At 43.2% G+C, this 144,179-nt stretch overlaps 1 protein-coding gene across 1 annotated transcript; it reads right to left on the reverse strand.

Moving 5' to 3' along the window:
- Positions 1 to 19,012: 19,012 nt before the first annotated feature.
- LOC124620132 lies at positions 19,013 to 100,207 on the reverse strand. Its single transcript, XM_047146802.1, has 5 exons — positions 99,881 to 100,207; positions 94,524 to 94,742; positions 60,878 to 60,982; positions 45,386 to 45,547; positions 19,013 to 19,069 (listed from the first exon to the last, which is right to left on the reverse strand). The coding sequence occupies exons 1-5, from the start codon at positions 100,205 to 100,207 to the stop codon at positions 19,013 to 19,015; spliced, it is 870 nt and encodes a 289-aa protein (XP_047002758.1).
- Positions 100,208 to 144,179: the final 43,972 nt, after the last annotated feature.

Here is a 144,179-nt window from a genome sequence, read left to right on the forward strand (position 1 = left end):
CCGCTCGTTTTCTTACTTTCACCGAATGTTGTTTTGACTTTAATCGTCTTTTCGACGATCATTTCTTTTCTGTTTCTTCACATTTTTCCTGCAGTCATTTCGCCTTGACCTCACCCTACTCCCTATTTCTTTCATTCCTAACTGACTACAGTGCACTATTCGCCTTTCTCTGAACATTATTGTACTTCCTTCTTCCGTCGATTATTTATTCTGTTACCCAAGGTTTCTATGCAGTTACTTTAGTAATTCTAGAGGTGCCTTTGCAAAATTTGTGACTGCCATTTTTTGATATGCCCACTAGTCTTCAACTCAGCTGCCTACTGCGTTATTCCTTGTTGCACTATCCATATCTTCAATGAATTTCAAACTGGTCTTGTCCTTCCTCATGCTTCAGTATCCCACGTCCTTCCAACTGGTTCTTCTGCTTTGTTCTCCTAAAACTCAGTCTGCTCTTCATCACTGTTATACTTCGTCTGACAAGAGCATTGTCTAATTCGACATGTCGATACCTACACTGAAATTTTTCACGCAGGTAGAATGCACTGAAAGAAATTCATTGTCAAAACTGTAAGCACATGTAACCTAGCAAATTATTCCCGATCTTTATATGCCTTACAAAGCAATAAGCGGTCTTCGATTGAGTGTTGCTGCATTGCAGGATAGGGGGACCTGTCAATTCTTTTCTTTTTTTTTCTTTCCCACATCACCACAGCTGTCGCTGGTCGCTGGGGCAGCATGATCTAACTACCATACGTACAATCCATTATGCACACTTCCAATGAATCTAAAGAAACAGTATTACATTTTATTCCATCTTCTTTTACATTTCATACGCATACTTCCATTGATTACACAATTACAATGAGAAAAATCAGTTTATATCTCCATTACAATCGGAAGTATAAAATTTTACATGGTTGGTTGGTTGATTTGTGTAGGTGGAAGGGACCAGAATAAAAAGGCCATCAGTCCCTTTTTCCGCGATCATGAAACACCCAAATGGAACAAAAACAAGCAACAGAGATGACAAGGGTCGACACAGAATAAGAAAGACATAGACAAAGACCAGAAAAGAGGAATTTAAAAGAAACACACAGGGTGTTACAGTGGTTGGCCGACCATGGTATCAAAAAAAAAGGAAAACCAAACCACCAAGAGACACACTAAAATCCCCAACCTAAAACTGTAGGCCAGAGGCCACACTCAACACAAAAAAGACACAAACCCTCAGACCGACCGATAAAAGCCCCCTGCGTTAATAAATCTCAAAACGAAGACTGGCACTTGTAACACCTCCATTTTTATTATCCCGACCTGATCTGATCGAATAGCAACCCAACATTTATTATTAACATGACCATGAACCTAATGGGGCTGGTAATCGGAATTGACTGCTACGGAAGTTGTTACTTTCCAGTTCGTCCTGTTCAATACTATAATACTGAATGTCTGGTAATAAGGAACACCAACACAGTTTTACTAATTACGAACTTATATTCTTCTCAAAACACAAAAAGGAGATAGCCACTGCCTTCGTCATACATATCTAACTATGGCTGATCTCAGCACAGGCTTTCTTCATTTTCCATTATCGTCACACGCCAATCCATCACTGCATCCAACACTGCAATCCAAGGTTAGGCCGGCGCGGTAGACGCAAAAATCCATATCGGCACTGGTAACGTCACTGATCACTGTCATAATGATACTTCTTCACTTTCCCAGCATTAATCTATTACGTAGGGGTCTAACTACGGCGATGGTGACACGCTTCTCGATTAAAGACCCTTTATTTCAAAAATGGCCTTCACACACACATATTCCCGCCAACCACGCTGGCGCATCTCGACACACGCTCTCGCAACACGTCACAATCGATTGTTCGCCCTATCGATCTGTGCCGAGAGAAAAGTAATAGTAAGGGCCTACGGACCCCTTGCATCCCCGCACTAGAAAACTTCTTTGTAGCCTCTGGCGTAAAAGAATCAGCTAAGAAATTAGATATTACATCTGAACAAAACACACAGTGTAAATAATTAATGAAATTACTATTTACCAAATAATCCCGCGACTCCGGCAGTGAGCTGCCTCCATAATAATATTCTACAAACGGTCATTACATCTCACAAACATGGCATTGTCCAAATCACAATTTTCCATCAAGCAGCAATAATCCTCTACAGTCCATATTGAATGTAACACACAACATACAATCAAAAATTATTACGTGAACACATGACATATGAGTTATTATATTACAATTTAGTTGTTACAGGTTTTACAGCCATTCTCAAGTAGTTGTCGATATGAAATATGAAGATCTATTTATGATACATCACAAAATACAATGCAAATAAACATTCCCCTTTTTCAAATGTCCAATTAACAACTAAATGTTCCAAACATGTCTTACTCAACTCCATCATGGAGCTTGAACACCCCATTTCATGATACCTGGCCGTTGAGAAAATACCTTACAACATCTGTATAAAACTGTGGCTAATTTCCTCTTAATCTCCACATCTAGGTGTGTCATTTCCTCCAACTTTTTACTGATCTTATCCTCTTCATATTGACCCTCTCGTGCTAATCCCTCAAAGTACACCAGCACTTCTTCTTCTAGTTCCTCTTCCCCGTATACTACTGGGGGGTCCTCTTCATAACACAAAATTATTCTTTTAACTTCTTCCTCTTCTTTTATTGCACTACCCTCAGCAAACTTTAACCTCTTCTCTTCTCCCTTTCTTCCTTTTACCTTGATAGTACCTTCATCAAAACTCACTATCGCTTCAACTTCATACAACCAATCTATTCCTAAAATAACTGATGTGTTCAGTCCAGCCACCACCAAAAATGTTGCTTCGTATTTTTCTCCCTCTATCTCGAAGATAACCAACACTTGCTCTTTAATAGGTTTACTCCTTGTACGCGATGCATTCACAATTCTCACTCCACTCACTGGAAAACTAGGCAAGCTAATGTTTGCTTTCAGTACCTGTTCATATAACCTCTTGGATATTGCACATGCTTCACTTCCTGTGTCAACTAATGCCTCAATATTCTGTTCACATAGGGTGATCCCTATCATGGGTAGTATGGGTTCTTTGGGAATCCTACTTCTTTCCTCCAGTAGATCTCCTCTTAGATCTCCACCATTGTCATGTCTTAGTAGGTTTATTCTGGTCCTTGTAGCTCTCACTCCTAACCGGACCTCATCTTGAGTGTCATTCAGTTTTCCGGTCTCTCCGCCTCTTCTATATGCACTGTGTCATTCATTCGCCTATCCCTTCCTCTCTCATGATCTCTCGGTTCTTCACTCCTTCTCCAATCATTCCTCCATTGCCGTTCACCACCATGGTTCCTATACCTATGGCCACCACCTCTTCCTCTATAATTAGACGAATTATTAAAATAATTTCTTTGGTCACTACTTCCCTCTCGGTTTTGATCATTAGCTTGGTTGTGTTCCTGTGATCGAACAGATTCCAACTCTTCCAGTATCTCCATCAAGGCCTCCCTATCTTTAATTAGGCTCCCGGATATAGTTTCTTACATTCCCGGGCTCAATCTTCTTTTTATCGCTGATATCATTATGTCATCACTCAGGGGTTGTTCCAAGGTCTCGTTTAATTCCCACAAATGTTCGGCAAACTCTCTCAACGTTCCTCTCCATGTATTAAGTGACTTGTGGTGTAGTAGGTCCTCAAGTGCTGCACACTGATGACTTTCGGACCGGTATTTCTTCAAGAATTCCCCTTAAAACCGATCATAACACTGGCCAACACTCATTTTCTTGCCAAGGATATTTGAGTGACTTTAGGATGGGTTAGTGGTGCTGAGGACGAATATAGCAACCATTTATGCAGTTTGGCTCTAGTTTTTGAGATAATGCATGATTTATTCAAAAAATTAGAAAAAATTGCTAATACTGAACTCGAGCGCTACAAACTACAATGAAAAAAGAGAATAATCTTTATAAATAGCTTCTATGAAAACCTGATAGGCATTTGTCTACGTATAAAACATAATTGAAAAGTTTCTCTATAAGTATATCATTTTCCGTCCATGACGAACCGCTTCCTGCACGCTTTCCTTTTATAGGTCTCTTCAGAACAGTCACGTTGCAGATTCCAGCAATAATCTGCCATCATATGCCTGTCCCATCTTCCTTTATATCTTTCCTCTATTCCTATCATATCTTGATGGAACCGCTCTCCTTGTTCCTCACTGAAATCACCTAGATTACGAGGAAATCGATCCAAGTGGCTGTGAAGGAAGTGCAATTTTATGCTCATGTTAGCTCCTAAGTTTTAAAAGTTAGTGAGCATGTTTTTGACCAGTTCCTCGTAATTGGGAGCTTTATGATTGCCCAAAAAACATTTTACAACAGCGACAAAACTGTTCCAGGCCGATGCTTCAGTGACAGTCATGACACTTGTAAAATTGGTATCGTTGATGAGCCTGCGAATTTGAGGACCATCAAATATTCCTGCCTTAAATTTTTCACTACTGAGTCCAGGGAACGTATTGCAGATGTATGTGAAGCAATTACCATTTCTGTCTAAAGCTTTGGTGAATTGCTTCATTAGTCCTAACTTAATATGTAATGGTGGAAGAACAATCTTGTCCCTACTAACCAGAGGTTCATTAATGATGTTTGCTTCACCAACAGCCATATGTTCCCTTGGAGGCCACGTTTTCTGCTTCCAATGTTCGTGCTTTGCCCTACTATCCCACATGCAGATAAAACATGGGTGCTTTGTGTATCCACTTTGTTGTCCAAGCAAGAAGTTCACCATTTTCAAATCAACACAAATCAACCACTGGTGCTGCATATACTGAATTTTCTGCAGAACCATCTTGATGTTAGCATATGTTCACAAAGTTTTGTTAAGTGGGCAATTGGAATAGATGCGTAACGATTGTCATTGTGTAGGAGAACACATTTTAAACTTCTAGTGGAACTGTCTATGAAGAGACGCCAGTCCTCTGGTCTATATTCCGGCAGCCCCAATTCAAGTAAAAGTCCAGGTATATTGCTGCAATACACTATAACCTCTTCTTGGTTGAAGTATGGAAGAAGGTTTTCTTCTCTCGCCCGGTAAGCTGTTATTTTAACACTTGGATGAAGACAGTTCTTTTCCTTAAGCCTGGATGCTAAGAGTTCTGATGCTTGCTTTGAAAGATTGAGTTCTCGTATCAATTCACTGAGCTCCTTCTGGTCGAACTGCTGGGGTTGTGTCTCACGTCCTTCGTATTCCGAACCACTACTTGTACATTCCTCGCCGTGCACATCGTCATCTGATGATGTTAGCGTGGGTAATGTTGTGAAGGTTGGTACAGGAACATCGTTGCTGTGCACCACCGGTCTTCTTGCTGACTCCAAATCGGGATATTCCCACTTTCGTTTTTTGATCCTATTAAAACCTTTCACATTAACAATGCAAAAATAGCAATCATCTGTATGGTTCTTCTGCTCTCGCCATACCATAGGCACTCCGAAGTTTAAGCTTTTCCTTTTTCGTTTTGTCCACTGCCGTAAGCACTCCACACAGCATTTACAAACTTTATGGGGTGCCCACGCCTTGTCTTGATCTCCAAGTTTAATTCCGAAATATGCCAGATACGCTTCCTTCACAAAAGGAGTGATATTCTTCCTGTTCTTTTAAAGAACGTATTCACCACAAATGTAGCAGAACTCATCTGGATGGTTCACGCAAAAGACGGCGTGAAGAACTCATGTTTTCCTAAAACAAAATTGCACAAATACTGCATATTATGCAGAACTTTCTTGTATTTGCATGTCAATCACATCCAACAAACATCATTAATTGTTTTGTGTGAAATGAATACTCACCTCTTATTTGCTACGTCACGATGAAAGGGTTCTATCTCCTAGAAGCTGCACTGCACATGTGTGTGACTTTCGACCATCGCCATTTTTCTTGTTTACACTTAACGCTACCTATCGGCTGTTGCGGGGATTACCTCGGCCAACAAATGAATGTCGAGTACCGCCGAATTCAAATCTGCACAACCCTCAATATCTTCAACACACGCACCGCACAACAGGACTGAACACATGCTGACAGTGTGATGTTTGCATGATGTAATCCTCAACCACACAGATGCACTCCCTGAGCACAATTGTTTAATAAAGATAGTACAATATCACTAATTAAAAAACAGGTAGCAAATACATTACACCATATATGGACCCTGCAGTTGATATTATCCGCATGAAACTCTCATTTCCACAAATAACCTATATCCCAAAAACCAGAGCCAATTTGGAAAAAGTACAAATATACTCGGAATGAGTATCATAACAATATCCGATTTTCGTTCAAACTTCCCTGGCAACGAAAAAAAAATTTTATTTTGTGGAGCTGTGAATTAGTAATCCCTTCCTTCTTCCTGACTCCCCAAGTGAAGGCCTCACCTTCCATCCTATCTATTGCAAATTGAATCTTGTCTGTGTCTTTGAAATGTGCTGGGAAAACTCCTTTTAACCATTTCATAAATATCATTGTGTGCAACCCTCCTTTTGGTTTATACTTCTGCCCTGTATTGTTTTGGATCTACCGACTATCGCTGCTCATCAAGGTAATGACTCTACCTTCCCCAACGGTTAAAGTTGCATTGCTAATTCGTTTATCAATTTCTTCTGTCTTGCTCTCCCATTGTTGCACTCCACGTTGTAATTGCCTGACCTCCATTGCGACCCTCTTGTTATCCTCTTCTCGTTGCACGGCTATAGCATTTTTCAGATTGACAGCCAGTTGGTTTTGCCTATCTCCTATCCCCTTAACCACATCATTGCATTGTTTCTGTATCTGCATCACCTTGGCGATTTGATGATTGCAATTTGTTTCCACTTTGGTGATCCTTTCTTCCAATTCGGCTTTAGTTTCTTTAATATTGTCTTCTATCTTTTTTGTTAACTTTCCTTCCATCTTCTCCACGTCTCCCTGGACTTGGTCTATGCTCTTCTGTAGCTTACTCTCTCTCTCGTTGATGTCCATCTTTAGTCGTTCTTGCAACTCCTGCATTTCCTTCTTCAGATTATGTTCTATCTTCATTTGTGATGTTTTGATCTCTTGTGCTAGAGTTTCCTTAAATGATTTTTCTATGCTTTCTTTGGTTTCTTGTAAATCTCCCCTTAATGATTTGAGGAACATTTCTTCCCTTTATTTTGTTGCCTCGGTTTCCTTTAACAAGTCTGCTAACATCGACCGTATATCCTCACCCTCTGAAACTGGCTTATTTCTCATCGTTTGTCCCGGTGTCTCGGGGTAACTAGTTGAATGTGCTAATGGGCTTTCTAATGACAATCCATAATCACTGATTCCTGAATCATCTCTGTCTTCCTGTCCTATCCCTTTCCTTTCAGCTACTGCCTCACAAACCTGTTCATCTTTGGTAGACATGTTTGGTTTATTTTTAATGCACAGGCAAGTAATATAAAATAACCTCTTGTAACCCAAAACACTCCTAATTACCGCTAAACTAATCAAATAGTAACTGCAGTATCTTCAGTTAATCCCAAAATTGATACAACAGGTATGAGTACTGAGCATAACGACTCTCAAAAGCTAATAAATTCAAATATCAATTTTCACATACACAGTTTATGTGACATGTTTTAAATAAGACAAATCACACCATTCATTAAATATATAAATGTAAAATCTCCAAAAAAATGAGCATATCTGTATAATCACCATTTAGACAGCACATGCATAAATAAGCATGCTATATTTCAGAGTATGTATCGTAAAATTCTCTGAAATTACTGTAATTGGGCACTTGTCCTAAGGCAAAACACAGTTTGACACTATTTATTGTGAAGATAGTATATTGTAATTTAATGTTGTGCTAACCAGTTGTCTTCACTCACCAACTGACGTTACCCCGAGTCGCGATGTTTTGACGTTTGAACTGGGTGTGGCGCTTTTGTGACGCGCTGCTGTACTGCCGCCAGAGCCGCGTGAAGTCGCGCTGAAGATCTGTGGTGAGTCGTTGAAGTTTTCAGTCGGCCGCTCCGTGGCGCTGCAGGCGGGCGTAGTTTGTAGTTCGGCCGCTAGATGCCGGGTTGGCGCTCGGTGTCTCGAAGTCGCGCTGATCGCTGTCCACTGTAGTGCGTCTGCGTCTAACCTACTCCTTGCACAGGTAGTTGGGATGATGTGTGAAATCACCTCACGGATCGAAGCTCTTTGGCGCAGCTGCTGCACGGGTCTGCGTGACGTCATTCAACAATTGCGTCGCCAAATAAGTTGTCGCCTGCATAACAGTTTATGGGTCCACATGAAGTTGCTCGATTTTCATCATTCAAAAAGCACTTTTGGTCATATCATTACTATTAAACACTTCTTTAAAAGCTTTTGTGAAGAATTCTTGGCTCGATTTATTGTGGTAATGTTCACACGTGTCATTCTTTGGTGTTCACTTTTCACAGTTTTTCGCGCGGATTTACGCGTTTGCACATTATAAAACAGTTTATCGACACTACTACTCTTATCTAATATGGCGAAAAAACAGTTTATTCACAATCATAAGATGCTATTACTTCGTATTGTTCAAGATGCACTGTTTGTTGACCCGATTTTTAATTTTGCAGAACGTGGTGTAGACATTGCCCACTGTCCAACATTCGTTATGGTTACGCAGTTTTAACTACGGTAATTATTTATAAGGTCCTACACATCGAAATACTGTTTTAAAGTTTCAATTTTGCATTTACCTATGCATATGTAACCGAATGAATTTATTGCCACAAGTTTAAAGTTTATATACTGTCTTCATCCGAAATTGGAAAACATTTTCTCACGTTAAGCAAGATACCTATTGTTCTTTACTATTCGTCCGAAGATTGCACTTGTCCTTTCATGGTAAGCCAAGGTCTAACACCTCTGATTTTATTATCCCGACCTGATCTGATCGAATAGCAGCCCAATATTTATTATTAACATGACCATGAACCTAATGGGGCTCCTAATCGGAATTGACTGCTACGGAAGTTGTTACTTTCCAGTTCGTCCTGTTCAAAACTATAATACTGAATGTCTGGTAATAAAGAACACCAACACAGTTTTACTAATTACGAACTTATATTCTTCTCAAAACACAAAAAGGAGATAGCCACTGCCTTCGTCATACATATCTAATTACAGCTAATCTCAGCACAGGCTTTCTTCATTTTCCATTATCGTCACACGCTAATCCATCACTGCATCCAACACTGTAATCCAAGGTTAGGCCGGCGCGGTAGACGCGAACATATCAGCACTGGTAACGTCACTGATCACTTTCATAATGATACTTCCTCACTTTCCCAGTATTAATCTATTACGTAGGGGTCTAACCACGGCGATGGTGACACCCTTCTCGGTTAAAGACCCTGTATTTCAACAACAGCCTTCACACACACATATTCCCGCCAACCACACTGGCGCATCTCGACACTCGCTCTCGCAACACGTCACAATCGATTGTTCGCCCTATCGATCTGTGCCGAGAGCAAAGTTATAGTAAGGGCCTATGGACCCCTTACACACTGCAGCGTCATCTGTTAAAAGTGCAGCGAGCGTATCAGGCAGCGCAAACGTCTGCCTGAGCGCAGTTAAAAGCAGACAGTCCAACAAAATGGGGACCACCGTCAATGCTGAACCATAGCTACTGACAGGTGGGTCCTCGTGGCGCAATAAATAACCATGCATCAGCCAGGTGTGTCCAATGCGTACCTGGCAGAGTATAGTGGAGTCCTTTCAAGAGGCCCACAAGGAGGAGCACCACACACCGGTAGTCTCCTTGGCGACCTGAAGTTGTTTGGGTTAAGGCAGGGTGTGCCATTCATCATTCAGGGTACAAGTACCTTTTGCTGCAAAACTGACTGGAGATGACACTCCGAAAGTCCAGTCTCCAGGGCCAGTGCACTGACAGCCTGTTTGGTCAGCGTGTCAACCCATTGATTACCCAGGATGCTGACATGACCCGGGGTCCACACAAAGACCACGAATCGGCCGCAATGGGCAAGAGTATGGAGAGACTCCTAGATAGCCATCACCAGACGAGAGAGAGGAAAACACTGGCCGATTGTTCGTCAGCCGCTCAGGGAGTCACCACAGATAATGAAGGACTCAGATTAGCAGTAACAGATATACCCAGGGCGCGAGAGATGGTTACCAGCGCTGCAATGAAAACACTGCAGCCAGATGGCAATGAGCGTTGTTCAGAATGATTCCCAAGAGTAGTATCATAACCAACTCGACCAGCAAACATCCAACCGCCGGTATAGATCACGTCAGCGACGTGAAACGCGGCAAGGATGGAAAGAAAGCAGCAGTGGAGGGCCTCAGGAGGGACTGAGTCCCTCAGGCTCTGTGCCAAATCCAGCCAAAGGCATGGGTGGAGCACAAACCACAGGGGTATATGTGAATAGACCCAGAAAAGGAGTGGGAGAGGGAAAAACTCAAGAGAAGTGCCCCAACGTGAACGGCGATCGTACACCCTGATTGGGACCACTGTTCTGGAAGACTGACGACCAACTTGCGGAACAGGAGACAGTAATTTGGATGCCCGGGCAAGCTACAAACAAGTGGAGAAAAAGTGGTCAGTAGTTTTTGGCGCCGGATCTGCAATGGAGGGACACCAGCCTCCTCAAGTATGCTGTTGACAGGGCTTGTGTGGAAAGCTCCAGTTGCGAGTCAGATCCCGCAGTGAAGTATGGGGTCAAGCAACCGCAATGTGGTAGGTGATGCTGAACCGTAAACTGGGCTCCCATAATTGAGGCAGGACTGAATAAAGGCCTGATATAGCCGTAGAGGGGTAGGCCGATCGGCACCCAAGCTGGTATGACTCGAGCAATGAAGAGTGTTAAGGTGGCACCAGCATGGTTGTTTATGTTCCCATATGAGGGAGCCAAGTCAACCGGGCTTCAGAAAGCAATCGCAAAAACTGATTCGTGTCCACCACAGAAAGAGGTTCGCCATCAAGATTAAGCTGTGGCTCAGGGTGAACAGTGCGATGCTGTCACAAATGCATGACGCAAGTCTTGGCGCCAAAAACTGGAAGCCACGCGATATGGCGCAATACACGGCTTGTGGATAGCATCCTGCAGCTGCTATTTAGCAGCTGCAGTGCCATTGGAGCTATAGTACAGGCAAAAGTCATCAGTATACAAAGAAGCCGAAACAGACGTTCCCACAGCTGCAACTAGCCCATTGATAGCAACTAAAACGAGGCAGACACTCAAGACAGAGCCTTATAGGACCCCATTCTCCTGGACTGAGGAGGAATGGTCCAACTTGCACGTGGGAGGAACGAAGCAACAGAAAATTTGGAATGAAAATCTGGAGTGGACCCATAAGACACCACCCATGCAGCATGATGAAGATTTGGGGTCACCATGTGGTATCATATGCCTTCCGCATGTCAAAAAAGATGGCAACCAGATGCTGATGGTGGGCAAAGGTTGTACGAGATGGCAGACTCCATGCAGACCAGATTATGAGTGGCAGAGCAGCCCTTACGGAACCCACCCTAGACGGGACCAGAACGCCCCAAGACTCAAGTAGCCAGCTCAACCTCAGGCTTCAAGCAACTTGCACAGAACGTTGGTGAGGCTAATGGGGCAGTAGCTGTCCACCTCCAGTGGGTTCTTGCCAGGCTTCAATATTGGTACGATAATGCTTTCCCGCCATTGAGATGGGAACTGAAACTCAACCCAGATACAGTTGAAAAGGTCTAGGAGGCGTCGCTGTCAGGCTACTGAGAGGTGTTTGAGCAACTGATAGTGGATGTGATCCAGCCCAGGAGCCATATCAGGGCAAGTGGCGAGGGCACTTTGGAATTCTCACTCACTGAATCGACTCAGCGATCTCTGGTGACCACCAAGGCACAGTCCTCCACCAAAGGGACCTGGAAGAACAGCGAATTGCAGATTCCATAGCAGAAACGATGCTGGTGGTTATTGTGTGAACTACCACATCAATGGAGTCATGAGAAAGAGGCTCAATAGTGGCAATGGAGGCGAACAAGTCCCAGTCACCCTTATTCAAAGCCAGCCTGCAGCTCATAGTCATGCGGTAGCGTTCACGCTTACCGCGCCCTGGTTCCCGGATTCGATTCGCGGCGGGGTCATGGATTTTCTCTGCCTCGTGATGGCTGGGTGTTGTGTGATGTCCTTAGGGTAGTTAGGTTTAAGTAGTTCTAAGTTCTAGGGGACTTATGACCACAGATGTTAAGTCCCATAGTGCTCAGAGCCATTTGAACCATTATTCAGAGCCCATCTGGGGAGGCGCCCAGGAGAGTGACGCTGCGGTAGTGAAAAAAAAATCAAAAAGTGGTCACTACCAAACAAATCATCATGCACACTTCATTGAACAAACAGTAGAAGGCCAGGCCTGCAGACGGTAAGGTCAATGTCTGAGTACGTGTCATGCACCACACAGAAATATAGGGAGCCATTTAAAAAGGGAAGGTCGAGCTTTGACAACACTTGTTCAACAACAATGCCTTGGCCTGTTGTCACCAGTCCACCCCACAATGGGTTATGTGCATAAAGTCGCCCAGTAACAGACAAGGGGGCGGCAGTTGTGCTATCAGGGCAGCCAATACATGCTGTGGGACAACACCATCCAGTGGAAGATAGAGACTGCAGACAGTAACAGCCTGAGGGGTCCACACCCAAACAGCGACAGCCTCTAAAGGTGTTTGAAGAGGGGTACACTCATGTAAAGAGAGTTAAGGATGTAGATACAGACTCCACCAGGTACCCTCTCATAAGCTGCCAGATTCTTATAATAATCCCTATAGCCATGGAGGGCGGGGGTTCACAACGCCGTAAACCAAGTTTCCTAAAGAGCAATGCAGGAGAAAGGTTGAAGGATCATAAGTTGTCAGAGCTCAGCAAGGTAGTGGAAAAAACCGCTGCAATTCCACTGGAGAATGACATTGTCCACAGCTGAAAAACGTGTGAAGGGCCTGACGAGGTACATTACTTTTCTGGGTCATCTACCACAACTGAAGGAGAGCCTGAATCAAGAACCATAGTTTCTGAGGCAGAGGCAAGATTTAGATCGTCAGGGGACGGCAAAATCTGCAAATCGTCCCCAAACCTCTTCCTTCGTACCCAGTGTTTTCTTCTTCTTCTCCTCCCACTGCAACTTAGGTGCAACGGGGTGATAGTCTCAGAAGGAGGATCAGGGACAGACGAATAGCAGGAAGCTCTGCGATCTGTCGCTCGTGGCTCCTTGAGGCATTGACTGATGTCAACTGTCGCACTGGAGGATGCCTTGTGCCTTGAAGGTAGGCTTTCAAGAGAACCCGGAGGAGGCTGATGTACCTCCGGCGGGGGGGGGGGGGGGGGGGGGGGAGGGAGAGCGGTCCAACATCCCCGTCAATTTGGTGGGGGATTTGTCGCCCAAAGGAGGTACCTTGGGAGCAGCAGAAGGAGCAGTGTCGCCCATCACAGACACGGGGGAAGAGTTGGGGTGGCCCTGGGGGCTCACTGGAGGATTAACAAACGCAGGGACAGCTGTCGCCAATGGGGGTAACAAAGTTGCAGTCGCAGCATATGAGGTAGTCATTGGAACAGGACGAAGTCGTTCATATTTCCTCTTTGCATCTTGATAGGTTAGCCTGTCCAGGGTTTTTATTTTCATGATTAGTCACTCCTTATGGTGAACAGGGCAGTCAGGTGAACAGGAGGAGTGGTGCATCCCACAGTTGACACAAGTGGGAGAAGACATACACGGAGTGCCCAGGTGCAGAGGACGACTGCAATCGTTGTGTGTGGTGCTGGAAGTACAACGAGACAACATGTGACCAAACTTCCAACACTTGAATCGCTGCACAAGGGGAGGGACACATGGATTCATGCCACAATGGTAAATCATCGCCTTGACCTTTTCAGGCAATGAGTCAGCCTCAAAGGCCAAGATGAAGGCACCCGTAGCAACCCTGTTGCCTTTGGGTCCCATATGCATGCACTGGACAAAGTGAACACCTCGTCGCTCTAAATTGGCACGTAGTTCCTAATCCGACTGCAAAAGGTCACAATGTAAAATAGGACCCTGGACCAAGTAAAGGCTTTTTTGCGGAGTAACAGACATGGCGATATCATCCAGCTTGTCACAGGCGAGCAAAGGCGAGCAACGCCTGTGACTGAGCTGGGGAGGCCGCTTGGATCAAAATCGCGCTGCGCATTTTAGACAACGCTGCCACTTCCCCAAACCTATCTTCGAGGTGGTCTACGAAAAACTGGGTCATCGTTACCTGAAAGGTCTCTCCATCAGTCCTGCAGCAAACCAGGTACCGAGGCGAATACAGCTCATGAAACCGTGTCGCCCTACAGGCCTCCCAAGGCGTGGCCAGGCAGGGGAACGATCGGGAATCATAGATCACAGCATCAAATTCATTTGGTACATACTTAGACTGCTGGGGCCGAGCGAGCACCAGCTTGATTTGATTTAACCCGTTTCATTGCGGGTCATCCACCCTGATGTCACCCGCTCCAACCAGGGGCTCTTCCAATGGGCGCCACCCAGCCTCAGCAAGGGCCACCTGGCGGGATAGCCATTGCCAGAAGTCCTGGTGTCCCAGAAGGATGGGGACCAACTCCTTGGCATATGCAGAGAGGTCTCAGCTCTGGCATAAGCAGTGAGATCCCTTTGTTGTCAGGGGGCTTCCACCAAGAGGGTACATGACAACCCCACAACGACGGACTGGCTACCGCACTGGAATTCGGGTGTCAAAGTGGATCTGAATTGTCGTGAGAGTGAAGGATGGTACGGCACAGGAGACGAGAAGCAGGCAACCCAGTAGACGTTGGGTGCAAAGCTCGCCACACGACGGTAAGTAGCATGCTAGATCTTGGTGCATGATGGACAAAGGACAAATAAAAAACACCATGTAAGGCGTCCTTCTCCAAATGGCAGGCACTATCAACAGAAACTTGGAAAAGATAGACGTCAAACCCGAGAAGGGACCAACACACAATGGCCGAAACGTTGGAGATTCCTTTTAGTCGTCTTTTACGACAGGCAGGAATACCGCGGGCCAATTCTAACCCCCGAACCTGCAGGGGAGTAAAATTTTACATAAAACGAGTAATAACTTCCCTGATATTACGAACTGAGCTGGAGATTGTAATGTATTTATTTATAACATAAGCTGAAGCGAGAAGTAAAAAGCTGCAATACATACAAATTCTCTTTCTAGAATTTTCTTTGCTTTCATTACAATAGATTGCTGATGTAGTATCAATCATTTTCAAAACAACAAAATTACTATTTACTTGTTTTTCTTGTGTGAAGATTTTGAAATACCTGTTGGAATGCATGGTGAACATGTGTAAAGTGTGTATATTTAAATTTTGTAAAAAACTGTGTAACAGATATGCGTTGGAAAGTTCTAGGGCAATCGTGTGTCATGTGATGTGCCTCTAAGTTTGCATGCTTTTGTACAAAAGCAGTCAAAAGGAAAGTTAGGTTTTAAATCAAAGAGTATCTTTTCTGAGGATAAGTCGTTCTTTGTTTTATTTAAATTAAGTTTGGTTTCGTAAGTACAGAAATTCCGCTATAAATTGCTGTATGTAATCTTATTGGATAATTTAGAAATTACCGCGACAATATGTTCCAAATTACCTGATTGGCTGCCTAACTCATCAGCCAATAGGGATTACATGTTTTCCATGCTTTGTGGAGAACTTTGTGATGCAGTTCTGTGTCTCTAGGAGTCGCTCGGGATCCACGTTACTGTGGAACCACACCACACAAATTTTTGTTTAGATGTAGATAATTTTCCATTGTGTCGGTTCCTTTGCAGTAACTGTGAAGCGACTACAGTCTTGAATATTTCATGGAAAATTTGAGAATTTTAAGTAGCGTAGTCTGAAAGTTATTTGCGTGTAAACTTTATTATCATATTTACAACTTAGCGAAGCGCGTTTCGTTAATATTTGTGAACACTTGGACAAGAAATTTTCTGACCGCTGAACGACTTTATGTAGTAACTCGAGAATAGCTGTGTGTCAGATACTGAATAGGCCGTGAAAATCATTAGGATGAGACTGATAACCTTCTGGTCGCTTTCGTGTGCAGAAGGTATGATAAAAACAATAACTAACGTGCACCAGGGATTGTTTAAATAATAAATACGGACTTGATAGACGAATGCAACTTGTTTTGGGGAAAGTAAAATCTAGTTTGTTGCCTTTAAACATTTTCAAGCAAGTTATTTAGTGTCTCAAGTGCCAAAAATTTTACGAACTTAACGGACACTGCTTCCAAGCTCGAGTTATGCAGCCTTCGTTTCGCAGGTATTTATTAGTTGTTATTTCTTCGCTGCTTTTCATCGGCTGAGTGAGTATCTACCGACATAGAGTGTAAGGGACACATAAGATTAATATCCGTGTTATTTATAGTATTATGTAGCCTCTCCGTCCGTTTTTATTCCACGTGACTTCTGTATCACCAGGCTCTTTGATGTAACATCTGTGTAAATGTTTTACTCATTATTTATGAGAATTTGTGTAATTTTGATTAATATATGTATATAATTTCAAAAGCAACGTGCTGTAAAAGAACAGAAAAGTTAAATCCTTACTTGTGATGCTAGTTCGTGCATAGGGCATGTAGGTTTATAATAATGTAAAACGTGGGGGCAGGAGATCCTCGTCAATGGAACTGGCTAGGCGCGAATAGAAATGATGGGTCTGGCGGTCAAAATGTGTGACATGAATCAGTCAGTGGCTAGCAGGCAAAATGTGCGCGTCTTGTGAACTGAACGAGGTGAGAACAACTGCAATATTATGTTGTATAGCCTCGAATGTGGACGTAATTTGGCTTATTATTCATGGCATACTTTGGCTGGCTCTGTGCTACGAAAATTCGATGCCAAGAAGAGAATTTTCTGAGCAAGTGATACTGCAATAGCCATGGATACTTTTTTGCCTTTTTTGAACAGCACAGGAGACTGACATTGCCATCACCATCATCTCAAATTACCAGTTGAGTTTTGTATAATTGCATGGACCAGTTATGGAGTTGCATTTTCAATAAAATGTTTCTGTTCTGTAAACATTGTGTTGAGCACCTATTTTATCCTTAGTCGTCAGCCTAGAGAGGATTCTATCCCAAGTCTACCACATTTCCAAGTATCCTATTTTATTGAACTGAAAAGTCATTTCTGTAAATTTTCACTACAGTTAAAAATTTTTGTACAATAGTCAATTTCACAATTATTCAGTGAACATAAGATTTGAAATACTTTACGTAATTTTCATAAAATGCTAATTAAAGTTTTATCAAAGCACAATTAATAAGAGAACATTTAAAGAATTTAGTTTAAAGTTTCATTTTATTCAAATAACAGTGCTTATTATTTCATGAGTTATTTAGTTAATTGTGTTTCCAACTTGTTCAGCGTAGATCCGAGTCTAACGATGGATTAGTTTCTGGTCCCCACTTTAATCATTCAGCCAGATTTAAATTTCATATGGGTATTACAATAAAAGTAAGTTAAAAGTACCACTTTTATTCTTATATGATGTGCGTTCAACACTATTAAAATACCTGCAACTATTCCAACTGTAATAGATTCAGGTATCACAATTCGCATTTGTGTTAAATAGAATAAAGAAATCAGTGCCCCTTGAGAACAGAAACAAAAATTACTAAAAAATACAGTTATTTCAAAACTATTTGAATGGCAGTAATTTTCAGTAACTAAACTGAGAATAGTGCCCCTTTTCCAAGTTAGTAATGCTCCACCATTAATAATATAATGATCATTAGCTTCCTGCCGTATCGTAGAGATAGTAAGTACTACTGAGACCAATTTGTTGCCTAAACGTATTAATACTCCTCATACGTAGTTCATGTGAAACCACTGGTACATTACTTCCTAAATAGCGCTTCTGCCTTGTATCTTATCACAGAGTCCATTCCTATAGTTATTTGCTTTATATGATTGGACTAGCGACCGTTTCCTTTTACGTAATTACAGTTTATCTGCATACTAATAGGACCTTGGTTCGATCCCCATTTGTTCTGCTATGGCTTCCTTTCAATAGAAATCGTTAGAGAAACGAAAATAATCCGTTACCTTAATCACTGTACGCACGATCACGGTCAACGAATCTGTCGACTAGTTATATATTATCTCCTTGTATTTAAGCGCCAATGTTGTATCTCAGCTACATAAACTAGCTAATAACATGCTAGGAAATTTTAAGACGTGAGTAACGAAGTCTGGAATCTGTATGTAGATGTCTATATGGGGAGAGAAGCAAAGACCGATAGTAAAAATAAAAAAGCGCAGTTAATGGTTTCGCCTGAAACGTGATATTGTAGCTCACTTGGCACTCATGTTTATTCTTTTTACAAACGTAATATGATCATATATAGAGGGAGCGACCCAGTTAAAAACTTTTTTTTAGTACAAAAAAAAGGAATACACGTTGGAAGCTGACAGAATGATCTATCGAATTACATGTGCACTTAGTTACTCAACATTTAATACAGTTCCAAAGTACTGTTACATTCTCAATGTCAACGTATAACACAGTATTTACAGAGTCAAAATTTATGAAATACAAGTGCTGGTAACCGTTGTTTATTACAAATCATAGCTAGCTATTTGAAACATTCAACACATCTGTAGAATGTGATGATAGTCGGTTATCACACAGAAGCTTACCATGGAATCAAGCTATGTGTATATTGAAATCAAAAGATGGATTGATTCTACCGAAAAAGTTAAGATTTTTTCTTATCCCTATGTGAATCCAACTGTTGGACCTTGCAACTGAATTCTCTTATGGTGGAGCCTAATCACTCAATGACAGAGATCAGTATTAACTACACTTCCAACAGAATTGATACTTTTTATAAAATGGAGCAGTTATGTCATGAAGCGTCTATCTTTGCGCTACAGCGGGAAAAAGCTTCCTTCATTAAACGTGTGTTGTACAAGAGACTTGAACATAAAAACAAGATCCAAACCATGTCTATTCTTCTTTGAAATTCCGAAGAATGGCGAAGAATGAGTAAGACACATTTATGATCTGAAACAGAAAACGCACATTAGCAGTATCTTTAAAATATGAACTAGGAAAAACAGAGAAATCTTTGAGTACTCTGATCCACAACTCAAGTTTACACTGATGCTAGTGATGCAGTCGCCGAAAAATCTGACATGATGTTGGTAGAAAATTTGAAAAATTCAAGATGGAGTGGCAAGAAAACGAAAAATTCAAGTTAGCGATGGCGGGAATTGTAAAATTGCAAGACATCTCGGACGAAAATTTTGTTTTAAAAATGCAGGATAGCGTTGTCAGTAAATTTAAAAATGGAAGAGGGCAGAACTAGCCCATACGTGGTCAGTACCGTGTCACTTCCCCTCGAGCTTTCCCCCTCCCCATTCCTCCTTTACAGATATTCTATGTGTGGTGTGAAAATGAGGCTATCAATTACTTGAATTGCATACAAACGGAGTGAAGTTCGAAATTATATAGTATTTTCGAAAAAAACTTTCTGAACTTTGCTGGGATTGGCGATATGTTTGAAGATGTTTGCCCAGTTGTATACACACATACATGCTTACCTCTGTTCTTCATCAGTGCTGTATAAAAATTTAAGCAGTCAATCATTTGAACCGCTTAAAGATATTCCAAGGTATTCAGGTAAATACTGAAATATGATTGCCAGTGGATTATGTACATAAACGCAAAACGCTCACACATCTACACACACACACACACACACACAAATGTTTATAGCATGGCCTTAGGGTTAAGCTGCACTATCGAATGTTCAAAAAAATGGTTCAAATGGCTCTGAGCACTATGGGACTTAACATCTGTGGTCATCAGTCCCCTAGAACTTAGAACTACTGAAACCTAACTAACCTAAGGACATCACACACATCCATGCCCGAGGCAGGATTCGAACCTGAGCGCTTAGAACCGCTAGACCACCGCGGCCGGCTCGAATGTTCAAAAATTACATCTGTGTACCTCACGTGGCGTAAGGCACAAGAGTCTCAGATTACTTATTTTGCATATCTAAGTTGTTCTACAATGGTTGTCACATGTCACAAAGCAAATTCAACCCTTAAAAAGTCTGTAAAAATGCATCACAAATATGTGAGCATATGATGTTTGCATGTGGTATCACCGTGATATTTTTCACTTTTCTACATACACAAACACACACACACACACACACACACACACACACACACTACACACTGTACTCTAAGGTATGAATGGAGTCGAGCTCAGGTTCCGGGATCTGCAATTTATGACTTAATTTAACAAATAATTTGTTAAATATAAAACATTCTTCATAACAGAAGAACAACATCTATATAGAATGGAATTTGCAGCTCTACATAGTTCTAACAAGCGGGGCTCAAACAAGAGTATCACTGTTAAAATGGCTTCAGCTCAATGAAATAGGTGTCGACGAAACATTAAATCCCAAAATTGTTCAAATAAAAATACTATGCTATTTTCATATATGAAAGAGTCTCATTTATGTATTGTACATAAGATTGTATTGAGATATATGTTGTCCTATGGTTACTTAGTAGTATCTTGTCATACTGACACGCACGTGTGTGTGTGTGTGTGTGTGTGTGTGTGTGTGTGTGTGCATACTAGCATATACTGAAGCATGGGTCGTTACCTCTCTGTGTAATCCAGTTCCTGATTGTTTGGGGTATGTTAATTTAATGTGTGTGGAAGGAATCTGTTCCTTACATATTTTGATGATTCAGCTTAAAGACAATATGACGATTATTTTTTCCAGATATCATGTCTGTTATGATAAATCCCTGTACTGGAAAGGACGAAGCGTAGTGGTTAATAATTTTATTTATATATTATATTTGTTCTAAGGTGTATGGTCTGATATTTTTACATCGTATATTTTTTGGGGTAATTATTGATAAAACGGCCGATGGAGATCTCTAATCAATTATTTGCGAAAACTGAATGAAATGTTACTAAGATTATTAAGGGAATCTCTCCTTCTGATTTCATATATGTGAAGAGTCATATGTCGTCGCTGGTTGCTTCCATCCGTGGTAGCTTAATTCTACAATCAAATTAATTTTCAAATATATCACTGAACTCAATCGAATGCTTAATTCGCATTCCTGTGCTATGTTTTCATTAACGTTTTTCATCACGATCAATTCAAAATGCGAAGGCAACTTTTTCAGTAAATTAAAACACTTAGCATAAAAAACGCATTTGTTTTTTATTATTATTTTTTGAGTCATCAGTCTTCTGACTGGTTTGATGCGACCTGCCTTCAATTCCTTGCTGTGTCGACCTCTCCATCTCAGAGTAGCCCTTGCAACCTCTGACCTCTATTGTTTACTAGATTTATTCCAATCCTCTTTTTTCTTCTACAATTTTTGTCCTCTACAGTTCCCTCTATTCCGTGATATCTTAAAAGATGTCCTGCCACCCTGCCCCTTCTCCTAGTCAATGTTTTCCAGATGTTCCATTCCTCCTCAGTTCTCCGGAAGACATCCTCACTGCATAACTTATCTGTCCATCTAATTTTCAATATTCTTCTGTAGCACCACTTCACAAATGCTTCGATTCTATTCTTTTCCTATTTACCCACAGTCCATGTTTCCCTACCACACGACCCTGTGCTCCAAACGTACATTCTCATAAACTTATTACCCAAATTAGGGCCTATGTTTCATACTAGTAGATTTTCTTGGCCACTAATGCACTTATAGCCAGTGTTAGTTTGCTTTTTATGTCCTCCTTGCTCCGTCCGTCATGGGTTATTTTGCTACCTAGATAGCAGAATTCCCTAATCTCATCTACTTAGAGATCACCAATCCTGATGTTAAGTCTCCCGCTGTTCTCATTTCTCCTACATCTCATAACATTCTTCCGTTTACTCTCAATGCATATTCTGTACTGATTAGTGTGGTGTCACCGCCAGACACCACATTTGTAAGGTGGTAGCCTTTAAATCGGCTGCGGTCCGTTAGTATACGTCGGACCCACGTGTCGCCACTATCAGTGATTGCAGACCGAGCGCCGCCACACGGGCGGTCTAGTCTAGAGAGACTCCCTAGCACTCGCCCCAGTTGTACAGCCGACTTTGTTAGCGATGGTTCACTGTTTACATACGTTCTCATTTGCAGAGACGACAGTTTAGCATAGCCTTCAGCTACGTCAATTGCTACGACCTAGCAAGGCGCCATATTCAGTTACTATAATTACTTCAAGAATGTCTTCTGAACAGATAATATTGTGAATCACGTACCGTCAAGAGCGGTGTTCATCATTAATGGCTAAGCCATGTCTCCGCAGTATCCTTTCTTTCAGGAGTACTAGTTCTGCAAGGTTCGCAGGAGAGCTTCTGTAAAGTTTGGAAGGTAGGAGACTAGATACTAGCAGAAATAAAGCTGTGAGGACTCGGCGCGAATCGTGCTTCGGTAGCTCAGATGGTAGAGCACTTGCCCGCGAAAGGCAAAGGTCCCGAATTCGAGTCTCGGTCGGGTACACATTTTTAATCCGCCAGGAAGTTTCATATCAGCGCACACTCCGCTGCAGAGTGAAAATCTCATTCTAATTACGTCCGGTTTCTGAATTTTGATTCCTTGTCGTGTTCCAGACCTCACGTCAGTATAGTTCTTCCCTCCTCACGCTAGCCTGCTTAAGCTAAAACGCGTGCATTTCGGCCTCCACTCGTAACACGGTGTTGGCTCTTCTGCTAACACAAAAATTAGTCTGTTCCTTTCATTCAATATTTCCTGTGACACTTCTTCACTTTCACTGAGGACAGCAATGACATCAGCGAATTTTATCATTAATATCCTTTCAGCCAGAATTTGGATCCCACTCTTGACTTTCATTTATTCATATCATTGCTTCTTCGATGTACTGACGAAGAATATGGCCGAAAGACTACATCTCCGTCTTCCACCTTTTTTTAATCAGAGCGCTTTGTCCTCGGTCTTCTACTCTTATTGCTCCCTCTTGGCCCTTGTGCTGGTCTTTCCGTGGCTTACCCCTGTTTTCCTCAGAATTTCAACCATTTTACACCATTTGAAATCCTACCAATGTGTCTTGATTCTTCTTTACCCTTGTTTCCGTTATCAACTTCAGGGTCAGAATTGTCTCACTGTTGAATTTATCTTTTCTAGAGTCAAACCTGTCGTCATCTAATACACCTACAACTTTCTTTTCCATTCTTCTGGGTATTATTCTTCTCAGCAACTTCAATGCATGAGGTATTAGGCTGATTGTGAAATAATTCTCGCACTTGTCGCCGGTTGCAGCCTTCCACATGGTACACTATGAGGTCAAAAGTATCCGGACACCTGGATGAGAATGACTTACAAGTTCGTGGAGCCCTCCATCGGTAATGCTGCAATTCAAGATGGTCTTTTCCCACCCTTAGCCTTGATGACAGCTTCCACTCTCGAAGGCATACGTTCAACCAGGTGCTGGAAGATTCCTTGGGGAATGGCAGCCCACTGTTCACGGAGTGCTGCACTGAGGAGAGGTATCGACGTCGGTCGGCGAGGCCTGGCCAGACGTCGGTGTTCCAAATCATCCCAAAGGTGTTATATAGGATTCAGGTTAGGACTCAGTGCAGGTCAGTCCATTATAGACATGTTACTGTCGTGTATCCATTCCGCCTCAATCTGTGCATTATGAACAGGTGTTCGATCGTGTTGAAAGATGCAATCGCCATACCCGAATTGCTCCTCAATATGGGAAACAATAAAGCGCTTAAAATATCAATGTAGGCCTGTGCTGTGATAGTGGCACGCAAAACAACAAGGGGTGTAAGCCTATTCCATGAAAAACACGACCACACCCTAACACCACCGCCTCCGAATTTTACAGTTGGCACTACACACGCAGGCAGATGAAGTTCACCGGACATTCGCCATACCCACATCCTGCCATCGGGTCGCCACATTGTGTACCGTCATTCATCACTCCACACGACGGTTTTCCACTGCTCAGTTGTCCAATGTTTACGCTCCTTACATCAAGCGTCGTTTGGCATTTCCGGTCGTAATGTCGGGCGTATGAGCAGCAGCCGTCCGACCATGAAATACAAGTTTTCTCACCTCCCGCCTAACTGTATAGCACTTGTAGTGAATCCTGACGCAGTTTGGAACTCCTGTACGATGGTCTCGATAGGTGTCTGGATATTACACGTTACGACCATCTTCAACAGTCGGTGGGCTCTGTCAGTCAACAGACGAGAACGGCCTGTACGCTTTTGTGCTGTACATGTCCCTTCACGTTTCCACTTCACTATCACATCGGAAACAGTGGGACTAGGTATGACAGAAGTGACCACGTTCGAAGTCTGTGAGTTCTGCGGAGCACCCCATTCTGCTCTCTCACGATGTGTAATGACTACTGTGGTCGCTGGTATGGAGTACATGGCAGTAGGTGGCAGCACAATGCACCTAATATGAAAAACGTATGTTTTTGCCCCCCCCCCCCCCCCATGAACCATGGACCTTGCTGTTGGCGGGGAGGCTTGCGTGCCTCAACGATACAGATAGCCTTACCGTAGGTGCAACCACAACGGAGGGGTATCTGTTGAGAGGCCAGACAAACGTGTGGTTCCTGAAGAGGGGCAGCAGCCTTTTCAGTAGTTGCAGGGGCAACAGTCTGGATGATTGACTAATCTGGACCTGTAACACTAACCAAAACGGCCTTGCTGTTGTGGTATTGCGAACGGCTGACAGCAAGGGGAAACTACAGTCGTAATTTTTCCCGAGGGCATGCAGCTTTACTGCGTGATTAAATGATGATGGCGTCCTCTAGGGGTAAAATATTCCGGAGGTAAAATAGTCCCCCATTCGGATCTCCGGGCGGGGACTACTCAAGAGGACGTCGTTATCAAGAGAAAGAAAACTGGCGTTCTACGGATCGGAGCGTGGAATGTCAAATCCCTTAATCGGGCAGGTAGGTTAGAAAATTTGAAAAGGGAAATGGATAGGTTAAAGTTGGATATAGTGGGAATTAGTGTTCTGTGGCAGGAGGAACAAGACTTCTGGTCAGGTGAATACAGGGTTATGAATACAAAATCAAATAGGGGTAATGCAGGAGTAGGTTTAATAATGAATTCGAAAAATAGGAGTGCGTGTAAGCTACTACAAACAGCATAGTGAACGCATTATTGTGACCAAGATATACAAGAAGCCTACGCCTAATACAGTAGTACAAGTTTATATGCCAACCAGCTCTGCAGATGATGAAGAAATTGATGAAATGTATGATGAGATAAGAGAAATTATTCAGGTAGTGAAGGGAGACGAAAATTTAATAGTCATGGTTGACTGGAATTCGAAGGTATGAAAAGGAAGAGAAGGAAACGTAGTAGGTGAATATGGATTGGGGCTAGGAAATGAAAGAGGAGGCCGCCTGGTAGAATTTTGTACAGAGCACAACTTAATCATAGCTAACACTTGGATCAAGAATCGTGAAAGAAGGTTGCATACATGGAAAAACCCTGGAGATACTAAAAGGTTTCAGATGGATTATATAATGGTAAGACAGAGATTTAGGAACCATATTTTAAATTGTAAGACATTTCCAGGGGCAGATGTGGACTCTGACCACAATCTATTGGTTATGAACTGTAGATTAAATTTGAAGAAACTGCAAAAAGGTGGGAACTTAAGGAGATGGGACCTGGATAAACTGACTAAACCAGAGGTTGTACAGAGTTTCAGGGAGAGCATAAGGGAATAATTGACAGGAATGGGGGAAAGAAATACAGTAGAAGAAGAATGGTTAGCTTTGAGGAATGAAATAGTCAAGGCTGCAGAGGATCAAGTAGGTAAAAAGATGAGGGCTAGTAGAAATCCTTGGATAACAGAAGAGATACTGAATTTAATTGATGAAAGGAGAAAATACAAAAATGCAGTATGTGAAGCAGACAAAAAGGAATACAAACGTCTCAAAAATGAGATCGACAGGAAGTGCAAAATAGCTAAGCAGGGATGCATGGAGCACAAATGTAAGGATATAGAGGCTCATCTCACGAGGGGTAAGATAAATACTGCCTACAGGAAAGTTAAAGAGACCTTTGGAGAAAAGAGAACCACTTGTATGAATATCAAGAGCTCTGATGGAAACCCAGTTCTAAGCAAAGAAGGGCAAGCAGACAGGTGGAAGGAGTATATAGAGGGTCTATACAGGGGCGATGTTCTTGAGGACAATATGGAAATGGAAGAGGAGGTAGATGAAGATGAAATGGGAGATATGCTACTGCGTGAAGAGTTTGACAGAGCACTGGAAGACCTAAGTCGAAACAAGGCCCCGGGAGTAGATAACATTCCATTAGAACTACTGACAGCCTTGGGAGAGCCAGGCCTAACAAAACTCTACCATCTAGTGAGCAAGATGTATGAGAAAGGCGAAATTCCCTCAGACTTCAAGAAGAATATAATAATTCCAATCCCAAAGAAAGCAGGTGTTGACAGATGTGAAAATTACCGAACTCGGGGAAGCTCAGTTTGGATTCCGTAGAAATGTTGGAACACGTGAGGTAATACTGACCCTACGACTTATCTTAGAAGAAAGATTAAGGAAAGGCATACCTACGTGTCTAGCATTTGTAGACTTAGAGAAAGCTTTTGACAATGTTGACAGAAATATTATCTTTCAAATTCTAAAGGTGGCAGGGGTAAAATACAGGGAGCGAAAGGCTATTTACAATTTGTACAGAAACTAGATGGCAGTCATAAGAGTCGAGGGACGTGAAAGGGAAGTAGTGGTTGGGAAGGGAGTGAGTCAGGGTTGTAGCCTCTCCGCGATACTATTCAGTCTGTATATTGAGCAAGCAGGAAAGGAAACAAAAGAAAAGTTCGGAGTAGGTATTAAAATTCATGGAGAAGAAATAAAAACTTTGAGGTTTGCCGATGACATTGTAATTTTGTCAGAGACAGAAAAGGACTTGGAAGAGCAGTTGAACCGAATGGACAGTGTCTTGAAAGGAGGGTATAAGATGAACATCAACAAAAGCAAAACGAGGGTAATGGAATGTAGTCGAATTAAATAGGTTGATGCTGAGGGAATTAGATTAGGAAATGAGACACTTAAAGTCGTAAAGGAGTTTTCCTGTTTGAGGAGCAAAATAATTGATGATGGTCGAAGTAGACAGGATATGTAGACTGGCAATGGCAAGGAAAGCGTTTCTGAAGAAGAGAAATTTGTTAACATCGAGTATTGATTTAAGTGTCAGGAAGTCGTTTCTGAAAGTATTTCTATGGAGTGTAGCCATGTATGGAAGTAAAACATGGACGATAAATAGTTTAGACAAGAAATGAATAGAAGCTTTCGAAATGTGGTGCTACGGAAGAATGCTGAAGATTATATCGGTAGATCACATAACAAATGAGGAGGTATTGAATAGAATTGGAGAGAAGAGGAGTTCGTAGCACAACTTGACTAGAAGAAGGGATCGGTTGATAGGATATGTTCTGAGGCATCAAGGGATCACCACTTTGGTACTGGAGGGCAGCGTGGAGGGGAAAAAATCGTAGAGGGAGACCAAGAGATGAATACACTAAGCAGATTCAGAAGGATGTAGGTTGCAGTAGGTGCTGGGAGATGAAGATGCTTGCACAGGATAGAGTAGCATGGAGAGCTGCATCAAACCAGTCTCAGGACTGAAGACCACAACAACAACAACAACATGTTTTTTGGGGTGTCCGGATAACTTTCATCAACTTTTATCACATATTGTATATCGCCAGACTCACATATTCTACACACTAACGTGAACCCAGTGATTCTAGAAATATTGGTAGAATGTTATCTGTCACTTCTACTTTACTTGGTCTTAGGTCTTCCACAGCTCTTTTACATTCTGAGTCCAATACTGGATCCCCCATCTCTTCCATGTCGACTCCTATTTCTTCTTCTGTCAAGTCATCACACACGTCTTCCACTCACAGAGGCCTTCAATTTACCACCCTTGCTTTTAATGTTACCGAAGCTTGTTATTTTTCGATTTCTTCACATTATTCATGTAGACATTTCGCCTTAGCTTCTCAACACGTCCTACTTGTTCCATTCCTAAGTGACTTGTATTACTGTTTTTCTAAATTTCCAAAAACTTTTTTGTGCTTCCTTCTTTGACAGAGAAACTGAAGCATTTTTTCTGTTACCGACGGTTTCTCTGCAGATACCGTCTTTGAACGCCAGTTTTTCTTGCCTACTTGTGCGATTGCCCTTTTTTGAGATGTTTTTTACTCTTCAACTGAACTGTCTACTGAGGTATTTCTTATCGCGGTATCTGTAGCTTCAGAGAACTTCAAGCGTATCTCCTCATTCCTTAGTATCTCCTGACTAGTCTCTTAAACCTGAGCCTACTCTGCATCAGTATTAATTTGTGATCTGAATCTATACCTGCTCCTGAGTACACATTACAAATCAGTATCTAATTTTGGAATCGATGCCAAACCACAATATAAACTAAATGGAATCTTCCCGTATCTCCAGCCCTTTTCGAAGAATATCTTCTCCTCTTGTGATTCTTAAACACAGTATTCGCCATTACCATCTGACACGTATTGTAGAAATCAATTGGTGTTCCCTGCCTCTCATTCCAAGTAACAAACCCATATTCTCTCGTAACCCTCTCTTTTACTCCTTCCCCTACAACCACATTCCAAACACTCCCCCCACTCCCTATGACTATTAGATTTTCACATCCATTTACGTACTAAATTACCCATTCGATATCCCCATATACGTTCTCTAACTCTTCATCTTTGACTCGCATCGGCCTCACCTATAACTGAAGTATAGTTGTCTGTGTTGGTTCGTTGTCGATTCTGATGAGAATAACGGTAACACGCTCACAGTAGCTCACTCTCTGCCCTACTTCCTATTCATAACAATTATCTCATGTGACAAGATATCCTTGTCTTCATTCCATTTTACTTCTCTGAACCCCACTATATCTAGACTGAGCCTTAGAACTTCCCTCTTCAGATTTTCTAGCTTCCCTACGACCCCCCCCCCCCCCCCCCGCCCATTAATAAAATTTTATTCTTTCATTGGTTATTAAATCTTTTTCTCATGCTCAACTCCCCCTTGACAGTCCCTTCCCAGGGAACCGAACTGGAGATTAGTACGGAATCTTCTGCCAGTGGAGAGATCATCATGACCCTTTTTTAATTACAGAACATATGTCCAGTAGATACACATGAGGCGACTTTAATGCAGTGGTGTTCATTACCTTCAGCATCCTCTTCTTGCTGATCACTGCAAATTCTGTTGGCTTTAGGGTCAGTTTCTCACATCAAGAGCAAGAGACTTCCTTGCACATCTGTCCCACGTTGACAAGGCCGTTGGCTGAATGAGTGTGATTTATTATGCCGCAAGCTTTCGGCTGCCATTGCAAGTGATTTTTATTTCCAATTATGCAGTGTCACGGTTCGAAACCAAGACCAAGGCTGTTTTCAATACTTACCAAGCAACCTAATCTTCAGACCACAGGTATGGACCGAACACCAAAATAAAGCCACAACAGGACTGACTCCCGTGATGATTAGTCATCTATTTATTTAAAAATAAGATATTTTAAATTGGTGATATTTGTACGAACATCGAATGTTTCAGAATATACAAATATTACAAACGTAAGATATTTCAAGAACCTTCCAGACATTATAAATACTAAACAACAATTGATTCCTGGTGATCAGCATTCCACTGGCGAGCCACAGTACACCAGCCATCTAAGCTAACCACTACAGAACACTGCAAGTGCTGCAGCTCACGACGGTATAATCGATGATACTGATTGACAATCGTCAATTTTCATTACAAATGATTGGGAATAGTTACGGTTTTGAACAATAACAAATTTCGAAGAAAGCTACAATAATCAACAGTCGGAATTATGGTCCAAAGGTTCTCCAGATTTGTAAAGAAAATTATCTTAAATATTCTTATGTACCACAAGCCACATTTAAAATTACAGTTTCTGTACTAATAAAGATAATTTTAAAAATCCATCAGAACTCATTTAATTAGAAAGTCTCCTCCGATGAAATTCAAAAGCCTTTGTTTTACTTGATAATCAGTGTTACAAATACCAAAATATGCACACACATTAATCATAAAAGAATCTTTCAAGATAACACAATATGCAGTATAACAGATATTAAAATTAAAAAGTGAGCATTAGTAATTAAAAAAGAAATCAAGTATAGTTATTCACAAGACCAAGTAACGACAAATCGAAAATAATGAGGCTGAAATACATGTACTAAACAACGTGCTGAAATACGTGTACTAAACAACGTACGGTAACCGGCCTGAGTTTACCCAACGACACAAACGGTTGTTCGTTACAGAAGCTAAAGCTTGCACACATAAAAACGCATTAAATTTATCCAACATACAACTGGATAACAGCACATGGGCTTAAATATGACAAAGCAAATGAGGCTAGACAAATGAGTCCTTACAACCCACAAGTACTGACAGAACTGAATAAGTTCAGCTTGGATCTGGGCCTTTTCAACTTAACAATAAAAAGAGACACTTCATGTTACAAGATAATGGGTATGGTAACATAGGGAGAGCTAATTTTTCAAGACAGAGGTAAACTGACAACGAAACATACTAAAAATATCTAAAACAGAAAGTGCACGCGCCAATAATGCAGGTCAAATCAATTCGTGACAACGACCAGGAGAGTAAACAGGGTGTCTACATGGACAAGAAAAAGTAATTCTCGGATTTCCCGGTTGAAAATATACTTTCTCCCGGGTGAAAATATACTTTTTCCGTGTTAAGTGACAGTATACTTTTTCTCGGCACTTATCAATCCTTTTATGGTTTATGGTTTTATACACCGGCGTAGAATTTTGCAGCACTTTAGAAAATGAAACTCAGGGGAAAAAACACGTTTTGGAAAGATCTTTGATGTGCAGCAACATATACACTGCATATTTCCGTGTTACGAAGGTATAAATTCGAATTCCACCAAACATCGCATGTTACTTTCCGAAGCAATAAAATCGAGATTGCGACGCGCTTTTGTAAGCCAGTCACAGCTCATGCCAGCTGATCTCGCCAGCTGATGACAGCATTTGACACGTGATGTAGTCAGCTAATAGCAAGATCACTCTTAAGTAGCGCGAACACATAAATAAGAAAAATTAATGGCTTAAATTAATGTACAATTGTTGCTACAAGAAAAGCAAAGCTATCACATATAATATTGGTCTCTAATATTAATCAGCTGCAAGAGAAGCTAAGCTTCCACATATATTGTTGATCTTTCTTGCGCGTCTTATATAACATAAATGTGCCAGTAAATTTTTTTATTAACGACGTAAATGTCTGATCTTCTGGGCTCGAAATTCTTCATATGGTCGTCCCCAAAGAGTTGATTTTTAAATGAGAGTCAAACGCTCTCTCACATAGTTTATCTTACATAAAAGGAAATTTACTTTGAAAGTAACGCTTTTCAAAGCAATATTCGCAATATTTTTCCGTGACCTATTACAAAGGTACGTTTCAGCAGTTGCCACAGAGCGCCAGATAACAGGCGTCACTGCACTTGAGTAGCTACGATGACGCAGGAAGCCCGCATGTTCGTACGTGTGAAACATTAAAAGATCTTGCATTAAAACGAATCTAATGTAAAAAACTGTCACGTCACGCTCATTGGAGGCAATCTGTTGTTAAGAAGCACTGCACAGTCGTCCTAAAGCCTTTGACACATTTTGCTGTTGGCAGACGCTTGTATGAGCACTGTGTTTTGTTGTTGTACATGGCGCATTTTCTTTGCGACTTAAGTTTTATTTTCGTTTTTTTCTCTCGTTCATGTTTTGTTGCTGCACAATTATTCTGCAGACGCCGGATACAGTAATTTTTTTTGTTAGAGTATTGGTTCTTACCAGTTAAAATCACAAACATTTAACTGAAAACTAGAACAACGAAAAATTCCCGGAACTCAGAAGGATTCCCGGGTTTTTTCCGGTTTTCTCCCGGATGAAAAAATTCCCGGGTTTTTCCCGTATCTCCCGGTTGTCCCGGGTCGTAGACACCATGGTAAACCAGGATAACATAAGGCAAGGAGACCAAACGAAACCCAGTAGCAAATCAGAGCGGTTTTGACGAAAGGCAGCGAAAGATTAACTACGTGATGATCTCCGTTGTTCCTGCATCACACTTAGGAGAGCATACGATTGTGTATGTCTGATTGTCTACAAAACAGGGGAACGGAAAACACGGCTTGTCGAACTCCACAGTATGTCTCGGCACTGCAAGGCAGCGGGAAGCGGCGACTTCACAGCGGGTATAGGCACGATTGCCACAGAAAACGTGACACTGAAATGCAGAGAGCAGACGCCCACGGCTAGCTCGTCCAAGTCGCGATCCAGAGAGACTACTTCCGAGACCGTAAGCTCCCAACGAACAGGCCTCTAGTGTGAGCTGAGCACGCGCTTGAGTCCTGCTCGTTGGGCTGCAAATGTATCACCTCGTCAGATCCCTGAGGATCTGTATAACGAAACCACTTAAATGGTATCCGAGCAGCCTCATACTGGCTCAGTCCAGGACAAGGAAACTACCTGGGGAAATCATATTTATGACGTCGTAAGGACTAACAAAGCAAGAACTGTTCCCCTCAGCCTTTCCCTGAGACTAGAAATTTTTAAAAATACTGTGTCACCCAACCTTAGTGAGGCTGGGCACCTGCCACTGTTACACTGGGCAGCCCCCCTCCGGTGGACAAAGTGAATATTGTTCCAGCAGAATTCCGGTTTTCCATGAGGACTTTGAGATCAATATCCTCAGGAACGCTGTTACTTATCTGCCCCAGATATAATACCAGCGAATTATCCAGAAACGAAAATTTCACTTGGGTGGGGTAGCTTTATGAGTTGTGCTAAATGCGAATGTAAGTCAGGTGATGGACTGATGCCACTCTTCTTGTAACGAGGCGGGAAAAATAATCAATGCTGATTTCAAGTTATGATGAACTTGCTCCACAAAAAATAGCTGTGGGTAATGGGGGGTGGTCAAGATACGAGATATCATAGTATTGAAACATAAGCTTCTGAAATCCCTGGACATAAAGGCTGACACTTCATAACTCATTAACACCTTGCTGCTCTGAACACCAAAAATACTTTGGTCTGCTGCTATTTGTCGTGGATTAACTCGAAAGCAGACAAACACGTCAGTCCAGTAAATATTTACCTGTTACAGTATTTAGTATGGGATATATGCCCCAGGTCATAGATAAACAGCTTATCCATAGGTTCCTATGCCCAGTTGGATTGCCCCTGTGCATACCAGAATTAGGTTTAGCCATTTTACTTTCTTGGCACTAGGTGACTAGTTTCCTTACGTCTCCATTCGAAGCTAACCAAGCGAAATGCTCTTTAGTCCTCATGATGTTTTTGTAAATACCACAATGTCGCCCACATAGAGATCGGTGAAAGTATTTTAAAACTGTTAGAATTAATTTCTTCAGAAGACAATTCTTGACCATCTTTCATAGCGGGCACAATAATATAAGACGTCTTTATTGATGGACTAGCCCAAAACACCTGACTATCACTAAGCTGTTGCTTCACGTTACTCAGATCAGCAACCACACGTTTTATCTCTTTTAAGTTGGTGAACGGTCAGGAATATCTCCCAGAACAACAAAGGAAATACAAACTCCTGGCTAATTTACTGACTCCCAACAACTTGTAAGTAACGTTGGAACATGCGACTGATAGCATGGGCCACTTGTTTGCCTCTATCTCTGATGTAGTTTCCTAGAAAGTAGAAGGCTGATATTCTAACCGTCTAGTGGGCAACCTTGCTATTTTATGGGGCCTAGCCAATACCCAGGTCAGATCCTGTTTATGGGTTTCTTATCGATATCATTTGTGTTTAAGGCACAAGTTAAATTTCTCCTGTCCATACAAGACAGCCAAAGCCCTCAGTTCATAAATAATGTATCTGACTTTGGAGGGCGATGGGGACCACAAAGCAGAGGCAATCGGCCTACAGTAGGCCTCAACATAGCCACTATCCATTAATTGGTGGCATCAGCTTACAGCATCAGCTTGCAGTCGAAATCAGATGCATCTACAATACGCATGATGGCCAAGGCTGCTTTCAAAGCGTCAAACACGGGTTTCTGCGAGTCCATCCTCCAAACTTTTTCACCCTTTCGGCGCTGCTGATTCAGGGGCCAATTGGGCAAAGTTATTGATAAATTTTCCAATAATATTTACCATTCCCACTAACCTAGCCGTGCGTTTTTTGTCTATAGGCAGAGTCCACTGACAGGCAGTCTTAGTATAATCCTGACATATTGATTTCTTCAGCTGACATAATGCGTTCCAAAAAAGACTCTCCCAGGGAGCCAGATTTATCTTGGAACATTTCACAGTCACCTCAGCTCTAGGTAAATCGCACAAGACTTGGACTAAATCGTCAAGATATTCAACGAAGTTCTCACTGTATACTGTATATTACAACAGTTTCTAAATATTTGTAAAGAATTTGAAATCCTGAAGCACAGAATCCAATAAAAGCTACAGCACACAATCAGAGTGACTAACCCAGAAGCGAAATGATTTTATTCGCTGCGTAACATTGTCATTCAGAAAGGCAGAATAGACTACCAGGATCAATTCACCATACTCACGTGACCACTAAATTCACTGGATTTAAACCTAATGGAGAATATGTGAAACCACCTCGAGAGGGCAGTTCGAACCATGGATCCTCAACCAAGAAACTGGGCGCATCTGACCGTGACATTGGAGTCGGCTCGGCTTCCTTCGAGAATCTTTCGGAATCTCACTGACTCTCGTCTTCCATGTCTCGCAGAGATTCGCGAGACTAAAGATGATTACTGAGGCTTTTCACAGTAACTCACCAGAAACCACGGAAGCTTCGAGATGGCGGAAGGGGAGGAACGTTTCACTATTTACACTTAACAACTGAGTTACACGTAACTTTGAACGCTGTAGTGGTATAAGTCTCTGAGTATTAATAATAGTAAATAGCGTCGTGGACACTAAAAGTTTCTTCTCTCTTTGAGTGTTGTATATTGCCATTTTGTGAATTTTCATGGGAGGGTGTACTAAAGTAAACATGCAAAATTCGTCAAAAATTCGTGTCTGTAAGTGAGAAATCAATATCCTTACTAAATTTTGTTTGCACACTAGACCGTCAGATACAATATTACACAGCTTCTAAAAACATATACAGCCCGCTTTTTAACATCACTGACATGAATTTTACGTAAGTCGGCGACCACAGCTCTATTATAGCGACGTGCATTAACTTCCAGCACCGTTTATGATCGTGTTCTTATGAATGGAGGTAAAAATAGCGGAAGTTGTCGTTGTGTATCACGGAAATATTCAGTTTTTGCGCTACATCACAATAAAATAAAATCTCAGCAAAAGGCCTGCTCCATTCCTTCCCAAAATCGTATTTCGATAGTTCGTCTATAGGAATATTGTGTACAATTGTAAAGTTCTTACATCACACAGATTTTTTAAATGGTGGTCCTGTTTAGTGGTCGATTATGCGAAGTACAGGTTCGAAAGCCGTGGAATCTTAGAATCGATTGGTAAATACTACTGCTTTCACCTAAAGTGCTTATTGTATATGATTTCGAATAGACCCAATCATTTGTAACAAAAATCAAAGATTTTCGGTCAGTATCATCTACCGGGTGATCAAAAAGTCAGTATAAATTTGAAGACTTAATAAACCACGAAATAATGTAGATAGAGAGGTAAAAATTGACACAAATTCTTGGAATGACATGGGGTTTATTAGAACAAAAAAAAACAAAGTTCACAAAATGTGCGACAGATGGCGCTGGGCAGCAAAACGTCAGTGACTGCGCATGACAATCGTGTATAAAAGGAGTTGTAATGAGAGAGAGAATCAGATGTGCCAGCATCGCAGCATGTTGACGTTACCTGAAAAGGCGCTTTTAGTGAAGCTGTATTATCAAAATGGGCACTGTGCTAGTTCAGCGTTACGATCCTATCGCCATAGGAAGGGGATTCGAACCGGTAAAGGTCCGTTGACAAATGCAGCTCTGCCGAGAATGATTTCGAAGTTCGAAGCCACGGGTTGTTTAGACGATAGACCCCGTAGTGGCCGACCGAGCACAAGGCGTAATGCTGCTGAGACAGTTAAGGAAGAAATGGAGACTGTAGCGGGTTCGTCTATGCACGGGGAAGTCAGCGCTCGTGCAGTCGCACGTCGCACCGGCATTCCATACACTACTGTTTAGTTCGCACTTAGGCGTACGCTCCGATGCTATCCGTACAAAATCCATCGGCACCATGAGCTGTTACCTGCCGATTTAGTGAAGCGGAGGGCATTTGCGGTGTGGGCGTTTCAAAAGATGGCGGAAGATGACGATTGGTTGAGATACGTGTTGTGGACCGACGAAGCTCATTTCACACTCCGAGGGTCTGTCAACGCCCACAACTATGGAATTTGGGCTACCTAAAATCCTAGAACTGTCGTGGAAACTCCATTGCACGACGAGAAAGTCACGGTATGGTTTGGATTTACTACATCTACCGTTATTGGGCCTTTTTTCTTCGAGGATATGCGTGATTCTGGTTTTGTAACTGCTACCGTGACGGGTGAGAGGTACGCCGATGTGTTACAGAATTGCATCATCTCACCCTGGCTGATAAAGACCTGCTGGAACGTACGATGTTTATGGAGGATGGCGCTCCACCCCGTATTGCTAGACGCGTGAAAGATCTCTTGCGTGCGTGGTTTGGTGATGATCGTGTGCTCAACCGCCACTTTCGTCATGCTTGGCCTCCCAGGTCCTCAGACCTCAGTCCGTGCGACTATTGGCTTTGGGGTTACCTGAAGTCGCAAGTGTATCGTGATGGACCGACATCTCTAGGGATGCTGAAAGACAACATCAGCTGCCAATGCCTTACCATAACTCTGGACATGCTTTACAGTGCTGTTCACAACATTATTCCTCGACTACAGCTTTTGTTGAGGAATGATGGTGGAAATATGGAGCATTTCCTGTAAAGAACATCATCTTTGCTTTGTCTTACTTTGTTATGCTAATTATTGCTATTCTGATCAGATGAAGCTCCATCTGTCGGACATTTTTTGAACTTTTGTACTTTTTTGGTTCTAATAAAACCCCGTGTCATTCCAAGCATATGTGTCAATTTGTACCTCTCTATCTACATTATTCCGTGATTTATTCAGTTTTCAAATTTAAACTAATATTTTGATCACCCAGTACTATAGTATCTAGCGTAGAAAATGATAAATATCTTCTTCTCCCTTCCATCTCACAGCTCCCCCACAACTGTTGATTGGTAAGCTGAAAAATTACTGAAAACTTATAAAAACATCAAGCAATGAAAGTTAACGTTATGAACCATGAACAACATACCACATACTGAAATGCCTCCAACCAACTAGGGATTTTGACTATATGACTACCCAACTGCAGATAATTTAAGATGATATCCCTCATAAGAATTCACTTGCTGAATTTGCAAAGCCCTTTCTCTTCAACCTATCATATACTTTTCTGAAATTGTTATCATGTGTTTGCCTGTACGTGCACATCGCTTTTCCCGATATCTCACCCGCTCATACATTTCCTACACGGTGTGCCGAATTTTTTGTCTTAAATTGTATTATAGACGTGGAGATACCATAGTAAATCTTGACAAGGATCATAGAATAATTGGAAGATGAAATTATTTAAAGATCCGTTCTGGCATACGCCAAAGATACCGGTACTCATAAGAATTACTCGCTTTAGTTGTTATTTACTGCCTACATATGTTTTATATTAAGTAAGAATGAAAGTTGCCCAGTGTCGCTTTAGGTACCCATCTGATAGATATGTTTGTAGTGTGTGTGTGATTGTACGTGTGTGTGTGTGTGTGTGTGTGTGTGTATGTGTGTGTGTGTGTGTGTTTGTATACAGTTCAGAGACAAATACCTCTTAACATAACACTCATTTATATGGCTATCCTTAGACTTAATCCCATTTTTATGTGATACAATTGATTGACTCCCTCACTTAAATACTATGCAGATGAATATTTTTATGTTTATTTGCATGCGATTTAGAGGCAAATATCTTTGAACAAGACGTCAGTGTCATTGGACACTTGCATTTTTTTCTGAAATACTACAAATCTTCTAATTAGGCATTATCATTATAGTAAGTGCCTCTTTTCAAACTATCTGTGACTGACTTGAGAGGGGGAAGGGTGTGGGAAAGGGACAGGAGGAGTGAATGAGGGAGAGATACAAAGGACAACTGACGCAGTTCCACCGCAATGTACCTCTGTCCTTTTTTTGTTTTAATTTCTTCCTGCGAACATGTTGAATATTTAAATTTTCCAACACTACCAACTTGTATTTTTAAAAAATTCCCAGCCACCGCATTCTTGCGTCTTTTAATTTCTCGCCGTTGCCATCTAGGATTTTTCGACGACTGCAACACTATCTAGCTACGGAGTCTTGATCTGTAGATCAAATTCCCTATGGGTCTACTACTAAGAAGCTTTTTGGCATACAGAGTCGAGCAACGCCGCTATAAGTTTCTTCTTACAATCAGGGCTATTCATTTATTGCTCTGTTTATTAATTCTTTTACCTTAAATTGCAACATCAATTGTAGTACACACAAAAACCAAAACGGTGTTATATCACTAAAACAATTAACTTACAGCAAACAGGAATTTATGAGCGTAAAATGCTGTTATAACAGCCTTAGACCATAAGACTGACTTTGCAATTATGCTAATAAATGCCTATAGATTTTTTGAGCCATTAGATCTGCAATGCTTCTCAAAATGCTTTCAAGGTAGGTATCAGATTATTCACATAGGTATTTCATACATCGAGCTGCCTCCCCCCGCCTCATTTTTTCAAGAAACATGGAATTTTACGGGACAGGAACTTGACTTTATTTTGATGCCTTTAATGTGTACCAAAGAGCGTTATCTTGTACAAAAAGCCCATGCTAACCAGCAAAGACAAGCAATAAGAAATCAATTTGGCACCTGCATTGTGGCGTAGCTTTCAAAGTGTTTTCTTATTTTACATTGACGGAAAAAGATCGGAACACCAAAAATAATTAATGCTGAATGGCGAAATATTCGGTAATGTGTTTGCCTACAAAACATTTTTAAGTGATTAACATTGCTATATCACAGAAAAATGTAAGAAAGAGATATACCACTGCAAATGTGAAACGCAGGCACAGCAGTAACTGTTGACGTGCATGCGTTTTGTTGCACAAGTGCTAGATATCAGTTTGTAAAATTGTTGCCCTTGGTCGGTCAGTACAGGGACAGTTAATACTGTTCGTGGTGACGCAGGAGTTATTGTTCTATAACGTCTCATACCTGCTCGATTGGAAACAGATCTCGTGATTAATCAGGCTAAGGTAACGTGTTGACAATCTGTGCGGCATATTAGGTAATCGCAGCAGTATGTGAGCGCGAGTCAACATGTTGGGAAACAACCTACCTTTGAAATTCTGTTCATGAATGACAGCTCAACACCTCGAATCACCATATTTATATACAAATTTGCAGCCAGGGTGGACTGGGTAATCACGAGAGTGCTCCTAGTGTCTTACAAAATCGTACCCCAGACCGTAACACCATGTGTTAGTTCAGTGTATCTACTGAGCTGACAGGCTGGATGCAGGTCCTCAACTGGACTCCTTCTAACCAACACGTGGCCATCATTGGCAACGAAGCGGAACCAGCTTTCATCCGAAAACACAAAAAAAACTCCTCCCTGTCTTCAATGAGCTCTCGCTTTACGCCACTGAAGTGGTAAATGGCGGTGTTTACGGTCAATGGAAAGCACGCTACAGGGTGTCTCTCTCGGAACTGTCCTTGAAGTAACAGTTTTCTAACAGTTGAAAAGTCATCATACAACTGTATTTCAGTCTACACTCCTGGAAATTGAAATAAGAACACCGTGAATTCATTGTCCCAGGAAGGGGAAACTTTATTGACACATTCCTGGGGTCAGATACATCACATGATCGCACTGACAGAACCACAGGCACATAGACACAGGCAACAGAGCATGCACAATGTCGGCACTAGTACAGTGTATATCCACCTTTCGCAGCAATGCAGGCTGCTATTCTCCCATGGAGACGATCGTAGAGATGCTGGATGTAGTCCTGTGGAACGGCTTGCCATGCCATTTCCACCTGGCGCCTCAGTTGGACCAGCGTTCGTGCTGGACGTGCAGACCGCGTGAGACGACGCTTCATCCAGTCCCAAACATGCTCAATGGGGGACAGATCCGGAGATCTTGCTGGCCAGGGTAGTTGACTTACACCTTCTAGAGCACGTTGGGTGGCACGGGATACATGCGGACGTGCATTGTCCTGTTGGAACAGCAAGTTCCCTTGCCGGTCTAGGAATGGTAGAACGATGGGTTCGATGACGGTTTGGATGTACCGTGCACTATTCAGTGTCCCCTCGACGATCACCAGTGGTGTACGGCCAGTGTAGGAGATCGCTCCCCACACCATGATGCCGGGTGTTGGCCCTGTGTGCCTCGGTCGTATGCAGTCCTGATTGTGGCGCTCACCTGCACGGCGCCAAACACGCATACGACCATCATTGGCACCAAGGCAGAAGCGACTCTCATCGCTGAAGACGACACGTCTCCATTCGTCCCTCCATTCACGCCTGTCGCGACACCACTGGAGGCGGGCTGCACGATGTTGGGGCGTGAGCGGAAGACGGCCTAACGGTGTGCGGGACCGTAGCCCAGCTTCATGGAGACGGTTGCGAATGGTCCTCGCCGATACCCCAAGAGCAACAGTGTCCCTAATTTGCTGGGAAGTGGCAGTGCGGTCCCCTACGGCACTCCGTAGGATCCTACGGTCTTGGCGTGCATCCGTGCGTCGCTGCGGTCCGGTCCCAGGTCGACGGGCACGTGCACCTTCCGCCGACCACTGGCGACAACATCGATGTACTGTGGAGACCTCACGCCCCACGTGTTGAGCAATTCGGCGGTACGTCCACCCGGCCTCCCGCATGCCCACTATACGCCCTCGCTCAAAGTCCGTCAACTGCACATACGGTTCACGTCCACGCTGTCGCGGCATGCTACCAGTGTTAAAGACTGCGATGGAGCTCCGTATGCCACGGCAAACTGGCTGACACTGACGGCGGCGGTGCACAAATGCTGCGCAGCTAGCGCCATTCGACGACCAACACCGCGGTTCCTGGTGTGTCCGCTGTGCCGTGCGTGTGATCATTGCTTGTACAGCCCTCTCGCAGTGTCCGGAGCAAGTATGGTGGGTCTGACACACCGGTGTCAATGTGTTCTTTTTTCCATTTCCAGGAGTGTATATTGAGGGCATTCAGCCCAGTTGTCAGTCGCGTGATTATTGCCACAACATGTTTCGGGACCACATTATCCCATTTTCAAGCGCTAAAAAGAAGGAAACTAGATAAAACAATCCCCTTTACACCGACAGACTTATAAGGACAACAGACTTCCTGAGTTATAATCTACCTTAAAACTTGTTAGGCTTTGCCACAACTTAAAAACAAGCTGCACAGGTGCATTGTCAACTCAAACTGTAAAACATAAAACATCACAGGCCGGTGCATCCACCGTTCCTGAGAGACCACTGCCCAAAGTGAAAGGCGCTGCCATCACCAACCAATGATGATATTTACTTAAAGCCCAATGCCCTCCGCCAGCGATACCACTGTCTATCATAAAGTCATTTAGAAATGCCGGTCTGGTCCTAGCCCAGTCTAATTTAAAGCTACTTCTACGGTGCCATCTGAACGGAAATAGCATGCGAAAATCCTATGCCACTAGTTAAAATCTGTTGGTGACTGCTTCTTAAGTAGCGTATCACTACGGTGTGCCCAGAAACGCCTTTGAGACTCTTCCGTCCTCCCATTTAAAACACCGACGCACTCCTCTCTCAAGGCACAATAAATCTCTGCCTCTCCGAATTTAATAGCAACCACCCCTTTCCTTCATCGTGCAACCTTCTCATACTTTCCATTACATCCCCCAACGAATGATGGTCACTCCTGAGATGCTTTGCTACAGCTGACGAGGCGTTGTCTTTATTATTGTGCTCTTTAAATCTAATCTAAAATTCCATCCCGCCTGCCCACGTATCTCACTCCACAATCTTGACATTTTACTTCATACACTCCCGATTTCCTCATTCGGTTCTCATCTGTGCCGATCTGATGCCTCCACTTCTGTCCTAATTTGTTGTCCATCCTGGAAGCCATTCTAACCCATTTATTGTTAAGTGACCTCGACAATTTGTGTGAGATAATCACGAGACATGTTGTGGCAATAATCACACGATTGGCAACTGGGTGAATATCCTCAATATTGCTAGAAAGAGTTCTTTGTGGCACTGTGGTGCTAACCAGTGCTGAAATTGCTGCAGTGGATGCTGTACGATGAAACAGAGCCATATGCCGGAAACGATGATCTTCCGTCTCGGTAATGCCACGTGACTGTCCGGAGGTGAGTCATCTTGCGACCGTACATTCTCGTGACTATCGCTACCAGAAAACATGTGGAGTGGCTACAGTTCTGCCACGGCTTTCTGCAATATCGCAGAAGGAACGTCCAGCTTCTAATAGCCTTATTACATAACCTCATTTGAACTCAGTGACATGATGATAGTGAAATCTTTGTCACATTAAAAGTACCTTAACCAAACGGTGTGTGTGTACAGTAAACCTTATTTGCGTCCTCAAAGTGGTACTACTGGCGCCACTCTTAAGCGACTGGTTCGAAATATCAACAGACATCATCTTTAAGGAGTAGAAATACCCATACTAACTTTCATCGTATTTCGGACAACTCTTTCTTGGTTTTGCGATACTTTCTTGCGTCAGTGTATTTATCATCAACGATCTGAACTGATGGTACCCAAGTCTCTTTTGCCGTGTCTTGTACTTATATTTTTACTTACGCAGAAATGTTATTATGGCCCCATGATGGCAATTAGAAACAGATAACAATTTATGACATGAAACCAATACCTACCAGTTACCATTACTGCCCAGTATTTTTTGTAATTTTTCATAATGTGTGGCTAAGTTTATATATATATATATATATATATATATATATATATATATATATATATATATATTAACTTAGGCACTAGTATTTATACACCTCTTCGGTGATGTACGTGGGAGTTTTCAGTCGCTGCCAGTTTTATTTATTTGTAATTTTCTCTTGCCATGAAACTTCTCAAAAGATCCGTTTTCATGGTTTCAGGTCTTCTATTTGTTTTGTTATTTTCCCGCATCCCATAGAGACGACTGCTTTTTATTGTTGATTCATGTAAGCTTTTGTTCACTGGTTCCTTAATTTTATCTGCTCAATGGATAGAATACGCATATTATTGTTTTTGTTGTCCTCTGTCTTATTTGTTGTTCATTGACACACTGAACTGAGACTGCAACTGCCAGATATTTCTACTTAATACGTGCCTCAACAGCTGTGATCCTTCAGCTTCTCCCTGCTGGATGTCAGTGCATCTGATGACGGCAAAGTGGTCGTTTCCGTGTGCCGAAGTATTGCGCCCGTTGGACACTGACTTCCAGTAGGTCACACGTGAAGTATTTTGACACGACTTAAACGTATTTCCATCTATGACACTGTCATGATGTTTACTTCATACAGAGAGATATTTTGTTTTGTTTTAGAAGGAACTGTTGTCAGTCCGTCCTCCTTGTATGTATCTACGATTTTCTCCATTATGTGCTCTCTTTAATAGTCTTCTGCAAGAAATATAATTTGATCATCCTGGAATAACAAACCAGGCACTTAACCCCTATCTATGTTTAGGAGCAACCGTTCACACGTTTTCATCAGTTCTTTATGAACACAATAGGTGCTATGCCACACCCTTGTCTGGAGCCATTGATTGATTGTACTACTGGGAGATTTCCTTTTCTAATTTAACTCTTGTGTTCATTACCCCGTAACCGTTCCCGAACAGCACCACACAAAGCTTATTCATTGTGCCCTCATCAAGATATCGATATAGACTTTTTTACTGGTACACTGTCGCTTTTTGTTTTGTAAATCTATGAAAATCTTGTGTGTGTCGCCTCTCCTGGCTCTTTTTTTTTTTTTTTTTTAATTGTCTACACAGGTTCGGCCTCCGGTAAAGCTACTTTCTTCTCCTCCTATTATGACATCATTCTACTGACGTTCTCTTATAATCCGATCTTGCAGACTTCCCACTGACGCAATAGGGCTTATGACCCTCTAATGATCCTTTCTTACGAATGGTACCAAGCATGCTGTTTTACATTTTTGCTGGTTCTTCTTGATCAATCTGATACTTGTTATACACTAGGTGAATTGTATTTATCGTGCCTTCTGGTGCATTTCTTATCAGTTCAATGGAAATTCCTCCAGCAGTTGAAGAGGTTCCACTTTTCATTTTTATTGATTTTTATAGTTCTTTCAGTAACGCAAGAGGTACTAGTCCTCCTTAATCGTCCAGATTCTATGTGTAGGAACTCTACTCGATTATCTGTTAACATATTTTCACAATATTTCAACCATTCCTCCATCTTTACCAATGTTGTCTATTTGTTTTTATTCTTCTCACTTCTTAGGTTCTTTACAATTTCCCCGGCCACTTTTGATCTTATTACTCCTATATGTATTATTATGCGAAGCAATCTGTCTGAACCACTCAGGGCATTTTCATTCCACGCCATTAGTAAGACAGGCAGAATAGCGAGCAATTCATATTGTTTATCAGACTGAGAGACTGGGCATGAGAGATAACGGGGCACTGTGGAATGCTCATCCTTTCATCATCTGTGCTCTGCTTGACAAATCGGGAGTTTCTGTCAGTAGCTAAGCTCCCGCAAACTTTTCTGCCTCACAAACAGTGCCACAATAAGTCGAAACCGCGTTTATTGCATATTAATGCATCAGTAGTAATGAGACAAGAAGACATGTTTCGGCTATTCCAGTGACATATTACTCATGATATCAGGGCTCCCACAATTACTACATCGGAACCATTAGCACTGCTAAACATTAAACACGAGATTTTATGGACACAAAAACATGGCTCTGAGCACTATGCGACTTAACTTCTTAGGTCATCAGTCGCCTTGAACTGAGAAGTAATTAAACCTAACTAACCTACGGACATCACACACATCCATGCTCGAGGCAGGATTCGAATCTGCGACCGTAGCGGTCGCTCGGCTCCAGACTGTAGCGCCTAGAACCGCACGGCCACTCCGGCCGGCTTTATGGACACAGATAGTGCATAGTTACTCACCGACACGAAGGACTCCCTGGAGAAAGGGAAGAACCCGGCAGCAGTGATGCACAGCGGCCTCTGAGCTCTGAGCATGATCAAAAGGAGCGTCCGTTTGATGGACACGGGACATTCTTCCATTGACGTCACCACATCGTACGCAGCGAATGCCACCTTCTCGCTCTGCAACACCCATTCAGCTCTCTACATCAAGCTTCTTGCACTAACCTGTGTAAGCGTAGTTTTTTATTATTATTATCGTTTAGCAAAACAAAGAAATATATATAAGAATGCACATGTGAAATTGTATACAGTACACAAGTTTTAAAATGGCTCAGACTACACTCGGATGTTGATGGACTCGATCCAGCGCAGTGCCTCGTGGGATGCTTGATGGAGCTTCTCAATGCCACCAGGGAAGCATCTGATTGGACATTCATTCACAGAGTGGCTCATTGTTTGGGTGTCACCACAGTCACACACACTGTCACTTGAAAAGCCCCACTTGTGCATGTTGTATTTGCACCTACCCTCTTCGGTCCGATATCTGTTTAACTGCACTCACACCTCCCTTGGTTGGTGGAAGCCTTGAACTGGAACTGTTGGATTGTCTACAAGTTCGTAGTTTCGGGTTCTTGTAGCTTGCCATTCACATTTCCACTCTGCGTCCTGGTCGAATCCTGTGGATAGCAATTGGACTCCCGTTTCATATGCTGGTCTTCTAGATCTGAAGTGTTTCCTGGGCAGTGATAGCAAATCGTCATAAAGAGGGATCGAGTTGTTTTCAGAAATTTGCTGACAGAGATTGTAAAGAGTAGCCTTTCGACGGAGGTCTGGTGGACAGATGTTTGAAAGCACTGGTAGCCAGCAAGTAGGTGTAGACGGAGTGTACCACTAATTACACTCATAACTGAGTTCAGTTCGACGTCTACTTTCACTACGTGGGCGCTTCGGAGACAAACTGCACAATATTCTGCTGCAGAGTAATCAGTGCAAGGGATGCTCCTCGGAGGAATGACGTGGTTGCTCCCCATGTACTGCCAGCCAGCTTTCTCACAAGGTTCACTCGTGTTTGTTTCTTCTTGGTCAAGTTGGAAAGGTGTTTTTTGTATGTTAAAGTTCTGTCCAGATTTACTCCCAGGTATTTTGGGCTTTCGTTGTATCTGACTGCGCAAAGAGGGCCGAGCTGTGGACTGATCTTTGCTGATGAAAGGCGATTAGAGAGATGGAACAGGCTTACCTCGGTTTTAGAAACATTTGGTCTCAGTCGCCATGTCTCAAAATACTCATAGTAAGGCTGTTCGTATGGTGTTCTTCACATTGAGAAAGGTCTTCGCTCTGATATGAGACTGCGAGGTCATCTGCATATTGAAATTTTCGGCAGGTCAAAATCGGCAGGTCGGCTGTGTAGAGGTTGAATAACACTGGAGCAAGAACAGAGCCCTGAAGTAATCCGTCATTGAGTGCATGCCATCTGCTTTTTTCTTCTCCTTGATGTACTTTAAACCGCCTATTGCTTAAGATGTGACTTAAGAGGTTGCCTAGAGTTTTGCAAGGTATTGCTCTCAAAAATTTCAATAATAGGTCCTCGCGCCACACTGTGTCATAAGCTGCTGACAGGTCAATGAACACTACTCCAGTTTTAAGTTTCTTTTGTTATCCAGATTCTATGTGAGTAGTCAAGGAGAGCATTTGTTCACAGCAGCTTCTATAAGGTCTGAACCCAGCTTGTTCAGGTGGTATCATAGCATTAATTTGATCTTATATTCGGTTTAGAATCATTCTTTACAATAGCTTGTAAGCACAGCTAACTAGAAATATTGGGCGGAAGTGTTCTGCAGCTGTTCCCTCTTTCCATGTCGCTGTACGAAGAATTTCGTTAAAAAGGCAAACTAGCCAATTTCGCGTTACCGGTCCACTGTGCACCGAAAAGTCAGGGTAAAGCCCATCTGCACCTGCAACTTTTCTACATTTCGTATGCATAAGGGCTGTCTCCAGTTCAATGACTCTAAATGGAGAAGAGAATTCGGGATTATGTTGCAGAGATTTCTTGACTTCCATAAGCTCTCTTTACTTGCCGAAGATTTGCTTTATCTGTTGGGACCTTGGAAACTCTCACTAAGTGACTGACGATTGAGTCGCATGAGACTGTTGAGTTTTCTTTGTTGTGAGAAGGGTCCTCTCCAAGTTTGTGAATCAGCATCCATGCTTTTCTACTGGAGTGTGTGAAATCGACGTCCCTTGTTTCATCATGCCATTTTTCTCTCCTTTGTTCATTCAATGAATTCATAAGGTTCGTAGCTGTTTCTTGGTCGCCACTTTCATTGGTTAAACAGCTGGTTGATCTCTTCATTCCAGCCATGAATGTATCCCTTCCGGCGTCCTCTGGATATGCTCTTTTTGGCAGTAAATATTACGATCTTTAAAAACTTTGAGTGAGCTCGTTTCCACGTTGGCTCTGAACAGTGCCGTTTGTATAGGGTTTCATACTGATGTTGATTTCGTAATCGCTGTTAGTGATAATGTAATTAACCTTCATTAGATATAATAGACATGCATTGTATAATCGGTACTACGAAACATATTAGCTGTACTTAACGTAGTAATAGTTGAATCAAGACACGGCACACCAAAATCGATATAGTATCTTGCATATAAAGAAAGTCAAAAGTATGAACAGACGCACAAGTGGAAACTGCTCGTTTTTGAATTGTCTACTTGTAGTTTTTATACAACACAGTTAGCCATTCTGAGTTGCTGATTCAGCCTATTTCTTATTTTCTTTTTCTTGTTTAATATGCACAAGCTGGTTCTTTACTGTTACAGGGAACAAACGGCATTCTGCTCCAGCTGTGCGCATTTCGCGGACACGTGGCAGCTACTTACTGATTAAACATATCCCACACGATACATCATCTCCTCAAATTGTGACGAGCAGCAAGTTCTTTGTTTACACCTTTTGCTCAGCTCTCTGTAGCTAGAACGTACCGGTTCCTCCTCCGGTTCTACACACAGTGAACAATCTCTTCCAATCAAGGTTGTATCTGTCGTAGAACTTTCATCTTTCAGCTTTGTGAGCACATCATCAGGTATAAACAGCAGTAATGCTACGCAGTAAAACGCTTAAGTTGTTTATTGAGTTTGTAAAGCGGCACAAGCAGCATGGGTTTGTTAGACAGTAGTCTGCTATGACACGGATTCGCACTTCAAGGCACTGTTCATTCATGACCTGGTATTCTCAAGGTAATCAATTGGTATATCCCTCCTGCAATGCGTACGCAACTGAGAAAGGAACGAGAGCTTACACTACTACCGTTTACTGATCGATTGTGTGTATCAAGGTTTAAGATCAAAGATGGCAGCACCTACGATCACGTGATCATGAAGTCACTTCTGGTTATGCCGTTCAAGTCTAGAGATGTATCTCACAAGGGAACCTCCCCATCGCACCCGCCTCAGATTTAGTTATAAGTTGGCACAGTGGATAGGCCTCGAAAAACTGAACACAGATCAATCGATAAAACAGGAAGAAGTTGTATGGAACTATGAAAAAAATAAGCAAAATATAGAAACTGAATAGTCCATGCGCAAGATATGCAACATCAAGGATACTCTGCGCTCCGGAGCGTCGTGGTCCCGTGGTTAGCGTGAGCAGTTGCAGAACAGGAGGTCCTCGGTTCAAGGCTTCCCTCGAGTGAAAACTTTACTTTCTTTATTTTCGCAAAGTTATGATCTGTCTGTTCGTTCATTTACGTCTCTGTCCACTGTAATAAGTTTAGTACCTGTGTTTTGCGACCACACCACAAAACCGTGCGATTAGTAGACGAAAGGACGTGCCTCTCCAATGGGAACCGAAAACATTTGACCGCAAGGTCATAGGTCAACCGATTCCTCCACAGGAAAACACGTCCGATATATTCTATACGACACTGGTGACGGCACGTGCGTCACATGACAGGAATATGTTGTCGACCCACCTAACTTGTACACTTGGCGAATGGGTGAAAAGATTCTTCTACCTTGCCCGATTAAGGTTTTCTTGTGGATGTGATAATCACTCCCAAAAAAATGATGAAAACATAAGAGTTTGTCACATAAACTGCAACAAATGAATGCAACAGTTTCACAGTCGCACAGTTTTCCCTGTGCTCTGTCAAAACATATGTTTTCAACGTTTTCAAATTTTTCCGTGTGTAGACCGTCAAAACTTGCATATGTCCAAGCAAATCTGAACATGTCCTGGAATTTTGGAGAGCGAAGTTGCTTATGTGTGAGTGCCTGAACTTTGACAATTGTCTGAAAATAAAAAATTAAACTTTTCACTCAAGGGAAAATTTGAACCAACGACCTCTCGTTCCGCAGCTGCTCACGCTAACCACGGGACCATGGCGCTTCTGAGTTCAGAGTATCCTTGATGTTGCCTATCTTGCTCATGGACTACTGAATTTGTATATTTTGCTTATTTTTTTCATAGTTCCACACAACGTCTTCCTGTTTTCTCGATTTAGCTGTGTTCAATTTTTCAAGGCCTATTCACCGTGCCAGCTTATAACTAAATCTGAGAGGGGTGCGATGGGGAGGTTCCCTTGTGAGATCGAGAATGCGAGAAAATTGTGACATTCCCTGTATCCCTTCACAGAGCTTGAAAAGGAGAGCTGTACCTTGTATATTTCCTACAGATTCTCTAACAGAGTGGGAAAAGGATGTAAAGAGAGAAAAATCTGTATGTAGACTGACCAATAAATGAGGCTGAATATATATACATATTTTAAATTATTCTTTTATTTCACCCGCTACCGTATGTACAATGTTTCGTTCAGAGTTAAATATCTGTTATACCAGAACTCCTTGTTCGTCATCCGTACGGTCTCAGGCGCCTTGCCACGGATACCGTCGTCGGAGGATCGAGTCTTCCCTCGGGCATGGGTGTTGGTGTGTTGTCTTTACGTAAGTTAGTTTAAGTTAGATTCAATGGTGTGTAAGTCTAAGGCCCGATGACTTCAGCAGTTTGATCCCACAGGAACGTACCACAAATTTCCAATTTTTTCCCACTTACCCAATAGGTTAAAGGCCTCATTCCTATCACAGAATCATCAATAAACAGACCATAATTATGCTACCATTTATATTCGAAATGGTATCTTTGTTTGCATTTCGATTCTCATATCAGTGACAGACGATTTCAGAGTTCCTCCGTCTTTCCGCGAACAATCGATGAAATGTATGAGACACTTATGGAACTTTGTACGATTTGTGAGTACATTTCCGCTTACCCTGTCTCTCTCCATACATCAGTGACTGAGAATTGCAGTACATTTCATATGCTAGCGCAGTTTTTTTTATGCTAAAGTCGACTGAGCTGTCCTCGTGAGAATATTTAGATGAATTCAGGAATTATCTGATTTCGAAGTGACTGAAAAGCTAAAATTAGTGTTTTGCTGTTTCGAGGGCTATCATTATTTTCGCTTCCCACGTCCATGTACTAATTTCTAGTGCAATTAATTCATTTAAGTCCCAATGACGGTATGCTGGATCAGATCACTTTTTTTTTTTTTCCTTTGTATTCCCTGTCTTTCCCGGTAATCTTTTTCGAGCAGTTTCTAGTTTATCTGAGATTAGCGCCTTGTGTGCTGTGAATCAGTACTTGTCCATGGCGAGAGTTTAAAACCGTCTTCCTGTTATCCTCTGCAAACCAGGTACCATAGCGAGCGGGATGCAGAGGGCGAAACGTCCATCACCAGCAACGAATTCTTTCATTTCATCTCTCGTTCCCCAAAAACCACTCTGCAATACGAGTGTGTCACTTGGCGTAAGTGATATATATCCTTCCGTGATCAGCAATTATGTTATTCAATCATTACGACATTTCTAAAGACATGCAAAGAGCACAGTTCTTATTTTAGGCAATGCGAGTAACTTTCTGCACTGGTGTTTCACTCAGAATTCTTCTTCCAATATACGGACGACTCCCGCAAGGCGGTAAGTAAGTGTTTTCACTTAATATCAAAATATATGTGGAATCGTTCTGAGCGAGAATTGGTTGACAAAATGGTTTCTGCTTATGACTCACGAAGCGTCTAATAGAGTCATCAACGACAATTTTTTTCTCTCATATTTCGTATGTAACTCATCAACATCATTTTCTTCTTCTTCTTCTTCTTCTTCTTCTTCTTCACTCATCGTAATTATGAATTAGAACTCACACAGCGTGTTGTTAGTACTTATACCGCTGAGAATCTTAGTGATGAAAGTATTGGTCGAGTACACAAAGTAAACACATCTCTCTTTTTCTAATTTTCCTTCACCTTCGTATTCACCCTTTCTTTTCAAACGTAACATGAGGCATGTTTACAATGGCTATTATGTTTCCTGAAATATAATCGAACAGTTATTTCTTTACTATCGAGATCCACAAAATTTGCTTCTTGATTTCTAAAGAATATAGTTCATTCTAAAAAATATCTTACCCCAAGGTGATAGGGCAGTTCAGAACAGATGTAACGTGTGTGTAGGAGCAATATTGTAGAACGAAACTCCATAAATTAATGGAAAGAACGGAAACGTTCCGAATATTGCTGAATCTTCTTGTAGCTTTACCGTTTATTTTTCAGTTACATTTCTCTCAGAACTCATCGCGTGTTATTATTCAGGTTAAAATTAACATCTGCATTATTCCTCATCTCACATGGTTGGAGAGTTTTATTGTAACTGATATTCAGTTGTACCTTAATATTTTCTTTTTCTCAACGTAACTTCCATAGTCCTTCTTGTTGTTGTATGACTATCTCCTTCAGCATGAGGAAAATAATGTCACGGAGTTCATAACTTCCAGGTTTTAAACTATGTCCTGAATTTCATGATCTCCTATCACACAAAAAAGTAGAAGCTACGGTTTTTCGGTGTAATTTTTGATGTGGAATTATTAGTAAGTAAGTAGCGCAAGGCTGTTCCGCATTAGTGACACGAAAAATTTAACATTGGGTTCCTAATACGCTAAACGTTGTAGCGTGTTCGATTGTGTCAACTGTGATACTCTCTGTATGAGCTAAATTCCTGAGTTCATAAAATTTAAACAAAGGGGCCACACCTTTGACTTTTAATGTATTAGAAACGTATTGTAGCAATACTTTATTGCTTAGTTTTTTAAGTACCTCATTACCTCCGGAGGAAATGGTAAATTTCCATGGCCATCGAAGTGGCTTTTTACAAGATACAAAATGTAAACCAGATTGACTTTCTGTCTGAAAGCTAAGATTAGACTTCTCATATCTCTTAGGCTCTTTTGGTAAAGTGTCACTAATGAACAAATTCAGAATGCCGGATATTTCCGGCTTTTAGCGTAATATTCTATGTTGATAAGCGCTCTCGTTTGAAGACTGCTTAAGGAGAACTAATTTTTCGTCAAATACAGACCAAATCTGTTGTTCCTATATGATCCTAATGCTGATGATTCCATCCACTAAGTGTTATCACCTTCACTGAATTATCATCTCTCTGAGTGTCAGTTATCTGTTTGCAACAACGTTTTTCACCTTTAAAAGCATCAGCAATCACTGTTGAATCTCCGGCTAAATCTCCCAGCACTGATAATGCAGCAAATATTTAAATTAGTTTCTACCTTGTTTGGGGATGGGCATTGTATGCTCTTTGTGTAACTGTTTTACTTTTGGAGCAACTTGTGAAACAGTTTCACACGCAGTTCTGACAACTACTATGAGACTGGTTAGACACACATCAAACGACTTCCAACTGTTTTTAATCATTCTGTTCATTACATTTGCTCCATTCTTCTTCTTCTTCTTCTGCTTCCTTTATCATTTTTCTATGCCCATGCCATTTTAACTTAAGCTCCCAAGCTGCTACTACCAACAAAAGTATCCAAATTTTTCACTGAGCTTAGCATCTCCCGCTGCCTCTCTTTACCATGTTTTTCAGCCAGAATCTCGTCTAATAAATGTTTGTCTGAAAAACTGACAGCACTGCATGAGAGTTGTTGTATTTCTCGCACGTTGCATCTAATGGATTGCTCCCAACATCACCTTTACTTGGTTATTTCATTAACTTCATTTCAGCTCCTTATAGTGAGTAGCCAAGTATATGACGCTCTATGGAAAATTTGGTGACAGCATGAGCAAGGAGAGATTCATCTTGCTTCACCTTATTCATTGTTCGAATTCTACATTACGAGTGACATACTGATGATACAAAATCGCCATTTTGGCGGGCTATCTCCAGATGCAATGAGACGCGTTATATCAGGCCCATTCAACTCTGGAAAAATTAAGTATTAGCCTTCATCTTCGTGAAAATTTTCTCAAACTTAATATATCCGTCTCTCTGCCTTTCTCTCTCTCTCTCTCTCTCTCTCTCTCTCTCTTTCTCTCTCTTTCTCTTTTACACATAATTACACTGCGCTCGTCTTTTACGCCCAATAGACTAGTAGTCATGTACTTATCTTAAGGTCCGTGAGTGATTTTCTGTTTAAGAGGCGTAATCTCGCGTTTTTGTAGATTCATTCAGTTCCCATTTCCTTTGAATGGCCCGCTGCACAGCTCTGTAGGAGTCGGACTCATTGGTAACACGTCAAGAGGATAGCAAGTTTTACATTTAGGCTTCTCTTTGTGCTTCTATAGTTTATTTCTTAAGTTAGTCGTGCTAAGATCGATTTGATATGTGCATGCCATGTACACCCTCCTTTCGCAAACTGTGGTTGTGCTTTTGGATTCGGCCAGCTATTTCAGGCTGCCACCTCAGAGTGTATTAGTGTGGCAGAAACTGGTTCATTGCATGGGTCACCTTAAGTGTCGCTTGTTTCGCCTACAGGCTCCACTGCCGAGGCGTCTTCCAGAGTACCAGACACGATGGATGCGCCCTCACCACAGGATGAGTGGCGCGTGGAACGCTTCGCTCGAGGCACAGCGTCGACATGAAGTCTGACCGTCAGGTTTCCTTGTGAGTGGACAGGTGGCAAGGGTGTCAGCAGGGTCCGAGCAGGCACAAGGGATCAGAGGTTCGCTAATTTATCGGAAGCTCCAACGTTATGCACATTATGGAGCCTCTTTAGAAAAAACATTTCAGGGCTGAAAGAACGGCAATGTGTATTCGGTATGTGGCCTTGCCTGCAGCTGTCGATGGTGCACGATACAGTAGTCTGCCAGTTGTTGCTTATGTCGTTACGCAGGGCACCTGTGACGCCTGTCGCTTGGGTTTTAAGGCGATCCTCAGTTCATATGAGCTGCTGTCGAATGAAGGCTGCTGGCCTCATGAGTGGAGAGCAAGCAGAGTTCGCAATTGCAGCATTATCTCTGGCGGTGATAGGGTTCTTTTGGTTTGGAGTCAAATGAGGGTCTCAACTGAGGCTTCGACAGGAGATCTCTGGACTTGCGTTGTGAGTCGGATAATTGTAGGACTGCTTTTGATAGATCGGGTTTCGCTACACAAAGAAGCAAGCAACTCGGGTAGCGGAGTACTTCTGGACCGAACATAGGTTTCGTTAACGCTAGCCCGGAGTTTGAGGTACTCTCGCGAATACCCACCAGTCGGCACTACGATCGTGAAATCAGATCCTGCTCAGAGTGAAGACACTGCGGATGTTAAAATTTAATCAGGGCTTGTCGTAGTATTAGTAACAAAGTTCCCGAATTGACTGCCATCTGCATAATTAACAGTACTCAAATCATTCTTGGGACTGAGACCTGGCAGAAACGCTAAGTACATATTAAGTGACTCGTGGTACGTATATCGAAAAGACAGATTAGACGTCATAGGATCAATAGTGTTCACTTCAGTCGACGTAAATATTGTCTCTATTGTGAACGAATTTATGTGGGGCTGTGATGCTGTCTAGATGTGTATTACAGGACCAGTGAAATCAAGCTAAATGTTGGACATTTTTACCGACAACCCGATTCCGCCGTGCAGCTTTTGAGTCACTCAAAGGATGTCTACGATCAGTAGTGCGGAAATAACCTGATCATACAATATTCGTTGGAGGCGACTTTAACCTACCGAGTATAGAATGAGTCGCCTATGGATTCGTTGCACGGGTACATACAGGCAGTTTTGGAAAGTAATGTTGAATTTTTTTCCGAAAACTGTCTTGAACAGATGGTCAGACAACCCGCACGGGATGGAAATATTTTAAACCTTGTAACTACAAACTAGCCTGACAATATCGAGTGACAGTATAAAGACAGGTACCATTAATCATGATTTCATCATAGCGATGATGGTTACTAACATTAATATATCATCAAGAGGGAAAGGAGCGTAATTTCGCTGGAAAGGCCAGGTAAGCCGTTATTGGCATCCCACTTTAGTTCCAGTATGATGCGTAAAGTTTTGCACAGACTGTAAATCACCCTCTGCAGAAGTATGAGCCGACTAAGTGCATTAGGGACAGAAAAATACGAACACAACAAAATTCGTATAATGTTGAGGAAGCAAAGACTGTAGCACTCTAGGTTCACAAAAAGAACGTGCAAATGAGGACACATCGATGAGCGAAGCATACTACTACCATCGTCATGCCTGAGCAGAAAATCTCACTACTCGTTTATCTGTTCAGTGTGGCAATAGAAGAGAGAAAAAGGAAAACGGAAGGTTTTAATTTCGAGCATAAGAAATCGTTCACGGGCAAGGGTCGTACAAACATACCGTAGTTTCCACGTCGCGATACTTACGCATGAAGGACGTTGTTATAGGCATCTTGAAGCAAGATTTGGAAACAAATAGGCCGCCACGTCCGGATGTAATCCCAGTTCGGTTTTAAACAGAATACTCTACGGCATTGGCCCCTTCCTTAGCTTATATTTATCATGATACTTTCGCCCAGGGCAGGTGAATTCAGTACATAAGAAGGGTAAAAGAATGGTACCACCAAATTACAGACCACACTCTCTTTTTTATTTTATTTTATTTATTTTTTTTTTATTTTTATTTTTATTTTTATTTTTTTTTTTTTTTGACTGGTTTGATGTGGCCTGCCACACATTCTTATCCTGTTCCACACTCTTCATCTCCGACTAGCACTTGCAACCCACGTCCTCAATTATCTGATGGATGTATTCCAATTTCTGTCATGCGCTACAGTTTTTGTCCTCTACAGTCGCCTCTAGCATCATGGAAGTCATTCCCTGGTGTCTTAACAGATGTCCTATTGTCCTGTCCCTTCTGGCTTTTCAGTGTTTCCCACATATTTCTTCCTCTCCGATTCTGCGCAGAGCCTCCTCATTTCATTCCCTATCAGTCCACTTAATTTTCAGAAGTCGTCGGTAGCACCACATCTCAAATGCTTCGATTCTCTTCTGTTCCGATTAACCTACAGTCTATGTTTCACTACCATTAAATGCTGTGCTCCAAATGTACGTTCACAGAAATTTCTTCCTCAATTTAAGGCCTATGTTCGATATTAATAGGCTACTCTTGGCCAGGGAAGTCCCTTTTGCCAGGGCTAGTCTGCTTTTGATGTCCTCCTTGCTTCGTCCTTCATTTGTTATTTCACTGCTTAGGTAGCAGAATTCTTTAAATTCATCTACTTTGTAGCCATCAATCCTTTCGTCTTTCTTCGATTTACTCTCAATACATATTCTTTACTCATTAGATTGATCATTCCATTCAGCAGATCATATAATTCTTTCCAGGATGCGTTTTCAATTGCAGGCCACGTGTCCTGTGCATATACGTTGTCTGTAATTCAGTGGTGTCCATTGCCTTCTGCATCCTCATGTCTTCGATCATTGCTTATTCCTCCGCCTTTAGGCGCAGTTTCCCATCCAAGGACAAGAGAGTGCCCTGAACCTCTGTCCGCTGCTCCGCCCTCTTTGACAAGGTCGTTGGCAGAATGAGGGAGACTTCTTATGCCGGAAGTCTTCAGCCGCCACTATCCTTAACATCGTTTTGCTGAAGAATTCTTGAACATATTCTCAGTTCGAATATAACAAATTTCCCCTGGGTGTCACATCTCACACCGCCTAACTCCAGGTGTTTGCACTTAACAGGGCCTTTGTAGACATGCATAATAGCTAATGTTGGGGCAGCCAGGGTCTGCATTTGTGCATAGTATTTTTCTTAGTTGAGAGTGAGTTGTGGGGAGCGCGCGCTCGCTTCGTGTGTGTGTGTGTGTGTGTGTGTGTGTGTATGTGAGAGAGAGAGAGAGAGAGAGAGAGAAAGTTTACTTGTTTTCTGTAAAATGGTGTAGGTCGTTTGGATACTCATGAAAATGGAGCACAGATCATTCAGATACTTTTGAACATGGAACTAATTTATACCGTTCCGGTGAAGGTTACATATTTTTGACATGGAAGTAGTGTAGTAATGCGTAGAATTGTAGATATTTTGATAAAAAGTTCAGGTCGTTCGAGTACTTTTGAACAGGGCCCAAAACAAGTTGAGGTCATTCGAATGCTTTTGATCATGGTAGTACTTATTCATTGGTGTTATCATTTTCGTAATTTGTTAAGTACTGGGCTCTGACTGCCTATATTCTTTTCATTATTATTTTTCTGCTGACACCGCCTAGTATTCCTCCATCATAAATTGTGAACTCATTGCCCCTAATGTAGGTAACGCCCAGATATAGGTGAAAATGCCCTTCCTGGGACTTGAAGCAGGGGCTCTAGATTCGAGTGCAGTGCTGAGATGGGTGCATATCTGTCTGCATGCTCCCTGCTTTTGTTCATTTCGCGGTAAACTGAATGAATGGATCGCAGTTGCGGTACGAAAAAGAACCTAGAACCACCTCCAGAGCGATTTACATCCTTCACAGGTGACCATACTATTGTACGATTGTGCACTCGACGTCTAGCACTATTTTAGGAAAGGGAAAATCGTGCTTCGTCGTACCAGAGCACTCGCCTCCAGCCGGTGCCTTCAATTTTTGGTACAGTTTCGCCCACTGAAGATGTGCAGCTGTGAGCAATGTTGTCTGGCGAAATACCTGAGTCCAAATGACTTTCAGTGCCAATATTTATTCGGAAATTCTGAGATGAACTGCATTCACTAACAACAGCATTTCGTGCCGTATTTGAAACTGATTGCCGTTGACCATGCGTGGCACTTGTTTCTGTCGATGTCAACTGTGATGTGTATAGACTAGTGGTCTTTCGCTGTGTCACACAACCGTAAATGGTACATAATACTTTGTTGGCCCGTTGGACAGTCCGTGCTGAGACGCCAACATATCGGGCAATTACAATCAAGGTGTGCTCATGACTACATCTAAACACGAAAGCTCCTTCCTGTTACACTGTCACGTCCACACGTCGACCTGTCCGCCGGCTCCTTACAACCATCTGGCACCTTCATTTCCATGATACACGTCTGCGGTGGAATGTCATATGGCGGCCTGATACTGCTAACACACCACATACAGCAGGCTCGGCCACAGCGTCAAGGGCATCACGATTGCTTGATGTGCTGCGTGCGTGTGGTCTGGGACTTGTTACTACTTGGCACACCTCGGCTTCGTTGGGTCTGTCTCGTCTGTGATCGGTTTGTCTCGAAATTACCTGGTACAGAGCGACTGTTGAATTAGCTATGCGATGTGACACTGTTTTTTCCAGCATTTGATGTGGCATTTTTCGCTTTGCATGACATTCTTCAGTTCGGCAGAATCGTAGTGTCAGTGCTGTTTATTCCTAGCTATTTGCTCGTGACATAACGGAAGTTCAAAGGCCCAGTGGATGTTTCTCAAAGTGAGCCAGTCTAGCGATCTATCGTCACTAGCTCTTAAAAGCGAACGAAAAGCACAATACGTATCGGAGAGAGAGACGAGAATTATCAGTATATATTTTGCGATAGCATAATGGACGGGGACCACACGCAGTTGGAATGGCGTTACAACAACATGCACAAAGAATTTAAGAGACTTAGTTGACGACGAAAGAGGTATATGCACGGGATTCATCGTTTTCGACGTCTAGAAGCACATTATGTTAAATGGAGCTCTTGATGAAACTGGCAGTACGAATAGTTATTTCTACGAAGTAAAATGCGTTATTAAACCCTAAGTTTCAACAATTCTTGATGAAACTGAACAAGGAATAGGGTGAATTTATATTTCACTGCGAAGTTCATTGGTTAAGTCGAGAGGCATGCCTGGAACGATTTTTAGATTTAACACCCACTCCTGTTGAATTTCTGCGCATAGTAACTACAGTTGGAGTCACAAACGATGGCGGTTGAGCTTAGGCTCGTTCTGCGGACCTACGTCACGCATCCTCCGGCAGCCAATGTGTGTTCAGTAGTGTTCTGAAGGCTCTGCCTAATTCGAACACTAAACATGATCGTAGCGTGTTAGTCAGTGAATTTTAATTTCATCTGTTGCGAGTTGTCATGGCTGATGGTGGTGGTAAGCGAGAAATTCTACACAAGCACGTGATAGGCATAATTCGCAGGATACAACCACACATCAAGTACAAGGCAAGTTTATGCGCGTACAGTAACTGTCGCTTGCAACCTTTCGTTTGTCACCTTCGTGAACCGTCTTCGTTCGTGAGTGTAAGATAAGGAATAGGCTGCCAATCTTGCACTTCGCTGCGCACTTGAAGTTCATCAGTAAAATGTTACGAAGTGGGAGGCTACTTATTTGTGATTTGAGTGGAAATTTGATGCATCTAAAAGGAAAATTGCGTTGGGGAAGCGACAGTTGCTGCCAAAGAACGGTATCCAGTTCCCTAACTCTCTGATTCTGAATCAAATGCGAATTTTCAAGAATTCACTGCATCATTGAAAGAATTTCGGAAATAATTTCCTAATCCTTTTTAAAAACATGGCAAATCTCCTATCTGTCTGTGGGTTACTTTATCGACAGTTTACCGTTTCAGTTGAACTTGCACCTGTACTTGTGCAGATGGAACTCATCGATTTGCAGTGTAATATATGTTTTAAAGAACTTTTTCTATAACTACCCAAGAGTAGAAAGACTTTTCACGTCTCTACAATGAGGCTCCAAACGTGATATCAAAGCTTCAATCTAGATATGTGTGAAAGACATTTTTCCCATTATGGAACTACACAATCCATGAATACGTGAAGACCTAAGTGACTAAAATCTGAGAGATGTTTGTGTCTGTCTGTGCGCCGTTAATTTTCTCGTACTTATATTTTATTGCGTCTTCAGGTGGCCAAAAATAATTGAATAATAGCTTTTTTTTTGTTTTCGCGTTCAGAGTTGTTGAGAAATATGAAACCAAGCAAGTTGGTCATTGTTCCTAGAGCAATTGTATTTTCATCTAATGCGACGCATACGCACTTTCACCTTGATCCCACTGAGACAGAGTGGCGTGGCAGTGGCGCAAGCGTGCACTAAGGTGAGGGAAACCAGCACACGAGCGAGAGCTCACGCGTGACGAGTTCTCGGGAGTCTCTGACCCATAGCGTTTCTTAGCGCGAGCTTAGGAAGTGGCTGGCTACCTTTTTTTCTAGTGAACTGAAACCTCAATACACAGGATTATTTACAGAGATCGTATAACATTTTGTTGTTAAACTGCTGGTAGTCATAATGCTACTCACCTCTGACATGAGTTTGTCTCCGAACCAGCAGTATACAGACAGCTCGGTGAACATGGCGCACAAATAGGCGCCAAATTTTCCCGTCTCGCGCACGCTCTGCGCACTCTACAACAGTCAAAAACGCTGAGCACCAAGAGTGAACATTTTGAAGTAGTCATACAACAAACATTTTAATAATGTGAGAGCCACTACATAACTGATTCTGTGTAGTGAAACGTTTAACGGCTGTAGAAACAGATTCTTATGTCTTCGTGACTTTGACCCCCTAGCTGGAAGTGCAGAGATTTTGTGTTGAGGACCCACTTGCAGGGAGACGATAAGTAGAGAAATCCAAACCGAAGCCATCTTTCAGGTATTCATTGCTTTATTGTTTTGTTTCTGATAGCTCTGTTTTGGCTACAGTGCCATTTTGTAGCTGCCAGTGAATAATGTATGCTTACGTTAACAAAAGAAAACAGACTTCAGTATGTTAACGAAATCACAAACTCATCACAAACGATGCTATAGCCTTAAAGGGAGATAAAGCCAATAGTTTGGTTATTACACAAGCAAAAAAAATTCAGAATGAAAAGTTCTCAAACGCTGCCAAACAAAGTAAAAGATATAAAAAATCGAGCAAAGTTGAAGTTGTATCATTTGACAGCACCAGCCTCAACACCAACATACCAGACCAGGAAACTACAAGAACTATAGAGGAAAAGCAACTGATTCACAGAAAATCATCTATAACCTGTGTATGTGACATTAGAGAACAGCTAAAAGTAATATTGACACAAATTTTCATGACTTCAATAACGAAATCTGTAAACGATACGATGGGGAGGCCATGAGCTGCAGTATTGTTTACAATGTAGCAGATATCTTTTTAAACACCTTACAAGAAATTTTTTCTGACCGACGAACCGGCTAGTCAAAAAAAATCGTATGATACTTCATATTTGTTGACGACATTTTGCTCTTGATACAAGCAATCAACCCAGACAGTCAACAAATACGGTACATAAAGCATTAAACGAACTACGTCCAAATATGAAGTTCACAATGGAATCAGAGACTAATAAAATAATAAATTCTCTAGATTTGACAATCAAAAACACGAGGGTTGAACTTAAATAGTGGTAACTATTAATTCACAATCGATACAAAAAAGTTACATGTTTGCACCTGTTACTGTCCTTCAAAGTAACCGCCAGCGTTGTGTAAAACCCGTTGTCAGCGATGTGGAAGGCGTATTATACCGTTAGGAGAGTCTGTTCTGTTGATGGTGCGAATGGAGAGCCTGTCGAATCTCTGAAACAGTTCTGAAGCGAATCTCACGAAGTGGTTCCTTCATCTTCGGAATCAAATCAGTGTCACAAGGACATAAGTCTGGGGAGCATGGTGGACGGTACAGTACTTCCCTGTCCCATCTACCGAACAGAGCAGCCACAGCTTGCGCTGTATGCGCCCGCGCATTGTCGTGCAAAATGATGGGTGGGTTGCGCAGGAAGTGTCGCCCTTTCTTCCGCAAAGCTGGTCGCAGGTGATGCTCCAAAAACAAACAGCAATACTGTGCATTGACGGTCTGCCGTGGAGGAGCGTAATGCCTAAGAATAACACCAACACAGTCGTACACGAGAATCACCAAAAATTTAGACCGCTACATTCGCACCATCAACGGAATAGGCCCTCCTAACGGTATCTACTACGCCTTCCACTTCGCTGGCAACGGGTTCTACACAACGCTGGTGACTACTACGAAAGTCAATAACAGACGCAAACATGTAACTCTTTTGTACCGGTTGTGAATAAATAGTTGCCGCTATTTAAGCTCAAACCCTCGTATTAATAATATTTACAGAAAGCTACGCTGACAGACATCATCATAAAAGCAAAATCGTTTCATCCTGTAGCACATAAACATGCATATTTCCATACAATGATCAACATACTAACCAACCTACAACAATAACAAGCTGCAGTACAAAAGAATTAGAAATTGTACATTATATAGAGCAGCAAATTAATTATAAGAAAAATATAATCACGCAAATCTGTAAAAGACACTCCAAACCAGCACACAGTGACATCCATAAGCACATAAAACAACTAAAAGAATCACCAGTGCCATAGAAAATTTGTTACCTACCTACTACATTCATAGCAAATACACCCAACAAATTAAACGTACTAGTGAAAAAATACAGGAGTAAGATTAGGCCACGGAACCAAACATAAGTTAAATTTTAATTACGGCAGTCAGGGCGTAGTGTACTGATGTTGGGATCGAACACTGAAGACTGGGAATTATGTGATGTTATGAAATGATCGCTTACGAATACAATTAATTTACTGAGCCCACAAGGGTACACACGAGAACCTGTCACCTACAGAGCAGGAACAGCATTAATTATATACGTCATAGCCGGCCATTGTCAACATCACCACACTACGCTGCCGATGACGTAAGTAAACATAACCTAAAACACAGATTCATTCTGGGAAAAACAAATTACCATTCCTCACACATGATGCACGTGCAGAACCAATGGTCAAGATTGCGATGAATTATTCATAGGGCAAACAGGAAGAAGTTCAAGAATTAGGAATTGAGAACACATAAAAAATAGCGACACAAATCCATCCACTTTCTTCAGTCACATGAAAAGAGAAAATTGCAAAGTAGATCAGATAGAACGGGTGAAACAAATGTTGTGCATAACACTGAAATTCTTTGAAATAAACAGAAATGCATATGCACGCTATAACTACATAAAGAGCATATTAGACGAACAAACTAATCTAAAACACAAACTCTATACTTAAAATTATATTGACATCTTAAATATAAATAACGCATAACGTACCCAGCCAAAACACAGATAAAATTAATACCAAAGATCAAATCACTAATGCACAGATAATGATAGATTAATAAATTAAAACCAAATTGTAGTCATAGTCTAACACAACAGTCATGACACTTCGTCTCGTTTTTGCTACCCTTGCCGTAGCACCGCGCCAAGCGGCCAGCAAGCGACACTTCTGAATATCATATCGGATCAGTGCGATTAGTATCGCTTTTATTGAGTTGTGTCAAATGTGGACCGTATGTAGGGCCATACAAATTGATAATAACTAAAACCTGACACCTCATTTGTCGTTCTTTAGTTTCCTAAGGATCCTGGGAGATAAGATACGGTACATTAGGCGACAGTTTATTTACCACTGTATAATAACGTGCAGATATTTACTGAAGGATATCATTTTCGTTTAACAACAAAAAATAGCTAGTAAACATCATAAGACCTGACCTTTTCCAGAAAGATGTCGTATGTCTACCCAACAAAGCAAAGTTTTCTGCCGCTTCGGATTATCCGAGCGGTCTGAGGCGCTGCAGTCATGGACTGTGCGGCTGGTCCCGGCGGAGGTTCGAGTCCTCCCTCGGGCATGGGTGTGTGTGTTTGCCCATAGGATAATTTAGGTTATGTAGTGTGTAAGCTTAGGGACTGATGACCTTAGCAGTTAAGTCCCATAAGATTTCACACACATTTGAACAACAAAGTTTCCTTCAGTACACTTCCAGTCGAATCAGTGAATGTGAACCGCCGGAAACTTGAATGAAATGTAATACCTACATTATTTAACGTTCCACATAAGCCACCATACCTGTAACTGAAGGGAAAACTGCAAAGACGTGTCAATAAAGCATTAAAAGCAATAAAATTTGTTTCCCGACGGAGAAGAAACCGATTTCACAATTTTTACTACATCTGAGCCACAAACAGAAAGAATCAACCAGGTATACAGATGGCTTTCCACGTATTTACGAATTTCTAAATAAATGCTGAGTGTTTTTTTGTGAATTTGGCTGCGTTCTAGAGCTGCTGAGATAATTGGTGCCGCTACTATAGTGTTGGTTTAGGTGAAGAAACCACTAAATTTCAGAGCAATTCCTTGTGTCGCCTAGTTAATTGGATAAAAACAATTACATTCATTTATTTATATTACAGTTAACAAGTATATAAGGAACTTTATAAACTTTTATTTCCTTAAAAGGGACCGTTTTGCAGCGGGATGCTATCAGCACCGGACTGATCCTTTAGACCACAACTGATGGGTCAAAACTAATTCAGGTAAATCCTATCGTCCATTTATAGTCCCATCCTAAGACACGTTTAGTAAAACAAAGTGATGACTGGCAGTATTTTAAAAGGAAAATTAAGAATAATGTTGATGTATAGACCTTTCTCTCCTGAGGATAAGATTCTTCTATAAATAAGAGTATCTTAAGACTGAGTGAAGACACAAGATGATATCTCAAGATTTTAAACATGGCTGCAGCAGCAACTGTTAAAATTCTTCACAATAAAGGATGGCAGCCAAAAACAGTTGCAGGATAGAATTTTTTTTTTTTTTTTATTAAAATTCTTGACCAAGGTTTCGGTACATATAAATATACCTTCATCAGAAGTACATTTCCTGAATAGAAGACACATTCATTAGAAAAGCCATATCAACGAAAGTTTTTTTTTTTTTTTTTTTTTTTTTTTTTTCTTTATTGTATTTCAATTCCCCTATCGGGGCGGGCTGGCAGCAGCATATGCGCTGCTCTTCAGCCGAAAGACATAGAACAAAACAATAGAAGACATTTAAAAACAGCAAAGGAGAGAAGAAGGCGAACATAGATATAAAAAGGGAGAACATCATGGAAGGCAATATACAAAAAACGGGGTGACTGTAAAATGGAGATAAAAAACTGTTTAAAAGTAGCACACACAAAAAGCCACACACTGCGACGATTAAAAGAAACACAAGGCACAGTATGACTGAAGCATAAAGGTGTTGACGGCTGGCATAGCACACAGCGTAGCACTGACGGCGAACCTCAAGGCAGCACACAATTAAAATCACACCTCTTGACGCACACGAGAAAAGCACGAAACACAACACTGACGTGGCACACTGATGTTGATCAATACAGAGGATCTGCCAGGTTCAAGGAGATGAGGGAGACCTGAAGAAGGGAGGGAGGGGAAGAGATGGGGGAGGGGAAATGGGGGGCGCTCGGAAGAGGGCCAGGGAGGGAGGGATGTGGGAAGGAGAGAAGCAAGTATGGGGTGCAGGGTCTCAGGGGAGGGGGTCAACGAAAGTGAGAAACAGAAGCTTAAATAACGGTGAAATTGCTAAAGTAATACAGACACACAATCTTTAGTACTTACTAAAATTACATCATGCACTGGAGAATAATGAAACAATTATGCCAAAAGGCGTCGTCAGTAATTAAAATATCATCTCCATTTGTACAACATGTGTAATGGGTACAGGATCAAAGCGAACAGTTTAACAATGTTACTTCGCCTATGAACTGTTGAGACACGAGTGTGAAGGCACTAAGGTAGATTGTTTCGCCGAGAGAGGGCACTTGCATGTGCCAGACTCGCGCATATTACAATCCATAAATACATACATAAGCGCATCAAAATTATTAAAGGTTGTGTTAATTCAAACTTTGTCTTAATAAATAAAGCGTATCACGCCAATTAAAGACATTTATGTAAACTAGAAATATAGAACCAAATTTATCTGTGTCCTAGTGTCAGACGGATAAAGCTTGCGCTTGGAACATCTAACGAGAGAGGGCACTACTGTAATGCGCGAGAGTCTCGCGTAACGTAGGCAGTGAAATACATACTAGCGAAACAACCAAAATGTTATAATAAAACGAAACCATCTGTCTGTATGAATAAAACTTAGTAGTCATTTAACCACACATACACATTGAAATTCATAATTAACAAACATCACAATATGTAGATCCCAACAAGATAGGAAAAGCGCATTTCACCGGCATCAACAAGCAAGAAAATAACTCCTAGTCAGCCAGACTATATTACATTAAGGCAATGAGAGGTTTGAAACTGTCTAAAAAATTTTTGTTTCGAAGCTGCACCTGTTCATTAAGAACAAAACCATCTTTTAGAGACAGATGCTTGAAAATCTCTAATTCTTCGAGCAAGTCTAGTTTGTCACCTTTATCAGCTTCATGAAGCAGCTCTACGTCGTCCAGTTCTCTTGGCGTGTGCTGTAAGAGCCATAGATGTTCAGCAAAGGTGGAATTATATACGTTTTCTCCATTTTTACCTAACTTGTGTTCTTTATACCTAACTTTAATAGGTCTACCTGTCTGCCCTATGTAATAGTTTGGGCAGTCGTTACAAGTAATTTTGTATACACCGGACTTAGTGCTGAGTTCTTCTCGTGCTCCAATATTATGAATTACTCTACGTTTGAGGCTATTATTTACGGAGAAAGCAACTCTATAACCGTATTGTTTCTGTAAAAGTCTTTTAATCTTATATGAAACGTTCCCTAAAAATGGAATAGAAATAAAGTTATTACTCTCATAGTTTTTTGTCCTGTTATCTCCTAAAGTAGAAAATTTTACAGCTGTTTTTTTTCTTAGCAATTTGGTCAATTAATTTAGGGTCGTATCCATTGTTAGTGGCTATTGATTTTAATAAAAATATTTCCTTTTCAAAACACTTCTGTGCTAAAGGTGTGCTCACAGCGCGATGAACTGCAGAATGAAAAAAGGCGATCTTGTGAGTTTGAGGATGACAGGAATCTGCTGGAATAATATTATCAGAAAAAGTTTCTTTACGGAAAATGTCGAAGCTAATGGTGTTACCCGATAACTTAAGTTTCAAATCAAGAAAATTGAGTTCTCTCTCGTTATTTTGTATCTCTTTTGTAAATTTCATTTTCTTGTGAAAACTGTTGAAAACATGAAACAGTTGTTGTAGATCTTGGTCACAACCTTGAAATAGTATGAGTATATCATCAACATAACGAGCATAAAAAGAAATCTTATTGCCTAACGTAGGGTTGTTTTTGAAGAAATTTTCTTCTAGTGCATTCATAAAGATGTCAGCAAAGATGCCAGCTAACGGGCAACCCATGGCTAAGCCGAATGGTTGCTCATACATTTTACCATTAAACTGAAAGTAATTGTAATCTAGTACAACCTGCAGTAGTGACATAAGTTCCGACAACTGTAGCTCACTTAAAGTTTTATGTTGTCGAATGTTACCTTCAATAATCTTAAGAGTGATATCCACTGGAACATTAGTGTATAAACTTACGACGTCAAAAGAAACCAAACGAGAGGAAGAAGTGATCTCAATTGATTTTAGCTTGTTTATTACCTCAGCACTATTTTTAACAGAGTAATTGTTTTCAAAAACAAAGGCTTCTTTAATTTTAGTGTGTAAAAATCTCGCTAATTTGTGATGTGGGCTCTTTATTCCATTAACAATGGGACGAACTGGGTGTTGACTTTTGTGTACCTTAAACTGACTTCTAAGCGTAGGTGCTCTAGGGTTCATGTTAATTAAGGTTTTCTTTTGAAACTCTTTCATAAGATGTTTTCTTCTCCTTAACGTATCTCTAATTTGCTTTTGTAACGTAGGGGTATAATCCTGCTCAGTTTCAAATATACCATTTTCTTCGAAAAAAGCCAAAGTTTTAGCAATGTATTCACTTTTGTAGGCTACAACAAGCGAATTTCCTTTGTCTGATTTAGTGATGAGAGCCTCATTATTTTTTAATTTACGGTTAATACTAGTAATAATGTTACCACCTCTCTGTTTTAAATCACTGTTTTTTACCGACTTGACCTCTCTTTCTATAATTGCGCTACATTCATGAGCTATCCTATTTTGTTGGGATTTTTCAGTTTTTACGGAGTCAAGACCAACTTTAAGGTCAACAATAAAATTATCTATCACTTTAGGATCGTTAATATCAGGCATGAAATTGTATTTAAAACCTCTCGCTAGCATGGCGCTTTCTTGAGGGGTAAAGCTTATAGAAGTTTTGTTTAGCACTCTGTCGAAAAATTGGTGTTCGCAATTTCTATTCCATTTTTAGGGAACGTTTCATATAAGATTAAAAGACTTTTACAGAAACAATACGGTTATAGAGTTGCTTTCTCCGTAAATAATAGCCTCAAACGTAGAGTAATTCATAATATTGGAGCACGAGAAGAACTCAGCACTAAGTCCGGTGTATACAAAATTACTTGTAACGACCGCCCAAACTATTACATAGGGCAGACAGGTAGACCCATTAAAGTTAGGTATAAAGAACACAAGTTAGGTAAAAATGGAGAAAACGTATATAATTCCACCTTTGCTGAACATCTATGGCTCTTACAGCACACGCCAAGAGAACTGGACGACGTAGAGCTGCTTCATGAAGCTGATAAAGGTGACAAACTAGACTTGCTCGAAGAATTAGAGATTTTCAAGCATCTGTCTCTAAAAGATGGTTTTGTTCTTAATGAACAGGTGCAGCTTCGAAACAAAAATTTTTTAGACAGTTTCAAACCTCTCATTGCCTTAATGTAATATAGTCTGGCTGACTAGGAGTTATTTTCTTGCTTGTTGATGCCGGTGAAATGCGCTTTTCCTATCTTGTTGGGATCTACATATTGTGATGTTTGTTAATTATGAATTTCAATGTGTATGTGTGGTTAAATGACTACTAAGTTTTATTCATACAGACAGATGGTTTCGTTTTATTATAACATTTTGGTTGTTTCGCTAGTATGTATTTCACTGCCTACGTTACGCGAGACTCTCGCGCATTACAGTAGTGCCCTCTCTCGTTAGATGTTCCAAGCGCAAGCTTTATCCGTCTGACACTAGGACACAGATAAATTTGGTTCTATATTTCTAGTTTACATAAATGTCTTTAATTGGCGTGATACGCTTTATTTATTAAGACAAAGTTTGAATTAACACAACCTTTAATAATTTTGATGCGCTTATGTATGTATTTATGGATTGTAATATGCGCGAGTCTGGCACATGCAAGTGCCCTCTCTCGGCGAAACAATCTACCTTAGTGCCTTCACACTCGTGTCTCAACAGTTCATAGGCGAAGTAACATTGTTAAACTGTTCGCTTTGATCCTGTACCCATTACACATGTTGTACAAATGGAGATGATATTTTAATTACTGACGACGCCTTTTGGCATAATTGTTTCATTATTCTCCAGTGCATGATGTAATTTTAGTAAGTACTAAAGATTGTGTGTCTGTATTACTTTAGCAATTTCACCGTTATTTAAGCTTCTGTTTCTCACTTTCGTTGCGATCTAGAGGGTTGGATCCCCTCCTTCGAAAGCGTCAGATTGCAAAGCCTGGGCTACTCTCAGGGTGGAATCTCCGTCTTCGAAGACTGTGTGTGTCTGTCTGTCTGCCCGCTGCTGTCGCTGTTCGTTGGTTCGTTCGTTCGTTCGTCCGTCCGTCCGCCTGCTGGCTGTCCATCGCCGTCGTCGTAACCGCTGCCGCCGAAGCCGCCGCCGCCGCCGCCTGCTGTTCGTCCGTCTGTTCGCCGCCGACGCCGACGCCGACGCCGCCTGCTGTTCGCCGCTGCCCATCGCCGACGCCGACGCCGCCTGCTGCACGTCCGTCTGTCCGTCGCCGTTCGTCTGCAATGAGTACTCCCACCTCCACCGTCATCTACACCTCCCCCTCCCCCTCTCCCACAGTCACTTCCTGGAGTGCCGCCTCTGGCCTCCCTCCTTCCACCTCCCCTTCCCTTCCTCCACTTACCCACCCCCCTATCTCCTCCCCTGCTGTATACCCACACCTCTACACCCTTCCTCCAGCCTCCACACCCTCAACAGCTCCCACTCCTACCCCCGCCCTCACGTACGCCTCTGTTGCCGCCTCTGCTGCCGCCCCTCAGGTGGTTGGCTTCCCCTCTCTCACCGACCCCGTCGCTTCGTCTTCTGCATCTCCCGCACGCATCACGTTGCGCCGAGCCACCATCGCCACCACTGAACCAGCTGCTTCTCCCGGTGCCTCCACTACGCCACAGGGATCTGCCACCCGCCACCTCCCTCTCCTCCCCGTCCCTCTCCCCTCCTCCCAGCCTCCAGTCTCCAAAAAACCCCAAAAGCGCGTCCTTACCGACTCTGCTCCCGCCACTTCCCACAAAAAATCAACGCCTCCTCCCCCTCCCCCTCCCCCTGCCGTCACCATGGACACCACCCCTCCTCCTGCCACCCCTACCTTGGCCCCCACCCTCCACACCTTTGTCCTGTCCACTCCCGATCCTAAGTTCCTCGACGCTCGTACCCTCACCAAGGAAATACGAAAGTACTTACCTGGTGCTCCCATCTCCCAACTCATTCCCCGCAGGGACTCAGTCCTTATCAAGTCCCCATCCCCATCATTTCACACAGACCTCCTGCGAAAACTCCCACGAGTTATGTTTGGCCCCCACGCCTCTCTGACACCCTTCCTTTCCGCTTCCACTCCTCGTCAGCCCCAGCCTCCCCGTCGCCCCCCCACCTACACCGCTGTGATCACCAAGCTCAGCCCGGTGATCACAGAGGATGAAGTGTTGGTAGAATTGAACTCCCACCCGGACTTGGAAATCCGCTCTGCTCGCCGTATCCACAATGCCTCTGGTCCCACCTACCTCATGCGGGTATTCTCAGAGTCCGCCCCGTCCATAGACCATCTCCTCACCCAGGGTGCCCTGATATACCACCGTCGCCACCCTGTTGAATCCTCCAAATCCCCTCCCCAATCCTACCGTTGCCAACGGTGCCTGATGTACAATGACCACCTGACTCCCAACTGCAAAAACCCCCCCACCTGTCCCCATTGCAAGGCCTCCCACTTTCTCAAGAACTGCCCCAACCTCGCTGCTCCTCCTTCCTGTAATACCTGCAATGGCCCCCATCCCACATACTCCCACAAGTGTAAAGCTAAACCCCCTCCAGCCACCCCTGAACTTACAGTCCCAGTTCGTCCCGTCGATCCTCCTGTCCATCCTAACAATTCCCTCCGTCCACCCCCCACGGCCGAGGACATCATCCGGTTCATTACCGTTGTACTCCAAAACATTCACCCTTTTCAGCGCCCGCACACCTTCCAACAAATATCCCTTGCTGCTCGCTCTGTGTTCCACCTGAACACCTTCGCCACTTACTCCCACAACCAAGCCCACTTCACCTTCACCCGCCTCGACACCCTAGTTTAAGTCTCTTCCCTTCCCTCTCTTCCCCCCCTCCTTCCCGTCATGGCGCGGCACGAGTCTCGCATCCTCTTCCAGAACATTCGCTCCTTCCGCTCCAACAAATACCTCCTCATGCACACCCTCTCCCACCACCAGGTCGACACCTTCCTCCTGAATGAAACCTTTCTCCAGCCCCACCATTCTGTCCGCTCCTCCCCCTATATCCTCCACCGCACTGATGCTCCTGGTCCTCGTGCGCAGGGTGGAGTCGCGATTGGCCACCTTAAGCATATCCCCGTCCGGCCACAACCTCTCCTCAATGACCCCACTGAACACCTTATCCTTAGCGTCTTCTTCCCCTCCCTCACCATTACCTGTGCCACCATCTATGTCCGCTCCACTGCTCCTCTTCCTTATGACTTCATCTCACACATTGATCACACCTTCTCCACCTATGTGATTGCCGCCGACCTCAACGTCCATAGCCGCACTCCTGCTGCCCTTCGGCGGTGGCATCAGTTCCTCTCCACAATCCAGGGTGACCTTGTTCCCATTCCCCAGCACACCCGACCCGAAAGTAACACCACCCCCGATGTTGTCATTGCCTCCGCCAACCTCCTTGGGCGTATCACTGTCGCCGTCCTTGACCCCACAGGTAGCGATCACCTCCCTGTCCTTCTCACCATAACGTCTGCAAACCGCCCCCCTCCAGCTCCGCAACCTGCACCCCCTCCCAAGGTCGTCCATGACTATCGCCGTGCCAACTGGGCTGCCTACCGGGACTCCATCTCCACCCAGGTCGAAAGCCACCCTCTTACCTATCGCCATCCTGACGACATCATCCGCGCCTCGTCCTTCCTTCAGACGGTAATTACTGACGCCGTGGAGGCCCATGTTCCTACTAAAACCATCCACCCACACCGTCCCACTCTCCCTCCGCGGGCTGTCCTCCTCCTCCGTGAATCCCGCCGCCTCTATCGCTCCTTCCTCCGCACTCGTGACAGGGATACACTCCAACGCCACCGGCAAATACAGCGACACGTACGGAACCTTATTACAGCAACGAAACGCCGGGACTGGCGCCAGACCTGCACACGACTCAATGCCACCCTCCCTATCAACTCCTCCAAGTACTGGTCTGCCTTCCATCGTCTTACTGGTTCCCTTTCCGCTCCCCACTACCCCCTTCTCCATAACGATCGCCCCCTTCCAGACAACCTCAGTAAGGCCAACCACTTCGCTTCCCACCTTTCCGAGGTCTTCTCCATCCCCGATGATCCCCACTTTGATTATTCTCTTTTCCCCACCGTCATGGAACGTGCTGATACCTCAGTCGCTCCACTTGCTCCTAGTCTCCAGTACTTGGGGCAGTTGCCCCCCTCGGACGTCAACACTCCCATCACAGCACAAGACATTAAACTTCTCCTCCAGTCCAAACGCAACACGGCCCCTGGTCACGACTGTGTCACCTACCGTCACCTTCGAGAAAGCCCCTATTCCTTCCTAACTGTCCTCGCCCATCTCTATAATGTCATCCTCTCTACTGGCTTCTACCCTGACCTGTGGAAGACCTCCCGCGTCCTCCTCTTCCTCAAACCCAACAAACCCCCTTCTGCCGCCTCTTCCTATCGTCCCATCTGCCTCACCTCCGTCTTCAGTAAGGTCCTTGAATCCATCCTCTCCCACCGTATCCATCGGCACCTTGCTCAACACCACCTCCTCCCCCTTACCCAGTGTGGCTTCCGACCCTCCTTCTCTGCTGATGACCAACTCCTCAACCTTGTTCACCTTCTGTCCCTCCAGCTCAACTCCCGTCGCTCCGCCATTTTTGTTTCCCTTGACCTCCAAAATGCCTATGACCGTGTATGGCATCCCGGTCTCCTCTTTAAACTCCAAACCTACGCCCTGCCTATCAATTTTGTCCGTCTGGTCGCTTCCTTCCTCTCGCACCGTCCTTCCTATGTCGCCCTCCACAACACCAACTCCCGTATCTTTTATCCCACGGCTGGCGTCCCCCAGGGTTCTGTCCTCTCCCCTCTCCTTTATCTCTTGTATACAGCTGATATGCCCAAGCCACCCCCACCAGTTCACCTTCTCCAATATGCTGATGACACCGCCTTCCTGGCTCTCTATCCTACCCTTCAAAGGTCTCAACGTACCCTCCAAACCCACCTTAACCAGTTCACCACTTGGTGTAACCAGTGGCTCCTCCGTCTCAACCCCTCCAAAACCCAGGCAATCATCATAGGCCGTACCACTCGCTCCTTTCGCCTCCAAGATTTCTACCTCACCCTTTATGGTCGTCCTATCCAACTCACCCCCACCCTGAAATACCTTGGCCTCACCCTTGACCGACACCTCACCTGGACCCCTCATCTCCTGACCATCCAGCAGAAAGCCCATTCCCGCCTCCGCCTGCTGAAACTCCTGTCCGGCCGGACATGGGGATTGCATCCTTCTACCATCCTCCACACCTACAAATCCCTCATCCGTCCTATCCTCTGTTATGCCAGCGTCGCCTGGATCTCCGCCCCCACCCGCTTTTACAAGGCTCTCCAAATCCTTGAACGCCATGCGCTCCGCCTTGCCTTCCGTATCCGCCTTCCTTCCCCCACACGGCTCCTGTATGAACTGATCCCCTTCCCCCACCTCCTCTTGTTCCTCCAACATCTCCGCATCCTTTACGTTGTTCGCAGGGTTGATCCCCCCCACCCTCTGGTTTCCTCCTTCCTCTCCACCCCCCGCCCGTTGCCGCGCCTCTATCGCTGTATCCCTCCCTCTCTCCACCTCCACACCCTCCATCTCCTTCATCAGGGCAATTTCCAACGCCTCCCCCTCCCGGATGACGAACTTCGCCGTGACATATACCCTTCCTTCCAACTATAACCCGGCCTTGTTCCCCCCCCCCCCCTCCCCAGGGCCCCCTTCTCCTCTTTCCTCCTTCTCCCAGAGCGGATTTTCCTCCATCCCCCCCTCCCCTGAGACCCTGCACCCCATACTTGCCTCTCTCCTTCCCACATCCCTCCCTACCTGGCCCTCTTCCGAGCGCCCCCCATTTCCCCTCCCCCATCTCTTCCCCTCCCTCCCTTCTTCAGGTCTCCCTCATCTCCTTGAACCTGGCAGATCCTCTGTATTGATCAACATCAGTGTGCCACGTCAGTGTTGTGTTTCGTGCTTTTCTCGTGTGCGTCAAGAGGTGTGATTTTAATTGTGTGCTGCCTTGAGGTTCGCCGTCAGTGCTACGCTGTGTGCTATGCCAGCCGTCAACACCTTTATGCTCCAGTCATACTGTGCCTTGTGTTTCTTTTAATCGTCGCAGTGTGTGGCTTTTTGTGTGTGCTACTTTTAAACAGTTTTTTATCTCCATTTTACAGTCACCCCGTTTTTTGTATATTGCCTTCCATGATGTTCTCCCTTTTTATATCTATGTTCGCCTTCTTCTCTCCTTTGCTGTTTTTAAATGTCTTCTATTGTTTTGTTCTATGTCTTTCGGCTGAAGAGCAGCGCATATGCTGCTGCCAGCCCGCCCCGATAGGGGAATTGAAATACAATAAAGAAAGAAAAAAAAAAAAAAAAAAAAAACTTTCGTTGCACATTCGAGGGTTGGATTCCCTCTCTTCTTCATCGAAGAGTTTCACTGCCTGGGCTACTCTCAGGGTGCGCCTTCGACGTGGAAGATCCCTGCCGTGTCGTCTGTTTGCCGCCGCCTTCCGCTTGGTCGCCGCCTTCCGCTTGGTCGCCGCCTTCCGGTCCTTGCAGCCGCCGCCGCCGCCGCCGTCGCCGCCTGCCGGGGCTCGCCGCCCCCGCCTGGTCGCCGCCTGCCGGTGCTCGCTGCCGCCGCCGCCGCCGCCGCCTGCCGGTGCTCGCCGCCTGCCGGTGCTCGCCGCCGCCGCCGCCGCCGCCGCCGCCGCCGCATACCGGTGCTCGCCGCCGCCGCCTGCCGGTGCTCGCCGCCGCCGCCGCCGCCGCCGCCGCCGCCGGTGCCCGCCGCCGCCATCCGGTGCCGCCTGGTCGCCGCCGTCCTGACCCTGGTCTACGGCCGTCTTCGTCTTCATCCGTCTTCGTCTTTGTCTGTCCCCGGTTTCTGTCCTCTCCTCTTCGTTCTGTTCATTCTTGTTTCTCTCTCCCGTCATGTCCGCCCCCACCACCACTGTCACTACCACCACCACCGCCATTGTCTATACCTCCCCTTCCGCCGCCTCCACCACTATAACTTGGTGTGCCCAGTCCCACCTCCCTCCTTCCATTCCACCTCTCCTCACTCTCCCTTCACCCTCTATCTTTGTCGCCCCCTCTCCCGCTTCTTCCTCCCGCTCCTCTCGTTCTGATCCCTTCCCCCCACTCCCCCAGCCTGTCACTGCAGCTCCAGCTCGGGTGGTGGCCCGTCGGGCCACTGCCCACGCCCAGCTCTCCCCGTCCCCTTCGCCATCACCGCCGCCACTGCCACCGTCATCGTCATCGTCGCCTTCACCGTCACCGTCACCATCTCCGGCGCCGACTCCGGCCCCGGGACCTGCCCCTCCCCGCCACATTCCCGTTGTCCCCATCCCCCACACCTCCTCCACCGCCGTCAAGCGCCCCGGTGGCACCCCTGCTTCCTCTGCTTCCAAAAAGGCTGCGCCTCGTCCTCCTTCCCCCACCCATGATGCCATGGAAGTCTCCCCGCCTGTCCCTGCCCCCTCATCCTCCTCCTCTCCCCCTTCCTCCTACCGCTACCTCCTCTCCCGTCCTGATCCCTCTCTCCTTGAAGCCCGGAACCTCACCCTCTTCCTTCGCCAGCATTGTCCTGGTGCCCCCATCTCCCTCCTCACTCCTCGCCGAGATTCGGTCCTCATCTCCTCCCCCAGCCCAACCCTCCATACTGACATCCTCTCCCGTCTCCCCATCACCCGTTTTGGTCCCAACGCCTCCCTTACCCCTGCTCCTTCTCCATCTCCTACCCGCCAACCCCAACCCCCGCGTCGCCCGCCGACCCTCACCGCCGTGATCACGCAGCTCAGTCCGTCGATCACGGAGGAGGAGGTGTTGGCGGAGCTCCAGGCCCATCCCACGCTGGAGGTGCGGGCGGTCCGCCGCATTTTCAACTCGGCCGGCCCCACCCGCCTTATGCGGGTTTTCTCTGAGGACGCCCCCTCCATTGACCGTCTCCTGAAGGAGGGTGCCCTCCTCTTCCACCAGCGGTACAAGGTCGACCCTTCCCGTTCCCCTCCTCAATCCCTGCGCTGCCAGAGGTGTCTGCGCTATAATGCGCACCCCACAGCTGAGTGCCGCGAGGCCCCCACCTGCCCGCATTGTCGGCAGGCGCACTTCCTCCGGCAGTGCCCTAACCTCCAATCCCCTCCCTCCTGTAATACCTGCAATCTCCCTCATCCCACCTACTCCCAAAAGTGTAAAGCCCGACCCCCTCCAACCACTCCTGAACTTACCGTACCTGTCCATCCTCTGGACGCCCCCACCCCTCCTGGCAATTCCCTTCGTCCCCCACCCACCGCTGAGGACATCATCAGGTTCCTCACCATCGTCCTCCAGAATGTTCATCCCTTTCAGCGCCCTCACACCCTCCAGCAGATCTCCCTTGCTGCCCGTTCCATCTTCCAACTCAAGATGTACGCCACCTACTCCAACAACCAGGCCCATTTCACCTTCTCCCGTCTTGACACCCTCGTTTAAATCCCAGTCATGGCGCGACAGCAACGAATCCTTTTCAACAACATCCGCTCCCTTCCCGCCAACAAAAACCTGTTCCTGCACACCCTTGCCACCCACCGCGTTGATGCCTTCCTCCTCAATGAAACCTTCCTGCAACCCCACCACACAGTCCACACTTCGCCCTACCTCCTCCACCGCTCCGATAATCCCCTCCCGATTGCGCGTGGCGGAGTTGCCATTGGTCACCACCGCCAGATCCCCGTTCGGCTCCAACCTCTCCTTCCCGACCCCACCGAACACCTGATCCTTAGTCTCTTCTTCCCCGGCCTTACCGTTACCTGCGCCACCATCTATGTCCGCCCCAACGCTCCTATTCCCTTCGACTTCCTCTCCCACGTCGATCGTACCTTTTCCTCCTACGTGATCGCCGCCGACCTCAACATCCATAGTCGTTCCGCTGCCCAGTTACGGCGATGGCATCGGTTCCTCTCCACCCTTCAAGGTGACCTCGTCCCCATCCCCCGGCATACCCGTCCTGAATCCAACTCCACTCCTGATGTTATCCTCTCCTCCCCCAACCTCCTTGGCCGCATAACGGTGGATGTCCTGGAGCCTATTGGTAGCGACCATCTCCCTGTCCTCCTCACCGTTTCAGACAGTCGTCGCCCTCGCCCCGACCCTCGTACTGACCCTCCCCCTAAGTATGTCCACGACTATTCCCGAGCCAACTGGAATGCCTACCGGGATACCCTTTCCACCCAGGTCGATAGCCACCCTCTCACCTACCACCACCCTGACGATGTCACCCTTGCCGCCTCCTTTCTCCAGCGGACCTTGTCTGAGGCCGTGGAGGCCCACGTTCCTACTGTCGCCATCCACCCCCACCGTCCTACCTTACCCCCACAGGCCGTTCTCCTCCTCCGTGAATCCCGTCGTCTCTACCGTGCCTTCCTCCGCACGCGTGACCCGGACACACTACGACGCCACCGGCAACTCCAGCGACACGTTCGTAATTTGCTCGCGGCTGAGAAACGCCGGGACTGGCGACAGACATGCACCCGTTTAAATGCAACCCTACCAATCAACTCGTCCAAGTTCTGGTCGGCCTTCCGTCGCCTTACCGGAACTAAACCCTCCCCCTATTATCCTCTTCTCCATGATGATCACCCTTTCCCTGACTCCCTTAGTAAGGCCAATCACTTTGCCTCCTACCTCTCCGATGTATTTTCCGTCCCCGATGATCCCCAGTTCGATTACTCCCTCTTCCCGGATATCCGCGATCGAACTGACACCTCTTCCCCTCCCCTCGCTCCTGGCTTCCAGTACTTGGACAACATTACACACACGGAACTCAATGCCCCTATCACTACACAGGATCTCATTGCTACCCTCCGCACAAAACGCAACACCGCTCCTGGTCACGATCGTGCCACCTACCGTCACCTTCGTGAAGCTCCTGTCTCTTTCCTCTCCACCCTGGCCAGGCTCTACAATGTAGTCCTGTCCACCGGTTACTACCCCGACCTGTGGAAAACCTCCCGTATCCTCATGTTCCTTAAACCTGGCAAACCGCCGTCCGCCGTCTCCTCCTACCGTCCCATCAGCCTTACCTCGGTCTTCAGCAAGGTCCTAGAATCTATCCTCACCCGCCGCATCCACCAGCATCTCCGCCAGCACCGCCTCCTTCCCGTCACCCAGTGTGGCTTTCGGCCATCCTTCTCTTCCGACGATCTTCTCCTTCACCTCACTCATCTCCTTTCCGAACAGCTTAATTCCCGTCGCTCCGCCATCTTCCTCTCACTTGACCTCGAACGCGCTTATGACCGCGTCTGGCATTCCGGTCTCCTCTTCAAGCTCCAAACCTTTGCCCTTCCCATTAACTACGCCCGTCTGATCGGTTCCTTTCTCTCCCGCCGTCCTTCCTATGTCACCATCCATAACACCAATTCCTACACCTTTTTCCCCTCCGCCGGTGTGCCCCAAGGCTCCGTCCTCTCCCCCCTTCTGTACCTTTTGTACACGGCGGACATGCCGCCGCCGTCGCCCCCCGTCCACCTCCTCCAGTTTGCCGATGACACCGCCTTCCTCGCCCTTGCCCCCACCCTGCAACGCTCCCAACGCCTTCTCCAATCCCATCTTGACCGGTTCACCGCTTGGTGCTACCAGTGGTTGCTCAAGGTCAATCCCTCCAAAACCCAGGCGATCATTGTAGGCAAAACCACCCCTTCCTTCCGCCTCCTTGATTTCTATCTCACGGTCTATGGCCGTCCTATCGCCCTCACTCCCACCCTTAAGTACCTTGGCGTCACCCTCGACCGTCGCCTCTCCTGGACTCCCCATCTCCAGACAATCCAAGCCAAGGCACGTTCCCGACTCCGTCTCCTCAAGCTCCTTTCCGGCCGCACGTGGGGTCTGGACCCCTCCACAATCCTCCACACCTACAAATCCCTCATCCGCCCTATCCTTTGTTACGCCCATCCAGCCTGGATCTCCGCCCCCCCCTACCTTCTATAAATCCCTCCAAATCCTTGAACGCCATGCTCTCCGCCTTGCCTATCACATCCGTCTCCCCTCCCCCACGCGGATCCTGTATGATCTCATCCCCTTCCCCCACCTCCTCCTTTTCCTTGAAAGGATACGTATCCTGTACACCTCACGTAAACTTGATCCTCCTCACCCGCTCGTTTCCCCGCTCCTCTCCCACCCCCGCCCGTTGCCGCGCCTGTATTTGCACGTCCCACCCGGTCTCCATCTCTCCACCCTCCATACCCTCTCCCAAGGTGGCTTCCGCCAGCTCCCTCTCCCTGATGATGTCCTCGTCCCCTCCATCTACCCCTCCTATCAACTTTGACCCTGCCCCACCCCCCACTTCCCGTGTCCTTTCCTTTCGGCACCCTCCCTCCCTTCTCTTCTCTTCCCTTCTTTTTCCATCTCCCTGTCCCCTCCCTTCCCCCTCTTCCCCAGGGCTTCCTCTCCCCCTTCCTCCCTCCCCCCTATCTCCCCTGCCCGTGGCATCTCTGCTCTCCCCTCTCGCTCTCCCACTCCCCTTCCTCCTCCTCGTCTCTTGGCAGGTCCCCGGACTCGCACACGTATAGTGAACATTCGCGCGCCGGAGATCGTCGCCTCTTGTGCTTCGTGTGTGTGACGTCATATAGTGTTTTTGGTGTCCGCCGTCCCACTCCTACGTTCACTTGTGCCGTTGGACTCACCAGTGTTTTGTGCGCCGTGCCAACGTGTTTTCAGTGTTGTTATCGTCACATGTGAACGACTCCGTGTTTTTTATGTCTCTGTGACCTCTCTCTTTTGCCCGTCACTTTGTTCATTGTCATTCACCATGTTTTATACTCTTGTCAAACGCTATGGCTGAAGAGCGGCGTAGTGTGCCGCTGCCAGCCTACCTGAATTACAGGTTTTAAAATAACAATAAAGTAAAAAAAAAAAAAAAACACTTTCGTTGATATGGCTTTTCTAATGAATGTGTCTTCTATTCAGGAAATGTACTTCTGGTGAAGGTATATTTATATGTACCGAAACCTTGGTCAAGAATTTTAATAAAAAAAAAAAAAAAATTCTATCCTGCAACTGTTTTTGGCTGCCATCCTTTATTGTGACAAGATGATATCCTAGTCAGTTTTATCCTGACCTTTTCAAATACTCTGTTGCAAGGCGTTACGACGGTTGTGAAATTGCACTTTTAACAGACTTCACCTTGTTAATGCAGATTAAACAAGGCACCAGTAATTCTGGAATATCTTAAAAACTTCTGAGTAGTCATTGAATTGAATGTGGAACAACAGCCCTGTGCGCTTAACTGCAGCTAAACATGGCACTTAGCGAACATTACTCACCAGTCCGACTTGGAACAGCAGAATACAGGTGGAAACACCAAGTGCGAGGCTCTGTCCCAGTAACATGCCTCCGAGACACTGCTGCAGCTACTCAACGTTTCTGTCAACATGAAACGCAAAGAAAACACATCCGTAGTTGTAAATCAGTAAACAGAGAACGAGATGGGCCTTAAAATATTCCTCTACAGAACTAATAATTAATACTTTTATAGGAACATGTGTCATTGAAAATGTGGAAGTCCCGTATCTGAAATAAATGAAGCCACCTCTGCACACAAGAGGCGGTTAGTTCTGAGAGTGAAAAGACGCAGTGCCTGTTGGTTTTCATCTCGGGACCTGTGACCGATGTTTGTTCCATGACTTTTCTGTTTCGCCAGTCAGAACGACTGGACTGGCGCAATTGGAGAAGACAGCGGTATTTTTATGTCGACATATTCTGACGCGCAAAGCCCAAGTCTGAAATGTTTTTGTTTCATCTTTGTTGTGCATAGCTTGTCACAAAGTTTAGAGGACATAAGGGTTGATAACTGCTCCAGAATGTAAGGTGCTGCAAGGAAGAGCAGTAGTGTTCCAGTTAAAGCTTTGCATCATCAGATAGTAGCCCTGGTTCTTAAGCATCTGGAACAACAGCAACAGATGGAATCAAAACGTGAACTGTCATCTGATCGAAAACTAAAGCATTCTGGCAACTCTTGATGATTTCATTCCAAAGCAATTGTCGCCATTCAGGGAGGATGTGAAACAGAGGGCACAGAGAAATCCGAGGGTATCGAGATAATGGAAGGTACTGATTGGAAAATGAGAGAAAAGCCAGTGTATCAGCCAATTCGAGATCCCATTAAAATTTGTTAATCCCATTACATCTCAGAGATTAATTGAGTTGGCCATTGTAATTGGAAAAGTCAATATAAAGGTGAAAACAGTAAGAATTTTAAAAGACAAATGTGCTCAAGTAAGCGTATTACTTATAGCGCTCGCACATAACCAGTCATTAAAGCCATCATGCTGTCGTATCAGTGAACTGGATGTAGAAACTAATAGTTCAATGGAGACATGCCATGTCCTGCTGGGAAACGGTGAAGGAAATTACAAATAGGGTATGGAAGGGCTTACGAGAGAGAGTACAGAATTTGGATGTTATTCTTGGGAATGATTTTCTGGGCAACTTTCATGTACTTGTGGCCTTTTATTCGTAAACTGCCGAATTCAGTGATCAGTTGCACCGATTTGGGGAAGTAAAGGTGTGAGTAACCCAGCGGAAAAGGCTTATTCTCGAAGTTCACTTGAAACCATGTGCCGTAGTGTTAAAACTCTGCACGCCTGAAATACTCGTGGTGGAAAATGAATGAGTTCTCTCGATAATAACTAAGATATATGAGCCCACAAGAACGATGCTTTTGATCCATCCACTAACAAGAAGCGTATTTTTACATCGACGCCAAACACATGAAGAAAAGAGGTATTTCACAAATCGAAAGTATTAACACATAAAATGTGTGCTCCCATATGCTTACACACTTTTCTAACACAAGAAGAAATAAGTGCACAAACGATATTACAGGGCCAGAGTACAAGACATAGAAGCAGTAGATGTTGAACAGTTTGAGATGAAACGAATTGGGTTTCAAAACCTTCAAGGACCTACCAAGCCACTGTCTAAACTCAACCGGGAGAGAACTTAACGCATTTCTCAGAACTGGACAGGAACCTAAAGTAACTGGTACCAGAGAAATCAGTGCGGTTGTTTCAGAGAATAGGCTATATATCAATCACAGATTGAATGTGGACAATATTTAAATTGGGACTGCACAGCCTGTAGCTCAGAAGCCTCACTGAATCCTCTATCATTTGCAGTCCATCATGGAAGAAAGAATTCAACAGCAGTTTGATACAGCAGTAATTCAGCTTTCCTCAAGCCTCTAGGCGTTGTCATAGTGCCTAAAAAGAGTATCAATGGGGAATAACGCACTGTCCCAGTGTTGATGTGCAAGCAGTACAGAGATAGGAGACACCTGACACTTATGCACTTATGTCGACAAAACACTATGTCACATCAGAAATTACAAGTATTTTTTCACATTAGATGTGTGATTATATTACCATCAGATACTCATAGCACATCATAACAAATCCAAGATGGCATTTTTCATGCTGTCTGTGTCATATTAACTCCTCAGAATGCCATTGAATTTAAGAAATACATCTGCTACCTTTCGGTGCTTCGCAGACTTGATACTAGTTGGGACGAAACCAACTATGTCACTGATATACCTTAATGATATTGTCGCAAAGAAGCTGCGGACGGATCTCAGGGGTTACAAACTGAAATTTGTGATACTACTGAGATGTGACACTTGTTACTCAGCAGGCACGAATGATGAAAGTCACAAAATGTAATATGGTCTCCTGTAAGCTGGGGTATATTTCTTGATTATTTACTTTTTACTTGCAGGATATATCAATAGAATCCAGTCTCCCCGTTGGCAGAGCGGTAGAATAGAATCTACATTACTTTATTTGCCCAGATACTGACCTTAAATTACTGTGTTGTACTTTCCATCTTGCAGTCTTAAACCTCAGTATTAATCCATTGACTTAAACAGACTCAATGTTGTTGTTGTGGTCTTCAGTCCTGAGACTGGTTTGATGCAGCTCTCCATGCTACTCTATCCTGTGCAAGCTTTTTCATCTCCCAGTACCTACTGCAACCTACATCCTTCTGAATCTGCTTAGTGTATTCATCTCTTGGTCTCCCTCTACGATTTTTACCCTCCACGCTGCCCTCCAATACTTCTTGACAGATGTGATACCTTTTAGTATCTCCAGGGTTCTTCCATGTATACAACCTTCTTTCATGATTCTTAAACCAAGTGTTAGTTATGATTATGTTGTGCTCTGTGCAAAATTCTACCAGGCGGCTTCCTCTTTCATTTCTGTCCCCCAATCCATATTTACCTACTATGTTTCCTTCTCTCCCTTTTCCTACACTCGAAATCCAGTCACCCATGACTGTTAAATTTTCATCTCCCTTCACAATCTGAATAATTTCTTTTATTTCATCATACATTTCTTCAATTTCTTCGTCATCTGCAGAGCTAGTTGGCATATAAACTTGTACTACTGTAGTAGGTGTGGGCTTCGTATCTATCTTGGCCACAATAATGCGTTCACTATACTGTTTGTAGTAGCTTACCCACATTCCTATTTTCCTATTCATTATTAAACCTACTCCTGCATTCCCCCTATTTGATTTTGTGTTTATAACCCTGTAGTCACCTGACCAGAAGTCTTGTTCCTCCTGCCACCGAACTTCACTAATTCCCACTATATCTAACTTCAACCTATCCATTTCCCTTTTTAAATTTTCTAGCCTACCTGCCCGATTGAGGGATCTGACATTCCACGCTCCGATCCGTAGAACGCCAGTTTTCTTTCTCCTGATAACGACATCCTCTTGAGTAGTCCCCGCCCGGAGATCCGAATGGGGGACTATTTTACCTCCGGAATATTTTACCCAAGAGGACGCCATCATCATGTAATCATACAGTAAAGCTGCATGCCCTCGGGAAAAATTACGGCTGTAGTTTCCCCTTGCTTTCAGCCGTTCGCAGTACCAGCACAGCAAGGCCGTTTTGGTTATTGTTACAAGGCCAGATCAGTCAATCATCCAGACTGTTGCCCTTGCAACTACTGAAAAGGCTGCTGCCCCTCTTCAGGAACCACACGTTTGTCTGGCCTCTCAACAGATACCCCTCCGTTGTGGTTGCACCTACGGTACGGCTATCTGTATCGCTGAGGCACGCAAGCCTCCCCACCAACGGCAATGTCCATGGTTCATGGGGGCGGAACACACTCAATACCTACAAATAATATATTTTAATTCCAATGGTGAACAAATTTTTCGGTTGTACACAAATTCGTAATGGAGAATGCACAGTGGACTCATGGATTCGACTGTGGTACGCAGATATAACGTATTTCTAATAACATTCCCAGTCATCGTGTTTTCTATGGACATCTGATATAGAAGCAACAGATCTGACTTTCAGTTTGAGTCTTAGCAATGTAGGTATTCTGCGGTGCTGGCACAATCCATTCAAGCACCCAGTACTCCTTAACCAAGGTATCTGAATTAGTTTGCTGTGTGCAGCTTGTTGTCTTTAGAGACAATAATGTGATGCTACTAGCGTTACAGTACTGTTAAGGATTGTCCTCTTACTGAGAAGCCAGTCGCACTCACCAGCTGTCACTGCTCCATGTACCCCATCTCTGTCGAGTTGCTAACACTGCCCACTGATTTTATCACTTCTCTTCACATGCAGCACAATATTTCAACAGTATAATTCGATTTAAAGCTGTATTGACTGTTAATCGACCGTAACTGTTTCAAAACCTCTATAAGATTCTCCAGAGACCTCTGTCAGTCGAAAATCTTATAGAATTAGTCAAATGATTTAACGAAGCAACCTCTTTCAATGTCCAAACCCCATCTCCAGGCTACAATGGCAAAAGAAAAGTATTTGGCTACAGTACACACAACCTTATCATCTGCTGTGGTCATCCTGTGCACAAAAAGAAGGATAACGTAATATGAGATGACATTCACTTCGATTGTTGATATGCTGTCCACACATAAATTTTTAAAAAATTACTCACTTTTTTCGTATGAAACAGCTATCTTTCTGAGGCGTGTTCAGTTACTTTCACTGTTGTGATTTGCTGGATCTTGTTAATCATCGTTCATAAAAAGTACAGGTCAAGCACGACAGCAAAATCAATTATACTGTCCAGTTTCCATTTAGTTATCGATGTCTTATCAGTCATCTAAACTGTCATTTGCACATCTTAGTGTCAAATCATTGATCTTCGATGACGAAATACATAATAAGAGAGACTGTGGCAATATGTTCCACAAAATAACAGTTAAACATTATTTTAAAGATAACAATTTATTGCTACTGAAAGATAGATTGACATATATTCTTAGTCGTTACATATTATCTACCGTAATAGTGTTGAACTGAAGTTAACAAAGAAATGTGAGGTCTATGTACCTAAGTTTAGCATCACGAAGAGCTTAGTTTTGACTTTAAGTCTCAACTTACTTCCAGTCGAATCTCAACATTTATATTTATTTATATTCAGAACTGTAATGCCACTATGCCAATAGCAATGAGGTTACCTTGATGTTTTCAAAGTGCTCTTGTTGATTGCTGGGTTCATTTAGCTGTTTTCTGTAATTCCACTTTAACTTACCCAACAAAAGATTTAAATCGCTGATGTGAGATTTTGCCAATCATGTTTTTGTCTGTGAGAAACTTATTAGCAAAACTGCTATTTATTAATCTAAATTCAATTTTTATATATTGATGATAATTTTAATGGAATTAGTACATGAGAGTTATCCTACCTTATTCTAATCTCATTTTGAGTATTCGCTTGTGGTATAATGGGATTTAAGAACTGACCACAATAGACATTGGTTTTATGTTTCCTGTTAATGCTATGACATTAATTCTCATTTGTATTTTTTTGTAGGCTCTATAATGTTCCCAGGGGTTTAATCGTATACAGATGTGTTTGGTTATTTTAGTGCAGTTTTTATGAAAATTTCTGTTTAATGTAAAAGTATTATAGATGAACGTTGCTTAACTACTCTTTCAAATTCATTCCACTTCTATCAAAATTACAATTTTTGTATGTGTTCATGTTGAATGCATTACATTTACATTTTGATTCTGTTTTTTATGAACATCTAGACTGAGATTTTTTACTGATGTTTATTTATTTATGCATTTATTTTATCTGGCAAGATTAGGGCCTTCAGGCCCTCTCTTACACCTAACCAGGCATACTCAGATTCAACAAATTTCAGTTTCTACAGAACATTAAGGACATATAACATGTTATACAGTATTAATGTTAAAGAAAAAAAATAGAGATTATAAAAGTAGTACAATGATAATTATAACAATCAAAAAATAATTATAACAATCAAGAATACTAATAATAATAATAATAATAATAGTAATGACTATGTATATGAAAGTAAACATATCTTTCTTTTATGAATGTCAGTCCTATTGCTAGTTGGAAATTTTCTCGTTATATTCTTGCAGCTTGTGAGTTATTCTCATCAAGCAGAGACATAAGACGATAGAATGGGGTGAAAGAGATATAGAAGAGGTAGATAGGTTACAGGAAGAGAAATAGAATGGTAAAATTCGAAGCTATGATGGAGAGGAGGAAGAAAGGGATGAGAGGGGCACAACAATGGTGGCTATACCGTCCCTAATATGTCATTGACACAATTAAAACAAAGTGTTGTTTGTAATGTTTACCTCCGTGATCGAATGCCATTTTAATTTGTCACATTTACGCCAAGGCCTCCTGTAATACCAGTTGCATGAGTGTTGTAGATGACTAATTGCATTTGTAGTTCATGATACTTAAATGCTGCGAAGGGTCAGTGCCACTACCTCACATATCCAACTCCAACGACAGTACTATTCGGCCATGCTAGTCACACAAAAAAATTGTTACGTCATTGGCCAAATGCCGCGCGGGATTAGCCGAGCGGTCTAAATGCGCTGCAGTCCTGGACTGTGGGGCTGATCTTGGCGGAGGTTCGAGTCCTCCCTCAGACATGGATGTATGTGTTTGTCCTTAGGATAATTTATGTTACGTAGTGTGCAAGCTTAGGGATATTTCACACTTTTTTGAACATTATCTTTTTTCCCTTCCTTTTTTCGTGTTCTTTGTTATGGTGATGTTGTCACTATGTTCACGCAGTTCGTAAATATTTCTGCATAGTTGTTATGGAATCTTTATGTTCGATGTGCTAATTCTGTGAATGATTAATAATCGTTGAGAATGGCAGTTATACTATGAATTATCTAAGTAGCCACGCGTCCGATCTTCTAAATTGCTGCGTTATTTATGGATTGTGGGTATCGCATGTTTTACGGTCTCACCATTTACACCAGGGCGATGTTACTTGGGGTTGCGCATTTTACGTTCGCAACTGTCGTTACAATGTAAGACCCGATCTCAAAACGGTTCTGTAAGTGACGAGGTCACATGAGAGACTTGTGTTGAGATGGAATTGTATGCATCTACATTTAATTTACAATCTCCAAATACTGTGAAGTGCATGGCAGAAGATAGTCCCATTGCACCGTTTATCATGGTTTTTCCCCGTTCCATAACCCAACGGAGTGCGGGAGGAATGAATGTTTAAATGCCTCTGTGCTTACTGTAATTAATCTGATCTTGTCCTGAAGATCCTTGTGGAGCGGTAAGTAGGGGTTCTAGTACGTTCCTAGAATCATCATTTGAGGCCAGTTGTTGCAACTTCATTAGTTTACTTTCTCACGGTAGTCTCCATCTGCCTTCAGGTTTCTGTCGGTTTAGTTCTTTCAACATATCTCTGACATTCTCCTGCAGGTCACACAAACTTGTAATTATTTGTGCTACCTTTCTCTGTATACGGTCAGTATTCACTGCTAATCATATTAGGTACAGGCCCTGCATATTCTACGATTGGCTGCACGTTTGATTTGTAAGCAATCGCGTTAGTAGACTGATTGCATTTCTCTAGTATTTCACCAATAAACGGAAGTCTGCCACCAGTTTTACCCACAACTGAGTCTTTGTGATCATTACATTTCATGTCCCTAATATGTGTTACACCCAGTTATTTGCACGATTTTACAGGTTCCAGCTATGACTCACTCATATAATATTCATAAGATACTATGTTTTCCGGTTTTGGAAGGGTAAAATTTTATATTTCTGAACTTTAAAACAAGTTACCAATCATGGCACTACTTTGAAATCTTATCAAGCCCTGACTGAATATTTTTGCAGCTTCGTTCAGACTGTACTTCAGTGCAGATAACTACATCATAAGTGACAAACATGAGGTTACTATTAACATTGTCCGCAAAGCCATTAATATAGAACATGAACAGTAAGCCATCCACCACAATTCCCTGCAGTAAAACCGAAATTCCTTCTGTGTCTGTTGATGACTTTACATCCACAATAACATGCGTCGTCCTCCCCAGCAAGAGATCCTCAATTCAGTCACACATTTCTCTGATACCCCACGCGATCATGCTTTTGATAATGAGCGTAGATTTGGTTATGAGTCAAATGGTTTTCGTATATCGATAAATTATGCATCTACGTGACTGCCATGATCCATGAGTTTCAAGATATCGCGTGAGAAAAGGATGAGTTGGGTTTCACATTATATATGTTTTCGAAATCTACGCTGGTTAGCATGGAGAGGTGGTTTTGTTCGAGGTGTCTCATTAAATTTGACTTCCCAGTATATTCTAATATTCTACAATGAATCGATGACAAAGATATTGGACGGTGGTTCTGTGGATCATTTCAGCTACCCTTCTTGTGCACAGGTGTGGCCTGCGCTTTCTTCCAGGTATTGGGAACGGTTTCTTGTCAGAGTATCTGCAACAGGTTATAGTTAACAGAGGTGCTAGCACCACAACGAAGTGGGTATGGATTCTGATAGAGATAGCACTGAGACTTGTGGCTCTGTTCAGTCTGTACCATTTCAGCTGTTTTTCAACCTTTCTGACAGTAATATCTACGAGGATTCACTCATTTTTCAGTCGTACGAGGATAAAAATGAGACGGTATTCCTGCGCTTTCCTTTCTAAAGGAACATTTGAAACCTGAGTTAAGTATTTCTGCATCTACCCTGTGGTTTCTCAATTTCAGTTCTTGTCTTGACCATGAGTGATTACACACTACGTTTGGTGCCACTAACAGCCTTTGGGTTTTGTGAAACATCCTTCGACAATACTCTGCTACGGTAGTCACTGTAGGGGCCACGCATTGGATTCCCTCAGGATTTTCTTTACAGTGACTGTATACCACTGAAGATAACTCCGATTCTGTCCTCCTGTGTACATATCTATTCAGCGCTAGTTCAGCTATTCCTATATACTTGAGTAATAGTTCCTCTACATCCTCCTGTTCTGCGCTAAAAGTTTCAACTTTCTCACTGAGATTTGACACTACTGCTTCTTGGCCTAGTTTGCTTACCAGATAATTCTTTCTACTGGTTCTTGTTCCCTTTGGAGTTTTGATCCACATTGTTGGTATAACCACCTCATGGTCGTGGTCACTGATATCAGTACCAGTTCCTATTTTTCCTTAATTGGAATATTTTCTTTAACGATCATGTAGCACAGGAAGTTTCCATCTTTCATAGAATGTTACTGGTGTAGATTCGTCCAAATGGATTTCCTGTTAGCGGGAAATGTATGTCCCCTAGGTGATTTAACTTGCTGCTCTTCGTTGAAACGTCCTAAATCATTTTTTTTAAAAAAAAGAAAAGAAGATATGCATTTTATTGCGGCTCTTGTATACTTAGCGTAATTCTGAAAAGTATGACAACACATTTTAAAGGTCTTGGTGTACTTATGTCGGCTTGCAGTTCTATCTTTACAGTCTCCCCCCCCCCCCCCCCCATGTGTTGATTAAGGTCTTAACAACACTATAGTTCCAGTTTTCTGTGAGAGAGGTTTGCGTTTTTGCCTTGGGTCGTTGAGGTTTAGATAGTGTTCTATGTACTGTTAAGGCAACATGACAAACCAGCATAGTGGCCTTTGGATGTTGTGTTCTATGGAGATGGGTGCTGGAAGGATCACCAAGTAAGCAGTAAAATTTGGTGTTGCATCTAATTTTATTTACCATGTCTGCCAATTTCTTGTTGACACTTCATTGGCTATTGCCTCAAGACATATGCCAAGATATCTGCGGCAGCTGCTTTGATGGTACCAGTCATAATGTCCTTTATCATCAAAGTTTATTGGGCCTTCGTTATCGTTGACTCCTTGCATCGTTTGAAAAGATAGAAAATTTCCCCCTTTCAGACCACATTAAGCTCGTCCAGTCGGCTACTGACTGACTTCTGAGTAGTTTGGTCCACCGATGACGTGCAAGCATTATATGCTGCTTTAAGCATTGGCCTTTTGCGAGGTACCCAGCTCTAACTGTGAAACGTATGCAGTTCTCTTCGAAATGTTCTTTTGGAAATTGTTTTGGATAGACCTGCAGATATTGTCAGCGGAAATTCCTATCACGTTTGAACCCAATTGTCATTAGGCAGGTGTGATGTTTCCAGTCGCTTAGGTTCTTTTTACAAAAACTGGTATATGCCATGTTACACAGCTGCGTGTGGTTGACCATTCCATGTACACATGTAGGGCAGTGCACCATGATACACCAACAGAGAGGGAACCTTCATTCACGGTGTGGTTACGGGCACATCCAGACACCATAGCTACTCCCTCCTTTCTTCCGATTACATTGATTCCATACAACGGACTACACATACTTACGTACTGCCATGATTTATGTTAGAGTTGGAGAGGGAAGGGGGGTAACATGATGGCATCGTACGAACTCTACACCATCTACCATAGCTCCAATGTGGCCACTGTGATGTATTAAGGACAGGAGACAGGGGTGACTAATCTTTCTTTCAGTGAGCACATCGTAAGTGTAAATTCACATTGACCATTCCTTGCAGACTTGTAGGGCAGTCCACTATGATGAGTGTAAATTCACACTATTATATTATACTGAGCCATGCTGTGGCTCGCGTTGGTGCTGTTTGTAGGTTTGCGCCCCCTTTTGGAGGCCAGACGGTATCGTTTAGTTGGCATGGTTGCGGTTGTTGGTCTTCTTCTCGTGTTGACTGGCGCCACTCGGTTTATCAAGCATGTCCTGTCCGCTAGTGGGAGCGGAGGCGGTTATCGGCATGTTGTAAGTGGTGCCCTATCATTGGGGCGACGTCGTTGCTTTCCCGGGTCGTGTGAGTGTGCGAGTTCGGTTTGGGACTCAGGAGGAGCCAGGTCCACGCAGTGCCAGAACATGCCGGACCGCTGGTGGCACGCATGGTCTCCTTGATGGAAGGGCTGTAGTCACAAGGGTGCACGACCTCATCGTAAACCGGATCCAGCAAGTTTTTTAGGATGAGTGCATTTCAATCCAAGTAGAGAAACCACCATTGTGACATCTCGCGATTCTCCAGTGACTTGGGTTCGTGTTGCTGCTCGTAGTGTTGCCGAGGCGAAGAGCAGCGAGTGGAGTGCTTGGGGAAGGCGGATCTGATTAACTTTCCTCGACTTCTTAATACTATTTGCTGCGTTCAACTTCTTACAAATTGTTAAGTTCAACCAGCGGTAATTTTACTTGCCTGGTTTCCGCTAACGCCCCAGTTACCTGCCCTGGGGGTAACTGTATGTAACAGCAGTGTACGTTTCCTCGCCTTGCTGCTGCTGTCCGGTAAGGCGCGTAGTTTTGACAGCTTTCTTGATTGTAGGCCGGCTGGTAATTATTCTACTCTGGTGGTAGTTCCGGGGACGTATTCTGGTCCCGGCTTTGGTTTATCGTTCCATCGTTGCATTTGGTTGATCGGACGTCAGGTAGCTTCAGCAAGATTATCATTAGTCATTCGTTAGACTGCCACTAATCTGAGCTACCATCTTGTGAAGTGAATGCAACACTTGGCAGCCCTTCTCATAGCTCGCAAAAGTATTTGTTGCCAGACCTTCTCAGAGGTCGATTCCTGGAGCATCATCTGTGGCCCCTTGGTTCTTGTAATACATATGTATTCCAAAAGGAGGTCTGATGGCCAGTAGTGTAGTGTAACGCTCCTTCAGTCTACGCCTTCAGCGGGTATATTCTGCCTCAGTACCCTTTAAGGAACTTATGTACTTGTCCTTGCGTTTTATTATCGTATTATTTATTACAATACCTTGTAATGCCTACATTAAAGGCTATATACGTCAATAGACCTGGTGGCCTTCTGGAATAAATCTAGCAGTGTAGTGTTTAGTGGATATTAAGGGTTGTGTTACAAAGTTTACCATCATGTTATTTCATCCATTTTGTGATCAGTTGCTTGTTTTTTTTTTATTATTAACCTTTGGTATTGTATTTGCTGTTTTACAGCAGGTTTCTAAATTTTTTTATGTCATTGACGTTCCTGGCGTGTAATGCCTTCAGCCGTGATTGTGATCGTTTGCCTTAAAATTCTGATTTGGTGTTTGTATTTTAGCCGTAAGCCTTAAAACCTTATTTACTGCCATTTCTTGCGTCTGATGCCGTCTGCTGTGTTTGTGGCGACTTGCCTTTAATATTTCAATACCTAATTTGTAAGTTGCAGAGAGTTTTAAACAATTCTTAATTTATTACCATTCCTAGCGTGTAAGGCCTTCTGCCCAGATCATAGTGGCTTGATTTTAAAACAATATCTGTATTTAATGGTGATTTGACAAGTTGTAACTCACTTAAAACACTATTATTTACGCAGTTCTTTATTCCTTCATAATAACGTGTGGTATTTTTATTCATTATTGATTCTGGAATTACTGGTTTAAAACAGTTTGTATCTGTAAAGGGCAACCAATAGGAATTTATTACGCCACTGTCCACAATTAACCGAATCCTGCCTTCCCTTGACTATCAGGTTTCATGCGCATTAACGAGCTGTTGCCTTTTCCAATGATTTTGCTTCCTGCAGTTCACTCCACTGCTGAGTCAGCTAGTTTATAGTCTTAAACCCATTATAAAAACCGGGTCTTGTACTGTAAAGAAGTTTCTACGGACACAGTTCTTCAAGTGCTTCATGAAACATGCCAAGAATATACAAGAACACATGATCAAAGAGTAGTAACACAATTCTGTAGCTTTTGATACTGGTAATATAACTTTTAAAAGCTGATGAGACATTCATCATAATCTTCCCCAAAAAATGCTTAATTGCCTACCTGATAATAGTTTGATGGTGTATGATAATCCTTTTCAATCGATAATGTACGTCGTTGCTGTTGGAAAATTCAGATGACTGTTGATGTTTTTTAGCTTCTGCTACCAGCATTATGGAATTCATTTTCTTATTATGATTGTTGAACGTCCTCAGTGGGTAGGTCTTGTACATTCGAGTACACAATTTCCACGGTCGTTCAGCTCCCTTGAATGTCGTCCGTGACTTTGACGATACCGCGCTCTCACCATTACTGGCCAAGTCGTTAATATTTTTTCTTAGAATGGTAAGCTGCATGCGGTGCTGCGCCATGAGGCTAACGTTGATGGCGTCAGCCATCATGTTCATCACCACGATGTGCACCGCGATGAAGGCACAGTACAGCCACCCGGCGGCCCAGCCAATGGGGTGCGCCGTGTCGCTGACGTCACACATGCCCAGCGACAAGTAGGCCAGCACGAAGCCCCGCTGGTTGCGGCTGTGGCGGCGGAGCAGCGTCACGTCTCGCGGAGCCATGAATTCCCCAAAGTCGTCGCGCACCTGTGGGCAGCATTTGTAATGTCGACACAACTGTGATGACTCAAGCTGGCTAATATAGACCGTAAAATGATTGCGTGTTAAATGGGAAATTCCGTCTACTACTTTAAAACAGTTCATGTTATTAGCCATTACAGTTTTACAAACCTTAGCCTCGAGTAAGGGTCTTCAGCTAGCTACAGAAGACTATGGATTAGCCACCTGAAGCCTCTAAGATATTCTTTGCTTACAAATGTAAATTGTCTTACAAAATAAATTACTGTAAATGCAAATAAAATTTAGGATCTGTTAGATGAAGGCCAGTTTGGCTTTACGACAGGTGAGGATACTGTTCTGGAGTTAGGTTTGATAATGGAAGGAAGATCTAAGAAAAACAGAGTCATGCTCTTACGATTTGTTAACCACGAAAAAGCATTAGATAATGTAAAACAGTGTAATATGTTCTTAATTCTCGGGAAAATAGGTGTAAGCAATACAGAATGGCGTGTAATATACAATATGTAGAGGAACCAAGAAGGGAAGGTAAGAATGGAAGACCAACAACAAAGTGTTGGATTCAAAAGTATGTAAGACAGGGATGCAATCTTTCGCTCCTACTGTTTCATTTATATATTGGAGAAACGATGGCGGTTGAGGAAGGATATCAACGAAAATATTCGCTGATGCATCGCTATCCACAGCAAAAGTGAATAAAAACTACAAGTCTCGTTGAACCGAATTACGCTAGACTTAATAACAGATGTAGTAACAACAAATTAGTTGAAATGAAAGAATTATGCTTGCTCAGAAGGAAACCTGCACATGACAGGCTAAGCAAAGAGCATTCGGCCGGCAAAGGCAAAGAAGTCATTACAGCCCAAAAGAGGCTTAGTAGCATAAAATGTCGGCCATAATTAGAGGGATCAATTCCTGTGAACGTACGTTTGGGACACAACATTGTATGGGAGGAAGACATTCGCTGTGGGAAAACTGGCAAAGAAGAAAATGGAAATGATTGAGATGTGATGCATTAGAAAGATATTGAAAGTCACATAGACTGATAATATAAGAACCTAGGATGTTGTCTGTAGACTCTGTAAGGACAGGAACATGTAGAAAACGTAGATGTGAAGAGAGGACAGGGTGGTAGCACACAGATCAAGAAGTAATGGAATCAATGCCACACTGCTTGAAGAAGTTCTAACAGGTCGCCATTGTAGGGGAGAACAGATATTGGAGTATATTCTGTAAATAACTGACCGATGACCCCCACCCCCTGCTGGCAGAATTTCTTCAGTTGAAGTACTAAACGGATCATTGCAATAAATTTCTCCAATAGACAAAATACGGATAAGATGGATGATGGGAAGGTAGACGATTACACTTCTGTACGTTGAATATACAGGGTGTTAATTTCTGGGTGCAAATGGCAAGGATGAGATGAGGTGATGGTAGGCTGGGTATGGGCGTGAGGTTCTGTGGGACCTACAGACATCTGGGCAATAAGGGTAACAGACAGTGTAGGTCAGGAGGAAGGAAGGGTTGAACTATGGATGTAGGTAGGATGGTAGCATATTCGAATCTTTGTCTAGAGAGAAGGTTGGATATCATTTTTACTACTGCAAGTAGGAGACCTCAAGGTGACTGATGTGCAGGCAACTATGTGCCATGTCACCAAGCGAGATGGCACAGTGGTTAGCACCCTGTATTGGCATTCGGCAGAATAACAGTTCAAACCCGCATCCCACTCTCCTGATTTAGGTTTTCCATGAGTTCCCTAAATCATTTCAGGCAATGCCACGAGGGTTCCTTTGACAGGGCTCTACCGATTTCCTTCCCCATCCTTCCTTCATCCGAGCAGGTGTGATCACCACATGCCCCCCTGTAACCACATCCAGTGACACCTAAGGGGTGAGGATGACAGGGCGCCCAGTTAGTTCTGTTGGCCCTTCAAGACCTGTCTGGTTTTTTTTCGATTTGTGTTTAGTGTACTCTGTTCCTGGATGTATCGCATGTGTTCGCCTCCTTGGGATACTAGGGTCTTGTACATGAACTCTTTGTTCATGGAATTCCGGCACTAGTGTGGGGGAACAGGATAGACCGGTCCTCATAGTTTCAGATCCCCGTGGAAGCACTGCAGGTTTCAACTGTCGGTCCTCACCTGAACCCTCTGCACACATCGTTTTTACCGTCGTGTCTAAGGAAGCGTACGCCGATAACATATTTCCATGTGCACATAGCGTGAGCACGCAGCTTATGCAATGCAGACTAGACCGTCTGCGACGATCTGGGACATGGTGGCAAACCTGAGGTTAGCTTTCAGTGCTCGTTGTTGTGAGACGCCCAGGCGCAGTACACGCCCCGATGGGGCTCTGAATCGGAAAACCACGCCGAAATAGATGGGCGTCACTCACCACGGACATATAACTTGGCGTCATCATGCTGTATAACTGAGGGGCAATGCAGTGGGGAGCCATCCCAATGTTCACATTAGCATGGGACCTTGCTGTTGTTCTGTAAAGACTGTTTCTACCCACAGTTTTGGAGTATGCGGTGGCACTCTGAGGAAATACCGCCAATACTGGTATAGAACGGCCACAGAGGGTATAAAATCGTATTATTTAGCTGCACCCACCTTAGCGTCTAACAACGGCGAAGTTCGGTCAAGTAGTCGCAGTACCTAGTACCTTACCTCTGGGAGCGGTTTAGGTAATCGACCGCTGATTTCTATAAGTAATGTTCACAAAAGCAGCACATCTGAAACCAAAGTATGTGCTATGTATTCGAATGCCTTGAACAATGCTAACAGAAGTGGTATCGGTTTATAATCATAGAGACGGAATGAAGCGTTAATGTTTTCTGTTGGAACAAATGAGTTGGTGTAGAACGTGACAAAGAGGTTGCGGCATCTCACCAGGTGTTGCAAAGGAAAGAAATTCAGGACTCAAACATGAATTTGCGAAAGCAGTTTCATACAACACTGGAAAATTTTTAAGGAAATCGGCTCTCAAGTTTTCCAACCATCTTTAATACCCTGAAACAACATCTTTTTTTCCGACAACCAGCGTGATTCTGTGGTAGGTGCTTGCTTGCCACTTGGGGAGTCTAGGGCAGATTCAAGGTGCAATCAAATTTTTAAACTAAGGGGAATATTGTACTATCATTTCGGTGAATCTCAGAATGCCTAAGGGTATGAAAAAATGCATAGCGCTCGGGAATGACAATCACTGGATTGAGTTTCATTTCGGTCATAAATTTTTCTTTTCTTTCGTTCAGTGACAATATCGGCGCCATTTAAATATAAAATTCATCAAATATGTTATAATTGGAATAGCTATTTACCATTTTTATAAAACATGCATATCCCCTTGCTAATTACATATCTCAGTTTTGGACGTCACCTGGAAAATCGCAGGAGTACAACGATATCCTGCAACTGAAGTATGTAAACTAGCTTTGAGAGAGAAGTAAATTATTCATATAGCTATACACACCAATCTGCAGAAAAATTTTCACCAAGCAAGGAAGACAAGCATAGGACCTTTACAATTTGATATAATGGCAGTTTCCATTGAACAGCATTGACAGTAATACAATAGAGGAATTTATTTTCAGAGGCTAATTTCAATAGAGATTTCCATACGTAAAACATTGTTATGTGCATTTCACACATCAGTCATTTCTTGCTGCATAAATAGATCTGCACAAAATAATGTCTAAGCAAGAGGTGCAGATCAGAGAAGTTACTGTATTATGATCTACTAAAATTCAACTAGCATTTGCAGACTTAGAGAAAGCTTTTGACAATCTTGACTGGAATACTCTCTTTCAAATTCTAAAGGTGGCAGGGGTAAAATACAGCGAGCGAAAGCCTACTTACAATTTGCACAGAAACGAGATGGCAGTTATAAGAGTCGAGGGGTATGAAAGGGAAGCAGCAGTTGGGAAGGGAGTGAGACAGGATTGTAGCCTCTCCCCGATGTTGTTCAATCTGTATATTGAGCATGCAGTAAAGGAAACAAAAGAAAAATTCGGAGTAGGTATTAAAATCATGGAGGAGAAATAAAAACTTTGAGTTTCGCCGATGACATTGTAATTCTATCAGAGACAGCAAAGGACTTGGAAGAGCAGTTGAACGGAATGGACAGTGTCTAGAAAGGAGGATATAAGATGAACATCAACAAAAGCAAAACTAGGATAATGGAATGTAGTCGAATTAAGTCGGGTGATGATGAGGGAATTAGATTAGGAAATGAGACACTTAAAGTAGTAAAGGAGTTTTGCTATTTGGGGAGCAAAATAACTGATGATGGTAGAAGCAGAGAAGATATAAAATATAGACTGGCAATGGCAAGGAAAGCGTTTCTGAAAAAGAGAAATTTGTTAACATCGAGTATAGATTTAAGTGTCAGAAAGTCGTTTCTGAAAGTATTTGTATGGAGTGTAGCCATGTATGGAAGTGAAACATGGACGATAAATAGTTTGGACAAGAAGAGAATAAAAGCTTTCGAAATGTGGCGCTACATAAGAATGCTGAAGATTAGATGGATAGATCACATAACTAATGAGGAAGTATTGAATAGAATTGGGGAGAAGAGGAGTTTGTGGCACAACTTGACAAAAAGAAGGGACCGGTTAGTAGTTCTGAGGCATCAAGGGATCACAAATTTAGCACTGGAGGGGAGCGTGGAGGGTAAAAATCGTAGAGGGAGACCAAGAGATGAATACACTAAGCAAAGGATGTAGGTTGCAGCAAGTACTGGGAGATGAAGAAGCTTGTGCAGGATAGAGTAGCATGGAGAGCTGCATCAAACCAGTCTCAGGACTGAAGACCACAACAACAAAATTCAACTAACTACTGAAACTGAACAGCATTTATTTTGAGTTGGTGAACAATATCACGGTGCTTCTTGATAAAGGCGCTCTTGCTTTAGCTTATTAATAACGGTCAGGAAACTTCAAAGTGGATTCCTTCGAGAGTTTTTGAGAGTTTAATCGAACTGCTTTTGTAAGTGATACCTGAGATTTTAATCCAACTTCTATAGAAAAAATACGAAAATCCGATCGCCGTGTGGTCTGCTTGTCAGTCCTAAGCATCAGTTAAATTGTTTCTCATAATTATAAAAAACACCAGGAAATGCATATTGAGCCTCACAACTAACTTGTACAGCAAGCGTGTGGAAATCCCGCTCACGTTTTGCGATGTGTCTCAGACGGAAAATCCAAGTTGCTAATGTGTCTAACAGGCTCAGTGCGAGAGTGAAGTAATCGAAATCGTCGAAGCCCACTCTCCACATCAGCACCACTTGTATGCCACAGTAATAACCGAGAGTCAATATACAGAAGATATATCTTAGGTGGAATATGCGAGTGGACCAAGAGCCCGACCGTGGGTGCCGCATGGTGCCGGAACAGTGCAGAATCCACAGCAGGTAGTCCAGGCTGGCTGCGTCTCCGGCCGCCACTGCCGACGACGAAGGCGGCTCCATGCTGCAGTGCAGTGTACACAGGAGGCGCACCGGATCTGTCAGATCAGTTACAAATTATTTGATGATTAGACAAGGCTATGTCAGGAGCGAGAGTGAACATGGAGTGGATCATGGAAGATGGCTGCAGGAGACAGGCGGCTAATATCTTGTACACTACTGGCCATTAAAATTGCTACACCAACCAGAAATGCAGATGATACACGGGTATTCATTGGACAAATATATTATACTAGAACTGACATGTGATTACATTTTCACGCAGTTTGGGTGCGTAAATCCTAAGAAATCAGTACCCAGAACAACCACCTCTGGCCGTAATAGCGGCATTGATACGCCTGGGCATTGAGTCAGAGCTTGGATAGCGTGTACAGGTACAGCTGCCCATGAAGCTTCAACACGATACCACAATTCATCAAGAGTAGTGACTGGCGTATTGTAACGAGCCAGATGCTCGGCCACCATTGACCAGACATTTTCAATCGGTGAGAGAGCTGGAGAATGTGCTGGCCAGGGCAGCAGTCGAACATTTTCTGTATCCAGAAAGGCCCGTACAGTACCTGCAACACGCGGTCGTGCATTATCCTGCTGAAATGTAGGGTTTCGCAGGGATCGAATGACGGGTAGAGCTATGGGTCGTAACACATCTGAAATGTAGCGTCCACTGTTCAAAGTGCCGTCAGTGCGAACAAGAGGTGACCGAGACGTGTAAACAGTGGTACCCCATACCATCACGCCGGGTAATACGCCAGTATGGCGATGACGGATACACGCTTCCAATGTGCGCTCACCGCGATGTCGCCAAACACGGATGCGACCATCATGATGCTGTAAACAGAACCTTGATTCATCCAAAAAAAATGATGTTTTGCCACTCGTACACCCAGGTTCGTCGTTGAGTACACCATTGCAGGCGCTCCTGTCTGTGATACAGCGTCAAGGGTAACCGCAGTCATGTTCTCAGAGCTGGTAGTCCATGCTGCTGCAAACATCGTCGAACTGTTCGTGCAGATGGTTGTTGTCTAGCAAACGTCCCTATATGTTGACTCAGTGATCGAGGAGTGGCTGCACGATCCGTTACAGCCATGCGGATAAGATGCCTGTCATCTTGACTGCTAGTGATACGAGGCCGTTGGGATCCAGCACGGCGTTCCGTATTACCCTCCTGAACCCACTGATTCCATATTCTGCTAACAGTCATTGGATCTTGACCAACGCGAGCAGCAATGTCGCGACACGATAAACCGCAATCGCTATAGGCTACAATCAGTCCTTTATCAAAGTCGTAAACGTGATGGTACGCATTTCTCCTCCTTACACGAGGCATCACAACAACGTTTCACCAAGCAGCGCCGTTCAACTGCTGTTTTGTGTGTGGGTAATCGGTTGGAAACCTTCCTCATGACAGCACGTTGTCAGTTAAATTTCGCGTCTGTAGCACGTCATCTTCGTGGTGTAGCAATTTTAATGGCCAGTTGTGTAGTTCCACATTCAGGGGAGAGAGGTCCCAAAGCATTGCTATACGTCATCAAAGAGACAGCTGTGTATCGGAAAGATGAAAATTACCACCACTGATCGAGAGTTCGCGTTGTAAAGCGAGAACGTCGGAAGGAGTACGTCTTACTGTGATGAAGTTCTTACAATTGTATGCCAAAATTAAAATACCTACTAATATATTTGAAAATTGGGAAGATCTGTTATTGTAGAATATTGGTTCAGTTTCCATGTTTCGGCTCATATCAGTAACTGACGTTGTTCAGCCATGTTTGGTCTCGTCATACCACTAGACATCTCATCCCCATACTTACAGAAGGTGTCACAATTTTTTCACGGCAGTTATATGCATCAAATTTTCATTTTTTTCCTTTGTAGCAGAAAAATCTCGAACATACTTCAGGTCGCCTTAGAGAGGTAAAGAAAGTATTCAGATACAAATGGAACAGGTTACAATAGGGGTTGTCTGAAGATTAAGGTACTCCACACTATACTCTGAAACGCCACCTAGAGAAGAACAATAATAAAACGGGGTATCTGAGTAACTTCTGGGAAATAATTCGTGGAACCTCTCACAGTCAAGGCAATTTTTGTGAAATAACTTCACATTTGGATTAAAAAAACACAATTTCATAATATTTAAGTTTTGCATTTTCCTTAGGAGCTGTATTATTCTTTCGAGAAATTAAGTTAGTAACGTTTAAAACAATATACAAATCGAGGAATACCAAGTTCTTAGTTACCAATGACCTCATTTTATAATTCAGATTCTGACTTTCTTTTAAAATGTTCATCCACACGATCCTGCACATTCTTACTACGTATAGTGCTGACGGCGGACTAACATTACTAAAACACTGTTCCCTGTACACCTGGCGCGGATAACGAGGTAAACATCTTTAACTATGTAACAAATCTTCAATCTTCAGAAATTCTTGCTACTCGCGACTCTCTGCGAAAGCTTGTTTCTCTTCTCGCTGAACGCAACCATTGCATCACGTATACATGCGGTACATCTTACGAAATACGAAAAGCGAACTTCGGAAACCGTTTTCCTCTGTCGTGTTTTACATGTTAAGGTCTGAAGCGGATTTGTTAGGCCAGTTAAATACGGATTCTGAACTAGCACCTTTGAATATGACAGATTCCACAGCGCACAACGGCAGAAGCATACGAGAAAGAGTAATGACACGTGCTCTTGGTCGAAGTTCATGTTGTAGGAAGAGATCATTTAGGGACATTTCACTTAAGCCAGTTCTGACTCGCGTTTCAAATGCAGGAAGGAAACGGCTGCTGTATTTACAGACAGAATTTGAAATAGCTGACTGCTGAAACGAGAAACAACATAAGGTTCGCAAGCAACTGAAAAAGTAATTGATAGTATAGTTTGTAAAGTAAATTACAGTGATCTTGCAGGATCTCAAGTACAATGGATAATATACGTCTTCGGCAGGAAGTAGATGACAATAACAAAATACGTACAATAACAGCGGCAATACTAAATGTAAAACAAAAGTACTCTAAAATTTACTTTGACGCCTTTGATGATATTTATGCTTCGAATAAGGTTTACATGCGGTATATTCTATGGGCAAATGTGGTATAGTTAAATCTCCCATCTTACCTCTAAATCAGTGGGAGATAGCTAAACTATATAAAGAAACAGTTTGCTTACAAACACAATAACGGAACTTTTAATTTTGTGTGCCAAAGTACCATTTCTAGCTACCTTCCAGAGTACGTCATTTTCGTTAGTAGGCCAAAATTATATTAATTGTGGTGGAAGTATGGGAAAAATGTGCGAAGAAACGAACTTTACTCCGTCCATTCTAAATGTATGACATCGTTACTCTATCCGCACTGGCCTTTTAAGTATTTGCCATTCAGATGTACAATAATGTCAATGCCTCCACCCCCAAACATACACTGAGAATATGTTTCATCTATTACCTGTGCACAAAAGAAAGACATTCATAATACCTTGAAAGCCGTGTCTAGCTTATTTTCTATTACGGGAATAAGGAATTCGCGATTAGGATGTGCAATGGTAAAGGGACACTGAAATGCAGTGTTCGATAATTTAAGACTTTAGGTGCGACAAAAAGAGTGTCCAGGAGGCAGAGATGGCTAGCGCAACCATTGTAGACAGATACAGCATCCGGCTTCAGTTCCCAGTGCAGCGCACATTTTCAACTTTTGCCATTGCAACCGAAATGCCCTCTGTGGCTTTGAGTCGTGGTATCGCCCCTACCTCTTTCCCCTTCTTCCCCCTTTATCTGTTTCTGAAAAAAGATATACGGACCGTGTCATCCTGAGTGTGTCCGTTCTTTTGAACATGTCCAACTCGACAGACAACTCCCACTTACATTAGTACAACAGAGTGCGAAGGCTCTTTAGGCACGTTTTGGTGCGGATGTACAAATATTGTTCGAACCCCTAATGGAATCAAGAATTTCAGCGTATGAGGTGTAATGGACAAGGGACGCTGCAATGCAGCGTGCTGCAAGCTGAGAATATGGGTCAGATGGGAAGCATGTCTAGGCGGCTGAGGACAGTCCGGCTTTCGCAACCGTGCCGTGCGGACGTGCTGTTTGTCTCCGCCTGCGGAGCGCTGGCGCGGTCACTGTTGTTTACTTTCAGCTGCCGTCACTTAGGTGTGGCTTACGTGTACCAGAACCATGGCCAACCATTTACGAAAATCAACACTACGATTCAGCTTCTGCAATGATTATACCAGGCCAAAGGCCTTGGAAATGTAACGCATCCATTTGTCCATATTAAGCAGTACAGTGTACATCAGAGTCGTCAATGACACGATGTGCGAAAGAATTCCTGACACCAAACGTAGACTACGGTATTTCCGCGCCGATGGCAGTGTGCCGGCCGCAATGGCCGAGCGGTTCTAGGCTCTTCAGTCTGGAACCACGCGATCGCTACGGTCGCAGGTTCGAATCCTGCCTCGGGCATGGACGTGTTTGATATCCCTAGGTTAGGTTTAAGTAGTTCTAAGTTCTAGAGGACTGATGACCTCAGATGTTAAGTCCCATAGTGCTCAGAGCCATTTGAACCATTTTTGATGGCAGTGTTGGTGCGGTCACTGTCGACCAAGCAGGCTTGGGAATGCGCACCATCCGAGTTTTCGAACTCCCATTCGAGCTCCCGGCGGAAGACGTTATGGCGGCTTTCCGCCCCTATGGCACTGTACATGGCCATACTGCCGAACGTTGGGCGCAATTCCAAACGTACCCCATTCATAACGGTGTACGACAGATCATAATCGATCTCCGTTGCCACGTGCCATCTTACCTGCAAGTCAGCGGAAGCCTCGTTGTTGTCATAGACGACTGCCAACCCAAAACCTGTTCCTGGTATGGCAAAGAAGGCCACCTCAGGTCTGAGTGTCTTCAGCGATGGTTCACCCAATTGACAGCCGATACCGACGAATCACACTATTGCCGGCCGCTACCGTGGTGCCTCCGATTCCGACGACAATTTTACCCATCACCTACACATCGGCGCTGTCTTCTCCCCGCCGGCCACCATCCCTCAGAAAATGTACCGATGACCCTTCCTGCTGCTAAGGATACCGCCGCGGTCCACGCGTCGCACTCACAGCCTGACGCTACTCCGGCGCCACTACCAGCAGCAACGACTTCCGACACCCTCCCGCCCGATGATATGGACGCCCCTTATCGTCCCCGCGACGGCCTTTCTCCCAGACTGCCACGACACCCTTCCGTCTTCTGACACAGAGGGACGAACACGAAAACGGCAAAAAGGCTAAAATGCGCAAACGGAGGCGCCGTACGGTCTCGGAACCAGATAGATCAACTCCCCCTGAGGCTCCGGAGTCTGTCCTACGCGGAAGGCCTCAAAGAAGCTGCACGACGACAAGAATGACGACATGACGCCGGCTCTGGCTGTGCCTGTGCCTTCTATGGTGGCTCGCCGAGGTGCACCTGAACCAATTGAATCCACCTTTGCAACCGGCACCGAAACGTTCTCCACTCCTATGAACGAGGTGCAACAGAAAAACACCACAACGACACCGCTCTCGATGGCGTGGAGTGACGACTCGAGAGACATAAATCCCATCAAGGCGGTTTGCGGAGTGATTCACCTGGTAAGTATGTCCAGGAGCGTCTCCGTGCCAAACTTCCCAAGTTCACGGACGAAAAGACTCAGCTCTTGGCAGGTGTTGTAGAGGGGCATTTGATCCTTAGGGTGCGGGACACAATTAAATGCACCCCAAAGCAAATAATGTTCACAGCACCCAAGAAACAAAGGGGCAATTTCTTCTGAATAGAAGTGTGCCCTGTCGCGTCTGCAGGTGCCTTCTGACGTTGGGGACTCTGTTATCGCAGACGGAGACCTAGATTCGCAGCTCGACATTTCCTTGCCCCTCTTCACCCTCCGCTCATGGAGTTTCATTCACGGCGGCGCACGACTCCAAACGTACTGAGTAGCAACGATCAGCCCTAACGCCATTAGCTCCCATGTGAAAATTCAGCTGCTGCAGGAGATGATGTGGGCATCGGAGGTCGACATCGCACTAGTAGAGAAAGTATACTTGGCCACACTTCTAGACGTCGCAAGATATAACACTGATCGTCCTGGAAACCACCTGGGACGTAGCATAGCTATCTACACCCTAAAAGGCACATATCAAATACCTTCCGTCCGCCAGAAGCATGGCCGTCACCATCATGGTGACGCGTATTGTCAACATTTACGCTCCGTCAGAAGGCACCTGCAGACGCGACAGGGCGCACTTCTATTCAGAAGAAATTGCCCCTTTGTTTCTTGGGTGCTGTGAACATTATTTGCTTTGGGGTGCATTTAATTGTGTCCCGCACCCTAAGGATCAAATGCCCCTCTACAACACCTGCCAAGAGCTGAGTCTTTTCGTCCGTGAACTTGGGAAGTTTAGCACGGAGACGCTCCTGGACATACTTACCAGGTGAATCACTCCGCAAACCGCCTTGATGGGATTTATGTCTCTCGGGAACTCACACCTACAGTCCAATGTGCAGAACTTCGGCCCTTAGCCGTTTTGGACCACTGTGCCTGCATTTGCAGCATTCTTCTCCCGCAACAAGTGGTCCCGCGTCGTCGTGAACCATGAAAACTAAACACCTCTCATGTTCTTGATCCCGAGTGACTTCAACGCGTTACCGAGACATGGGCCACCTTTGAACGTCGCTTAACTAAGTACGGCACATCCTTGACTTGGTGGCTGGAATATGCCAATGCTGCCATTCAGCATACTTTGATTCAGTATGGCGAGAAAGTAGCTGCGTGGTGCCGGGGCACATCGAATATTTCTACGCCTTTCTTCGCGGCCTGGATGCCCAGCCGCCCACCCCTGAAACCCAGAGGGAACGCAGCAGAATTAGGGCACAAATTGTAACGTTGACACTCTGTAGACTGTAGGGAGCGAGGGTGTGGAGCCGACTACAAGATTCGGCGGAACAGGAACATCCCACCATGTATCATATCACCTCCGGTAGGAAACAACGACGACAACGACTCATCACCGACATCTGCTGTCTCGCCCAAATCGTCACTCACCTACCAGAAATCGTCAGTGCCTTTGTAGACCACTATCACGCAGCGTACCCGGGGGGAGAGTACCAGTCACCGCGCTGAGGAGTTTGTGTTACCACACGTAACTCCAACCCTCGCCGGCGACGAGGCGTACGAGCTGATGGAGCCTTTTACATGCGACGAAGTCCACGATGCAATCAACAAAGGTGCTCTGAATAAATCGCCTAGCGTCGACGGATTTCTGATAGAATTTTATCACACTTTACTTGAGCTAAGGCGTCAAGGTGGACGACAATATTTCATGAACTGTTGATTATGGGGAATGCGACCCCGCCTTCCTTCGACACGAGAATTATTATACAGGGTGCTACAAAAATGTACGGCCAAACTTTCAGGAAACATTCCTCACACACAAAGAAAGAAAATATGTTATGTGGACATGTGTCCGGAAACGCTTACTTTCCACGTTATAGCTAATTTTATTACTTCTCTTCAAATCACATTAATCATGGAATGGAAACACACAGCAACAGAACGTACCAACGTGACTTCAAACACTTTGTTACAGGAAATGTTCAAAATGTCGTCCGTTAGCGAGGATACATGCATCCACCCTCCGTCGCATGGAATCCCTGATGCGCTGATGCAGCCCTGGAGAATGGCGTATTGTATCACAGCCGTCCACAATACGAGCACGAAGAGTCTCTACATTTGGTACCGGGGTTGCGTAGACAAGAGCTTTCAAATGCCCCCATAAATGGAAGTCAAGAGGGTTGAGGCAGGAGAGCGTGGAGGCCATGAAATTTGTCCGCCTCTACCAATCGATCGGTCACTGAATCTGTTGTTGAGAATCGTACGAAAACTTCGACTGAAATGTGCAGGAGCTCCATCGTGCATGAAGCACATGTTGTGTCGTACTTGTGTAGGCACATGTTCTAGCAGCAGAGGTAGAGTATCCCGTATGAAATCATGATAGCGTGCTCCATTGAGCGTAGGTGGAAGAACATGGGGCCCAATCAAGACATCACCAACAATGCCTGCCCAAACGTTCACAGAAAATCTGTGTTGATGACATGATTGCACAATTGCGTGCTGATTCTCGTCAGCCCACACATGTTGATTGTGAAAATTTCCAATTTGATCACTTTGAAATGAAGCCTCATCCGTAAAGAGAACATTTGCACTGAAATGAGGATTGACACAGTGTTGGATGAACAATTCGCAGAAGTGTACCCGTGGAGGCCAATCAGCTGCTGATAGTGCCTGCACACGCTGTACATGGTACGGAAACAACTGGTTCTCTCGTAGCACTCTCCATACAGTGACGTGGTCAACGTTACCTTGTGCAGCAGCAACTTCTCTGACGCTGACAGGGTTATCGTCAACTGCACGAAGAATTGTCTCGTCGATTGCAGGTGTCCTCGTCGTTCTAGGTCTTCCCCAGTCGCGAGTCATAGGTTGGAATGTTCCGTGCTCCCTAAGACGCCGATCAATTTCTTCAAACGTCTTCCTGTCGGGTCACCTTCGTTCTGGAAATCTGTCTCGATACAAACCACGGCAGTTGCCCCGTGCTAATCCATACATAAAATGGGCATCTGCCAACTCCGCATTTGTGAACATTGCACTGACTGCAAAACCACGTTCGTGATTAACATTAACCTGTTGATGCTACGTACTGATGTGCTTGATGCTAGTACTGTAGAGCAATGAGTCGCATGTCAACACCAGCACCGAAGTCAACATTACCTTCCTTCAATTGGGTCAACTGGCGGTGAATGGAGGAAGTACAGTACATACTGACGAAACTAAAATGAGCTCTAACATGGAAATTAAGCGTTTCCGGACACATGTCCACATAACATCTTTCCTTTATTTGTGTGTGAGGAATGTCTCCTGAAAGTTTGGCAGTACCTTTTTGTAACACCCTGTATAGATCCACAAACCGACACGGGGAGTAACAACAGCACGTTACGGTTCCCTAACCCTGCTTAACGCATACCATAAAATTTTTGCACAACTCCTGGGGACGCGTTGCGGCAAGATACTGCCTAGCATTCTGTCCTTAGATCTCCGGGTGGCTCAGTTAATACACAAACGGCCACAGGACAATGTAGTGATTTAATCGCACGCAGTTTCGTGCAGGCTCCGTGGCGCGGAGGTTGCCATTGATTTTGAGAGCGCATTCGACAAGGTACGGCATCGTGTTCTGTTCTCAGTAATGAGTCAAATGGGTTTCCACCTGCCTTTATTGATGGCATTCGGCGCCTGTATGGCAGCGCCGAATAGCCGATTCATGTCAAGGCTGTGTGGCGGGACCAGTGACAATCAGGCGTTCCATAAGGCAGCGTTGCACACTGACGGCACCACTGCATGCCACAACTCTGGAGCCACTCATCGGGAGTCTGACGACGCACCATCCTTGTCTCACTTTGCGACAGCACACTATTCGGTGTCGTGCGTATGTGGACGATCTTCTCCTCTGGGTCCGTTTACGGAATGAAACACGAATGGTTCTTGATTTGATATCAACGTAAGGAACTGCAGCGGACAGTAACATGAATGTGGTTAAATCCACAGTGACGCCCTTGGACGCGGCCTCTCACACGACGACTTAGCACCTCTCCTGTGTGTACAGAAACTACACTCCTGGAAATGGAAAAAAGAACACATTGACACTGGTGTGTCAGACCCACCATACTTGCTCTGAACACTGCGAGAGGGCTGTACAAGCAATGATCACACGCACGGCACAGCGGACACACCAGGAACCGCGGTGTTGGCCGTCGAATGGCGCTAGCTGCGCAGCATTTGTGCACCGCCGCCGTCAGTGTCAGCCAGTTTGCCGTGGCATACGGAGCTCCATCGCAGTCTTTAACACTGGTAGCATGCCGCGACTGCGTGGACGTGAACCGTATTTGCAGTTGAAGGACTTTGAGCGAGGGCGTATAGTGGGCATGCGGGAGGCCGGGTGGACGTACCGCCGAATTGCTCAACACGTGGGGCGTGAGGTCTCCACAGTAAATCGATGTTGTCGCCAGTGGTCGGCGGAAGGTGCACGTGCCCGTCGACCTGGGACCGGACCGCAGCGACGCACGGATGCACGCCAAGACCGTAGGATCCTACGCAGTGCCGTAGGGGACCGCACCACCGCTTCCCAGCAAATTAGGGACACCGTTGCTCCTGGGGTATCGGCGAGGACCATTCGCAACCGTCTCCATGAAGCTGGGCTACGGTCCCGCACACCGTTAGGCCGTCTTCCGCTCACGCCCCAACATCGTGCAGCCCGCCTCCAGTGGTGTCGCGACAGGCGTGAATGGAGGGACGAATGGAGACGTGTCGTCTTCAGCGATGAGAGTCGCTTCTGCCTTGGTGCCAATGATGGTCGTATGCGTGTTTGGCGCCGTGCAGGTGAGCGCCACAATCAGGACTGCATACGACCGAGGCACACAGGGCCAACACCCGGCATCATGGTGTGGGGAGCGATCTCCTACACTGGCCGTACACCACTGGTGATCGTCGAGGGGACACTGAATAGTGCACGGTACATCCAAACCGTCATCGAACCCATCGTTCTACCATTCCTAGACCGGCAAGGGAACTTGCTGTTCCAACAGGACAATGCACGTCCGCATGTATCCCGTGCCACCCAACGTGCTCTAGAAGGTGTAAGTCAACTACCCTGGCCAGCAAGATCTCCGGATCTGTTCCCTATTGAGCATGTTTGGGACTGGATGAAGCGTCGTCTCACGCGGTCTGCACGTCCAGCGCGAACGCTGGTCCAACTGAGGCGCCAGGTGGAAATGGCATGGCAAGCCGTTCCACAGGACTACATCCAGCATCTCTACGATCGTCTCCATGGGAGAATAGCAGCCTGCATTGCTGCGAAAGGTGGATATACACTGTACTAGTGCCGACATTGTGCATGCTCCGTTGCCTGTGTCTATGTGCCTGTGGTTCTGTCAGTGTGATCATGTGATGTATCTGACCCCAGGAATGTGTCAATAAAATTTCCCCTTCCTGGGACAATGAATTCACGGTGTTCTTATTTCAATTTCCAGGAGTTTTAGATACCTTGGTATCATTTTCACTTCCACCGTGCACGGCTCCACTGCCATCAATTTTCGGCGTACTCTCCAAATTATCCGCACGGCGGTGCGGCAAAATCTCCTCCACCAACTCGATTCTTTACAACGTGTTGAATACCTCAATCAACATGTGGCGTCCGGAATGGTGCAGATGACCCAGGTACTGCCGCTGCCATTGGACACAGCCTCCAGGGCGCTTTCTCATACTTCCTTACAGCCGGTACGCTATTTGAGGTACGTTACGAAACGTTCATCCTCCCCCTGCGAGCGGGGCGCCTCGGCCTTGTCAGTGTGCGACTCCGAGCTGCGTCTTTGTACATGTTCACCATGCAGAAGCAGTGGAACGGGGGTCCCTCCTTTACGAGCAGCTTGCTGAAAATTCTCATGCCCCCGACCATAAGGTCGCCAGTACCAGTCGTCCACATCAGGCACCATCTGAGGCACATTTCTGATTTCCTCGTCGACTTCAGTTATGATCGCACTCACTTACCGGGTACGCATCTTCCTCGAACCAAATATTTCTACACCACAGTGTTTTCTTATATATCCGGCTCAATATCAAACTCAAACATTAATCGATGCGGTGGCCCACAGTTTGGCATCATATCCACCAGCGTTTCCTTCCTTCCGACGTCCCGGCAACATGGTACCACGTCGCATGTGGAAAATTGACCGCAAATCAACGTTTTCCTGCCATCGGACTATCGGATACTCCGCTTTATTCAGGTTGCCACCTCGTGGATGACGATTCCCACCAACTGATTTGTTTTGCCGCCAGTAACGTCTGGAAACTGGGTCGACAGTTCGTTGTCAGTTACCTCCGCGTTCCGCCGGATTCGATTGACCCATAGATTTTTATCCATCCTGTGGATTCTTATTTCCCTGCCACCAAAAATCATGTATGGATTAAGCGTGGACGATCACTTACATGTATAATGACGGCGGTAAATCACGCCTTGGCTTCTGCCAGTACTTACAAACCGCCCACAGTGAAGTCGAGCAATGAACGCGCTACCGCGCTATCTTCTGCAGACATCTGAGACTCTCCGCGCTGCTTTCTATATCATAACCCACAGTAGAGTAGGCTCATGGACAAGCGCCCCCTTTCTTTTGTGCACTATACCAGAGCACGCAGGTCATTCCGCCAACTCTGCTGTCTCCTCCTCCTTTGCTTCTGTCCTCCATTAGGGAGCTTCTTCCCGGCACTGGCGCCTTCACGCCCCATCTGCCAGGAAGATGCCTGCAAGTCTTATCACACCCACGCAGCACGGGATTAGCCGAGCGGTCTGAGGCGCTGCAGTCACGGACTGTGCGGGTGGTCCCGGCGGAGGTTCGAGTCCTCCCTCGGGCATGGGTGTGTGGCTTGTCCTTAGGATAATTTAGGTTAAGTAGTGTGTAAGCTTAGGGACTGGGAACCTTAGTAGTTAAGTCCCATAAGAGTTCACACACATTTGAACATTTTGAACACCCACGCACCTTCTTCCCACTTCTATATACGGCCTCACACTTCTTATCTTCAGTATTATTGTTGTATCTTTTTTCCCACATCTTATTAATGGAGACTGTTGCCCGCCTTGATCGAGTGTAATGTGTAATGTCTCATGTTGATTCCGCCGGTTGTAGAGAAGTGGAGCATCTGGGTTCGAGTCCTTGACGAGGCACAAATTATGAAATTTCCGCCAGTGCGATACTGAAATACACCGTGTGGCTTGCAATCATGATTTCCTACCTACCCTTTCCTCCCTACTCTATTACAGGAAAAATGTTTTTGAACATTATTCGACTGGGTCATATTTTCTGAAGATATTTCTTTGAAATATAATTGTTAGTGAACTCTTTTAATGTGGGGAGGGGTATATATTTAACGGCCGTTTTGCCTAGGTTCGCCAATCTGCACCATCTACTTCCTTCACTCCTTCCCTTATAGTGATCACGGCAAGCAAGCTGAAGCGTTGCTGTAATAAACCAACAAATATGGAGGGCAAGAAAGGGGTAGCTATGCTACCAACTCACGTAACAGGCGTGTGATATGACTTACCGTTGTTATTCAGCTACACGTTTCGCAAGGCTGCACATTCACACATTACAACCAACCCTTAAGTGAAATCCACATACATCCACCGCAATCCACCAAGGCGACGGCCGTGGCAATATGTTTAACCCCGTAATTCTGGTTACGCGGCTAGAAGATGGACGTGTTTCTCGTGACTCGATTCGTATGGACACATTTCACGAATCCCCGTTTCCGTTACGTGAAGCGCCCAGCCGATTACACATCGATAGTTACCTATCTTTCTAGCACAATTTCTACATATTTCTGGGACAGGTACTTCCGCAGTTCCGTCACTTACCACAGCCAACCACTGACTGTCTCACTCTTGGTTCGAACCGTTACCTACGTGAGTAACGCATTAAATAAAAGAGAGCCAGGACGCGGTGCTCTTACAATCGATACCAGCTGTGATAGTTGCTCACGTTCTTACGTAGTTCTGTACAAAAGTGAAAAGTGGGCTGTAAATCCTTCAGACAAGAATATAATGGCAACTTTTGACATGTTGTATTATAGAGGAATGTCAAGATTAAATGTATAGGTAGAATAACTATGGATGAGATACTGAATAAAACTGGAGCGTAAGTATGGCACAACTTGACTAAAAGAAGGGATTGGCTGATAGGAAAACATCTGCGGTATAAAGGTGGCAGTGGCGTGAATTATGAGTGGTAAAAAGTCGAAGGAAAACATGATTTCAACACAATGACCAGGTTTAAATGGATGTAGGTTGTAGTACTTGTGCCGAGATGCAGAGGCTTCAAAGGATAGATTTACGTGAAAAGCAACGTAAATTCAGACTTCACAGTGAAGACTAGAGGAACACCACAAAGAAAACTACACTTTACCGCTGAATAACATAAATACTAAGCTCAGACAGAACAACGCGGTGTGTTGTGGTTTATTCACAACAATTCCTTATGCCGCATAAATCGATGCTCCTTGTTATTAAATGAGCAAATACGCTCACAAGATACAAAACTGGATGTTCTTACCCGTTCGTCTGTTCCGGGAGCACGGAATATGTGGAGGATACCATTGCAGCTGCAATTGTGTACCTCTTGGTTCCACCTAGCGTATAATAATTTAAGAGCTCCGCTGCGTGAGAGTGCGTGAATTCTTTCCGTTATTTAAAGTAATCATTTTTTAATTAAGATGACTCACGGACGCTGATCACCCGACTATTATTTCCACTTCACGATTAAGCGAATTTCCTATCCATCTCCGAAAATAACCAGAGCCACGTGTCGGGTCCTCTGCTGTAGTGAAGATATCTGCTCCATAATTGACACACAAATAAAACATTAAGAATTTTCAATTTCTCCGTTTTGTCCGATGCTCATTAGTGACAAGTACAGTAAATATTTTATTTGAACTGACAGCGGGAACAGTTATTTCCTTAACTGTGCTTAAAAATTAGAGTTGAGAGTAATGCTTTTAGGTTACATCTTGTTCTTCTTACTATTATTAAAGAACTGGTGTTTTTCACTGCATCGTACTGAATTTATTATTTATTTATTTATCGTTTGGTAACAACAGCAAACACTGACAACTACATACAGTTTAATTTTACATGTATATCTAGTTAAATATTTACATATACTTTAGTTTTACTTTTTGGCGCAAATTTTATACACATTTTTAAGTTGTGAAAATTACTATCTTAATATTATTGTCTATTCTGACTGATATAGCTGCAAGTTAAAAATGGCAGATACATTTAATTGTAGTTCAATATCTAATGATTGAAGAAAATAACAGCAGAGGGTGTAGCATTAATGAAGTCACTATATGGTCCATGATACTTCCTCTGAAGACAGTCTCTAATAATACGTTGAACAGGTTGTTCTTGGGCCCCACAATCACAGGCTGGAGAATCTCGGAGTCCCCACTTGTGCATCATAGCGTTGCTCCTGGCGCGGCCAGTTCTTATTCTGCTCAGCCTTGTCCATTACCTTGGATGCAGAAGAGATCCTGGTAGGCTATTGCAGCATTCCACCTCTTGCGCAACTCTTCTTCAATGTCGAACTTCTCTTCGTTCCTTGTATTATGCCATAGTGGATTGCGTTATTTTAAGCGGTCTGGGGTTGTCTAAGACTGTATGAATTGGGAGGTCTTGTGGGTAGTAAGGTTGGTGTAGTTTCCTCCATTCTCGATCGATTGCTTCTTGGCGTCGTAATTTAGGTGGTAGGATGTTGCTGATGGTGTGCAGCCAGGGGATCGGGGTGGATTTTACTGTGTCCGTAATAATCTTCATTGACTCGTTCAGTTTTACGTCCAGTTTCCTCGTGTGGGCACTATGTTGCCACGCTGGAGGACAGTATTCGGCAACTGGGTACACCAGCGTAAGTACTGTAGTACGTAGTATCGATGCGTTGGCATCCCATGTTGTAATAGCTAGTTTCTTTACGATGTTGTTATACGTCAGAGACCGATCTAGTGTGATACCTAGGTATTTAGGCTGGAAATTACGTCTAAACTTTTGGTGGCAGAAACTGACATTCAGCTGATGGTTTGCAATTCTGTTTTTAGTTGGAATGCGCGGACTTCTGTCTTTGCTGCATTTGGATGGAGTCTCCATGATTAGTAGAGTTTCTAGGTTTCTAGATAACATAGCTTCTCCTTCCTCAATTGTGCTGGTTTGTACGTCTATGGCAAGGTCAGCGGCATAGTAAAACTTTGCGCTAGCAGTGTTTGGCATGTCACTGGCGTACAGATTGAAGAGTAGGGGTGCTAGGACGGACCCTTGGGGGCGCCTATTTTTCAAGGTAAATGACTTGCTCTGTTTTTGTCCAACGCTAACATTAAGTAACGGTTGGTTAACATATTTCCCACAAGTTTCGTCAGTTTCTTACTTGGAACATGCTTATTTAACTTCAGCAGGAGTGCATCTAGCCACACAGTGTCATATGCTGCTGACAGATCAACAAAGGCCACTGATGTCTGTCTTTAGCTTAGGTTTAAGTAGATCTAAGTTCTAGGGGACTGATGACCATAGATGTTAGTCCCATAGTGCTCAGAGCCATTTTAACCACTGATGTCTTTAGTTTCTTTTGGAATCCAGCCTCAATGTAGGATGTCAAGACTACGACCTGCTTACAGCAGCACCGCTTGCCTCTGAATCCAGCCTGATATGTTGGGGTTATGTTGTTTATTATTCCTTGTATTCTGTTATGGATGAGGTGTTGCAGTAGCTTGAAGCACACGCTCAGCAGTGCAATTGGCCAGTAACTTGAGGGGCCATGTACTGGCTTCCCTGATTTGAGGATTGCTAATGTGTGTGTGATCTTTAACTGTTGAGGCGCCATTCCAGTTCAGTATATCATTGTAGAACTTCTTCAGCCAAGTTCTTCCATGTTCCCCTATGTGTTTTATAAATTCAGGGAATATGCCATCCAATCCTGCGGCTTTTCTCATTTTCAATGTTTTGATGGCCTCAACTATATCCATTTCAGAATAGAGGACTGATAGTGTGGTGTTATCATGGAGGTGCCTACTGACTTCATTCAGTTCGTTTTTGCTTTTTCTTTATGGTTGTGTCTACAGGGACCTTCTCAGCTGTTTATTTTATATGTAGTGCCAGTTCTGATGGCGTTATTTTCGGTTACTGATTGCAGACGTAGTTTGCAGTGCCAAGTTTTCTTAGTAATCCCCATGCCTTTCTGCTCGAATGAGTGAAATTTAAACTAGACGTCAGGCCCATCCATTTCTGCTTTCTTGCTTCATTTAGCTGTTCTAGTATTATTGTACTAGTATCAGGGTTTTCAACTTGTTGGTATTCTGCGTACAAGTTTTCTATTGCGTCATTCCAGTAAGGAATGTATTGTTTCCTGAGCCATCGGGGTATATTACGTTTGGCTGCACCAATTATGACTCCCACGAATCTTTTGTAGTTTTCTGCTTCTGGGACTACCCAGTGTAGGTGACTGTCAACATCTCATGTACACTGATCCCAGTTAACTTTCTTGAAATTACATCTTGGTTTGTTAACGCAATTTGTTATGTGTATCTCTACCCCAGTTTTGATTATTGTTGGGCGGTATTGGCTTCTTGGGAAGCCCTTTAGACTTGTCCTTGTATGACTCAAGGGGAGTGTGTTTTCGTCAGTGGAGAGGAAACACAGGTCAGGATTAGTATCTGTGTCACCTTCCAGAACGAAAGGTTTCTGGTTCTTTGGCATCGTAGCTGAGATAGAGTTTTAATCCTTCTGCTCATTCCACTAATTTTTCTCCATTTATGTCACTGTTTGTATAACCCCAGGTTGTGTGGATGCTGTTGAAATCACTTAGATATATGCATGGCTGGGGTACAGATGGCAAGACTGGGGTGGGCCACTGGACGTTCGGGGGTTTATAAACTGAGACAATAGTTAGGCCACTCTGCTCCAGAGTTATCACTTCTGTGTCACTGATCACCTAGCAGCACACTCCTTTAATATCAGAAACACGGTTTCTAGTGTACATGATAGAGCCATGTGTAGATTATGGCAAGTACTCTATCATTTTGTAACCTGTAACCTTTCCGTTTGATATATTGTCTTCTTTTATATAGGATTCCTGGAGGGCTATTATATCAGTGCCGCGGTCTGTAGCTAGTTTGCTCAAGTAGTCTCATGTATCTTTTGTCAGTCCTTCTACATTGGTTTGTAAAATACTAATACTTTGTCCAAAATTCTTCATACTCTTTATCTGGCTCTGATAAAGGCCTTTGTTGTAGTTTGTTTTCTCGTGCTGTTATCTTGAGTAGACGTGAGAGACAGATCTAGTATGGCTTACGGTAGTGTACTGAATCAAAAACGTAAATTACTTTCGGTGTGAAGATTAAGAACTCAATACGCGTACCGCCACTATCTCCATTCTAAATTTCCTCCACAGCCCTGCCACAGGCAAGTCTTTCCAATTTTTCGGTTTGAGTGTCTGTTTCGTTGATTGTTTACTCAACTAATTTCTCATTCGGCCTCAAATGTCTTCAGGATGACCGGATATCAGGACATTCTAATAAACAGCCACTCAATTCAGCTGCTGCACTAGAAGACGACCTTGTTCCCGTGCTCCTTGCAGATGGCAGGTGTCTGTGCTCCTCATGTCTGTGTACTGCATCTTGAGGTGAACATTTCCAACGAAATAATTCGTTACACTTAATATCGTCCATTAAACTACTTGCAGATTCAGTTTCTGAAAAGAAAAAAAAAAACCACTTACGGATATCATTCTTAGGATACTAGATATTAGTATTAAAAGAGTTAAATACGTGGTGTGAATCCCAGAACTTCTACTATGGCCTCTTTAGAAAACTCGTTACTTTATGAACATATTTATGTGTACTCAATTTGTCTTCCGTTAGTATCAATAATTGGTACAGAAACAGTATACAAAGAACAGACTGTGATCGTAATAATACAATAGTTGTAACAATAGTAGAGAATTCGTTGTATAAAATGTAAATAGCGTGTAGCTAGAGTTTTAAAACGCACATAAGCTACCGTAGATTATCACAAGAAAGTATAAACTGCGATAGGTTCCCCAATAGCTTTGGTCATTTAAGACTGTAACCGCGTTGCTGTACCTACATACGTTTCTGGCGTTATCTCGTTGCGATCGCTTTCTTCGCGCTTGTGATCCGTGTGATCCGTTACCATGTGGAAAATGATTGAGGATATATAACGGGCTACATAACATATGGAACATTTTTGTTGTACATAGTTAGTCTCCTGTCTGTTACTTAAAAATGTGTAGTATTTATAGCAAAATTCGAAATATCAGTGCTCAATTAACGTTATATTCGAAAACTATCGATCTGTAATGCGAAGCAGGGGGTTTTGTAGTAAAAATAAAATACAGTGTTATCATATAATGCTAGAAAAAGAAATATCCTCACAAAACGGTAACATTTAAAAAAATGGCAATACGAAAAAATACAAAACATCAATTCAGTATTCGTCGAGTTTATATAAAACATGGCACTGTAACTCATAAAAAACTTCCGCACATACTAATAATTACAGGAATCTTTTGCCTTTCATCTTGGTGAAGTATGTTCTGTTAAGTACTAAATAACAAGAGTAATTACGTAATTTTTTTATAATTGTGCCTGTGAACTGTACTTCCACAAAAAGTAACTGCTTTGGTTACATGAAATAGCGGAAGTTACACCATCAACTAATTTTATTTACTTTTGAAATGCATCTTGCATTAAGGATATAAAATACACATGGAATATCTGATGTGCGATTGTAATTATAAACAAAACAATCAAACAAGCAATGACGTCTTCGGCTCCCAGTTTCTGCCTCTAAAATTCATTTATGTTTCTTTCCCTACAAATGATACCAAAATACTGGTAATCCCACCATTTACTAAGTCATTTACATACTGTACCAGAATTACTGTACCATAGTTTTGGTACTGTACAACTCTCTGTATAGCCTAAAAGACCACGTTTAATATCGTTATGGCAACAAAAACCGAATTCAAAATGAATAGAAGAACTTTATGCTCGTGAATTCTTTGCTCTCTGTTAAACAGAAACATCACTGGGATTCCTAGCGTATTCGATTACAACGTAATTGTGAATGTATACTATGGTGGAGGATGGTGAGTCGAAGGTGAGTCGAGGGCCACTCTCAGATATCAGAAACCATTCATTCAATTATTATAAACTGAAGCCCTCGTTTGGCAGCGACTAGAAGGTGGTCTCCGATCTGCAGACTAGCGGCAGGGAAGAGTTGAAGGATGCTGCCCCCACCCCTTCCCCCCCCCCCCCCCCCCCGCAAGTAGTGGAGCAATTTAGCCTGTTAACCATCTTGACCATGGTCGAGCTATGTGAGGTATTGATTGCAGTACGCTACGTCCCACCAGGCTATCGCAAGTGGCGGGAATAGAAGTCCAAGGAACTAACCCCCACATCTGCAGCTGGCTGATGGTGGCAGGCTGTTGGGGGCAGACGCTGACGGAGTGCGCAATGGCTTTGTGGCTGGGAGGCCCTAAATTCAACCCTTGCTCCATCATGCAGCGGCTGGATCTCCTCGACAGTCGGTCGTGTCAGGATGACCGCATGTCAGCAGTGACCTCGTGGTGCTCAACATATCAAAAGTTCACGAGTGATTAACTCACTGACTTGAATAAAGTCTGGCCTAGCCAGCTCAGATCGACAGCATTTGCATGCTCTAGAGAGGGTTAGCAGTGGTGTTGTTATTTAAAAATAGTGTAAGCTGCTAGATTAGCATATTGTCACAGGTTACTCGCTTTACGCATTGTGGTCAGTATATTTATATAATTCACATTAGTTTGTAGATACCATTGTACTGCATAACATTAAGTAATTTTACTGTACTGAACTTAAATTATGCATCATTAAGTAATCTCCACAATCCAGTGACTCCTGCTGGTGGTGTCGATGAGTTATTTTTCACGAAATATGGAACACAATTAAAGCTTCATTTTGGCTTACTCGTATGTTGTGTAGATTGTGTATTTGGTATGTGCTATTTTGCCTCATCCTTCATTGATCATTTTCCTGAAACACTGGCATTATTCTTACGATGTTGTAACTCTTACGAGTTAAATTAGTTGACTGATTCCAGGGCTCAGTAAATAAATAAAAATTAACAGTCGAATGAAACTGTCGGCTGCTCAGAAAGGGTGCTTTTCTTGGCACACATTGGTCCAATTCCTTGCAAATATATGAGAGATTTTTCATATGTACATATGTGGCGTGCAGGTGAGTGCGACGGATGGATGTATAATGCAGTGACAAGTGCTGAACGTTGGATATGATAGAAAGGAGAAGGTGCCAACCGGTCAGCGATCAGTACTGGCAGGCCGTCGTCCGTTTGACTCACCAGCAGATCCGCCCTGGACCACGGTTTGACAATCCTAGTGCCAGAGGAAAGAAGTAGAAAGAGATGGCGACCGGTCGGATATATATATCTGGCATATCTGTGTAATCTCGCCAGTTTTCCAGACGCTAATGAAAAAGACACTCATCCAAATGGTGCGGATTTTCAGATGTTCCAATGTGAGTGAAATCTTATGGGACTTAACTGCTGAGGTCATCAATCCCTAAGCTTACACACTACTTAACCTAAATTATCCTAAGGACAAACACACACACCCATCCCCGAGGGAGGACTCGAACCTCCGCCGGGGCCAGCCGCGCGGATTTTTAATGCAGACATCTAATCGAGAGTGCAAGGAAATAAAATGCCTTTGCTTTGTGATCCTCTGCCTTCACGTGCTAGAGGTGGATCTGTTTATACTGGAAAAGGCCCTGACCCGACAAAAAAAAAAAACCGTTGTTGCTCCTCGCAAACTAAGAAACCAACAAAAATATTGTGAGAAGTCAAAACAAATATTACTACTGATATTTCGTTCGCAAGTGTTCCGATATTTGAAGAACTATTTCAGGGAAAGATTACATCATGAGAATCATGAGGGAAAGCAAATAAATAATTCCAGCAGAAATGCAGATTTCCAAACCCACAGAAGTTGGTGGTTTGCACTGAGCAGAAGGCGTGTACGTACACATGCAAGGAGTGAGGGAATGGACTGTTGCTTACCGACCGACCAGGTTCGAATCCTGCCTCGGGTATGGATGTGTGTGATGTCCTTAGGTTAGTTAAGTCCCATAGTGCTCAGAGCCATTTCAACCACCGTATGCCGTCGTTAAAAGGAAGACATTATAAAAGGAGACTGCCCCACATGGAATTCACTTACGAGTTCAGGAAAACAGCTGGATGGCAGCAGATTTGATACTGCATTAATTAGAGAAAGTCTGGGGTAGGCGACATTATTAAAAAAGTCCCTTCTTGTCCTAGACATTTTCCGAGGTCATCTTGTGGAAGCTGTAAAGGAGAAAATGAAACGGATGAAGACATTTTCCGAGGTCATCTTGTGGAAGCTGTAAAGGAGAAAATGAAACGGATGAAGACCCATTCTGTCATCATCCATGCAGGTTTAACGTCCATTCTTCAACCTTTAAATGTCAGCGCAACAAATCTTTCAAAGAACATCTTTGACCACTGTATTCATAATGGCTGGCAGGGGGATCTCATCAGTTGACTACAGTAGGCAAGATAAGAAAGCCATCAATACCGACGATGTCCGAGTGATATGAATGCAGTTCTGTGTTAATTGAAAACAAATCCCGGTAGGTACCACTTGTTTCGCAATTTACCTTAAATATAACTTTTACGTACCTGATACATAATTTCCCTTCCTTTCTGAATTGCTAGAAACACCACTATACATCTCTCATAATTCCCTCCCTAGTGTTATCGAGAAAATTTCCTGATGCAAAAACGGTGCAATTATGCAATGAAATACGCTAATGTTGTCCTTGGGCAGTTCATTAACTTTTGATTTGTCTGCGTTATGAGGCAATGGGATCTGGCGTCTGTCCGCATCGTCGAGCAACTATTCTGTTACTCAAATATTATCTGCTCGTTCTTCTTCACGATATAAGAACATCTGGATGACTGCTTTGCGCATCCTGAGACTCTTCCCAATTATATTCAGTTTCCCTCCTCTTCTCTAATTTGCAGGTACTTTCGGAGTGCCAAAGTTAACAGATTGTTAGAACGACCACTGTCTTGCCTCCGCTACTGCCGTTGCGCCACGCTGCACCGTGTCTTTGAAAGCAAAATGTTCCTCGCAGACAGCTGGAACTCGCGCCGTGCCAATGAACGGGACAGGACTGTTCTCGTTTACGAGGAATTCTAGCACCCACTAACTTCCAACAAACTGTAAAAATTAATTTAAATCTTCCCGAAACGTTTTCTCGCTATAACGCGCCACAAAATGTGTAAAATAAAAAGCTTGTCGCTTACTACATTTCGGAGGTTCGTTTGTTAAGAATTCCGCATCATTCTTGAATTCTCAGTTAATCACTGTTACTGATTCCATTGGTCAGAAATTTTCTACACGATAAGGATAATACGGAAGCCATCTACAAAATTATGTTGTACGACACGTAGCTTAAGAAATATGACGTAATAAATATTGAGCAGCACAGAAAACAAACTTAGTATTTCTCTCTATTTCAATAGCACGACATTTTCATTGAATTACAGTCATGTGTCAGAAGGTGATTCTCATATCACTGTATAATGTACAGTAGAAAAACAAAACACTTTTCATTTTTTACCTTCGGTGCACACTATCCTCGCGCCTGGGAAAACTTTTCACGCATCGCCCTGCGATCCCCATCGGACAGCGAAAGACGCAAACGTATTCCGCTGCACCCTGCGATAAATTACACACTTCGGAAAATACAGCTTACAAGCAGATGCAGACGCGCCTCACGTAAATACATGAACCGTTTACTGCAGAAAGGCAACATGTCCTCATTAACTAATTTTACAGTGGACACAAAAAAACTGAATAAAACTGGTGTAATGCAATTTATCCCCTGACATATATTTGTCGATTCTTGATCTTGCTTGACAGAAGCATGTAAAACGAAGGTATGACGCGGGGGTTAAGAGGGAAATGACTTTGTTGGTATTGAACACTGCACTGGATTTTTCAATTCTATTTTGGGGTCACGTTACTTGTTTTCAAGTCGAATTGCATACATAAACGTCTTTTATCGTTACGAACATAGTTCGTTACATATTAATTAATAACATATTAGACGTTTTGTGTGAGTACACTATCTTCATAAACATCGTGAGATTCTGTTGCTGTTGGCCATGATGATACTGAATTCCATAACTGCATTTTGTCTTGAGGGATATAGACTAAACTGTTTTAGATGTCATGGATTTTCTTGCGATTTACAGGTAGTACAGAAATTTTGGTTTTCTTCGAAGGGACCTCCAATCACTGAGTAGCTTTTATCAGCCGAAAAGTGTCCATAGAGAAGCCAGCAATATTCATGCGGGTTTTCAGCTGAAAAGGTCATCCCATGGTATTTTGAAGTAGTGAGAACTCTTTTCAGGTGTCTAGGTATGACTTCACCATACAAATCATCGGTTACCACTTCCACTTAAACAATGTAAAACTGGTTATCGGTTTTTGAAGGATGTTTTATGCGTTGAAATGCGTGAGCCACTTAACACAAGGGGCGTTTAGTAAGCAATCCAACACATTTTTTTCCTCAGCCAGTTTCAGTTGGAAAGATGTGGAATTTTTTGTGAAATCATGTAATATTCCTGCGTTAGCTCATATAGTTTCATGAAGTTCTGATAGGTGGAAGCGCTACACGTAAATAGAAGGGAGATGGGGGTGCTGCTGCAATTTCGATATCAAACAGTGTAACGTATGTGCAACCAATATGTAACGTGGCTACAGCTAATATTGCCTGTGCTTGTCAGTGAAAATGGACTCGATAAGCAACCTGAGTTATCAGTAAACGAAATCTAACGTGCATAACACTGTGTGGTTGTTGTATGAGTGTCAGTTCACTGCCCTTTAAGCCCTCAACAGGTCGTTAGAATGAAAAAGATAAGCTATTTGACTGCGTATTTGAACAAGAATTTACAAGCGATACAGAATCTTCCTTGTGCAACGGAATTTACTGGATCAGAGTACATGACGTTGTGGTGTGTCAGTGTCTCTCTTTTGACCCTAAGTTATGCACTCACCTCTTTAGATGACTGCCTTTTTCCATGTGGTTTACAGCAATTCCCAGCAGCAGGCAGCAGCAGCGGCTAAAGATTATTGCTGCTAAGAATGAATTAAATAAAAAGGGGTCTATTTAAAACTTCAGAAACATCATGACCAATAATAGACAGTGGCAATGACACGTAGGTCCCAAAAATGGCTGAGTGCCAGATTAACAAATTATTTCAGGTTCCAAGTTACATTAACATTTAATAACCACAACATTTATTTATTAATTAGATGTGGAGAATGATTGTTATCTGGAGGCTTCTTTAACTGACATGCAAAACATGGGATTGTTGCAAACTCGAACAAACATTCACAAGCCTAACCCCGCAATTGCTTTTTCACTATGCTTGCGAATTTTACCTTGAACTGCATCTTATAGCGTACTTAAGACATTTAAATCTCTCCTGGCTATACAAATGAAATCAGGCCTTGGGTGTGGTAAGATCTGCCGTCAACGACGTGAGGGCTGCACGACATGTGTTCTTTCTCCGAGATCTCGACTGACACCACTGCTTCCACTCTCACAGACAGACCTCGTCTCGCAACAATGCTTAGAATCGCGCTCCCATGTTTCGCCCTCAGATTGTTACTATTGATATCTGAGTGCTTACACCATGCAAAGAATAGCGTTAAGTTGGCTGTATTGTTTCAATGAAATGAAGAGTTCTGACATACTCCCTACAATTGATAAGCACATTAATTAAATCAATCAATGAATTATCACCAAGAATCACCCCAAGCCCCACTCATCCATCAACCCTCACCCACACCTCTTGCCACCCTCCACATCCCCCACCTACCCTATTGGCGAGAATTTCGAATTTTGGAGGGAATTACGAATTTGGCGGGAATTTCTTTGTCCCAGGGCTATGTTGACGTCCCACCCTACCTACCACTTGGAATTTGGTCGGAAATTAATATGGCGGCGCCATTTCTGGGACTCGAACATTGGTCCATCTGGATGAGGAGCCCAAGTGCACCCCCAACACATGGAAACTGTTCAGATGCAGAAGAGGAATGATAGATTAGTGTACTTTATTTCTTTTGGCTGGGTAACTGAAGTAAACATCGGTCCTAATTACGTAATTAATCATAAAGATCGGTCCTAATTACACAACTTTATGCACAGCACTACATAAGGAGTGCCTGAAAACGCAATACAGATCAAAAACTGACAATGCCATACAATAGGTGTCATCCTGCTGAGGAATAATTTCACAATAACACTTTAAACTAGTGGCACATATACTCAAACTCTACCCTTCACTTATAACCAGTCTTTTTTGGGAGGAGAAATGTCTTCAACTGATGAGATGCTGGTGTGTGGCACAGAGGAGCTTAACATGTGTACTACCTGTAAGCATACAGCTGAGAACTTTATTTATCGCTGATTGACATCAGAATTCACTGTAGATGTGTCCACCTGCATTGCTCGGCGATCACCCTGCAGCCTAGGTAATCGAAGCCAGTACACGCAACAACAACTGATGGAAAATGTTCCACTGTTCTAATTACACATGGAATTGTCATGCAAAAAAACAGCACTAGTAATTATCGTGTCATATTGAGACATATTTGAAGTAAATTGTTACAAAAAAAAAAAAAAAAAAAAAAAAGATCGCAGAGAGGTGGTAGTTGCAGCTGTCTCCTATCTTGATGGGGACCCACGAACTAAACGTCTTAGTCTTACCCTTCCTCCACCCCCTCCCTACCACCGTTCATTCCTCCTCCTCCTCACTGTAGGTAAGGACGAGTCAAGTGCTAACTTGTCGATGATGGTCCACAAAGAGATAAAGAGATCCTTCTCGTGGCATTGATATATTGTCTCCATTACGCAGAAATCACTCACAGAGAGATAAAAGGCAGGAACAAGACGCTTATACAATCTGTTAAACTATTTCTCGGAAGAACTCTCCAGATTGCTCTTTCAAACGGTCACTGCTTGGGGGACAGGCAGCTTACAGCCCATGCTGACCGCAGGCCCCGGAGCAGCCTCCTACCGATCAGGCAGAGGAGTTCTCAATCCAATGTATCCCCAACGAGCTTGTGCTTTTGTAGTCAGTGTTATTTATGTCGACATAAGCTACATTTAGAATACTGGTGACACTAGCATCCATCAGAAAAAAGCGAGATAAATTACTGCATGTTGTTTGTCTAGAAGGGCAGCTGTTATCTCGTATGGAACATGACCAAAATTCCTCTAATAGCTCCATCCACGAGCACATGACTTCATGACCGGGAAACCACTTCACTTTAACAGTTGTGTTTAACGTCAATTCACCTCCTACAGGTGAGCATCTATTAGAAAGGAAAACACAATCGCAACGATAATAAATGTCCTCTTTCCGCGAATATAGGTGCAGTCCATATTGTTTCAGTTTTATGAGCATATTAGTCATATGGTATTGTGTAGCACTGTCCTCGAATGCACCCAATCACTCACAACCAAATATTGTACAGGTGCAGAGCATTTGCTCTGTTTTCCATACATCTTTGTCTATATGGGTCTCATGGATGGCTGCCATAGACCACAACAATTCCTTTCGCTGGTTGGTCCACCTTCAAAACCCATCCCAGACGGGTCATCCTCTAGACACCATTCTGGATTAATGCATGGTGGATCCGCCAGCGGGAGTAGTTGGTCGGGTTGGTTGGAACTGCCTGCAACAAACATGTGGACCTAGACATACAGAAAATAGAGCAAATGCATTTGACCTGTAGAATATTTATTTGTGAGTGACTGGGTGTATTCGAGTACAGAGCTATATTGTACTGTCTGACTGATGTGCTGTTCTATCCTGTACATAAGATTAATACTCATGAAAGACTGTCTCTATCGCCGGCCGCGGTGGCCGAGCGGTTCTGGGCGCTTCAGTCTGGAACCGCGCGACTGCTACAGTCGCAGGTTCGAATCTTCCCTCGGGCATGGATGTGTGTGATAGGTTAGTTAGGTTTAAGTAGTTCTAAGTTCTAGGGGACTGATGACCTTAGATGTTAAGTCCCATAGTGCTCAGAGCCAGTGTGTCTCTATCCTTCCAGCAGATATCTAGCATACAATGTAGTGAAGTTGGGATGAACATGTGTCGTTATCATGGATCTTTAAGAGCATAAACGGAGGTGTGATAAGCGCAGCAGGAAGCCTTGGTTTGTTGTCATTATTGGAGAATCTAGAAAATATTGTTACGAAATGTTGTTGTTGTGGTCTTCAGTCTTGAACTGGTTTCATGCAGCTCTCCATGCTACTCTATCTTGTGCAAACTTCTTCATCTCCCAGTACCTACTGCAACCTACATCCTCCTGAATCTGCTTAGTGTATTCATCTCTTGGTCTCCCTCTACGATTTTTACCCTCCACGCTGCCCTCCAATACTAAATTGGTGATCCCTTGATGCCTCAGAACATGTCCTACCAACCGAACTCTTCTTCTAGTCAAACTGTGCCGCAAACTTCTCTTCTCCCCAAACCTATTCAGTACCTCCTCATTAGTTATGTGATCTACCCATCTAATCTTCAGCATTCTTCTGTAGAACCACATTTCGAAAGCTTCTATTCTCTTCTTGTCCAAACTAGTTATCGTCCATGTTTCACTTCCATACATGGCTACGCTCCATACAAACACTTTCAGAAACGACTTCCTGACACTTAAATCTATACTCGATTTTAACAAATTTCTCTTCTTCAGAAACGCTTTCCTTGCCATTGCGAGTCTACATTTTATATCCTCTCTACTTCGACCATCATCAGTTATTTTGCTCCCCAAATAGAAAAACTCCTTTACTACTTTAAGTGTCTCATTTTCTAATCTAATTCCCTCAGCATCACCCGACTTAATTCGACTACATTAAATTATCCTCATTTTGCTTTTGTTGATGTTCATCTTATATCCTCCTTTCAAGACACTGTCCATTCCGTTCAACTGCTCTTCCAAATCCTTTGCTGCCTCTGACAGAATTACAATGTCATCGGCGAACCTCAAAGTTTTTATTTCCTCTCCATGGATTTTAATACCTGATCCGAATTTTTCTTTTTTTTCCTTTACTGCATGCTCAATATACAGATTGAACAACATTGGGGAGAGGCTACAACCCTATCTGACTCCCTTCCCAACCACTTCTTCCCTTTCATGTCCCTCGACTCTTATAACTGCCATCTGGTTTCGGTACAAATTGTAAATAGCCTTTCGCTCCCTGTATTTTACCCTTGCCATCTTCAGAATTTGAAAGAGTGTATTCCAGTCAACATTGTCAAAAGCTTTCTCTAAGTCTACAAACGCTAGAAACGTAGTTTTGCCTTTTCTTAATCTAGCTTCTAAAATAAGTCGTAGGGTCAGTATTGCCTCACTTGTTCACATATGTCTACGGAATCCAAACTGATCTTCCCCAAGATCGGCTTCTACCAGTTTTTCCATGCGTCTGTAAAAAATTCGCGTTAGTATTTTGCAGCTGTGACTTATTATATTGATAGTTCGGTAATTTTCACATCTGTCAACACCTGCTTTCTTTGGGATTGGAATTATTATATTCTTCTTGATGTCTGAGGGTATTTCGCCTGTCTCATACATTTTGCTCACCAGATGGTAGAGTTTAGTCAGGACTGGCTCTCCCGAGGCTGTCAGTAGTTCTGATGGAATGTTGTCTACTCCTGGGTCCTTGTTCCGACTTAGGTCTTTCAGTGCTCTGTCAAACTCTTGACGCAGTATCATATCTCCCATTTCATCTTCATCTACATCCTCTTCCATTTCTATAACACTGTCCTCAAGTACATCGCCCTTGTATAGACCCTCTATACACTCCTTCCACCTTTCTGCTTTCCTTTCTTTGCTTAGAACTGGGTTTCCATCAATGCTCTTGATATTCATGCAAGTGGTTCTCCTTTCTCCAAAGGTCTCTTTAGTTTTCCTGTAGGCAGTATCTGTCTTACCCTTAGTGGGATAAGCCTCTACATCCTTACATTTGTCCTCTAGCCATGCCTGCTTAGCCATTTTCCACTTCCTGTTGATCTCATTTTTGAGACGTTTGTATTCCTTTTTGCCTCCTTCATTTACTGCATTTTTATATTTTCTCCTTTCGTCAATTAAATTCAATATTTCTTCTGTTACCCAAGGATTTTTAGTAGCCCTCGTCTTTTTACCTACTTGATCCTCTGCTGCCTTCACTATTTCATCCCTCAAATCTACACATTCTTCTTCTACTGTATTTCTTTCCCCAATTCTTGTCAATTGTTCCCTTATGCTCTCCCTCAAACTCTGTACAACCTCTGGTGTAGTCAGTTTATACAGGTCCCATCTCCTTAAATTCCCACCTTTTTGCAGTTTCTTCAGTTTTAATCTACAGTTCATAAGCAATAGATTGTGGTCAGAGTCCACATCTGTACCTGGAAATGTCTTACAATTGAAAACCTGGTTCTTAAATCTTTGTCGTACCATTATATAATCTATGTGATACCTTTTAGTATCTCCAGGCTTCTTCCATGTATACAACCTTCTTTTATGATTCTTGAACCAAGTGTTGGCTATGATTAAGTTGTGCTCTGCGCAAAATTCCACCAGGCGGCTTCCTCTTTCATTTCTTACCCCCAATCCGTATTCCCCTACTACGTTTCCTTCTCTCCCTTTTCCTACTACCGAATTCCAGTCACCCATGACTATTAAATTTTCGTCTCCCTTCACTATCTGAATAATTTCTTTCATTTCATTATACATTTCTTCCATTTCTTCGTGATCTGCAGAACTAGTTGGCATATAGAGTTGTACTATTGTCGTAGGCGTGGGCGTCGTGTCTATCTTGGCCACAACAATGCGTTCGCTGTGCTGTTTGTAGTAGCTTACCCGCATTCCCATTGTTTTATTCATTATTAAACCTGCACCTGCATTACCCCTATTTGATTTTGTATTTATAACCCTGTATTCACCTGACCAAAAGTCTTGTCCCTCCTGCCACCGAACTTCACTAATTCCTACTATATCCAACTTTAACCTATCCATTTCCCTTTTTAAATTTTCTAACCTACCTGCCCGATTAAGGGATCTGACATTCCACGCTCCGATCCGCAGAACGCCAGTTTTCTTTCTCCTGATAACGACGTCCTCCGAAATATCGGTAACATAACTCGCATCGAAGATGGTACATTGTTTAGCTGGATGAATGTGCTTACATCCCTATAGAACCGTTTTTCAAAGAGTTTTTCGCTACTTTTGCACTGTCGAAAATAATGAACACGCCACTGAAATCGAGACTTCGCCACTGGTAATATGCATGCATATGTCCCCATGTGTATATCTCTATATGTTTGCTTGTAGAGCTGTCAGCAGTTGGCGGTCGTGGTTTGAATACATAACTTGTTAACTGTTCATCTATAAACTACGCCGCCGGGGGCGCACACTCTGTAAGTATGGGGAAGGGAAACTCTCAAGTTCCATGATGCTAATTGCAGTCGAGCCACTGTCAACTAACGAATAACTTATTACTAGGATAAAAGAAGTCCCGAAATCTACAGTCTGTAGATGACCTGACATGGTTCTTGGGACGTATCAGAGTTGTAAGGTGTAAACAGAAGTAGCGAAGCTCATCTGGTAAGCAATAACTGTGTGTATACTTATGGGGAAAAAATATCAGAATAGCAATAAAAGTTAACTCTGTACGCATGTCAACTTGTAACAACAACGACTCTGTACTATTGTACATATAAGTAATCCTTTTCATCTGATTTTACGATAAACCTATGTAATTGATGTTCTGATTTCATTCCTTTCTTGTTTCATGCCATTACCTTAAGAAAACTGTAAATAAGTTTCAATGTGAATATTAATGTTTATGTCAAATGTCAAGTACTATTATAGTAGAATTCAAATGTAACAAATGTTGAAACTGTTGTAAAATGTTTAAAATTGTAACTGTGCGTCTGGTCCATACGTAGGCAATGTGTTAGGACATGTAGAATGCAAAACCTCGGGTGAATACCCGGTCTGTCAGGGAGCGCTAAAAGGTGGATGGCAGGCGAGTGCGGGAAAATGCGCGCGCGCAGTGACGGCACAACGGGTTCAGTAGTAGTTGGAGTTTGGCACTAGTTTCAGCAACACCTTCTGGAGCGAGGAGGCTCTCCTGGAAGACATAGCTTCAGTGAGCCTCGGATGTGCCGTTCCAACGCCCACACAGGATGGCCAAATTCCATAGGCACTAAATAGAAAAGTGTTACGACGCTAAGAAGAATTAAAGTGCCGATATGTCAAGAGCAATTGCTATGGTTGTATGTGTGCTCTGTGCCTCGCCATCTTGCCGCCCGCCAATCGCTGCATCGATACTAGAAGGTTGAAACTTTTAGTATTGTATTCGTATGGATCAGAGAGTAAACAGTGTTTGTTTAGTGTAATAATAACCTAAATTTTTTTAATTATCCTCACAAGTAACCGGGTCCAAACGTTGTGCCATCGGAGTGTCCCTAAATGAAAATTAAAAATTGTGTTAATAATAATTATTTGCAGAACTAGCTATATTAGAATGGTGTTTAAAGAAATGTTTAGTTAATGAACCAGTAAATGAATAGCGAAGGTCTAACGAAGTCGAAAGATAACTTTAGTATTGATATAGTAATGAATTTTGTTATTTCGAGACAGATTTAAAGGCATTTAAATGAGCAGTAAATAAGATGAAAAGAGTAGTAATTTATGTACTGGAAATTTTAAATGATAATAAATTCAGTAATCATTTTTTTTTTAATGCAGCGATCATAACAGTTTCAGGGTCCCCCCTTCATTCATTTGAATTCTGAAGTGTTCTAAATTGGTTTGACCAGCAAAAATTAAAGTCAATATAAAAGTCAAAATTTATCAGTGCTTTATCTTTATCAAAATTGACATTTTGTGTGTGGCATGAAAGTACAATTTATAGGGTATCCTATGCCAGATTTTAATCAGATTAATAGACAGTATAAAGTTTTGTAGTAAACATTATAGTGTAATGTTATGTATTCATGATTTTCCATATCAGTACAGAACATAAAACTATCGGTTCAATAGATTTTGCAGTGTTACAACTTGTTGTTTTGCATGAATATATACCAACTTATACATGGAAGAAATTCAGTTAATGCCTAATTAGGCTGGCGACCGATTATTGTCACGATGGTAGCATCCTCTGGTTCGCTTTTGATCCATCCTGACGTGTGATTGCATTTTGAACTTACTTGACGGATCATTGCTCTTACAGAGTGGGTGTAAGTCTGATTTGCCACCATTCAGGTACACGCGGTCGATATCTATCGGAAAATCCTTTCTCATAAGGTGAATCCTGCTCACTTACCATAGCACAGGCTTTAACGAGTACTGTGTCAGGCGTCACAAACTCCCTATTGCATATCCGTACACGGCAGAGTGTAAGTCAGATGAAGGTGCAGAACCATGCCAGACTTTGAGTGAAGAATCAATGCATTTATCAGACTCAAGCCATTCCCTAGAATGTTCCGTACGAATGTGGGCTGACGCCACAATCACATATATCACCTTTAATAGTGTGATGGAGCTTTACTCGAGAGACATGGTGTAAGGATGAAATTGCTGTATTATCCTGTACGTGAGGAAGATAACCTGACATGAGATGAGGACTTCTTTGTACAAGAGGATTGTTACCAAAGCCATGATGATGCTACTGTAAACAGCAATTAGACTGTTACATCTACATCTGCGTGATTACTCTGCTATTCACAATAAAATGCCTGGCAGAGGGTTCAATCAACCATCTTCAAGCTGTCTCTCTACCGTACCACTCTCGAACGGCGCGCGGGAAAAACCAGCACGCAATTCTTCCTGTGCGAGCGATGATTTCCATTATTTTATCAAGATGATCATTTCTCCCTGTGTAGGTAGGTACCAATAGAATATTTTCGCAATCTGAGGAGAAAACGTGATTGAAATTTCATGAGAAGATCCCGTCGCAACGAACAACGCGTTTGTTTTAATGAATGCCACTCCAATTCACGTATCATGTCTGCAGCACTATCTCCCATACTTCGCAATAGTACAAAACAGGCTGCCATTCTTAGTACTTTTTGATGTCTCCGCCAGTCCCATCTCATGCGGATCCCACACTGCACAGCAGCTGCACGTGTGCCCCTGTCCCCTCCTCCCACTCACCTTCTCGACCCCTCCCACTATCCCATGTTACCCTATTGACGGGAATTTCGAATTTTGGTACGATTTTCGAATTATGGTGAGAATTTCGAGTTTTGGTTGGAATTTCGAATTTGGAGAGAATTTTTTTGTCCCAGGGCTGTGCTGACATCCCGCCCAACTCCACCCCCACCTGGCAATTAATGAGAAATTAAAACTGGCGGTACCCAAACACTCGTCGTCCAGGGTGGAAAGCCCAAGTGTACCTCCCTAAAATTTGGAACTGATGATAAATTAAAAATGGCTGTGCCCTTTCTGGGACTCAAACCATAGTCCTCCTGAATGGAAAGTCTAAGTGCTCCCTCCAACTCATGGAGACTGTCCAGATCCGGTAGAGGAAGGTTAGATTAGTGTAATTTTTATTTTTGTTGGGAAACTGACGCAAAGATAGATCCTAATTACGTAATTAATCACAAAGGTCGGACCTAATTACATAAATATATGCATAGCGCTACACAAGGACGGCATAAAAGCGCGCAATATAAGTCAAAAAAGGGCGATACCATACAATTGGTGTTATCCTGCTGGGAAAAAGCTCTCAACACCCCTCGAAACTAACGACAGACACACTCAAACTCTACCCCACACCTACAAGCTGGCGGGGAAAAAGGCAGGAGTGTAAGGTATTATCTTTATTCTTTTTTGTTGGGAAATACGATCAACCGACAAGATGCTACTTTTGGACAGAGAGGAGTTTAATAAGTGTACTACCTGTAAATATACAGCTGAGGCCAATATTCATATTTGTTTGACGTCAGAGTTCACTAAAGATGCCTGCTTAAAAACCATCCTGCAGCCCAGATAATCGAAGCCAACACATGGTACCACAACCGATGGACATAAAATGCATTTAAATGCACGTGCGTCCTCCTCGATAGGCGTCGACAAACTACCGAAAATCGAGGCCCTTTTCCTCTCTCCCTCCATCCACCTACAGGGGGAGAGGGGGCACCGGCTTCTTGAAACAGCAAACTGCTCCGCCTACCACGCTGCGGCACGGGCAGGTTGCTGTTTACATTCGACTTTCCACCATCTGGCCGCCGTCTTAAGGCGACAGTCATAGACAACACAAAAGGGAAAAATACTAGCATAACCCCGCCCATCCGGAGAACGCTCCAGATAACTATTAAACAAATTCAGCTGCTTGTGAAACAGAAAGCACCTTCCATCTAAAGCGAGTGGAGCTTCACATCGGCATCCCTCAGAGCCGTCTCCTATCCCGATCGAGGGAGTTTGCCCACCGTTCTGCGTTGAACTATTTACTGTAATCGCGACTCCTATAATGAAGCAACCATTAAAAAAGGAAAACACATTAGTGGTGATAATAAATGTCCGCTTTCCACGAAAGTAGGCGAACTCCGTTCTCTATTAGTTTTATGAGCAAAATCGCTATAGTGTTTACTTTCGACTGCAGTCGCATCTCATTATGTTGAGACGTCTAGCGAAGTATACCGCCACCGATTACAGATGATCAGCAGAGACATGCCCACCCTGCGTAAGATCAGACAATATAAAACTTCGACTACTTTGATGAGAGAACTACCGATCACCCAGGAATGTCTTCGTTATTTTGAAACCATGATCTGAGGAAAAAGAAAGCGAGTATTTAAACTCCAAAAAAAAAAAAATAATAATCTACAGGGTGTTACAAAAAGATAAGGCCAAACTTTCAGGAAACATTCCTCACACACAAAGAAAGAAAATATGTTATGTGGACATGTGTCCGGAAACGCTTACTTTCCATGTTAGAGCTTATTTTATTACTTCTCTTCATATCACATTAAACATGGAATGGAAACACAAAGCAACAGAACGTACCAGCGTGACTTCAAACACTTTGTTACAGGAAATGTTCAAAATGTCCTCCGTTAGCGAGGATACATGCATCCACCCTCCGTCGCATGGAATCCCTGATTCGCTGATGCAGCCCTGGAGAATGGCGTATTCTATCACAGCCATCCACAATACTAGCACGAAGAGTCTCTATATTTGGTACCGGGGTTGCGTAGACAAGAGCTTTCAAATGCCCCCATAAATGAAAGTCAAGAGGGTTGAGGCAGGAGAGCGTGCAGGGCCATGGAATCGAGGAAGTTCAGTACATACTGACGAAACTAAAATGAGCTCTAACATGGAAATTAAGCGTTTCCTGACACATGTCCACATAACATCTTTTCTTTATTTGCGTGTGAGGAATGTTTCCTGAAAGTTTGGCCGTACCTTTTTGTAACATCCTGTATATTAAACAGTTTCTTCCAGCTTGGTGAACCAATTACACGACGTGAGAGTGTCTCTTGCATTCAGTATCCTTAAATAAACTGTCATGCACGTGAAATAACATTAGAGAATACAGTCTTTCATGCCGTTGCCTCACATGTCCGAAGAAACATAATCATTGTACATTCGACAACAAGACTCTATAATTCAAGAGAACGAGCTGTCTTGTACACTATGAAAGGTCCCATTTTGTCAATGCGATGCTATATCATACTAGCATTCCGGAAACAAATCGTGAGAGCCTGTCTCTCCTGTGTAGCTGGGAGATTGATATTTAGTTAAAAGATGTCGCCACAAAATAAAGAAAAAAAAAGAAACGCTTGTCAAGAATCATTCCGTGGTGCCCTAGCCACCTCTTCCACCTGCCAGGCGGCACATCATTGATATAAATTTGATAGGCTAATTAATTAAATTGATCATGAGAGTCTCTATGTATGGCGAATAATTTTTTTTTTTTTTTTCAGCAGTCAGATTACACTTGCCAAGTAGGGCAACTGGGAATCCATGGCGGGAACACGATATTATTTTCGAGGAACACTATTGAGAAATGACATCTGTAGCTGACCACAGAGGGATTGTACAACCCACAACATACATTGTGCTTAAGGACCACATTATTAAAAACACTACCATAATGCCTATGTTAGCATCACCCTGCATAAAGAGCGGTCTTGAGTGTACAGGCAGACAGAGGTCACTGGTAGTGCTATGATATCAGGCAGAAATCCTGTCCGCAATTTGGAATCAAGTCTATCCAGTCAACCACATATTTGCATTGAATCCTGTAGGGAGTCGTTGAATTACTGCAGCTGCTGGTGAATCATATTTTTGCCACTGTCGTTTCTCGTATTTTTTTTTTCGAACCTATCTGCTAAGACTCCCATCCACCAAGGACTCCAGCGCTGTTTTCTAGACAGTCCGTCTGCATCTTGTAATTGCTCCGAAGTCTATGCCCCGCCCTCCCTGCAACTTAGTCTATGTGATGGTTCCAGTTTAAGTGTGACCTGTAGGGAAGTCAGAGAGCGCTATGTCTAAGACCTTCAGCATCCTGTGGGGAAACACGACGAGCTGAGTTATTGCGATAGGAATGCGTTTTGACCACTCGGTGGAAATGGGAACATCGTTTCATGGTTCCACCAACCGTGTACAGTTTGTAAGTGCGAAACACAGCTTTCCCTTGCAACACGAGGTTGTAGGAGAGATAGTGTGAGCAATTAATGTGGTGTTTCTTGTTGGGAAAATTAGGAAGACTACTGCATTGTGACATATCTCCAAACTACATACAGATAGTCCGAAGGAGATCTATGTCCCTCAGGGTGCATTCATGTCTATCACCTAAACGTATGTGGTGTTCCTATTAAATATACAGGTATTGGTTCATTGGAGCAGTTGATTCATGATTGAAGTCGCTTCCACACACCGGTGTAAAGTTTAATCACCTGTACTGTAGAATGACCATATCCAACACACTATCAATCACTCGAGAAGTTTCCTCTATTGTTCTTTAAGTAGTTAAATATATTTTTTTTTCAGTTGTAACACACCCAATCAGTGTACACCTCCATATACTCTGTTTTTTTCTACGATGACTTAGAGAAGTGTAACCAACATTAATACGTTTCCATCCTCTGGCTCTCACAGAAATCTGAACATCACTTGGCGTAAAACTATACAGCTACCACAACACAGCATGGTAGAAATAAGACACAGAGGCGATGTTTCTCATAGAAAAAATGTGGAAGACATCGCAACATGTGGAAACTAAAAGAGTTTGCGGTATTGTAGAGTGCTTCCAACAACTATTCGAGGGTGATGAACTGTACAGTTAATCTCATCTTCCCAGAGACAAGATAGTGGATGTCTCGATACTCTGTTTGGAAAAGCATTGTTCCTTCTTTTTGCAGTCATGTGCATGATTACTGTTGTAGAGCTGACTATCACCGGAACGTGATGTTCACAACACGCCTGAGTTAGCTCAATTAGATAGAGTTACTGTCATCTTGTTGTTTTAAAAAGTTAAAAAACAAAAACATGTGGAGGGCATCACAGCATATGGAAATAGCATGAGTCTATAACAATGAGGAATGCTTCCAAACAACTGTATAAAGGGGATGACCTCTACATTTAATCCCATGTTCCACAGCGACAAGTAGCAGATATCCATCTCAACAAAGTAGTGTCAGTCATTCATTATGCAGTAATCAACAGCGTACCTAGTGGACGGATGGGATGGAAAAGACACTATTGATATGGGGCGATTACTGTAATACAAAGTGCAGTTGATAGTGAGATCAATTTTACACACAAATCGGAGAGAGCAATATCTACCGTATTCTGCAACATGTGTAGAAAGAGAGTGAGCTGAGTTAATGCTATAGGAGCGTGTTTTGCCCACCCGGTTCAAGTGGGAACGTGTTGTCGTAGAAAGGCGACGCTTGTACGATGTCTACGGTCTGCGGCGAATGAAGCCTGCTCTGGCAACACAACAACAGTGCGAACAGTTATAGTTGTGTTTATTCTTGGGATAATTAGGAAGACTCAACATCGAAGCAGATCCGAATCCCTCAGGACACATTCACATCTATACCCATACATTCTATCATAGTTATTCTGCAACATCCAGCAGAGAAAAATTACGAACTGTAGAAGCTCCGTTTGTTTCATCTGACAGATTCTTACCACGAACTCTCTCTTCTGATATATCGAAAATGAATACCGTCTACGTCCAGCCATCGAGCATATGCAGCGATCCTATTAAATGTACAGGTGTTTATCCATTGGAGGAGGTGGCCAGTGATCGACATCGCTTGCACAGTGTACAGGAACTTCATGAAAGGCCCCCAGGATGCCACTAACTTAATATTTATTTAAGAATAAAGCAAAAATGAAACACCGATCGAATGGATGTATTGGCAAACACGTTAATTTGAATGTGCGGTAAGGTGCACACAAAAGGAAACAATTTATCATTAAATTTTTCAATTTTTTGTACAGTTTTTTTTTTTTTTTTTTTGCTTTAAGAGACGCTAACTTTCCAGTATGTAGCTGGACGACGTTCTGTGATAGCGATGTACTCTATTGCATGAGTGAATAATATAAGGTTAAAGAACATATCAAGAATTTTTATTTATTGAGATAAAGGGAAGAGAAAAACGAAGAAAGAGGATTTTTTGTGATAACTACAAGCACTGGTATCCTGGGAGTCCTCTGCCGCGACAAGTAGCAGATATCCATCTCAACAGAGTGGTGTCAGTCATTCATTATGCAGTAATCAACAGCGTGCCTAGTGGACGGATGTGATGGAAAAGACACTATTGATATGGGGCGATTACTGTAATTCAAACAGTACGAACAGTTATAGTGGTGTTTATTGTTGGGATAATTAGGAAGACTCAACATCGAAGCAGATCCGCAATTGGCGACCTGGGTGCCAGGACTTCTAGGCACCGGTCGTTAATAGTGTTGTTAACTATTTTCATAGTCAGAAATTTTTATGACATTATTATGATTTATAGAAATTTGTTGTTTGTATTTTCTGTTTCCATGAATGAGGACGGGGAACAAGTATTACAAAAAGGCAAAAATTGAGGAGAAAATTTTTGAAAGGAATAAGAATTGGACGCAGGTGACGTAAAATTTTTCATAGTAAGTTGTTTTATTCGGCGCAGCAAAGGTAGGACGGCTACGCTAGTTGCTTGCATGTTTACGCCTGGTTGCGCTTCTTTTGATGTAGATAGAAACTTTTTCCTCATTATCTCCTTCCATGAGTTTTATTGGCGAAAAGTTTACAGAAATTTTTCAGAGTGATACGCATTGTCAGTCAAACAAAGAATTGTGACACAATAGTTTGAGCAACATAAGAGACGGAAAAAACAGGCTTTGTCACTTCGTAATTTTCATTTATCAAGTGTTATAATTACTGCAGTAAATTTTTAACATTTTGTGAAATTTTTATTTCTTAAAAATTAATATAACATGGCTGAAAATATATATGACTATTGTTGACAACAATAGCAAGAACTCAATCAGCCAAGATGGCGTAGAATTGCGAGATAAGACAACTGAAGTTCATGCGCCATGCCCGCCTACTGCAGAAGGTTTAAGTAGATCAGAGATGAGTGTCGCAGGAGTGACAAATGATAGTGGCGCTCCACAGCTTAACGTCCTTGACAACACAATGTTTACAACTGACGAGACAATGTCACGCATTTCCCAGAGCGACATACCGCTCATGAAGGAAACAGCGGAGAGCGACCCAAATATGAATCTTGACAACACAACACAATCACCACTTGTTCGAAACACTAACATTAACTTGGAAGGTACAGCGGACAACAACCACAATAGTGCAACTAACGCACTCCTATAGCAATTGCTATCCAACATTAATGCGACATTTGATGATATGAAACACAGTATGAACACCGATTTGAGTGATATGAAACACGATATGAATAGCAAAATTAGTCATTTGACACAAGATATGAACACAGTAAATCAGCAGCAAAACACTGTTACACAAGTTCTAAGTACAATGAGGCAAGAACAAAAACAAGTATTCAAGGATTTGCAAGACACGGTTTCACAGAAATTCGATGACTTAGACAAAAACTTTCGCACTGAAATAGACGCAAAATTGAATGATATGAAAACACAGGTGAAGCATGAAGTACATTATGAAGTTAACGGTAACATTATGGAGTTAAAACAGAGGATAGATTTTAATGACCATCACGATCTAGCAGAACAACAGATAAAGAAAATCACAGACGCAAACACACACTCAGGAGCCACACAAAACCATTTGGTTTCGACAGAAAAACAAGTAATCAATGTCATTAAAAAACTAAATAAAGACTATGAAGGTAAACCTCTAGCTGTAAAAGAGCTTACTTTAAGGGTAGCAACATTAGAAGTTGACTCGGCATGTGCAAAGAAGGAGAGAGATAAGATTAATGAAAATCTGAGTGATATCATTAGTCAAGCTGAAGCACGTACGCTAGGTAAGGGTAACATCACTGTAGAGAAGTTAGTAATCGATTGAAGTTATACACAGATGTAGTAGAAAAGGCTATTCAGGAAAAGGAAAATTAAATCATGAACAAGGTAAACATTAACCTACACGCCGTGGAAAATAAGATCCGCAAGCTTTTAGAAGAAAATAATAATGAACCACGCCGTCGGAAATCACCAACCGGTCGTAGTAAAGCCCCAGGCTATTGACTTCTCAGGGAATGGGGGCATGGCAAAACTACAAACATGTTTCACAAGATTTGACAAAAGAGGTGACATCAAGGATGATTTGTATCAGCATAAGTTAGATATAGTAGATAAGGTCAAAGAAGAACAAGTACAAGCAATTATTAGGGTTAAAATATTTAACATCGACACACAGTTAATTTTAGATACAGGTTCAACTACCAACTTAATGTCAAATGCATTTTTTTGTGAACTGAAGAAGAGAGGCAAGTTCCCAACATTTCCTTTGCAGAATTGCAAGGTTCTAACTGCTACAGGCAGTAAGACTAAATTGGCTAAGCACCAAGCACTTATTCCAGTACAAACTAAACATTTTCTAGTGAGATGCAACTTTCTGATAATTGGTAAACTTATTGTTAATTGTCTTATTGGCATGGACACATTTAGAACGTACAAAACACAGATTGACATAGGTAGTGGTAAATGCCACTTTTATGTAAAGGATCAGGTCTTTTCTATTGATTTAGTCAAAACACCTGATGACAGTAAGAAAAACAAACCAGAGTCAAATGTCGCAGTACAATATTCCTTTCCAGCAGTATATTTCACAAACAAATTTGATACTGAACAAGAAGCGAACACTGAGGTTAGTTAGGAAATGGTAGAGCAGAAACTAAGTGAATAACAGCTACTAAATGACGTGCAACGACATGAACTTTCTAACTTGTTGTTAAGGTATGCCAATGTTTTCAGTAAGGAGCGAGGAGTAATCAAAAACTATGAATATAAATTTGAAGTCCATCCACAGTAGACTTTTGTGTAATGTCATATCCTATTCCATGGGCAAAATGAAAGACAGTAAGGGACGAGATCAATCGTATGATTAAATGGGGAATCATAAAACCTTCATTTTCACCCTATTATAGTCCAATATTATTAGTAAGCAAACCAGACGGTCTGTAATATTAGTTATCGATGCTAGAGGTATCAATAAGATTATAGCACCAGTACACATAAGACCAGACAATTTGGACGAACAGCTTCTAAAGTTTCACAATGCAAAATATTTCAGTATACTCGAACTCAAAATGTGCTACTGGCAAATAAAGCTCGATGAAAAAGTAGAAAATACACTGCATTTGTTTATGGGGGCAGAATTTACGAATTCTATGTTCTACCTTTTGGACTGAACATTAGTGAAGGAATGTATATATCTGCACTGGACAAGGTTTTAGGACCAGAATTGCTAAGCAAGGTCACTATATATGTAGACGACCTGCTAATAGCCACACACAATTGGTTAGAACAAATCAGGCTCATTGAACAGGTGCTTCAACGATTTGCAGATTACGGAGTAACAGCAAACTTAAAAAAGTCTAGTTTTGGTAAGGAGCAAGTAAAATTTTTAGGACATGTTGTGTCAGAACAAGGTATATTATCTGATCCGAAAGAACTTGATGCCATATGTCATAGTCCAGCTCCAAGGAATAAAGAACAACTAAAAGCCTTTTTAGGACTAGCTTCAGTTTTTCGTAAATTCGTACCACAACAAATAATGAACAGTGATGCAGTGCTCAATCTGTTACGAAAAAATTGGCTTTGGTTATGGAATAATAAGTCTCAAGAGGACTCTAATAACGTTAAGCAGGCATTGGTAAATCCAAACATTTTTAGCCACCCTGACATGTCTATGCACGGAAGCCTCGTCTCAAGGGCTTGGGGCCTGCTTATTCCATATGCGAGAGGAAGAAGGTACAGGAGTACCCAAGGTCATCAGTTTTGCTAGTCGCACGTTATCAGAGCCAGAAAGGTCTCACTCTGTGTCAGAACTGGAAAGTTTACCAGTAATATGAGCATTTAAAAAGTTTGAATATTTTTTGTGGGGCAAGAATACCAAAGTTTACTGTGACCACTAGTCATTGTCATTTCTTTTAACATGTAAACTATTGCACTGTAGATTAGCTAGGTGGTGTCTACATTTGCAAGAATTCAATTTTGCGATCATTTATATTAAAGGAAGTCAGAATGTGATTGCAGATGCCTCGTCTAGGCTACCACTAGGTTCAGAGGAATTTAGTGAATTAACAGAACAAGATGTAGAAACCAGAACGTTATTAATGCAAGGTACAACACAACAGTCTGATCATGATAAGTTTTGTAAGTAGATCAAAATTATACAACAGCAAGATCGCAGATGGAGTAAAGTCATGCAAATCCTTAAGCAAGATGAAGGTGGAAAGGTAAGTAAATGGTATCAGGAGTACAAGGGTGTTTTGTTAGTAGGAAACATGAAAGATGTAATCAATGGTGTGTGTGTGTGTGTGTGGTGTGTGTGTGTGTATGTGTATTCCTCAAGATTATATCGGCGAATTTATAAGACACACACATGAAGTATGGGGACACTTTGGAGTGAGCAAATGTACTGAAAAAATTGTTATTTTATTTTCCAAATTTGAGAAGGCAAGTCCTACAGGTAATAAGAAAGTGTGCAATATGTCAAGAGTCAAAACAGTCGAATGTGTCAAAATAAACTGAGCTACAACCAATACTCA

The sequence above is a fragment of the Schistocerca americana genome, chromosome 6 (genome assembly GCF_021461395.2).
Source record: "Schistocerca americana isolate TAMUIC-IGC-003095 chromosome 6, iqSchAmer2.1, whole genome shotgun sequence".
NCBI classification, from domain to species: Eukaryota; Metazoa; Arthropoda; class Insecta; order Orthoptera; family Acrididae; genus Schistocerca; species Schistocerca americana.

What these genes read in the sequence shown, in the direction of transcription:
- LOC124620132 (XM_047146802.1), bottom strand. Translation starts at nt 100,207, where the DNA reads ATGGAGCCGCCTTCGTCGTCGGCAGTGGCGGCCGGAGACGCAGCCAGC. An exon ending in TCCACACGCTTGCTGTACAA is followed by an intron (nt 94,743 to 99,880) that starts GTTAGTTGTGAG and finishes TGCTGCCCACAG; the next exon opens with GTGCGCGACGACTTTGGGGA. An exon ending in CCAGGGAGTCCTTCGTGTCG is followed by an intron (nt 19,070 to 45,385) that starts GTGAGTAACTAT and finishes TTTCTGTTTCAG; the next exon opens with ATCATAAATGTGTCTTACTC.